Source organism: Erigeron canadensis, chromosome 3 (genome assembly GCF_010389155.1).
Source record: "Erigeron canadensis isolate Cc75 chromosome 3, C_canadensis_v1, whole genome shotgun sequence".
Lineage (NCBI taxonomy): Eukaryota > Viridiplantae > Streptophyta > Magnoliopsida > Asterales > Asteraceae > Erigeron > Erigeron canadensis.
In genome coordinates, this window is record NC_057763.1 from 35,735,709 (window position 1) to 35,862,315 (window position 126,607).

Sequence of the window (126,607 nt, forward strand, 5' to 3'; positions counted from 1 at the left end):
TAATGAGACAAACAATGGCATGATAACTGCTTTTGAAGAAGCGTATATATTAGCCGTTGCCATATGCTATGCATTTCAAGCAGACAAGGTTATTAGAAAATGTTACGATAATAGAAAAGAAATCATTAGCTTCATTAGTTACTACTCTTACTCTAGTTGTAAGTTGTAACTGATGAAGTATGTAGTCTTTTTGTGTTTTTATATTTTGTAAAATTGGTATATTGAATTAGTAAGTCATCACTTAACATCAAGCAGTAAACAGAAAAGATGAAAAGAAAATAGATGATGAACTACGAAAATTTTAGTATAAGTTACCCAAAAACCCCTTCAAAAGGGGAAAAAAAGATAAGTTTGTTTCAAAGAAAACCATTTAGTTGATGCGTATGGTTCTGCTCTTAGTGTATTAAATCTTTAATTAATTAGTTATGGCCAAATTATCAACAAAACTTTTTCGTTGATGTTAAATGATCGTTTAAAACTTTAAATGGCTTGTTCGCAACCTCTACTAAAGCATTAGCTCAATGGTTGAAAAGTTATCTTCCTATTCAAAAGGTCTATTATTCAAGCCTTGAGGAGGACATAAAAAATCCGTTTATGAGGACTTGACCTGAGTATACCCAGCAGGTTCAAGTCTGAAAGGGCAAGGTTTACCCTATTTATTGTCGTACCTTCAGACGGATTAATAGGCGGTGTTTTCCCCATCGGTTATTTGAAATAAGCATTTCTACTTCAAATGAGCTCTCTAGCGCGGACTTAAGACAACATAAGCTAAACCTCCCACGACACGAATTTTGTAGCAAAGTTCACCTTTCAAAATAATAAAAAAGTTAGTAAAAAGATATAGTATGCATCTTTAGATCACTATATAGCAAAGTTGTCATTATATCGAAATAGTCGTTATGTTGAATCTTCAAAAATCATTGTTATTCCAACAAAATGTTAGAAATCGATCACAAAATCCATAAACTATTCATCAAATATTGCTAAAATTAAAATGTGATTAATGACTATTGTACGAATGACATCTTAAACGAGCGTATGTGAACGGTGAACTTACGTATTTTAAGTACCAGCTAGCTTGCGTATATTGATTTTCTTTAATCAACAAGCTAGTGACACTTGTAACAACTCAAATATAAGAAATTCAAGGTTGGATCTTCACGTTCACCTAGTTTATCAATTAATCATCCTCTTTTCATGAAAACAAACAATATTCTTACTCCAAAATTCCTTATGTACCCCTTAATCTACGCAAAGAAGTCATCCCATATTTGACGAGTTTGTTACGGCCTATTTTTGAATTTTCTTTTAAGCTTAAACTAAATTTTAGTCCCATATACCACTACAAGAAATTTTTTAGATGTGTACATATATCATTGGTTTATAAAAATATCCAAATTCAATCATATATATATATATATATATTTGTAATGAAAAGTAAGTATCATTCACCTCAAAATTTAAGTTATTCCGTACCTGCTGTATAATCAATAATTACAACTAAGATTAGATTACAATAAAACGATTCTAATCTTCCTGCTTAATTGTTCATATCAAGTTCAATCATCTATGTTGTCTTAAGAATTAAAATTCAATCATATATTTTTATCAGCTAAATTAATTTAATAAAGTAGTGTTAGGAAAATGACTAATCCTCATAACAAAATAGTCTAAAAATCCTTTTAACACTCTAAGAAGATGACATGTGGTATCCACTAATTCTCTTTTCTGATATTGCCCCCTGATTTTTCCACATGTCATAATCCAATAGTTAGAAGGATTTTTTGACTATTTTGTTAAGAGGATTAATCATTTCTCAAATTTTAACTTAAACTAACTTTAACAAATTATGAACATTTTTTAGATAGGAAAGTACAATTTAACTTTTATGTAAAGTAAATTCACTTAATAACAATTTATAGCTTTTTAGAGGTTCGGCCTTCACAGATGAGGTTTTTTTCTTATGTCTTAGTCTATCTGTAATTACCATAACTTTTTTCCAACCCTTTTGCAACTTTTGCAGTTAAACTTCCGAGAATAATCTAGTTTGTGAAATTGTATGTATTTCTAGATTGTAATTGTATGCTTTGATCACTAGTACCTTGCTAGTGGATCGTTTATAGTATAAAATCATTTTTGCTGTTCAAAAAAAAGAAACTTTTTAGATGAAAAGGTACAACTCTTTGTCATTTTAGTTTGATTTTGCGTATTGATCTTAAAATTCACTTGATAACATTACCTTTTTTTTGTTCATAGGTTGAAACGGAACATAATATAAATTCATTTTTTTGGTTGGTTTGATCATTGTTTAAACGGTTTGTTGATTTGATATGAAACAACTTTCAACGACAATACCTCGAATAAAAAGTCCAAAAAACTTAGCCCAAACATAAGTGTGACTGTGTAAGTAGGGCGTAACATATTGTGTAGTATAGCTATATAAAACATTATATTATATTAAATTGTTGTTTTGAGTTTTTTTTGATTTACATCTCATTTCTCATTAAATTTTAAAAAAAGGAAAATCACTATCTATATTTTGAAACAGATAACATATTTATGTTTCGGAATGGAGATGTAAACCGAGTCATCACCCATGGTCCATGGGAGAGTCGGTTAGCCGCGTGATAGCGTGAAGCGAACGGCCAACATGGGTTGAGTGATCATGAGCTGTGAATTAATTCAAAGTCTGCCGGTGCGAACCTTCAAGGTCGGGCTCCCATAGACACGCGTCCTGTTCCTCATTTGCTCAAATCATCATCATGGGTCCCATTATTTTGATTCCTCATACTAAAAACGTATGGTTTAATTATAAGATGCAATACATGATGAGGGATGCATAAGTATGATTCTATTGAATAAAATATAATATAATTAATTTGAAAACTAAAATTTATGTCTAATTTTGTTATAATGGTAGCCTGCTTATTAATCATAATAAAAAGAGCAACTTAAGATTATGATAAAAAGAAAATATAGGATTAAATTATACTATAATTAAAATAAAATAAGAAGGAAGGCAAAATATAAATCAAATGCACCATAAACTTAAGAGGTATACCTAAAAATAAAGAAAAGTTATTATGTCAGCTTCAATATGATATGTAAGATTAACATGTAATTGAATAATCATAATTTAATGATTAACAAGAAAAAATTTAAACAAATGTAAAAATCGATATAAAAGCATATTTAAAGTATTTATAAGTCAAAACACATTATAAAACAAAATCAAAAACCATATCTAAAGAATCCTCGGCAAACCAATCATCAAACTCTATATATAGCTTAATAAAAAAGTGGAAGGAGCATATGTAGAAAAATAGGAAAGTAAATTGATAAATCTTTCTAAATAAATAACTTAAAAAGTCTTGTACTTATATAATGATAAAGAAAAAGATTTAGTGAAATCTCTGTCGATCATGTTATGATTTTAAAATAATTTTTAAATTAATCTTATCATTTTTAAAATAAGAAAATGATATTAAAATTTGCACGAGTATATGTGTCATTAAAAAAATCCTTAAATTAAATTACGAAATTATCGATGCAATTCACTAGCACGGTACCCGTCAATACAGCGTGGTGACCACGATAGTGATCGGTAGGTGTTGGTGATGGGTAATGATGGCGACAACTATTGGTAGTGATGGTGGTGTTGAGTGATATAGATTGGTATAAATGTAACTAATGTAAATGTGGTAGTAGAATTATTTGGAAGATAAAAGACTTTGAGTTTAAGTTAATAAGATATATAGATTTGGGGATAAATTAATTCATTAACAAAAATTAGGTAGTTTTTATAACTATGTAACAAAAAAAATAAAAATGATAGATCTTTTATAAAGAAGTAATGAAGCGATACATATACAACATGATTTTGCGTATTCCTCACTCTTCCATGTTTAAAAGAGGAGATTTGATTTCAAATTTACCATTTAATTGCTTTCCATTGATATCTTAATTTTGTCAAATTTCTCATTATGCTTTGAATTAATAGCAGCAACTAATTGGTCAACAAAAATGTTAATTAATTAAAGTAACGATAGTTGACAATATCATTTTTAATACATGACTGGTTGCCAATGATAGGCATCTCAGGTTTTACCCAAGATCTTAAGTTCGATTCTTATGTATGTCAATTCTTGGGGTTTTTTCCTCTGAATACTTGTAACAGCCCATGGTCAACATCTCATTGTCTAGGGTACATGTAAAACTTTACCATTATACGGTGAGAATTCTCTGATGTCGCATGCCGACTGAATGTTCGATAAAAATACATGACTTGTATGTTTTAAGAAACACCATCCAAGAATACATACTTTGTCATGGTAGAATTAAACAGTCCTTTATAAAATTTTCTTTTAGCAACGTAGTTTCGATTAAAGCAACCTCACACACTATAATCAATGCTAAAAGTCTATCCAGTCGAAACCTACGCCCACTATTTTTAAGTTTTTTTTTTCTTTTTTTAGACGGCAATATATTAAAATAAAAGGCCACCAGCAAAATAATAAATAACCCAAAAGTACAAGATTACAAATAAATTACAAATATAAGCCCCAAAGAACACGCCAAAACTACGGAACAAGAAGAGGGCAATTAAGCCATTCAACCCAAGAAATTCGTTTCTTTTTGCATCTACACGAATGCCACATATAGGACTGGGTTACAATGAGATCATACAGGAACTCTTTGCGATTCTTCCCGTTGTTAAAAACCTCCTCATTTCTATATTTCCAGATCGACCACCATACACAATATATAATAGCCTCAACAATATTTTTCTTATCCTTAGATACATGCATGTTATCGATACAAGTAATAATATTAGTAGGACCTTGCAGAGGAATAGGCGCAATTTGATCTCTAAATGATAAATTGATCTCGTATAGACATTTTGGATGTTGCTATTGACATATATCTTTTATTTTTTAATCATATTATGTCTCCCAAATTACCAATGAGAGTGTATTGTGTGACAATATAAAGTTAAGAAAAGCCAGAACATTTGTATGAAATAACAAAATAATATTTATAATGATTGCTAATAAGTGGGACGGGATGCAAAAGGTATGTAAGACCATTCTTAACCCTTCACTATTTTATCTATATTTTTTCATGCTACAGCGGTTTTATCTTCCGATCATCGTCATCTTCTTTTTTTCCCCCTTAACCATCCACCTTCAAATTCAATATTTTAATATATCCAACAATAGACCACAATATTTAATAAAAATAAACCAAACAATATAAAGCAAAGAAATGAACTCATCATTCGTAAAGGTAGGGTGAAGAGGTCAGGGGGACAAAAAAAATGGGTAAAACTTGAAAGGGTTAAGAAGACCATGGTGAAAGATAGGTGATATTTTGGCTAGGTGAACACTATCACTTACTTCTTTTTCTTTTTTTTTTTTTTAAATTTTTTGTATTGTCTTTGTGTATTTTGATTGGGATTTACTATTTAGTTATATTATGGAATATTAAATTGAGTAATGTGAGCCAAATAATAAATTAATGGTTAAAAAAAAATGCTAAATGAGATGAGAAGATGATAATGATGTGATTGAAAAAGTATAAATAAAATAAATAAACGGTTATGAATGATTTTGTAGGTGTTCACCATTTTCTCATCACTTACCTATTTTACCTACACCTTTAAACAATTCACTTTCATCACTTAGATTTTAATTTTTTTTTTAAACGGTTTTCATGTACTAGTGTGAAATAGATATCTGAAAAGATTATGCACCATGCGGTTCAAAGACTCAAAGTGGACCCAAGATGAGTATGGTTTTAAGGTAAAGTTTCATATGATCATAGAAAGTTTAAGTTAATGTACAAAAGTATGTACATTAGCTCAAGCTCAACCTAAAGAAAACGATCTTCAACTTAGCAAGTTCGGCTTACAGCCTTAGGAGACAAATTGGTGTAAATATTAAATGGTTACTAATAATAACCACTAAATAATTACACCAATCCACCTATTAAATATTACTAGAAGCAACCATTCGATAATTACACCAATTCGTCTCTCATGAACATGAATCCACAACCTTTAGGTTGATAAGTCACCCCAATAAGCAACAGTCACATATCACTTATCGAAGGTTTCACAATACCATACCATACCATAGCAATTACAATATATGCAAAATCAAACATTTCCTCAAAAGTACTACGCATTGACACTCATAAACAATCATAAAATACAAAACAAAATCAACACTTCGAACGTAAAAGTAGTATACACACTACCATATAACAAGAGACAACCTCACCCCAGCCATAGAATATGTGAAACACAAAAGCTTAATTTATAAGTTATAACTTGAGCCACTCTAAACAAGGGCAACACCCCCAGCAAAACCTAGCAGGATAGTAGTCCTTTAAATACACATCCCGGGTAAAACCGATGATGTAGAAGCTGAAGGTCTGACCACGGTTAACCATTGTGACACGTGTAACCGGGATGACAGAGATCGTATGCCTCTCACATATGACCCTAGCAGTTGGAGGGATGGACGGTCGTTCTGAAATCACCTCCGAAGAAAACTGGTTCAAGAAGAATGAATCGGCAAAGTAAGCAGGGGTGCAATGGTAGGCCTGCGTGTTGCACAACTGGACCCCTTTGGCTTGGTGGAACACATCATCTGGAACTGAAGCCGCTCCACTTGTAGCATTCAGTTTTCGAGTATAATGTGTGTCCCTGCAAACAGATTTAAAATCTTAAAAACATTTTTGTGTCATAAGATCGAATTACACATATCAAGTTTAAAATTTTTTGGCAGAGTTAAAAGTTAAACTACCAAATCTTTGTCCTATATGAGCTTGTAATGGTGGTTTTATATGAATGCAAAAATCTCTAATGAAAATATAGAATTCATACCATTTAACAACTGCTATTTTACGTGTCAAAAGAGAACCACTGCCTGCACATTTTAAGCATTTTATTAGCCCACGAGATCCACAAGTTGCACAAGGTATCTTCCCTTTTCCGTTACATTTCACACATCTGCATACATAGAAAACATCTTTCAGTCAGCAGTTAAAAGTACAACGAAGTTGTCATTGTTCATTATTTATTTTAATTTCTTTAGCAACTTCTCATGTGAGTGAAAATTAGAGAAAATGTAAAGCTTACATTGTATCAGATCCATCTCTATGAGCAATTAGACCCCTCCCGTAACAGGAAGCACACGGACTCATCTGATTTTCTTTATAAAGTCCAGGTTCCTGATCTGCATTGCATGTAGCACAAACAATATCTCCTCTTCCAGCACATTCTGTTATTGAACCAAAAACGTAACCATTTATTAAAGAATGATGAATCAATCAATCTGCATTGCAAATTTGCAATCATCTATGAAAATTCAATAATATTTAGGCGATTACCTGAGCATTTCTCAACAGTTTCAGAATGGGGAATATTGGTACGTGACTCTTTGTGATGTGTAAATAGAACGGGGAATTCTGATCTTAAATCTAGTTCCCAAACACCAAGTTCAGGACCTTTATCTTTTCCATCAATATTGTTACCATGATATGGTTCAGTTTCAGTTATAACTTCCCTTTCCTCCACAAAAGTTTCAAGAGTCCCAACATAGACATTGCAGTCTTCAACAGAATGGATCTTCCATGTACGAGCAGGACGACTTCCCCAACAGCAACGATGACCAACATGATCAATCAGTAATTCCCGAATCTCCACTTCATCCAATATTTGCCTGAAAAAATTTACTATTTAAATTATTATAAAATGCATTAACACAATTAAGGATCAAACTATACAAATTGGTCTTCGAGAGGCACATGGCTAGGGGATTTCAATTATTCATTTTCCAAAGACCATACTTTTAAGTAGGACAAACTGACAAACATATTAAGATGACTAAGCCATACTGGAGAAGCATTAAAAATGTGGCCTAGAGTTTACCTATGAGGATGTTCAGTTTTACCAGATTGTCCTCCATATCCAGCTTCATATGGAAAAGCTTGCTCTGCAACAAAAGTGAAAACTTTTAAACATGCATAATAACACAGAAACATGAGCTCCAATGACCAAGTAAGCATAATGATTCATATTTTATGTTTAACAGTATATATAAAGAATGATGAAATCTTATAATTGCTATAGTCTATGATTAGATGGTTTTACATATTTATAAGAATACGAGTTTCTTGCGTAGTAACCTTATAGTGGTAGCCAAATAAATATGTTTTGTGAATAAACTTTTGAAGGATATGGGTGTTGTACGTGAAACGGTGGGAGTGAGATAGATATTTTCCTTAGGACTAAGTATCATTTTTCTTTTCTTTATTATCTTTGAGTTATTGTATGCTATCTACATTACTAAATCTTGTGGCCATAAATTGCCAAGTCACAAGAATATCGCAAAATCTAAGTAAAAGTGAACACCTTGGTAATAAAATTCATCATCACAATCAGCAGTTAATGTCAAACACATCAAACGATCACATAGAGAATTTATTCAAGTTCTTATTAGAAGAGTTCAGTTCCTTATCTTGTTGGTTTCTATTTCAACTTTAGCGTATACTCCATAGAAAACTTTAGGTAATGTCTTTCTCTTTTTATACATGTTTTTCCAAATTTGTGGGAACTTCAAAAGTTCATGAAATATACGATGCTAATTTATCCCCATATGGTTTCAAATAAGTGTAAAACTTATAACGGTTGTACATCAGTACTAACCGTCTCTATGTACAGAGATTGGTGTTCTATAATAGCAAGATGAAAAGAATGAAAAAAACCTTTCCTACATAACCGCCTCGCATGCCAGAGGAGTGAAATCCAACATAACCGTTCTTTTCTAAATATGTACAATCCTACTTTCATCCAAAGCTTAATCCAACACCAGACAGTGGAGTGGTGCGTTTTTGAAGTTAGAAATAGCTTTACATTATTAAAATTTTATTTCATCTTAGTTTACTTTTTTGAACAATCAAATGAGACTTGACTATAAAAGTCGACTGACTGGTCGCACGTACACCGCCAAAAGAAGATGTCACATAAGCACCACAGGGAAACAATTTTTACTTTGTGTGGTCACACTAATATCTACTAATTAATATAAAAAAGACACATCACAAACATAAACACTCATAAAGCAGTGTGGTAAACACCACAATGTAGCCACCATGGTGAAAATTATGCAGGTCTCGGTGTGGCTTCATTGCGAAACGGAGGTTGTGTTAGTAATTGGTACCTAGGGTGTACCCGCACAATGCAGCAAAAACAAACACTCCATCTTCGCTTTGCAACTCGTTTTATCATAGATGTACTTGTGTAATGCACAGAAATTACACATGTCAAGTTCTTAAGGTTTAAGGTTGATTTTTAGGCATATGAATTAGGTTGATTAATCATTTTCCATAGAGAAAGGATAATGAAAAATCAACCTAATTAGTATGACTAAAGATATGCCTAATAGTAACATATTTATAACGCAAAATTATAACCGAATGCGTAAATGAATTATAAGGTTGAAAGTATTAACATTTGATGAAAAAAATGGTTGTTGATTACAATAATGAGTAATTGTTGATACTAAAATTATTGTATACTGCCATATAATTGATACTAAAAGAAATCGATATGGATTGTACCGGTAATGTACGGAGGCGGTTCAGGTGAACTGATCAAGGGGGCATGAAGAGAAGGAGGATAACGATGATGATCAAAACCACCACCACCACCACCGGCGGTAGCAGCAGAACGGATTTCATCAACGTTGACATCAGAAGCAGCAGTTGGAAAACCCATAACTGATCCTCCTGCTGCTGCTGTTCCTTTCCTTCCTACAGATGGATAGCTATGCCATTTATCATCGTCATCATCCACAATTTCACTTTTTACTGCAAAACACCATTAAATTTATTCCAATTTTATTATTACTAGTAGGAGGATTATAATTAATTAACAATTTTACAGCAGGTAAATTTGGGTAAATACCTTCACTAGTAGTAGTACTGAGCAAGGGTTTTTGCTCCATTTCCTTTTTGTTCTTCTTATTACGGAGTATTATTTTTGGGATGAAGATAGCCGATGAACACAGTTTTTGTAACGGTGGAAACAGGGTTGGTTGGTTTGTTTGTTTCTGTATTAAATTAAATTAAAACTATATAATAAATAAATAAAAATTTGCTTAAACAGCAAGGAAATACATACATACTACAGCAAGGGAGGGAAGTCAAAGTCAAAATGATAATTTTCTATTTTTATTTTCTTGTTGAACGGCTAAAGTCAGGATGATATACACCACCTCCTGTTATTAACTGTACACCACCAAATATATTTTAAAGTATTATATAGTACAATACTATATAACATGTTTGGTATACAGATTACTTTAATGGTATATGTGAACCGTAAGCATTTTTGTGATTACAAATGATAATTCTTTACTACTTAGAAGAAAAGATTATTGTAAAAGAATATATTATTAGTCTTATAAAGTATATATTTATTTATTATATATTTTCATCTATAAATTTAATTAAAAATCATTGATAATAATATATGTTTGAATACCTAAATAGTTAAGTTACATTTCAGGTATTAATTAAAGTTTAGCAGTATATTATCCGCGCAATGCGGCGGTAGTTGTAGCAACGACAATCTGATGATGGGAGAAATTGTTGGTGGTAGATGAGATGTTGAATGGTGTATATAATTGATTTAAAAGTAAATAATGTAAAGTATTAATTGAGGTACTTTAAAAGATAAATGCATGGTTAATGTAATTTAATCATAAAATATTAGGGGTATAGTAGGTGAAAATATTTTAAGGGCACTAAGTGAAAATGTTACATTTTTTCAACGCTTTCAAAAATAAAATGATATTCCTTTTATGATACTAGCATGGTGCACACCCAAATGCGGCGGCGGTGATTGTAATGTGGTCATGACTGGTGGTGGTGGCGACTGATAGTGATGACGATGATCAATGTAGGCTATTAATGTAAATGTAATCAATATAATGGTTAGTGTAAAACTGTAAATTATTTTAAGAATTGAAGAACTGGTGGTGTAAATTATTTCATTAAGGATATTTTAGTTATATTAGTGGAAATAATTAAATTAGTGAAAAAAAGATGATTTAAAAAAAGAGGAAGGGGTAATTTAGTAATATTGAATAAAATAACTTTCAACATTTTCATAAATAAAGTGGGTATTTATTTTTATAGTGGTGATGGGTGGCAGCAGCGACTGATAATAGTGACGATGAATAATGTAGATTATTGTGTACATGTAATTAATATAGTGGATAGTGTAGTTATTTTAAGAGTTGAGAGACTGATAGTGTAATTTATTTCATTAAGGGTATTTTAAGTATATTAGTGGAGATAATTAAATTAGTGAATAAAGATGATGATAATGTAAAAAAAGAGTAAGGATGTTATAGTCATATTGCATAGAGTAATTTTAACATTTCTATAAATAAGGAAGGCTATTCTTTTTATTTGTAGATATAGATGATTAATTCTTGTAAAAATTAGTCTAAAAATCATCCTAAAAGCTTTATAACATGATAAGTGTTATCGATTAATTTTCTTTGCTAATCTCATCCCCTTATTTTGCCACATGTCCCAATCTAATAGTTGGGAGGATTTTTAGTCTATTGTTTTAGGATGATTTACCATCTTTCTTCTTTTATATATAAATATAGATATAGATATAGTATAGAATGTAGTATTTTAGAATTTAGTTTTTTTTTTTGAAATAAAAAGAATAAAAATAAACTCATATATCACCGCAAATCATATCGGAACACTTGTATGTTTTGCTTTGTCATGTACCTAATTTATATATTATTGAAAGATATAATTATGATATATAATTATAATTTTTGAAAGGTGTTAATCATTTAATAGGGGATTTAATTTAGGTTGTTTTAATTGGATCTGTTAGAAAACCTTCTTACCCTCAATACCTTATAAGAAGAAAATTCTCCAATTAAATTGCCTAAAGACATAACATTTAATTGGGATAAAACCTTATCTTCTCGGCAAAACTCTAACCTGGATCTTACATTGATGAAAGAATTATGTGAGATATCTTTGCATCAGACATGTGTGAGATATCTTAAAACTCTATATAATATAGGGTTAAGTACAAAAATGATCCATGTGGTTTGTCAAATTTGCAGTTTTCATTCATCCGTTAACTTTTTGGTCGAAATTATCCCTATAGTTTGCATTTCGTCCCTACTTCTGTTAAGTCCCCCATGTATAAGTCACGTGAGGGGCATTTTTGTCATTTCATTCCATTTTTCCCCACTTCTTTAAAATCATCCTCGTGATTTGTTCTTTTTTACAATTTTCATCCCTGTAGTTAATATTATTTTTTTTAATTTCAGAATGCGAGTATTTAATAAAATTACATTACATAATCTTTTATTTATATACATATATTTACGAATATTATGATATGTATAAACAATAAGTCTCATTTAAAGAAGCAGACTAATGGTTCGCTCTATCGAAAAATGAGGCTTGTTATTATCCGTATTGAAATTACCTAAATAACAATGTATCAGAAATGAGTGGTCGACAAATTTTTTTTTTCGAAGTCAGAAAAAGTATCAATAACAACTTTTATCAACCACTCATTTCTGATACTTTGTTTACCCTACAACTTCAACCTAGGGATGAACATATGATCCGAAAACCTGAGATCCGACCCAGGCCCTCCTAAACCGAACTGCCGGATAAGGTAACGAGCGGGATCACTGGTTCGATTTTGTTGCATTGCTGGGTTTTGTGTTGGGCCAAGCGAGGCCGTCTCTGAAGATTTACAGGCCTCAGACGGATCGAAAAAAAGGCACCCTAAAGTAGGCGTAACAAATTAAATTATATACCGTATTTTTTAAAAAACATCATAAATGTTATACTAAAATATATAGCAACTGTTATTTAAAGATATGAAATTATATAAACACATAGTTAACATGAGCAATATAAAAATATAAAACACAAAATAATAACAGGGATGAACAAATGTTTATATTAAAAAAAACTTTATAGTGATAAAAATTGCAAAAAGAACGGACCACAAGGACGATTTTATAGGTTCACACCGCGGAAAAGGTGACTTGCACATCGGAGACTTAATAAAAGTAGGGATGAAGTACAGAACAAAGGGATGATTTTGAAGTTAGGAGGGATGAAAAATTGCAAAAGTGATAATCCATTTGCACTTAACCCTATAATATAATATCAACATATCTGACTTTGATAACATACGGGATAATTTTAATAAATCAATCGAAATCTATCATACATTAATGATAAATATCAATATCCCCAGAAATAGAGGCCAAAATGAACTCAGAGAACTAGAGAAGTATTCATAATTTCGTATCTATCATATCATTCTCGTGTGATATTCAAACCCAAGATTGCATAAATAAAATAAAACAACATATATATATATATATAGATTAATCAACAAAAAGTAGCTAGTAATATCAATTCACATGATCGATCAATTCGGCACCGAGTGAGGCTTAAAGTGCGCGCATCGTCTCAAAAGCTTGACAATATTCTCGTCAGAATCCTCAGGAAGTGGCCTAACCGTGAAGTAAGTCTGCAAAAAATTAGTCAACAAAATCGCGGCCGCCACCAGCAAGGCCATCGTCTTCCAAGGACTACTAAAATACAGCGTTATCAGCTCCGCCACCCACGTCTTATAGTTGCTTTTGCAATGCTTCTCGATCCCTCTCCGAAGCTGACTAAACATATAAAGATTAACCGCTGGTGCTTCAATCTCATCAAACATTTTCACCACTTCCTCATCTCTTCCAAGACTATGTAGCAAAATGTCGCTGTTTCGTAACTCCTTCACATCGTCACGTTGAATAACTAACGATTTCATCACTCGGATATAAGTTGAGACCCGGAAATCATTTGGGTTATGTGGGCACATCTCGTATGCGATCATGTTTAGATAAATAGCTTTCGTGTTTGAAGATATCGCTCTGGGCACGAGCTCAAGCTTACCGTAACAACAACGAGAGTGAAACTTTATGTCTTCGTTTGAAGACTCGTCGTGTGTACGTTTTAAGAAAATGCCTTTTCCTCTGAGTTCCATTACTGAAGGAAAAGATCGGTTTCGTTTTACATAGTTATAATCTTCATCCACCTTTTCGGTCTGTTTAGCCCATACATACCATTTGGAAGACTTAGTTGACCCGAGATTAAGAGAAGCCGAAAGTGAGATGAAATATGACCGATAAAGCTCGAGAAGATGCAGGGGCTGCTTGTTCTCGAGTACCTTTTCGTTCTTCATCATCACCTCGCCGTAGTTTAAATAATTAAAGAACTTGTTTAGTATCTTTTCACCTTTATCTTCTGGAAACCTTAAATCCAACAGAACTTCAAGGACTACAAAAGGGATTTGGTTTTCGAGTAAAAAAATGTCGCGAACGACGTTAGCAAACCCCAATGCGCCTAAATATTCATTATGTAACAACACTTTATTGATTCCACTCGATATGCAATCTATAAATAACAAAATGAAGCAACCGTCATGTGTCATCATTCGATTAAACGCGTCGTCGTTGTACTCATCAGTTGAACCGTCTATATAACATTTTCTAGCATCCTGTACCACCTCAAACACCTTGTTGTATATTGAGCTAATGGACTTTCCGCTGCTTAATTGAAACTCTTCGAGTGTTATGAGCTTGTATTTCTCGGATTGGGCTAGTTCTGTTCGGTTATGATGATACGGGCCAAGTGAAACCACTGCTGGCTCGTAGTACTGGCGGTTTGTATGACCCTTTTCGCCTCTTAAGAGTAAAGGTGGTAGCTTTCCGATATGGCGTTTGCGTTCATAGCGTTTGGTGGTCTCGTGGCCTCTAATGCAGCCGTCCCACTCCTTGACCAGGGCATTGTTGTTGTTGTTGGTTATTGGTTGAGTACCTGGTATTTCAATCTTTATTGCATCCTCATTTTCATCAGACATCATGGAGTTGGAGTACGGCTTGCTGTTTATTGAATGGATCAAGTATTCAGATAATAATTAAAGATCTAAATGATGCAGAAATAACAAACGGTTGAAATGATATAAACTGTTACATAAAGGACTAATAGAAATACTAACACCTAAAAACCCAAAGGTACAGTACTACATTTTTGAGTTATACTAATTTTTAACAACTTTTTCAAAATGGTAGGCAAATTGAGTATATTATTAGAGAAATACTAAAATGCAAAGTCGAATAAGTCAAAGTTCTAGTTTGACTATAATGAAGAACAGTTAACAATAGCATAAGTAGGAATTAATCCCAACTATGTCTATATGGCTTATAAATGGTTCATAAGATAATATAAACAATACTCGTCGTAAATATAACAAAAAATAATAGGAATGAAACCAAAACAATACGTGATGGTGTATCGTTTTATTATAAAGAAAAAAAAATGATGTAGCCGCACACACATAATTAACAGATATGAAATATCACTCCAACTTTGTTTTAACTTTTTACCATAGAACTTCAATTTATTTGATCGTACTCCCTTTGCCAACGGTGTATATTGTTATCATTACAAGAATTATGCATACATGTATTATAATGACATTCATGTACTGTAGTTATATACTTATATATAGTAGTACTATATAACAAGGCATATAGCCTACTTTTACGAAAAATAAAATAAAAATTCAATATATATATAAAACAGCAAAGGCTAATTAAACAAAAAAAACTGTTAGGACGGATTGGCTGGTTTTTTTATATTGCAAAATAAGATTAAAAGAAATATAGTTATATGCACTAAAGCTCTTATTAAACTATGAAAGATAGAAGTAGAGGTACCTTTGTGGTGCCACTGAAGTCATGGGATGAATATATCTTTGTTTGAATTGGTGGTCATATAATATATACTCGTACATAAAAGCTGCACTTTAAGTTAGAGAGAATAAGTAATTTGCTTGCAACTTTGGGCAACCAACTTAGCATTGATCTTACGCATTTATATTCTTTTAATTGCAGTAAATTTAACACGTTGCAAGGAACTATTTAGTTTTTCTTAGGATACTATTTAGTGCAACAAAACTATGTATGTAACAATATAAACCAATTTCACCAGTACCTAGTAATATTACATAAAGAAAAAAATGATGGATCGGCCCGTGTAATAGGGTCAAAGTTCAATTTTTACCATAAGATAGTTTAGAAATAGAAATAAAATAAAGTTGACACTAAAATAAAAATCATTATGCTTTTAATCTATCAATTAAAAATTTCATGAGGCATGACCCTTCTCTTACAAATATAGCATCTCTATTTCTTCATCTTCTTTGCGAATTTTTATTCCCTGAAAGATAATTGCCTTCCAAATTGAGTAATCTCCATGTGACAAGTTCCTTTTCATTTCACAGAACCCAATCTTATTCATCAATCGTTCTTGTTTCCTTTGACTTGACGAGAATCATACTCCGGCTCTCTTTGTGACTCCATTCTTCTCCCGTCCGATACCATTGTCGGCCCAGCAGGCTCGAACAAGGCTTCTAACTCATGCACCATTGTGGAACTTGCACTCAATTTAGGAAAAACAGATGTAAGTATATGTATATCTGACTTTATTTATGAACATTATAAGAAAAGTAAGCATCCCACTTTGTGCTGGTCAAATTTTAATAAATACTCCTTATGTGACAAGGTTTTCATCGCCCTAGTGGAGCCGATAGTAGCACATTGATTCCCTTACCTTTTAATTTTTGTCTTTTGTGATTGGTAAATTTTGGTCCTTTGACATATCGGTTCCCTTCGAGGCTCCCTTATACGTCGACTCATCATCGGGAGGATTAGTCCTAATCAGCACCACATCAGTAAAAAACCATCTAAGAACTAATCCCCTTAAAACCAACTTTATACCCAGGACTAGTCTTGGACCCATCATTTATTTTATTATTCACTCACAAATAAAAAAGGTTAAACAACTCGTCCTTGGGGGGACGAATGGGCCAACGATGAGTCCAACCCCGCGGTGTACAAAGGAGGGACGAACCAAGGATGGGGGTATAAGGCACCTCCTTACCCCTTCACACTTGAGCTCTTTTTGACTCTTTTCGGCAAGTATAGGAGGGGCCACATGTCAAAAGCTTATTGGTTCAAAAATTTGTCAAAGTTACCAAAATATAATTCTCAACACCATTACCACGTTTGAGGGGATATAGATATAGAATTAGAGCCTAACCCGCTAAACTATGAAAAAACATAAACCTAACTATCAAATCATCATCTTTCTAAACGCTACAGCTACCAGTCTGTCCAAAAATCAAACCCGGAGGAAACACCGCAGCCATTTGCAAAGCGAGCGTCGTTATGGAAATTGGTGAGGAAATAGGATAATGATGAAACACCGCGTCGTTTATGACAAAGGAACCGAAGTTTATGGCAAAGGAACCAACGTACTTTGACATTTTAAAGGAAGTAGAGGAAATAAGACATGATGAGGTAGAATGGCGGGGGAAGCTAAAGCCCCACAAGAAAGGAAGTGATGAGTTTCTGATGGATATGGTGCTTGCTAATAGATTATCACCTAACCCTAACATCAATAAAGAATACCTTAAGCTCCTACCAGAATACCTCCATGAGAAGTATAACGCACTTGAATACTTGTCATATCGGTATTTACCTGATTTTAGTAACCAGTCCAACTTTGCTTTGCATCCTACTCCTGATCGTATGGCCATGGGAGGCCCGGAGGGGTGCAAGCAAGACATCCGTCCGGGGCACAATTTTGAGGGGACACAAAAATTTTAAATTTTTTATATATTATATTATATATGTAAAGGTTTTAGGTAAAATAAAACAACTATTAAAATAAAACAAATAAACAATATATGTAAAAGTATAATATTATAATGTCTATCATTTTGTTAATGTTATAATGTCTCAGTTATATAAAAAAATTTTGCTTATATAGTTGGATTCCTTAGAGTTGGGGGCATTTCTTTTCTAGGTTCGAACTGGGCACTTGATTTCTCCGCCACTGTGTATGGCTATCATGGGACAACAATATTGCACCGTGAAAACAAACCACTTTTTGGTTAACTTGACTACTCTTACACGACGACCCGACCCGCCAGGCACACTTTTTTTTTTTCCTTTGGGGCATATATGACCCTGGTATACCCGTATAAGGCTGGCATAACAGGTCACACGAAACCTGTTAAGACACGAACCTGTTAAGGTCAAACACGAACACGACCTGTTAACTAATCGTGTCATTTTTTTCAAACACGAACACGACACGAAAATTAACAGGTGCACCTGTTAAGACCTATTAAGGAACCTGTTAACATGTATTTTATAGAATTCTTGACTAATATTGGGGAAAAAAAACTTAAGGATACAAAAACTTGTACAAATCTCAACTATTTTATAACGACAATAATCCTTAAATTACAAAAGTTCATAAATATCTTACCTTATAAAAATCATATATCAAATCATAATATCAATTCTTGGTATTTTATATATACGTATAATCTTAACATGTCTTAACAGGTCCTAACAGGTCCGAATTTGTAAAGACACGAATCTTAACAGGTCTTAAAAGGTCCGGACCTGTTAAGACACGAAACCTGTTAAGGTCAAACACGAAACCTGTTAAGAACAGGTCGTGTCGTGTCGTGTTAACAGGTTCCGTGTCAAAATTGCCAGCCTTATACCCGTATATCACTATCATTTGAGTAATTAATTAATTATATACATATATGTATGTATATTTTTCAAATTCTATATATATTAGCTGATAATGATCTAGGTCTGACATGGCCCTGCTAATTTCATCTTACTAATATGCATGTATAGGTGTCGATTCATCGGGAAAAAATAATATCACCATTTGACAATGTGCCAAATCATCTTATGCTGTATATATTTCCATTCATTCTCACAAGTTTCTTTATATATCTATATTTTGCTTTGTAATTTTTTCACATGTATGATGAATAAATGCTGTTTTTTACTAATTTATAATAATTTATTAATTGTTTTAGGGGTGTTAGTACTCAGGAACCATACGAGTGGTTCTGCAATAAAAGGTGTGGCTTTACACTTGTATTTTTTCATATCTTATCACTTTCACACACATATATATACACTTATTTAATGGTGATTGAATTTATGTAGGACTGATAGTGTTGAAGGTCATGAGTATTGTCAAAGGTCGGGTACGAGTACGGGTTTTCTTGCCATCTCTTGAGCATGGTATTCACGCGATGCAGCAATGACAGTGACACTGATGCGGTGACATCGACGAATGGTGGCGGCAGATGCGTCAAGTGGTGTAAGTATTTTAAATAAAGATATTTGATTTAAAAGAGTAGTGGATATCTTTTAGAAGATAATGGAATGATTGTTTAAGTTAATTCATTAAGGGTAAAATGGTAATTTCACATGTCCCAAAAATCTTAACTTTTCAACATGGGGGTATAATTTTTATATAGTAGTATAGATTTATTGTTTGTTGACCAGGTAAAAATATCGGGTTGGCCGGTTAATTGGGTTGGTAGGTTGGCAGGTTGATCTTAGTTCAAATAGGTTAAGAGTTGTTGGGTCGAATGGGTTGGTGGGTTCACCTATTTAATATGATATATTTTCAGAGGCAAGGGTGTAGTGTCAATCTTGTGGCAAATTGGCAAGTTTTTAGCCAATTACGAGCCGACATATGGCAATGCCAAAAACTAACCAAAACTTGTCAAAACTTGCCAGAAGTAAGGGTGTAGATGCATAAACGTTGCCAATTTGCCGATTAAAAATAAGATGTATATCTAGCCGATGTTTACTTGCCAACTTGCCAAAAGCTCTTCTCCCAACGTTCACTTGCAACATCCAACGTTCACTAGCATCGGCCAAAACATGTCGATGAAGGTTGCCAAAAGTAGTCGATTCAACTTGCCAAAAGTAGTCGATACAAGTGCTATAGTGTTGCCAATTCACCGAAGCTTGCGCCGATAAAACAAGCCGACTACACCCTTCCCCCTCAGGTTGATGGATAGACATGTTAACCTGAAATATGAACCCGAACCTGACCTTGAGAAAATCAGGTTGGTGGGTTGACGGGTTAACAGGTCGAGAACCCTACCTTGGTTATGTTGTGTTGATTTCAAGTCGAATTTTAGGCTAGGTCGAGTATCGATAACATGAATATATATAAAACTTTAAGTGTTAAAAGTTGTTTTAACATTATCTTGGATTTCATACTAAAATTTCTCTTGATATAATATAAGACGTATATTTTAATGTGTGATACAAGTTTATTTTATAATCCGGTCACCGACCGGGTATTAAGCTAGTTAGGGCGTGGTTGGCAGTTATAAACATCAAATCATTTCATGGGATCACTGACTGACTTTACTATCTAAAACCAGCATCCGGGAAAGAAAAACACACATACACATAGGGAGAGGCGTTAAAAGATTGGAAATAAAATAAATTAGAAAAAATGGCAAAGCTGTTTTTAAACCAAGCGAAAGAATACGTCAAGACACGTCCAGGTTATCCACAACAGCTGTTTGATTTCATCTCCTCAAAAACGCCATGCCACGATCTCGTTTGGGATGTCGGAACCGGCAGTGGTCAGGCTGCTATCTCTGTAAGTCCCCCTTCCTTTTTATCACCTCCTAATATATCTATTTTAATAATAGTGATGATCTATATCTATTACTGTACTTAATCATCAGGAAGTTTTTGTACTAATTAATCAATTAAAAACTTTATAAATATCGAGATTTTCTGTCAGATATCATGGTTAGATTACTATGACCCAATCCGCTTGTGCGGACCGGCTAGGATCCAGTTTGTGTACGAATTACTTTATAGATCTGTTTTTGTATTTACATCAATTAAGTTTGGATTTTTAATTTTGTATCTCATATTTTTGATCATTAGTTTTTCTCCTTACTCTCCTTAATATCATCAATCATTAAAAAAAAGTTAGGGGGTGTTTGGCCTAGCTTTTATAAAATGGCTTATGCTTATAAAAAATATAAGTAGCTTATGGCTTTTTTGCTTTAAGTTTATAAGCTTTTTTGTAGTGTTTGGATTAGCTTATGGCTTTTGAAAGGAAAATGAAGGGAAATAAGCTAAAAAGCTTGGCAAAGATGGCTTTTCAAAAATGGCTTATATAAGCTAATAAGCCTAAGCAAATAAGCCCACACAAACACTAAAAAGTAGCTTATTTTACTTTCATAAGCAAATAAGCAAAAAAGCCATGAAAATAAGCTAACCCAAACACCCCCTTAGAATATATATTGAATATATCAGCTATAACTTTAAAAAATAATAAGCACAAAAGTAAGTCTTTCAAATGCTTTATAATGTAGCTTGCCAGCATATACAAGAGTGTGATTGGAACAGATACCAGTAGCAAACAAATAGAATTTGCTCCTAAGCTCCCAAATGTCCATTACAAATGTACTTCTGCCAATATGTCCATTTCTGAACTAGAAGAGAAGATTGGAATAGAGTCCAGTGTTGATCTAGTCACAGTAGCTCAAGCTCTCCATTGGTTTGCTAATGATAGTTTTTTTGATCAAGTCAAAAGGGTACTCAAGAAACCAAATGGTGTAATCGCGGCATGGTGTTACACTACTCCAGTGATTGATGATCTATTCGACCCCGTGTTTAATAGGTTTTACGCGGAATCACAACCTTATTGGGATTCGTTACGTGGATTGGTAGATGACAAGTATAAGACTCTCAAGTTTCCTTTTGAGCCCGTGGATGGATGTGATGACACCGGCCCGTTTGAATTTAAAACCGTGCAGTTGATGAGTTTGGATGACTTCTTTACGTACATTAAGTCATGGTCGGGTTACCAGACCGCAAAAGAAAAGGGTGTCGAGTTACTTAACAGTGATGTGGTTGAGGAATTCACGAAAGCTTGGAATGAAGAAGGGAATGGACAGAAAAGTGTTACCTATCCGGTTTATCTAAGGATTGGTAAAGCATAGGATTCTGTTTAAACGCCCCATTTTAAGTAATAAAGTTCATTTGGCATATTGGATTGTTATATTTCATAATTAAACATCAGATTGTGAAGTATTTTCTCATGGATGTAACATAAATATTGTAGCCTGTTTTTCAAAGTTGTATAATAATGACAAAATGTCATGCTCTGACCATAATATTCATAATCTAAGATTACAACTTATTTGTTTTTTAAACATTTGTTATAAATTAATAGTTATTTACCGTTCCAAAAAAATATTTAAAATCTGTTCTTATTGAGTCATTTTCTTTGTTATCAAAATGATATTGCTTTGATAACTAAATGGCTTAATTAGTTTTAGATAATATTCATAATCTAAGATTACAACTAAATTGCTTTGTTATCAATTGAAGATCGGTGATGCCAACGCCGGACTTAGCTAATTTAGCGATGGACGGTGTTCCATCATCGGGCTTACTACTTTTACAAAATTCTTTGGCTAAAATACTAAAAACACCAAATACCTTGAAATTATTACTATCCCTACAAATAATTCTGGCTTAATTAGTAAGTTAGTATGACTTCAAAGTCTTAGTTAGACAACAACTTATTTGGTCGTCTAAAATGGATAAATTACAAAGTACTCGTACATAGATATTTTAAACAATAAAACCATTAATGAATAATTATCAATAGATTTACAGAGGATGGTATTACACATATGTGCAAAGTCAATATGGCTTTGTAATTCATGAATTATCATTGGAAATTTGTATAACAATAGGTAGTTGTGGCCTAAGGGATTCGCGACTCATTAGTTAAGTTTTAGAACTTAATAAAATCCAGCAGAACTTGAATTTCATTTATTACATTTGTAATAGTGGATTATTGAAGGGTTTTCAAAGTCCTGAGTTTCATCCCAGACATGCGTGGTTTGAGTTCTGTATATTGCCTTATTGGATGTCACCATGATGTCATTCGTTAACTACAAACTAATAACTTGTTTAAAAAAACAAATATTAAAATAGGTAGTTATGATATTTAAAGAGATAAATAAATAAACAAAAAAGAAATTAGAAATGTAGTGTTGGTCGAAAAAGAAACGAGAGCTACTTATTTAACATTTTGTCCCCTTTTAGATTTATTTTTTATAAGTTTTCTAAGTTTGCCCCCTTTGAAATTTTTTCCTGGTACCGTCTCTGTGGCCCACCACTGCCTCGTCCATCTTCTCCCTATCTGCGAACGAGACAACTTTCGATGAGAATGACGAGCTCACTAGCATTAACGTCCTTTTACGACGAGGACGAAGCGAACATGGACGAGCTCGTCCTCTTACTACTACGAGCGACCTTATAGTTTTTATTCTCGTATAAAAATTGTGCCCGCTTTCAAAAGTTACTGATTCTTAATGGGTGAGAATTTGGCATGTCTATATTCGATATCAGTGAGATGCCGATCACATTATTTACCCATAAATAAAGATGGTCTTAGCAACATGATCTAATACGATCCACTTATTTTAAGATCATCTTTATTCTTTGAACAAAAAACATGTCAAGTCTTCCCACAATACCATGCACCATTACCACCATAGTAGTAAATTTACGTTTTACCCAATGTATACAAAACCAAGGTTTTCCATAAATTGAGATAATCATACGAGTAATCATTTAACGGAAGTGCTAATTGAGAAGATACCCACTAAGTTTCTAAGTGTTATTAAGTATTAGGTTTCAAATCCTGACAAATGATGTTATTTACATTTCATTAAATAAAATAAGAGTAGAATATGATTTGCTGTTAGAAAAAAAAAGAATAATAAAAACTAAGCACTATACGATTTCTAGCTCAAAGCATTTGCTGAAAATGTTTAATAGGCTAAAATTTCTTTTAAAAAAAAATGTTAATAATGAAAAGTTTTTATCCATTTTATAAAGACAAAGTAAATAAATAACTAACACCTCTTACATTAGTGTACTCACGCCAGTTTGACTCTTGATAATGTCTTAAAAAGTTTGATTTCGTATAATTCAATTTATATGCAACAACTTATCTTTAAACTAGTAAGTATTGTAAAAAATCGGACATGAGGTCCATACATCTTTTTGTGTGTGTTTTTTATATTCCATTTTTTGATACATATATTATACTTATCTTTCAACTTAATTGAAATTTCAACCATTACGATTTCAGTTTATCTACAGGATATATGTTTGGGAGAAAATTAATTATAAATAGTACCAAATTACTGATAATAGAGTATTAGAATAACTTGATACTTGTCTATATTATTTTTTTTGTGATGTTTGTCTATTCTTGTTTAAGGACAATTTTGTAGCGTGTTCTTGAGCTTTTATTTATAAGAATGTTTTTATAACTATATGTGAAATTAGATAATTTATCAGAATTTTGGCATATATAAAAAAAATATGATATGACAACTGATTATGCAATTAAAAGTGTAAAGCGTTAGACAATCCTATATTAAAGATTAAAGATATGTCGTCATCATCATCATCATATATAAAGCTCACAAATCTAAATATTTAACATGAAAACGGCTCGTTTAATATTTGATTTTGATGGTTTGAGTTATATCTCTGAGTATATATAAGAGAAATATGTTAAATTGATTTAATACACAAGACAACAACTAAGACGCCAAATAACACATAGCTTGAAAGAGGGCACAATCATATCGTAAGGAAATATCAGCACAAAATAATTCCACCATCAACCCAATATTTAGAATTAAAAGTGAACTAGCACAAAACCACCTAAGAAGACACATCCTACTTTAATTTATTGATGATGATAGAATGTTTATGTGTTAAACACTGGAGTCAACAACCGCTGACCGACATTATCATGTCATTTTGACCCAAATCAAGTTGATATATATGTCGCCACCAGCTCTTGAAAGACTTTGTACCATTCATAACTCAAAGTCAACTGTTAAATTCTTGATCATGACAATCGTGTAATTCATGAATACAAACAAGTTTTTTCCAAAACACTCCAGCATTGACTAACAGTAGGAGTAACACGTTATTGACCCACAAGCTTTTTTTGTATGTGGCCACTATCTCTTGAAAGACTTTGTATGATCATTGACTGACTCCAAGTCTATTATGAATTAAATGTCTAGTGGAATCAAGTAAATATATACATAAGTATACGTTCATAAAAGTTTAAGGTATACGTTTTGTTATAAAGGTGCCCCATTCCTCCTGATTCTGAATTATAAAACATCTACTCTATCTTAATTACTCCAAAATGGAAACCGCTATCATTGTCAATTTCACAATATTATACATGTTCTTTCAAGCATATGGCTCAAGCAGCAACAACACCACAATCACCGCATACTCAAACATTACATGTACCCAAAGAGAGCGACAATCATTGCTTTTATTCAGACAAGGTCTGGTAGATGAATCAAATCGGTTGTCAACATGGACCGGAGAAGAATGTTGTGAGTGGCAAGGTGTTGGGTGTGACAAAAGAAAAGGTCATGTTGTCAAACTTGATCTTCAATGTCCATTGTCTTTCACGGATGACTATACTTTTCACAAAAGCAACTGTTTCAAAGGTAAGGTAAGTTCTTCTTTACTTGACTTGAAGCATTTGCGTTACTTGGACCTGAGCATGAACAATTTCTCGGGACAAAATATTCCTGAATTCCTTAGGTCTTTCAAGTATTTGGAATACCTTAACCTCTCTTACTCAGGTTTTAGTGGTGCGGTCCCTCATCTAGGAAATCTCTCGAGGTTACAAAATCTTTATCTTAATGATAACGATTTGATGGTAAAGAATGATTTGGGGTGGGTCTCATTGTTGTCGTCGTTAAAGCACTTAGATTTCTCAGGGATAACAATCGGTAACCATATTGATTGGTTCCATCCAGCTAACATGTTACCCTCTTTGCTTACACTAAACTTGGCCATGTGTGACATCCATATCCCCGCCACAAAGTTGATCAATTTCACTTCTCTCAATTCACTAGATCTCTCTTCCAATGGTATCAACTCCACCATTCCTGTCTGGTTATCAAACCTTACTGGCCTCGTGCATCTAAACCTTAGAAATAACAGCTTCCATGGGGGAATACCTGATTCCATTCGAACCTTGAACTCTATTTCTTCCATCGACCTTTCATGGAATCAATTGTCTGGTCCGGTACCTCCCTCACTTGGTGGTCTATCATCTTTAAAACTACTCGATCTTTCTGTTAATCAATTGAGTGGGAGCATACCTGGAAGCATTGGACTACTCACGAGGCTACAATATCTCTTTCTTCAATATAATGAATTTAGTGGGAACATTCCCACTAGTTTTGGTCAACTTTCAAACCTCCATTCCCTTTTTCTTGATGGTAATGAATTGACTGGGAACATTCTCGCTAGTCTTGGTCAACTTTCAAACCTCCAAACCCTTTTTCTTGATGGTAACCTATTGAGTGGGGTTGTTTCTGAAATTCACTTCACAAAACTCTACAATCTAACTATATTGGGGTTGTCTGGTAATTCATTGATGACGTTTAATGTGAGCCCTCATTGGATTCCTCCCTTCCAATTGAAGTATTTTGATGCAAGCTCCTGCAACATAGGACCCCAATTCCCAAATATTCAAACATCAACAGCTCTTGGGTTTTTATATCTTAGAAATTCGGGTATAAGAGATACAATACCAGAATGGTTTCAGAATATCTCCTCTCATCTTCAGCGTTTGGATCTGTCCAACAACCAGATCCATGGAGATCTGGCACAAATAATAGCAAACAACACAGGTATACAATTACTTTCCGAAAATCTGTCATTAATAACGATAAAAAGTCTTATTTTTGTTTGAATTTATATATTTTTTAGCTTCTTTGTTTGAACGAAATTAAGAATATATTATAAAACGAGCTCGTCTACCTTTTACCCTGTCAATGGGCCGGGTCTTAGATCCATTTTTAAGCACTTTTGGGTCACGGTTCTTGCGGGGCAGGGCCGGTTCTAGACCCGTGCTCATCCCTAACTTTGTGTATACATTTATTTATTTGACAGTAAACTAATACGGAGTATATAATTCTTTCAGAAATTCTTTTTGTCTTTCTTGTTATGAATTATTTGAAAAAATACTTATTTTTAATTAAATTCTAACTTACTAATCTTAAATAATAATTTTGAGAATATGACACTAAAGTTTAAGTTAAACTCTCTAAGCTTTACAATAGAATTTAAAATTATACGAACAATTTTCAATTTCTCTGTATGGAAAAATTTCTTTACATTTTATAGATAGTTTTTAATATGTGATTTCATCATTAGAAATTATAAAATTGTACTTATAAAATACTAAGTTTGTAATTAAATAAAATAATTGTGTAAATGATAAAGTGTGCCTAAATGTTTAAGGAAGGATAACTGAATATTCATGTTATAAAGATATATTAGTCCATTGTGGTTTGGATATGTGGTAAATATTTTACCTTTTGGAGGTCGGAGGTCTTTTTCTACCGGTTATGTAGAACCTGGAGTAATGTCTCTACTTAAGTAAATATAACGTTTGTCTACATCTTAACTTACTCATATAAGGGCATCCACAATGGTAGGTTGATAAATGACTTTTTTTTATACAAAAAAGCTATTGAAAAGCTTTTTATCATTGGGATGAATGACTTTTTTCTTCAAAAGGTTGATACTCTTCAACCTATTGAAACAAAAGCTTTTTACACACTCAATGTAATAAAAGAAAGTGGAGGGAAAGAGGTTTTGAAAGTTATATTGTTTTAATAATGATGTGATAAATAAAAAAAAAACTATTAATAGTTTTTTACCATTGAAGATGCTCTAATGTTGAGCCAAAACGATTGTGGACAACTTTTTATTTCTTTCTAGTCTATTCACACCATCAAAATCTGGATTAAAAATGATGTGTTAGAGATTTAAAAAAATGGCGTTGAATGAAACTTGATTTAATTAATATATTTAAGAATTATTCTAGTGTCAAATATTCGGAAAGTTAATGATATTTTCAAAATAAAATGTATTGTTAGATAAATACAAATAAGAAACCATAAAAATTCAAATGTAAAAATATAAAAGACACAAACTATTAATTTGATGTTTAACAAATATCAAACTTATTCGAATAATATAAAATACATTTATGCAAAATTTCATTGCAATCAATACAGGAAATAGAATAGAAAGATTTCTAAACTTTCATTTGTACATGATTAGTATATTAGTTATTTATGTAACAATTTAAATTTTTATACGGTTGGTGGATTATTAAACTGTAGTTAACTCATAGATATACGTGGAATTTTGTTTTAATATAGATGTTAACAAATTTATTTTCATATATCGATTAACATAATTTGTATTTTTAAGATTGTGAATATAAATTATTATAAGGATTGGATTGCTATAATTAGTTGAAATGTAGATTAGTTTTATTATTTTTTGTGGAGATATATTTTTAATATTTTAATTATTATTCGTAATAAACAAGAAAAACTAAAAAGTGCTAATTATATTTATAATTAAGAGTAAATTACTAAAATGGTATATGTGGTTTGGTTGAAATGACTAGTTTCATACATGCAAAGATCAAATTACGCTAATGATACCTATGGTTTACCATTTAGAACTCGAACCATTCCTCGCAATGACGATTGTTAGTTGTGTCATTAAATAGCTCCACGTGTCTTGCATGTGAGGTATGAAACATGTAATATTCGTAATTTATCAAACTACATGTATCATTTGTGTAATTTACACTGAGTTTGTGTACTATTATATATTAGTAAATGAACTACACAAAATTTGTTTACTAATATATAAATTTTGAACTAGACTAATGATTGGTCCAACCCAAGCCATATTAACTTGTATTATAAAATTTAACTACACTAATGGTTGCCCCATCAGGTCTTGAAGTTGTCAATCTTGGGAACAACCGTTTTAATGGAAGCATTCCAGCGCACTTATGTGAGCAGCTTAGTTTAAAAGTAATGGATTTATCCAATAATAACTTATCTGGAGTTCTTCCCATGTGCTTAGGAAACTTGATTCAATTAGAGGCGATCGATCTTACAAATAACACTATAACGGGAGATATTCCAAGCTCATTAGGTTCTTTATCACAGCTTCGGTCCTTGCATTTGCACAACAACAAATTTCAGGGCAATATTCCGTTAGCTTTACATAACTTGATAGGCTTAGAAACCCTTGATTTAGGGAACAATTTGTTGACATGTAATATCCCTTCTTGGATTGGAAAAAGGCTATCGAAGCTTAGAATCTTGAATCTCCAATCGAATAAGTTAAAGGGTAAGATTCCAACCGAACTTTGTCAAATTAATCATCTTCAACATTTAAACCTGGCAAATAATAGTATAACAGGAAATATCCCTCATTGCTTTTGTAATTTAACTGGTATGATTATGAGTGACTTCAACTTCACATATGATGGCTATGGATATGAAGAAAATGTCGAGGCATACATAAAGGGTATTCAATTGAAGTATACCAAGACAACCAGGTTTCTTATATCCTTAGATCTCTCGAACAACAAAATTGATGGCGAAATTCCTGATGTATTGACGAAGCTTATATCATTAAAAAATTTAAATCTTTCGAGAAACATGTTAAGTGGACACATTCCAAAAAACATTGGAAATATAAAGTCAATTGAATCTTTAGATTTGTCGACAAATAAGTTGTCAGGTCAAATTCCTCCAAGTATGGGTAGCTTGATCTTTCTAAGCTACTTAAACTTATCATTCAATAAACTATTTGGTCCAATACCAGTTGGAAATCAGTTTAATACTTTTAATGATCCTACAATCTATGAAGGGAACAACAGACTATGTGGAAAACCACTGCCAAGGAATTGCAAGGAAAGCAATTTATTATACACTCATGTTGGTGATGGTGAAAGTAAAGATAGTTCACACGGTTTGTCATGGTTTTATACCGGTATGGTCTCGGGTTTCGTTATCGGATTTATAGGATTTATTGGTAGCTTGCGCTTTGTTAGGATTTGGAGGATAATTTACTTTGAAATGTTAGAGAATGTTTGCAGGTGGCTAACTATTTCAATTCTAGTGACTCTTTCTCGAACTAAGAGGAAGTCTTTCTAATGAGGTATGATTGGATTTACAAACATTTTTTTTTATTAATTTAATGTTTCATGTTGTGGTTTGCTTATCAAATGAAAAGAGGTATCTTTTTTGGTTCAGAATTAATCTTTGACAAGGTTATTTTGGTCACCTTAAACTGATGTGAAGATTCTACAAGATTATGCTTGAAGAAGCCATAGTTTAGTGTTTTATAAAAAGTAAGTTTTACCGTGTATGATTGGGTTTACTATGACTTTACCCAATGGATTGTTTGTACTATAATTATGTACTAGATTTAAATCCCGCGAAAAATGCAGGCATGTTTAACAAATTTTTTTCCAGTAATTTCAATAAGATAATTAATTAATATTTAAGTAGGTAAACTGTAACACGGTTTCGATAGACGATTTTACAAATCAATTCTATCAATATATTATGCGTTATTGTCAAATATGTTTGTTTAATGAATGATACAAACAGTAGGTAAATTGTAACTTATACTATTTGTGTGGTTTTTGAAATTTCTATATATAAATATTTATATATAGAGAATATAAGAAAAAAGTTTATATAATAACATTGTCAATATGCAAAATTTCAAAATTATATTGTCATCAAACAAAAATAAATATCAAATTGCCTTAAATGGGAACAAAGCACTAATTGTACATTTCGGGAGAAATTAAAATTGCTGGCAAACTTAAGCTATAATATCAAACTAAATTCACAAGGCTTAATCATCAAGATGTGATTTTACAATAAAGCTTACTCGGACAATCACTTTCAGAGCACTACACTTATACAATTAGTCTTTATAATCTCAAAGATACAAATTGAACACAACCCATATCTCTATGGATACAAAACATGAAATTAGTTGCATACGATCTCAAAAGCTCCTGGTCCATTTAACTCTATTTGAAATGTCAGACGACAAAGTCATGGCCAGTAGCTCAAACAACTCTTCATCAGGAACAGTTCCAATATGTGAAATAAAATAAAGATGAAAACTTATATCTTAATAACAACCAATTAAGAGTAGGAAGAAAAGAGCATACTAAATCATAAAATCACTCACTACTAAGGAAAAGACCAAAACAAAATCACTTACTACTAAGGAGAAGACCAAAACAGTTTTATAGCAAAACAACTTGTTTAATAATTAACCCAATACATATACATGGTTAGATATATATTGTAATGCACGCATATATGATGACAGCTAAAACTCATAATAATATCTATGCAACAAATTCAATAGTAAATGTCAAATCTCTTCACACAAGCATCTACTCTGTACTCTGCCTACAAACACTTTGATATGTATTCAGAATAATTGACTAAAACTATGAGATGTAAGATCTATACTAACCCACCATTTTATGAAAAAGCCTAATTTAAAAACTAATAAATAGCAAAATGTGCAAGTCACGATAAAACTTCCAAAATAGGTAAGTTGAAACTGAAACTTGATCCGAGGCCTCGAGGGCATACACTATCTAGATTAAGGGTTGCACACCAATAAAGAGATTAGAGCCTTATAAACAATTATGTAATTTCAAAGTTATTCATTAGTATGCTTTCATGTCTTTATGTGTACCTCTTTGTAGCTTCTTTTACATTAGTGTGTGGCAAGCAAAATTTAAGCTACCATGATGCACCACAGGTCTACCAGTAGCAAGGGACCAATTCACCTGATACAAATGCAAAGAAATCAACATTTGGCATAAGATTAGTATGTCACATTAATGAAATTGCATAATATCAAGTGAGTGTATGCTAAAAGACATGATACCTTATTAGTGCCAGAGAATTGGCAACCGCACCAGTGACTTGTTAATCTATTTGATTAGTACAATACAACACCAAACTATTCAGCAATCTGCCATAAGGGATGCAGGTGAGGACTGCCCTCACCTAAACATCATCACCAATAAGTATTTTATGATTCTAAATTGGCCTCATGTAAGTTTGTAAGCCTATTTTACTAAACTGAGATATCGGCCACCACACACGATTACAAAGAATAGTCTAAAAAAGCAGTAGTTTCAAAAATAAGAAACAAAGTACTATCTTGATCAATAAACAAAATACTATCACATTCACCCATCATATATCATTTAGCTACTAAACATGAGTAGAAATCAATGTTTCTTACCTTCATAAACGACATAAATATGAAGGTTACCCTCTCATACACTATCATCTTGTGATCATCTTCTAAACAATCCACTTCACGAGATTCGGATGATCTAGCAGCCTTAAATAGTTGAATTTAGCACAACAATATTCAACAAAAAAATAGCTTAAGCTAAAAATTTCAAAATGACTTAAAGCTTAACACCGGGTTATGAGGCCAACACAAACCTGTTGTCCATCAGTGTAGCTTGGGATAAGTGATCCACCCCATATTTCTATTGATAAATGTTCAAATAATTTCTCTGTACAATATGTCAACACACCACCAATTATGTTTCATGCATATATGACATACACCTTATTCCTACATAAATAATGTGCACAATTCGTAGTGTAAAGGGGAAATAAAGCCTACCTATAGATATCGAGAAGAGATACATACACAAATATGGCCAAGAAGTCAGGCATTTTAGTAGAGTAGCTTCTCAAATACATTAACCACATTTTGTTCCCATCTACCATGATACAAGTCGAGGAGCTTCTCTACTGGTGTTAAACCTACACCATAGATATATACACATGCCGGCCTATAAGATTAACTGTTACATAGACATTAGGTTGGTGTGAAAACCTTCATGCCCCAACATTATAAATTATTTTTAAGAAACTACAGTTTTTGCTAATATCTTAGCTTTTTATAATAAACTGATACGGGAGGTCTAAGACATTAAGAATTCGTGTGCCCCCTTTTCTCACATTTAAAACAGAACACGAGCCATGAATTTGTGTCAAGACTTATCGTTTACCAACTATATTTCACTCCTTTATGGGTTGAGCAAATATGTATGAAATTCAAATGTTCAATCTATATTGACATTCATACATTATGAGAATAGTTGCCATGAATGTTAGATATATAGTCACCCTATTGTGCTTTTTGACAGAGTTCCACACCTTGTATTCCAAATAAACAATTCATAATGACATGAAGACATATGATGCATCAGTGGCAGTAATAACTAAATGAAAAGATAAAGGAATACCTTAGATACCCATGAAGACATATTATTAAGGTATTTGGATTATAAACTATTAATAATATCATGTTTTTGTAAGCATAATGAACACATTCACTATTTTTGAGGATTCAACCAACATGACTTGTTTCAACATGTACAAAAAAACCCTTGTTTCGACCATTTAGCCAAACCTAAGCATCTCGTCAACTTTACTCATTGAGCATTACTATTTAAGAGATCCAAATGAATTTATCACATATTCCTGATGGATATTGCTTTAGATATATCATTACCTGTCTAATGTGCACGAGTTGTTCTCCCATAAAAGAATATATGGCTGCTAGCTCTGCTTCAGAATTAGCAATAACTTGTCGAAGTTGAGCTGGACTCCTGTTTTCTGTACCGAATTCATTTTCCCAATTTCAGTTTGATTTGTGTCATTTGTATTCCGAAGTTGTGTGGAACTTGACCATTCTTCTTATCACCACCATCGGTTCTTCATCACAACTCTTTTTCCAATGCTATAATTCTTCTAAAACTGCAACTTCAGAAAAAATATGTGCGTAAGTTAACAACTGACCTCTTTTTCTGCCTCAGGTCTTATTAAAATCACATAACGAATCTTTTAAGAACTTAACTAATGCATTTCCTTCTTTAATCAAATCCCCATTGTTTTGGCTCAAACTGCAGCTTTAACTTTCAGCTTGATCACCCTAAAAAGACACCAAATATCAGCTTTAACAAACCCTTATTCATATTTATTATACCAAATGTAATATATGAGCTCAAAAATCAACCCATAAAAATCAACCAAATTAGACCCATTACCCAACCCACCCATTTTGCCACATCTCTAAATACACAATGTATCAAAGCTTAATAAACAGAGGCATTAATCTAAAAATATTTTGAGTTAAAAGATACATACACATACAGTTTATCTAACTTTAATCATCTTTTTACTACTACTTGAAATAAAAAAAATATATCAAAACTCAATTATAAAAACACAAGAATTTCAAGGAAGTCATCAATTCTTGACCTCAAAAAGATTGCTCTCATTATTACTTTTTTTTATAAACACTCAATTAAATCCAATAGTAGCAAAGTTAAACTCAGAATCTGGAAAAAAAAACAAACAACATACCTCTAAACAACAATAAAGAAATTAATTTCGAAATTAAAATACCTCAAATTTCTTTGCAGCATCTTGAATCTACAACAGTATATGAAGCATCCAAAATGCCACATGAAGATATATCCAAATCAAAATAAAACTTAAAAATAAATAATACCCACATGAAAATCTATGCTAAAACCAGATCGACCAACCAGATTTAAGTCTGATTAAACAAATCGATATTAGATGTATGTATACTTATAGATATACAAATGTATGGATATGTCAATTCCTCACATATCTTTGTAACCTTTAAAAGTCATAATCAGATTAAAAAAGAGAAACAAATAAAAAGGAGATGAGAAAAAGTAGAGAATAAGACTGCATTTTAGATCTCATAAGTATAATGTAAACTTTTTTTATTTTTTTCTTTTCATTCTCCCTCCACTCTTTCTCTTTCTCTTTCCACCTTCAAAAATCAAAAGGCCCGCTTCTTTTTTCATGTATATATGTCAGTTTCACACACTCAAAACACCACCAAATACACACTAATTTCATCTCACTCATGTCATAAATATGAACGGATTAGCTTACCAGCTTGACAACTAAGCAAATCTTATGTCACTAAATTTCCTTCTTTAGTAGTATAGAAAGATTTGATAATAGATAATAGGATGTGTATTATGACATTTTAAGAAAAGGTCATTAAAACATTTTTTGTATTATAAGAGGTTGATGTTATAAGAGGTTGATGTTAGTCTAAGTTGATGTTATATGTCTTCGGGTATTATTATAAGAGGTTGATGTTAGTCTAGGTTTCAATGGACTTGATCCATAATTCACTGGACTGGTCTAGTCACCTGGAGCCTCATGAAGATTTGTCCAGTTTTAAATGAAAACTAGTGAACGCCTTACTAGTATAGAAAATCTAAATGACTCTAGATGTCAGTTCACTGGGCTCCACTCCAATCAAGATCTATCTTACTAAAGACATTCTCACTGAAGTCTGAAAAAAAAAGACTGACTAAATGGCGGGGACCGGTAGCACTCTTACCTAATCGAAGATTGGAGAATTTGTCAATGTTACAAAACTTACAAATCTCAACACTGATTACGATGAATGACTTTTTAGCTTTACATCCTTTTATCCAGACAAACCATTTGTCCATTATAAAAGTACACATGTGTGTAAAAGTGGTTGGTTTAAATTAGTACAAGTCACATCAATGTGACTTTATCCTTATACTTTAAATAATGCATTTATAGAATCACTTTATAATTCCTTAAGTGCATCCAACTACATTTGTATGACCTTAAATCCACTGATGGATTTCGTGGCCTATAAATACCAAATCATTTATTGGCCAAAATAGACTTTTACATTTTGGAGATCTTAGTAAAAAATAATGCTTTCATAACTTTAAGGGCATGTTTGATTAAGGAAAATGATATATGAGAAATGGAAATGATTTGATTTCCTCAGTTTGGTTTGCCAAAGAAATAAGAAAGCGGAGAAATTAAACTCTCGAGAAATACTTTTATATGTAATCCCATTTCACTCCATTTTGTATGGAAATGAATTTTGTGCTGCCTATTTCTCCGTGTGTTTTTTTTTTTTTTGCTAGGAAATGAGAAGGCTCAACAAAAAAGGGGTATAAAAGCAAAGTCACGTGTGAAGCACATTTTATCACAAATTGAAGATAAACTTTCTTCCAAACCCTAGGTCGTGGTGATTTGAAGATCTTTCACTCCGATGTCCTCCCACCAAAACCGATCATCTTCCACCATGATTGGACGTCTTCTATCACTTTTGATCGTATACTCCTTCAATCCTAAACCCATGTCGCATCTGTGAGCAATTAATTTGGAGCTTTTGGCCATTCAAGGTACTTTTTATTCTTGATATTATTAATTAAAAAAAAAAAGATTAAATAGTATCTCATTAATTTTTAAAAATAAATGGATATCTTGTGAAAAGATTGTTGAAAACTTGTATCCTATTCAATCAGTTTCGTAATATGGATCATAGATACCAATTTTCAGTTTCTTTTGGTCATGAATCAAAATTTTATTATAGGGTAACAGAAAGTTGTGTATATAGTTATAGGTCATGAATCAAAAAATTTAGTTTCTAAATGTGAATTTATTGCTTCTTTTATGTAGTGTGTAAAGAAAAATGATTGTTACAAGTAGTACTAACATATTTATGACTTACAATAGCATTCATATATTAACTTGTAGATGGCAAGATCACCGTTGGCTCAACAACGAAAACGAAAAATGGTTGTAGTCACAATGGCTTCTATGGAAACTTTTAACATACTATCAAATATGGCTCGTTGGTTTATGTTAGGTTGTTTGATAATAAAACATATGATCGAGCCTAGAACTCTTAGTAGGAGATATTTATTGAATTTTGAAAGTAGACGTAAAAATATGTGAACCGTCGTGTATCAAAGTGATATGACGAGTGTGGATACTATTAGAATGTCTAGACTTGCATTTTCAAAACTTTGTAACTTGCTTGAGCAAAAAGGAGGATTACGCAGTAGTAAACACATGTTAGTTGATGAGCAAGTTGCAATGTTCTTACATACACTTGCTCATAATGAAAAGAACCTAATAATACTCAATAGATTCCAAAGATCTGGTGAAACTATAAGCCGTTATTTCAAGTTAGTATTAGATGCAGTTTGTCGATTACACAAAGAGTTCTACAAGACACCAGTTCCAAATAATGAGACCGACGAGAGGTGGAAATGGTTTAAGGTTAGTCAAGTGCATCATTTATGAGAATAGCATTAAATATGATATTTTTGTAAACGTTATATATGGTTATTGCAGGGTTGCCTTGGGGCGCTAGATGGGACATACATAAAAATTAGGGTCCCTGCTATTAATAAAAAACCTTATCGAACAAGAAAAGGGGAGATTTGTACCAATATTCTTGGTGTATGTACAAAAGACCTCATGTTTACTTATGTGTTGGCTTGATGGGAGGGTTCTGCAGCAGACATCCGAGTGCTTCGAGATGCTATTAGCAGGCCACAAGGCACAAGCTCTTCGAGTACCCCGTGGTATCTTACATATCATACATGTAACTACTTGTACATATTTATTTTTACCCAATTAATGACTTATTGTTGCATACTTGGTGTTAATAGGATCATACTATTTTTGTGATGCCGGTTACACGAATGGAGACGGTTTTCTTACTCCTTATCGTGGTCAATGGTACCATATTAATGATTGGTCGAATCCGCCTACCACGGCTAAGGAGCTATATAATAAAAGGCACTCATCAGCAAGGAATGTTATCGAAAGAGCTTTTGGTATGATTAAAAATAGATGGAAAATCTTGAATGATATTTGTTATCATCCAATCGAGTCGATGTCGCACATCATCATTGCTTGTTGTTTGATGCATAATTTCATACGTACGGAAATGAGCAAAGACCCTTGTGAGAATTTAGTTCCAATAAATTACTAGGTAAATGGAAATGAAGATGATGATCTTATTAGCAGGGTCGAGATATCTCAAGTATGGAGTGATCATAGAGATAGTCTTGCTAATGACATGTTTAATGAGTGGAATACAAGACGTCGTAATCGATGACATTCTTATTAGGTTATACATGTTCTAGCTGTGAATTTCACTTTTTGAAAACTATATTACAAATTACACATGTAGTAGATGCAGGTTATCATCTCCATTGATTGCTTTTGTAGAATGATGGATACTCTAAGTTGCAGAAGTTCTGTATTTTAAACTTTGTACTCAATATATGGTCTTTGTTTTGTAATCTTGTTTTGTTTATTTTATATCATCAAAATTTTCGTTTGTATTGTATATTTAGTTTTTAAGAATATGCAGCTAATATTTACGTACTATAAAGCTATGACATTGTTATTTTTTATTATCTTGTTTAAAAAAAATTATTTTCTTGATTTGATGATCAATTTAAATTTAGAACGAATTGCATTTTTGTCCCTGTGTTATCACACATTTTACAAGTTTGATACAAACATGTGCAAAGTCGCGAAACACATCCCTGTCATATCATACATGTTGCAATTTCGTCCAACAATAACGTTCCGTCTATTTTTACCGTTAAATACATCATGTGCCCCTCACGTGAGGGGTAATACTGTCTTTTCATTATAAACAAGGACTATTTCTGCAACTAATCAAAATACATACCTCATCATCATCAAACACACACAGATTCAAATTACCCTAAAATAAAAATGGAAAAATAATCTGTACTGCAGACTTTACCTAAGCTTAGGTACTGCCACATTAAAAAGTTACATATTAAACCTTTGAATTTAATAAACATACATAACCCCCTGAATTTTACATAAACTTCCCCTGAATTTTACATAATCACCCCCTGCTTTACCTAAGATAAGTACTGCATGCTTTACCTAAGTTTTCCCCTTATAAAAATTTATTAGCTACTACTAAAATAAAATTGTTTACAAGAACATGTACAGAACATATACAGAGACAACATACTTACAGTAACTCGAATTGAAGGTTTTTCTATATCCACTTATTAGGATTTTGTATATATTGAAAAGGGTATTTCTTGAATCCATGTAACTTACCATGCCAAAACCTCGAAAAAATTCTGGAAAAAAAAATCAAAAAAGATAGATATTGAAGTCGACAGTTTTGAAGGTGAGTAATACAATGATGTTTTTCGACAATTAAAGCTTCAAGATGAATCCTTCACGCAAGATATTGATGTCAATCGATCATATGTTCAATCCAAATACAATCTTAGATCATCATTATCAAAATCGGATTCAATGGAGGAGGGTTTTCCTCCTTTGCAGCCGCCGCAAAAAACGAGTGAGCCACTATCGTGATGAATATGGATAGTAGCGATACAATAACGGTTGGAACCATCAATGCCACCATCCAGATCCGGCCATCGCATCCCCACCACCATCAAAATCCGACGGACCCTTCACGGATAACTAGAAAATCTGATATACAATATTATAATATATATATATATATATCTCACCGTTACTACAATTTTCAACACCAACCGCACAAGAAGAAGCATATGATTTTTGAGTAGATATGTAGTTGGAGAAGATTTTTACATCAAATTGCCAAAGAAGCATATGATTTTTGAGATGATTTAATGATGTTTATAATTTGATTTATATATAAGTAATTATGGAATTTATTGTTTTGTGTTAACTTTTGTGTTGATTATCACGAAGCATTCAAAGCACCAGAGAAGATTTTGATGGATATATATAAGTCAAATATATATCTCCATCACTTTATTATGGTATAGTAATAGATCTAGAAAAAAGCCTAAATGGGAGGAATGGGTTAAATTCAAGTTACTGCAAGTATTTGGTCTCTGTACATGTTCTTGTAAACAATTTGAATCTGTGTGTGTTTGATGAGGATGAGGATGATGAGATATGCATTTTGATTAGTTGCGAAATAGTCTTTGTTTATAATGAAAAGACAGTATTATCCCTCACGTGAGGGGAACATGATGAATTTAACGGTAAAAATAGACGGAACGTTACTGTTGGACCAAAATTGCAACACGTATAATATGACAGGAATGCATTTCACGACTTTACACATATTTGTATCAAACTTACAAAATGTGTGATAACACAGGGACTAAAAATACAATTCGTTCTTAAATTTATACCAAAAGAATTTTACATCCAGGATGTTTGGATTTTTCATTAATGTAACAATTTACAATAAAATGTATTTTTATTTCTTTGGAATTCTTACCAAACGCAGGAATTGATTTCTTATTCAATTTCTCTGACCTTACCCAACATAGGATTTTGTTGAATTTCTCAGCCAATTTAATTTCTCTGCGTCATTTCATTTCTCTTAATTTCCCCCAACCAAACGAGCCCTAAGTGTTTCAATCTTTGAAGAATACTTTACCAAGTACAGATCACTATTGTTGAAAATAATATACAATTAAAAATTATATTGTGTTCTACCATTTATTTATCTATTGTATTAAGTCTTGAATTAATTTATTTATAATCTACATAACCATTGTTTATATCACGGGAACCATTGCATACCGCAAATCAAAAGAAAAAGGGTGGTAATATTTATACGGTTACTTTTGATGCATCCAAGGAAATACAATTTGTATGGATCATTCTGCCCTTAATTATTTTATCTAATTTACCCCATTGAGTTTGATGGTTTGACCCCAATACAAGATCGAGATCCCTGTCTTTACAAACCGGACACCGCTTCATTTTTTCTTTTTTAATTTGTCGATCCATTTCCTACTTCTTTTGCATACTTAATAATCAAATAACTCCAAAACATTTATTTGGTTTGCGAGTTCAACATTTAGATGATGTTCTTTTGGTTTATCAATACAACAACCAACCGTCGCTAACCTCCATGCTCTTCCCTAATTTGAATAAATAGGTTCTCTTCTTATTGTATCTATTATATGTATATGTATATTTATTTTCATTTATATATAAATAAAACTAAAAGTTTTTGATTTTCACTATTAAATCTTTTAGAAATATAATCAAGATTATATGGTATGTGATGACTGAATTTATAAACAGTTGTTAACTTTTTCTTTTTCTAACTAAAATGATATAAATGATTAAACAAAATTCAAGTATTTGTATAAAATATTAATCAAGATAATAACTATTTTTGTAAATCAATATAATGTCAAGAGAGCATCAAGATAAAATAAAAATTTAAGTGATTATCGAGAGTCATGCTACTCACGCTAAAATTGATAAAGAGATAAAACATAGTTGCCAGAGAAAGGGAGAAAATTGAAGGCACAAAGATAAATTTTATAAACAACGTTTAAGGGTATAATGGTCTAAATATATTAGATTTCCTTGTATCAATAAAAAAAAGGGATAATGAGTTGTGGATGTAGTGAACAATGACAAAATGTCTATGTTACGTATTGATCTAATCGGGGGTCTATGTTATGTAACGAACTTACCAAATTGTCTAAGTGATGCATGTTACCGGGTAATCTACAGGTAGCGGGTTACCATCCATTTTTTTAGGGGACAATGACATGTGGATGTAGTGAACTATGACAAAATATCTATGTTATATATTGATCTAATCGGGGGTCTATGTTATGTAACGAACTTACCAAAACTGTCATCAATTTTTTTCCCTTTATTTTTTAATCTTAATAATTAATTAATTTATTTAACATATATATAAATAAATATAAGTTATGGAAACATATATGTATATAAGTTCTGTAATTATATAAAAAAACTGTAAACACCTTCATATCTTTTGGCCGCCACCTACCTCCCCATTTTTCCGATCAACCCTAACACAATCATATACCAAAAAATCATAGATCTCAAAAATTAAAATCGCATTTGAAGATTACGATCTCTTATAAGGTTAAGAACCTGAAACCAATCACTACATATATTCTCAAACATATACACATTGACACACAAATCTAAGGGTACATATATACAACCCATACAAACAAACAATGAGAGATTAGGGGACGTATTCTTACATGGCTTCTTGAAGCATAACTTATAATTGAAATGGGAAAGAATAACTCATTGCTATATTTTAGTTAAAGCAACAAAACAACAAACTTAGAAGAACGCATTACAAGCCTAAAACTGAAAAGATCAAATCCCCTTGACCTCAAAATTCATCATTTCTCTTTTCGGGATATTAATAAATAACAAAAAGGAAACGAGAAAATACCAGTTCTCAAATACTCGTGAGGAGTTGGAAACAATAAATAACATTCATCACTTAGACAGTTTTGGTAAGTTCATTACATAACATAGACCCCCAATTAGATCAATACATAACATAGACATTTTGTCATAGTTCACTAAATTCACAGGTCATTATCCCTTTGGATGGTAACCGGCTACCTGTAAATTACCCGGTAACATGCATCACTTAGACAGTTTTGGTAAGTTCGTTACATAACATAATACATAACATAGACATTTTGTCATAATTCACTACATCCACAGGTCATTATCCTCTAAAAAAAACCGTGAAGATATCAGCTCCCAAACAAAAATAATACTCGAAATAGTTTTGATGCTTGTGACTATACTGTCTCCTTTTGCACTACCATTTCATAGAGATTGGAATATTATGTCTAATGTCTCAACAGGGAATTATTACAAATTTTAGTCTCACTGAATATCTAATTTATGAAATTATAGGTACATAATAATATAACCTCTAAAAAAACAAATTTATATAAATACAACTAATTAATAAGGCACATGATATACTGCTCAATGCATTAAAAATTTTAGTACTAAATACTTAATTTATAAATTTATGTGGGCCCCGAGGGTGAGTTTACCCAATGTCTCAGGTTCGAGTCTTGGAGTTTTCATCTCAAAGAATTTTCCATGAAGAGGGGGTTGGAGGTCCAGAAAATCTCTAGTTAAAATTGTCTCCAACACGTCTGAATCGAAACTCACTTTACAAAAAAAAAACATAATTATATAACTTTTTAAACTAATAAATCAATTGTTATTAACTAATTTTTTTTTTTATCGAAAGTTGGTTTGTAGTTACAGCATCAAGTTTTTAAGTACGAACAATTGTACATTGCGACATCTCGTGTTAAATCGAAAAGTATCTTAAGGTGATAATAACGTCAAATCAAAAATATAAACAAATATTGTACAAAAAAAATACAAATGATGAAATACAATATGTGCATTCAATAGTTTAAAATTATATTTGTTTAATTTGATTTTATCTACAATTTTTATATTTAAATTTACATATTTAACAATTTATCATTTCTTGAAAATGTTATAAATAATCTATATATTTGATCGGACATAAATCTAATTTATGTATAAAAAAGATTATACAGTGAACCCTTAAATATTAAAAATAAGAGATTAGTTTATGTGAATGTAACTAAGTACGGACGAATATCTATAGTGTGAATAAAGTAAAGTTGTGTACATTGTATGTAATAATTTTCAAATCATGTTATTGTATGTATTCGGGTATATATGTTGCAACTATGTAGGGTACCACTTGTAAATTTTTGATTAGTCGGATATATACAATATACAGAATGTTATCTTTATCTCTACTACATTACAAAACATTTGTTCCCTTCATTTTTTCAACTTTAAGTAATTGAAAACCCCAAAATACCCTGTCATTTATTCATAATACCCTTAGAATAAATCTCAATCACTCGTTTTTCTCTCTCTTTTAATCTCAACCACTCATTTTTCTCTCTCCTCCATAAATTTTTTTTGTTTCTCTAATTAATTCAAAATCTTTTATCTCAAAAACCATACATTGATAAATTATAAAAATTATACATGTGTTCTTAATATTTCATGCTCTATCATTAGAGATGTCATTCGATATACTTTCAACGAATTTTTAAATCCGAGGGCGGAGCCTGTACGGCTAAGGCATTTGGTTATCACACTCTATGACATATCACCTCCTATTGTCTATCACACTATATGACCTATCATCCAACCATCTCACCGCTACAACGCGCGGGTACTTTCGCTCGTTACATACAATAAACACAACTTTAGTTTTTTCTTATTATAGTTAGTTACATTAACAACTGATCCCTAAAAATAATAAAATAATTAATTAAATTTTAAAAATAATAGTTATAATTTTTGTTAAATTGATTAGCGTGTTTTAACAAGTGGTTGTGTACTTAATTTTGGTGAGAACACTTTTAAAATAAGAACGGTGAGAACACTTAAAAACATCATTTTGATGCATTAAAAGTCCATAAAACTAACATAGTGCATAACTAATTATCATTATTTAAGTGTTTGACAACACATTGATCCGTCAAAATTGAAAAAATTACGTTTTTTGTTTTGTGCATTCACCTTGGATGCATATTCATCAAAATGATGCATCCAACAAAAAACGTGATTTTTTCGATTTTGACGGATCAATGTGTTGTTAAACACTTAAATAATGATAATTAGTTATGCACTATGTCAGTTTTATGGACTTTTAATGCATCAAAATGTAGTTTTTAAGTGTTTTCATGTGTTCTCATTTTAATTTGGTTCTCATTTGATAGCCACCCTATATATATATATATATGAGTTAATTACAGAAATCGTCCCTGTCGTGGTACCCATCTTGCAGGTTTCATCCCTAACTTTCAAAAATTACAGTTTCAGTCAAAAAACTTTGTTCCGTCAACAGTTTTAGTCCTGACCATAAACGTCCGTTTAAAATCAGGGCACGTGATTCGCACGTGATGGGTAATCTCGTAAATTGGCTTAATAATACCCAGAGTTAATTACAGAAATCGTCCCTATTGTGGGCGGTCACTTGCAACTTTCATCCCTAACTTTCAAAAAATTACAGTTTTGGTCCAAAATCCAAAATAAAATTAAACACAAAATCATTTGGATTTCTAATGCATAACATATATCACAGATACAATCCCAGATCCAAAATCAAACACAAATTTAATCCAAAATTTAATGAAACTCCAAATCTCATTACTTTCATATCAATAAATGATCTGTATACAAACATAATATATAATTATATATATTAGATCTATTCTTTATATACAATTAACTCACAAACAAAAAATTCTTAGAAAAATTTCACCATCTTTATTATTCTTATCTCTTCCTCTGTTTTTATAAGTTCTCAAAACAAAAATAAAACTAAATAAAAAAAAATATCATTTACTTAAAACCCATAAACACTTAAATCCAAGAGAGTCTGAAGCTCTAGTTTTCAAAAAAAGAGTAGGGTGTGAGTTAAGATTGTTTGTGAATTTCTATCTAATAGAAATAGAAAAAGTTGGATAATTAGGATTTTTTTTTTTTTTTTTGTGTAAATATTTCTTTTCATATAGATTGAGAATAAAAATTTTGGACCAAAACTGTATATTTTTGAAAGTTAGGGATGAATGTTGCAAGTGACCGTCTACAACAGGGACGATTTCTGTAATTAACTCTGGGTATTATTAAGTCAATTTACGAGATTACCCATCACGTGTGAATCATGTGACTTGGTTTTAAACGGACGTTTATGACCAGGACTAAAACTGTTGACGGAGCAAAGTTTTTTGGACTAAAACTGTAATTTTTGAAAGTTAGGGATGAAACCTGCAAGTTGTGTACCACGACAGGGATGATTTCTGTAATTAACTTTATATATATATAGGTTTTAGGTAAAATAAAACAAGTATTAATGTAAAACAAATAAAACAATAGGTTTTTCTATAGTGATAATCACCGTGCATCATAAAAATCATAGTACATCAATTGTTTCGTGAATCTTCGTGCATCAATTTAACCATGATCTAAGGGTCAAGATCTTGTCCTATTTGTTTTACTTTAATACTTGTTTTACAATACCCAACCCCTATATATATATATATATAAAACGACTCGAATAACATAAGTATTCGAGATGAAAATGACTCATTTAACATTTGACTTTTAACGGTTTGACGGTGATATTTATATTATTATGTATCAAAAGTTAAAAACCCTAAATTGTTTAAAAATTTTATTTTTTAAAAGGTTTAAACTTACATAGTACGAGTATATTTTAGTTTATTTATTTTTATTAAAATAAATTTAACCAAAGTCTGAAATATATAAAAATAAACAGGTGAATTTCTAAAGTGTTTTCTATTTCCGATTTCACAAAACTCCCATTTGATTTGATTGTTGTGAGAGAAGAGATGAATCAATTTTTGGATTCGGTGACTTCTTTCTTTTCTGGTGGCGATCAGCTTCCATGGTGTTCTCGCGATGTCATTGCGGTATTCTATTATTATTATTATTATTATTATTATTATTATTATTATTATTATTATTATTATTTATCACTACCTTTTTGCCCCCCACTCTACAAATTTCAATTCGTTTTAGCTTATGTATCTTTCTATCTAATTGGTTTATTTCAAATTAATTAATAATAATATATTTGGATGTGATGAACTGATGATAATAAAATGGGGTTTAATAATAACTGCAGGGTTGTGAAAAAGAAGTTGCGGATGGTGGTGGGGATGATGCTGAGAGCATTATGCGGTTATCTTGGGCGTTGGTTCATTCTCGCCAACCCGAAGATGTCCAACGCGGAATTGCCATGCTTGAAGGTAGTATATCAATATGTGTATTACTTTACTCTTTTTATATTAATAATAATAATTAAGGATGATGATGTGTTATTCAGCTGATGATGAAAGTATATATGACATACCTTTTAGAGACGTAAAGATTTTTATTTTGAAATTTTTGTAAAGAATCCAAATGTATGATTTTAACAAGTTCAGTTAACGTTATAAAAACAAAATTAAGGAGTATATGGCACAAAACAAACATTTTTTGAAAATTAGTTTAGTGTACGTGGTAATGCAGCCTCAGCCGTGTGAGACCCATGTGACATGTGCTTTACGCTTGTGGGTGTTGAGTAAACCACACCATCAACTGAGGATGGGTCACCCATGTGGTGAGGGGTTTTAATGGGTTTTGAGTGATGAAGGTGAGATAAGTTGGTCTCAAAATTTGATGTGACGGGTCTGTGAGCGTACCATGAAAGTTAGTGGGTTTGAGTGAGGAGGGTGTGATGTTGACGTGCCAGTGTGAGAGGTGCCACATACCGTTTGCTCACGTTGGTGACTTTAACCCGTTGATTTATATTTAACTTTCACTTTCTTTATGTGGGTTGCAATTATGATTTCAACACTTTATGTATTATATGCATTGGTTTTCTGTATGTCAATCTTAACATGTGAATAGAAACACTAGAAACTAACTGAACTTCTGTCTGCAGCTTCAATAGCCAACACCCACAGCCCATTGCAAAGGAGAGAGAAAATCTATCTGCTGGCTGTTGGATACTACCGTAGTGGTGATTTTTCAAAGAGTAGGATGCTTCTTGAACAATGCTTAGAGGTTTTATCTTTATTTCCGTTTTATTTCATAGCCTCTATTTCCTTTTCCTTGTACATTATTATTTGTATTTTGTGTGGCTGTTAACAAGGTTAAAGATTATCATTTGGTCTACTAAAAACTTGATTATGCAAGAGATTTTGCTTCCATGCTGTTAGGCTTTATTGTTAATGTTTAAAGGAAGAAATACAACTTTTAAGCTTTGAAATGTCTAAAGATCATATATTCATTATCTGCCTTAAGACTTTAAGTGGATGCAGAGCTTTTAGAGTAGTTGACAGGAAGAAGTATAGGTGTAAGATGTAGTATATGAAGGTGGAACCATGGAGGAGGTGATTGAAAAAGGAGTCTCAAAATATTCTAGTATCATTGTTGAATTACAGTTTAAATCTTAATTGGATTTAGTATTTTTGAAATAAGTATTTAGTGAATCTTGAATCCTAATTGCACTATGAAAGTAATGAACTATCCTGTTTTTCTCAGGAGATAATCCATCCAAAGCAGTTGGTTACGCTAGTAAACGACAAGTGTCCCAAACTATGCCATAGTGAAACTCAATACTGTACCTCAAAAAATTCTGAAATAGAATTATAACAGTATCTAATAATAACAAAATTGAAGGAAAACTAGAACAAGCAAAAAGCTACTTCGATGAAAACAAATGTTGTGATGCTAACTGAAAGTAGTCTACTGTATAGCCGTGTTTTATGTACCTAGTCAGATTTGAAATTGTAAATCTAAAAGTTGAAAATAAAATCGTTAAAATTTGTTGTCTTGACAGCTTTACATCATTTGTCCAATTGTTATTGACATTTAGATTTTGAGTTTTACAACTAGTGTTTCTTAAGGTTAATAATGATAAATGCAATTGGTTTGATTTGCATCATCTGTGCTATTGTTTTTGACATTTGACTGAAATTTTCAAGTGCACATGGGTAGTCGTACTTCTGTAGTGGTGATAGACAACAATGATGATAAAGATGTGGGTGCTAAATAGTAAAGAATATTAAGATGGTGGTTTTGTTTAATGTTTATTACTTTATTTAGGCCCTGAATGATTTAATCAAGGACAACCCTTGGATGCAAATCTAACAGTTAGTGGATGCAGTTTACCCATATTAAAGTTTAAAATTTGTTATGGCCTTACTCGGCCCTCACGAATCACGTCTCACCATTTTGCTATATTTACTAACAATGATGACCATTGGTGTAAGTGTAGTAATCTACATGCCTGCTATATACTTGTTATTTGGATGCGTAATAAAGTCTTCAGTATGCCAAATGAGAACTTTCTGGAAGTTGATATCATGACTGAATGGTGTGCTTGTAGATTGCACCAGATTGGAGGCAAGCTTTGTCTCTTAAGAAGGCGATTGAAGATCGAATTACTAAAGGTCGTTTCTTTTCTTATGTATGGATCCTTTTGTGTCATGAGGTTAAAAAGATTGCTGACTATTTGTCTTTGTTCTGCAGATGGTGTGATTGGAATTGGTATTACTGCTACTGCTGTTGGACTTATTGCTGGTGGGATTGCCGCAGCATTGGTCCGGAGAAACTAATCAACGTTCATGGCTACATCAACAATAACATCACCTTTTAGTTTTAACTTGTCCCTGTTAAACAAAGCTGCAGCATTTACAACTTTTACCTTTTTGATTTTGTATTTCTTGCTCGTTAGAAGGTATTACCTTGTTTTTTTACAATAATGCCGTAGACACATATATCCGTTGTTAAACACAGAATTCACAAATGTTAACATTGCATAACAGTGTGGGGTGAGTTGTTTTGCCAATTTGAGCCCTGTTTGGTTAGCCATCTGATTTATTTATATTCAATTAAAGAATGTAGGCAGCTTTAAAGCGTTTAATTACTCAAATGTTGAAAATTATGTGGTTGTGATTCCATGCATACATATTCCATTCAACAGACAAGCTTATAGCCGTTCCGAAAGAAGTAAAAAGATTCGCTTGTAGTTAGAGGTGATCCAAGGTTATACAATGTCAATGAGTAGGGGTCGATGCCAGAAAGTTTTAGTTATACATTATCGTCACCAATTAAAACCAAATTTTTTCAAAACAATAACTAGGAAGTACAATAGAATTTACGGTTCATACTTCATAGCAACTTTGTGATCAAGGCAGAGCATTCCTTTTCATCCCGAAATTAGGCTTTTCTTTCAGATTATCTCACCATTCCTATTCATCCATGTACGAACGGTTCATATACCATTGGAATCAAGAAACAATATGGTTTGCAGTTAACATAAACTAGCTCAATCATAGATCCCATATTCCCATGTATATCCCCTATCCGCATAAATCCCATGGTTTGATCTACAGTAAGACTGCAACAGTTGGGTTTGAGAAATAGGTGTAACAAAGATCTCAGTAAGAAGAGGGCCTGCGTGATAGTGGCCATGATTGCCTTTTGCATAGGAAAGTTAGTTAAAAGTAACTCTTAATGTCGTTTTCTACGGGTTTTGTCAAATAAGAGTTTTTATTACAGATGTGAAGATGTTGGCTTGAAGATTTGAAATCGAACGATGATTTTCCATGGTTTCGATCATTTATCTCTTGAGTGTTTGGGCATATGTATTATCACTTATGTTTTGCAAAAATACACGAGTTCTAATACAGCATACTACCCACCTTAAATATTACTATTGGAGTTCGAATCATTTAAAAAAAATTTTTTTTTTTTTCTTATAGCACCTCCAATAGTAATTTTGAAAAGCTTTTTATAAGACTTATTACTATTACAAAAAACTATTATAAAGACTTTTTACCATTGGGTATAAAAGCTTTTTACAAAAGTTTAAAAAATTTCAAATCATTACACTCTCTCTTGCATATATAATTGTTATTTAAAGAATATCAAGCTATTTTCAAGTCATTCTCAAGCTTTTGTCATTGGAGTTAAATTTTTTTTATAAAAGACTTTTATAAAAAAACTCTTTGAGATGCTCTTAGAAACTAAAGTTGGAAGTTGTTAGAAGTTCTAAAAATTTCTATCGAGTCTAAAGATAACACATGATATATACGAGTAAAATAAATATATCCAGCTTGGACGACTCCAAACAAAGACATCATCTTGAAGCAAATCCACCGTCACCGTTAACAGTCCAACCAATATTTATCTCCAGCTCGTATCCGTCCATTTCCTTCCCTTTCCCTTTCTCCTCATTTCACACACACACAAAATTCTTATACGTCTCTCTTCATTTCCACCCAATTTCCCTCATCTTCTTCTTCATGTCTATTCCATCTCCAATTGATTACAAAACCCTCAAATAAAAACAGTCCCCCCTTTGTCACAATTATATACCAAAAAATTCAATATATACATATATATATATATATATAGAATATAATATAATAATATATATATAGATGATGAGGATGGTGAAGACAATTAACAGTAATACTCAAAGTCCAACTATATATCTTATAGTTAATGCTTATCCTAAAAGGTATTCTTCCAAGATCCCTTCTGATTTAGTCCTTTTCTTGGGCCTTGGCTTCATTGACTGGTAGCTTTTTTTAATTACATATATATATATATATATATTTTACTTCAAATATAGTCATAAATCTTGAGTCTTTTTTGAATTTTATGTTTGGGGTATAAATACCTAGAAAAATCATCTTGTTTGTGAATTTTGTACATCAAGATTCATGCTTTATTAGAAACCCAGATGTAATTTGTATATGGGTGTTTCAGCTATTGCTTTGTGAAGATATTTGTTGCCGATTATTATATAATAATAATAATAATTAAAAAAAAAGTTTGGATTTTTTTGATAAAAATCTTGAAAAATTGGGGCTTTTTTTTTAGCTGTTGTTTAGGTTATTTTTATAGTATGTAGAGGGTTGTAAAGATATGGTTTTGATGGATAATTAGGCATGTTTGTGTGAAAATGAGTGTTGTGATGAAGAACACGAACCCACGATCTCAATTGGTAGCAATTAGGAGTGTAATTTCGTGAGATGGGTGATTCTCCTCTCACGAGTTTTTTAATGTTAAATCATAACCATCATCATCATCATCCTTCAACTCTTTTGTCAATGGATTCAAGTGCGTCGTCTTCCCATGATGATTTAGACCTCGAGATGAGTCATCAGGTCAACCCTGCCTGTCCTCCTGATATTAATTTGCCTTTGTCGGTTGAGAGAAGCTCCCCACCTCAATCATGGAATCAAGAGCAGTGTGAAGTTCTAGATGTTGGAGTTGGTCTAATGTCACATCTGTATGAAACCGAGAGCTTCCTTAACGTGTCAAAAGTTGGGAGGAAATGTGCGAAAAGATTAGATAGCATATGGGGTGCTTGGTTTTTCTTTAGTTTTTATTTTAGACCGGTCTTAAATGAAAAATCTAAGGCAAAGATTGTGAGAGATAGTAACGGGGTTTCAGGGTTTGATAAAGCTGACCTCAATCTTGATGTATTCATGGTTCAGCATGATATGGAAAATATGTATATGTGGGTGTTTAAAGAAAGACCGGAAAATGCTTTGGGTAAGATGCAGCTTAGGAGTTACATGAATGGGCACTCCCGGCAAGGAGAGCGACCATTTCCTTTTAGTGCCGATAAGGGTTTTGTCCGTTCTCACAGAATGCAACGCAAGCATTACAGAGGGCTTTCGAATCCTCAGTGTGTTCATGGTATTGAGGTTGTTACTTTGCCCAACCTTGCGATGCTTGACGAAGAGGAACTTAAAAGATGGACAGAACTCACCGGAAGGGATCTGAATTTCTTGATCCCACAAGAAGCTAGTGATTTCAGTTCATGGAGAAATCTTCCCAGCACTGAGTTCGAACTCGAGAGGCCACCTACCATAAAGAACAACTCGAATTCTCAATCTAAAAAATTACTCAATGGATCAGGTTTAAATTTGTCAACTCAACCCTCCATCCACAGCAATGGGGATGCACGTGTGATGGACCTTTCACCTATTGGCAGCAAGAAAAGGAAAGACTTGTTCCCACATGGAAATGAAGAAGATATCAGTTTGACAGTTAACCATCCTCCAGCAGATAGATTACCAAATTTGGAAGTGAATCCAAATGAGCCGTATTGGTTGAACGAGTTCAGTGGGGTTGTAAGGAAAGCCTGTGGACCAGTGACAGCTGCAAAAACAATATATGAAGATGATGAAGGTTACTTGGTTGTCATAAGCTTGCCATTTGTAGATCTTCAAAAGGTTAAAGTTTCATGGCGCAACACCCTTACGCATGGAATCATTAAGGTATCTTGTATAAGCGTATCACGTGTGCCATCTATCAAAAGAAGAGACCGCACCTTTAAGCTTACGGATCCCTGTTTGGAACACTGTCCTCCTGGAGAATTTGTCAGAGAAATTCCGCTTTCCACTCGCATTCCTGAAGATGCTAATATAGAAGCGTATTATGACGGTCCTGGAACAGTGCTAGAAATTTTGGTCCCAAAGCTCCGGGAGGGTCCTGAAGAACATGAAGTGCGTGTTTGTCTTCGCCCTCATCTTGTTGGTAACGATCTTATGTTGACATGAAGATATGCATCTTTGGAGATTGTTTGAGGTAATTTATGGTAGATCGTGGTTTCTAGTTTAGCAATCTTAGTATGTAATGTGTGATATAATATTTAAAGTCTCATAGCCAATCATTTATTAGCATCATGGATTGGTTGCTAGAATAATTCCAAGCTGTAGCAACATTGATTATCGTATTATATATTCAATAGTAATTGAAATATCTGTTGGATCTATATAGGAAGCAATATATATCTGCACTCATTGTTCTCATGCATGTTCTATTGACCCCGAAAAGGTTCTGAAAATCTTTGTTGTTGTGTGTTCCATTTTTATGCTTTGATCCCTTAGCTGCCGCCTTAGGAGAGGTGAGATAATATGGATTTTGTTGGGACCGTATCAAGATTTGCTTTGTAATTCTGACTTTCCTTTTTTTGAGTTATGGGAAGTGTTGTCATATGCCTTTTTCTTTCATGGTGGGAGAATATCTCCATAATCTGTGTCTCTAATGAAATTATTGTTTTCCCAATCTGGGTGGCTGTCAATTCTATTTTTTTTCTTTCATTGGCTGACTCGACTAGTCAACAGATTCATAGTCTCATTTTCACATGACCCAAACAAACTTTAACTCAACTTAGTTGATAAGACATGACCTTTAAGGTGCTCCCCATACCCCGCGCAGGGATTGGGTCCTGTTGTTGTTGTTGTTGTTGTGACCTTTAAGGTGCTGCACTATGAGATACAAACTTGAACCCTATTAATCACAGCCTAAAGTCTTGCCCCGGTAAGTTTATTCGCTTATCCTTAGGATTATCTGGGTCGATGTCTGGTCTAAAGTCTAGACAAGTGTCCATCTTTGGGGTATTTTAAAAGGGGGTTTTGGGAGGTAATGGTGTTAGTTGAAGTAACTGTTTGAATTATGAGAAGGAATGTGTCCAGAACTTTTTGGTTATTGTGGAAGGTGACATGGAAAAAGCAAGTGCAGGTGGTTGTGGTGTCACCATAGAGTCTCATTATCTTAGTCCAACTCTATTGACTTAAACTCAATTCTCTTGGCGTGCTCAAGAGTTTGGAGAGAATGGAGAATATATATGCAAATGTTGTGAAGCCGTTAACCTGGCGAGTAAATTGTTGCATTGATAATCATGTGAATTTGTACTTAACGAATCGAAGTTGTTATGAGTATTAAACTAGATTATGCAAAGGTGGGTGAAAGGTTTAGTTTGTTGATAAGAATAGGAACCGTAAAGGTTTCATTTAACCGTTTAATTTAACATGATTATTCCAGTGATACTTGGATTAGTACTATTATTGAATCTAAAATTGTTCAATGAAGACCTGGTTGTTAGAAATAACTACTTGAAAGTATATGAATTGGCCTAGTATTTTACCAAAGTAGCCACCAACCAAAATCTTGTTGGTTAAAGTTCTAATAATAAAAACACAAATTGTGTATTGCGTAAATGATAGTAATAGCGGGACTCGAGTTGTTTGGCATACAGGTAATTTAAAAATGGATATTTCATATTTCTATAAAGTTCCCTCTTATTTAAAGAAACGTGAAGCCTTTTGTGTGAAACATGTTGACCAAACCAATGGTCATTGGTAAAACGAGATTGACCAAAGAAATGAGGATATCGTCTCACTGCTTGATTGTCACTTCATTTCTCCTCTTTCTTTCACTATCAAATGGTACAAAAGGTTCGTACTTTCTCGACCAAAACAGCCCCCATGAGATAAGTGAAGTCGTGTTCCATGAGCCCATATTCAAGATATAAGAAAATTTGACGCTGGGTTTACCAAACGAGTTTACTTTCTCATCAAGTCGGGTTTAGCAAATCTGGGTTCTAAATGGTTAAATTTTGAAGTCGGGAGCAAACCTGAGGTGCCTACTTCAGGATATTTTATGGTTAAACGTGGAATTTTTTTCTTTAAAAGTGGCAAAATCAAATTGAACAATACTATTACCAAGAATGATATAACAAGTCTTGTAGATGCTGTCATGATTCAATGTTTTATAGCCAAAAACCCTAAGCAAGATTTATTTTTATACCCAAACTAAATAGGACCAGTTCTTAGTGCATGATCCAAATCAGCAATCAAGTCATTTACATCCTCAATCCCCACAGAGATACGAATAAGATCTTCCGTGAGACCTCTGGCCTCGCGAACCTCTGCCGGTATAGATGCGTGGGACATAAAGCAAGGCATGCTTATTAGCGATTTTACACTCCCTGTAAAATCAAAACAGAAAACATGGTTTGGTCAAGACAATGCCTTGCAAGAAAGTTTAAATGAAAATTGAATAGCAAAGAAAGATGATTACCAAAACTAACAGTTATGCCGAAGTACTTGGTAGTTTCCACTATATGCTTCGACAGAGCCAGTGACCCTGTCAAGAAACTCAGGACTGATCCTGCTCCTTTTGCCTGCACGATAAAATTGTGTTAGTTAATAATCACTTTATTTGTAGAATAAAATCATTACAAGTATTTCAAATCATTTACCAGTTTGTTTCTATTATTTTTGTCATTATAATTTGTAAGTTTTTTTTTTTCTCTAATTAGTGTTTCTCCCTACTTCCCACTAGAAAAAGAAAAGAATTACTCCTAAATATACTACCGTACTTTAAAAACAGTAATCTATCCAGTAATGTTCTCTTTTTTTGATAAACACCATGTGCAACATAAAACTCCCCACTGTTGAGGGCGGCCTACCAAAGAAAAAAAAAACATAGTATACTAATGGGCATACCAATAAGAAGTTATATGTAGTTGACCAACTCCTTTCATATAGATGAGCTTTTTTATGCTTCATACTCATATTCAAGGGATTGATTCTTCTGTTCTGGAACGGTTAAAATTTCAAAGGCAATAGTTACCATTGTCATTGTTACATAAATGGCAGCCACATATTAAGCTTTTAGATTGTCATTATTCTTTTAGCTACAGTTCTCAATGGCCCGTTTAGAATCCTTTATCATCCTCACATGGTTCTGTTGGCCTTAATTGTTCAACCCAAGTTTGATTGTGTAATGGGTCAAAAGTGTCAATAGACTTAGTTATGTAATTTAGTCTATCATGTAATTGTGTTAAGTTAGAAAGTTATAATATGTAGTTAGAAACCACTGTCTAGAAAGTCATGTCTGTTCATTGAAAGGACACGGCGTTTATGTATCTACATATATATATGTGCAAATGTGCAATTATAACAGATTGCATCTAACCCGCATTCAGTACATAAAATATATATTGCGTTTAGGTTCATCCCTTTGTTTCTTGTTCATATAGTTAATGTGATCATTCTTGATTGGCATCAATGATTTCTGGGACAAGGGGTTCTAAGACAAAATATATTATTAACAGGTCAAACAACTATTGATACATGTGCTGTAGATTTGAAATTCACAATATAAAATGGGATAATGGTCTTTAAGACCAATCATATTTGTTTCAATAACCGACATATACTCATTTTCAGCCATAACGTCCCATCAGTCACTTAACTGCAGCAACAATAAACTTTTGCCCGTGCTTATGTACATTGTTGGACCAGTGCTTAATATGGAACTTTAATTTTGTTGGAAAATAACTAATATTGCACAAACTACAACTCACTCACATGATAAAGACACTATTTTCTTAATGGGTGGGGATGAATGAAAGGGACAACACATCAACAGAAATTAAAGAAAATTATGTTATCAGTGGAAGCATATTAGTAGAAAACAGAAGAGTTGAAATAGAATATGTGTATGCTTGTGTAATGGGAATGTGGGTAAAAAACCTGAGAGTAGTGTAATGAGCGTCCAGGATGGGTAGGAAGACCAGCATAATTAACCTTCTTTACCAGTGGATGAGATGACAGAAAATCTGCTATCTTCTGTGCATTATCCTGCCAACGGTCACAAAATTCTCTTTCATGAGAAATAGTATTATGGTAAAATAGCATAGTTTGATACAACTAACACGCAATTTATTTTCCAGGGTTATGTGTAACCTGATAGGCTTTGTGAAGAAAAAAAAAAAGTAGATCATTATCTACATTTAACAATACTACTTATATCAAACTTACTACACAAATAAGGGGTCACGGGATGAGCTATACATTCAAATAACACAAAATCTCAACAAGACTTAAAAGAATGCATCTTCACCTACTGAATATAACATATTCTCACCAAAATACTTGCAATATGGTCAGAAGGTACTTAGGCAAGTTCAATAATCTAATGAGTTGAAGTGATATTGAAAGATCATTGTAAAATGAGTTCCCTAAATAACAAATAAATCACTGTAAATATATAACTGTCAAATAAAGACAAAAAGTATATAATTACAGTCTAGTCGGAGATGTATATATAAATTATTACTTGTTGCTTCTCGACACGTAAGGCCATTGTCTTGATTCCACGTAAACAAATCCAACAATCAAAAGGTGCCAGCCCAGAGCCTTCTGCATTTTGTAGGAAATACAATTCTTTTGCCAGCCTGTTTAATATGTAGTACCAGACCAAAGTTACCAAAATAATATGATTGTTTTATGCATTTTTGAAATAAAGCAAAGGATTATCTGAAAATACACAGACCTTTCTCCCTTTACAGCAAGCACTCCAGCCATGACATCACTGTGTCCCGCAATGAATTTTGTCGCTGAATGCATCACAATATCTGGATAAAGAAACAAAATGGTTACCACTACAATTTCAGTACTCACAAACCATGAAAATATTATATTCTAAGCACCTGCTCCAAGCTCCAATGGTCGAGACAATACAGGTGACATTATGCTATTATCGACCAATAACATAGCATCATTCGCATGAGCAATTTCTGCTATTTTCTGAAATGAAAAGTCATCAAACCTTTTGTATGATACTAATATAAAAATAAGAATATAAGGTAACTTGACATCATACTAAAACTTACACGAATATCAGAAATTTGTATTCGGGGATTGGTTGGACTCTCCAACCATACTAGCTTAGTTTGGGGCCCAATTGCAGCAGCAACCTCCTCTAAGTTAGTTGTGTCTACTCGCCTTTAAATTACATTTTTAAATAGTGATAATTACTTATAAACTTGCTGCTTTAAAATAAAGTAATTTTATTACAAAAGATAATGTACTGACTTAACGATGACTCCTGTCCTTGGAACAACTTGTGACAGTAATCGATCAGAACCACCATATATGTCCTCCCCAGCAACAATTTCATCACCTATTCATACTTATAAGCATTAAGATGACATAGTAACTATAATGGACTACCCATAAATCATCTATGATTTGACTATAGTTTCAATAAAAAGCTAATAATGTAGTTTAACTTTACCAGTTTTTACTAGACGGCTGACTGCAGCTAAAGCAGCCATTCCACTTGTAAAACAAAATGCTCGATCTGCTTTATCAAGCTTTGCAAGAAGACTGATAACAATTAACAACAAATGTATTAAAACATGATGTTAAACTAACACTAGTTGCCTTGGGCACGTGAGAGAATAAACCTTTCCAACACATCACGAGTGGGATTGCCACTCCTGGTGTAATCATAAGGGCCATTTTCAGTTGCAGAAGGCTACAAATCACAAATAAAGAATCTTTCAATAATCATCTTAAGAATGCATACTTAGAGACTAACAGAAACACCGTCTACTTCTATAATGACATAAAGGCCACACCTTTTTACCTAATAATTCAAAGAAATTCATACTAAAAGATTTATCACTCGGAACTTGCCTGTTTGAAAGTAGCGGTTTGATATAAAGGCGTGCTCATGGCACAATAAGGATCAAACTTATTCTCAAAATTCATCAATATAGTCGATACACTAGGTTCCTTATCGTCCGTCTCCGATAAAGAATCTGCCAATGAAAATAATCAAAACCATATGACCACAACACGGATAATTCTCTTAAAAAACAAAATCGATACGTACTACTAAAACTTTCAGCTATCCCTTCAGCAACAGCGGATGCCCTCATATCCATCCTGTCCTCCCTTGAACAGCGTAACACCAACGCCGCCGAACCACGATTGCTCGTACACCCGATATTAACCACCCCCTAAAATGTGGTACAATATAAATTTATTATTATAATAACAATAAGCATACAATGATTAGCCAATTGTTCATTTCTTCTATGTACAGTTTCCTTTTTAGTGTCTAATTCATATAAAATATATATATATATATATAATGTAACAAAATAGTCTCTAGGAAGCTTATGACAGCTTAGGGATATCTGAAAAAATTAACATGATATATATAAAGAAGTGTGTGTATAAAAATAAGTGTACAAAGAGGGGTGTTACTACTGCTGTGTGAGTGTTGTTGAGTGGTTGAGATGGAGGAGCTGAGAATATCGGCGACGATCTAAGACAAGATGAAGAAGAAGCAGCAGCAGCCATTGTTTGTTTGTTTGTTTGTTGTATTTTTGGATATTTTGGATTGATGCAGATGAGTGGGTGGGTCCGAAAGACGAATTTGAACCGGTGAGAATGTATTTAGACACACACTCAACTATGGGTGCATTTGTCAAACCGGTTTTATTATTTTCTTTAAAAAAAATAATTAATCCTCCTAAATTATACTTGAAATTGAGTTAGGACATTAAAAGAATGAGTTAAGAGGATGAATTGTTTCAATTTCTTATTTCAAAGTAATACGAGAGCAAGTAATCGCGCGTTGCGGCAGTAAGATGGTGATAGGTCATAAGAGATGATATGTCATAGAGTGTCATAGCTAAATATCTTAGTTGTACGGGCTCCGACCCTAGATTTAAAAATTCGTCGAAAGTATATCGAATGACATCTCTAATGAAAGAATGAAATGTTAAGAACACTCATATAATTTTTATAATTTATCGATATACAGTTTTTGAGATAAAAGATTTTGAAAGAATTAGAGGAATAAAATGATTTATGGAAGAGAGAGAAAATTGTAGACATTGATATATGGTACATTATGTATTATCATGTGTACATTATTGAAATTGAAAGTTGAAACCCTATTTGCTTTATAATATAATATAGATATAGATAAACATGGAAAAATCTAATATGCATTTCAAAGAACTTGTAAAATAACCTTTTATCTTAAACATTAAACATCTTTGTCCCGTGAATTTCACCTTGGCTATGGTTGCTGCTGAGAGATATAAAAATGTCCCAAAATGTCCCCAAACGAAATGGACATTGTACCCTTAATGAATATTAATTTTTTTTTCCATTAATTTAAACATTTCCACTTAAAATACCTACAATACTCTTAATGAAATTATTTACAACATAGACCCATCAACTTTCAAAATAACTACACTACATCTTTTAAATTAATTATATTTACAATTACAATGATAACCACACCGCCACCCGTCACGCCGCCACCACTACCAACCAATACCGGTATATACTGGCCGGTATTACCGATATCGACGGATACTCCGGTATTTTAGGCTCGGTATTTTTTCGGTATTTTCACTATTTAATACCGGCCAGTATTTTCACTATTTAATACCGGCCGGTATTTCTGGTATTTAAAAAAATATTGAATTTTTATAAAAATTATTTTATATTATTTTAATATTATTTTTTGTTATTTGTGAACTTTAAACTTATATTTGTTATAAAATACTTATTTGGTATTATCTTTGAGTGAATTATAATTGTATTTTGATTATTTTCGTTAAATTGTAACAACTTTTGTGGAATTTTTATAAAAAACAATTAATATAGTTGTACTGATCGATATTTTCAGTAATACCATAAATTTTTTTCACATGTATGACTAAAATACCAGTTTTTTAAACATTGTTACCAATCACCGTCGCTACCACCACTATATTGTACCGGTAAAATGCTAGTATTTTCATAGCTTTTATGTTGAGTGAACAATTATGTGACATACCAAAGTTGGTTGTGCACTTCTGCCTGCCCTTGAATAACGAGATATGAATATATGTTGTCTTTAAAATAAAGACTTCGACTTGTTTTTTATTTTTTTGAAAACCAAGTCATTTCTAGACGAAATATAGTGATGGTAAACATGTGGAATTACAAGCCAAGTTATTTCAAATTTCTAGTGCTGTAACAAACACCAAAAACTAGAGCATCCAAATTAAGCACCATCCGAGCAGGCCAGCTCTTATAAGAACTTCCATACAACTCATTCGTTGTTAATCCATATTTTCTACAACTGAACAACATACAGGAGACAGAGACTTCCTCACTCATTAACTCCTGCAATGAACAAATCAAACATTAGCATACAACTAACAAGTAACAACTTTATTAATCCATCAATTACTCTTCCATACTAACAAAGTCAATTTACTTTTTTAAACAATAAACTCCTTCCGAGTCCCTCGTGAATTTGGTGTTACTTAAAAAAAAGTATAAAAGGGGATGTTGAAAACTATTTTCGAGACGATGAAAAAGTTATAGAAGAGCAAAAGAAAAATCTCACCTTCTTCTAGACCTTGTAACTCTGATGCTGGGAGCTTGAGAATCGGCCTTCTCAGATATACTACTACTTTTCTTGCCTCTATGCCTTGCGGTTCCTGTGAGGAAATCACCACAAACTTATGGTCATGGTTTATTGTATCATAATCATCCGCGAAAGTTTGTCAGAGTTTCACGCTACCTTTTGGAATAACTAGTGGAGATTGGATCTCATCATCACATGCTTCTGACTGTATCACTTGACTAGAAACATGCGAATGTTCTTCAAAGTCAGCCTGTTTTGAAGCATCAGCATCTTCATTACTAGAAACATCAGACTTTTCAGAGTCAACAGCTTCTGAGGCATTTTCATGGGCATCAGACATTTCCAAGTCATCAGCTTCTGAAGCATTTTCATTAGTAGGAATGTCAGAAGTTTCATCTATTGTTGGATCCATGACCTCACCATCTGTATCATATGAAAACAAAAAAAACCTTTAATGTTTTGTATATACTTAATTACTTATATTTGAAAACCGTCATAAAAAGTAATAGAATCTTTATATAATCTCATCTTTCATTGGTACAAACCTTCATCAGCTTCAGACTCGGCACTTTCCTCTTCAATATTAGCATCCAGAGTAATATTTTTGATGGCATCAGCTTTCTGTTGATGAGCGGCTGCATTTCTTGCTGTAAGTTCTTGTTCCTTTTTATCGATGTGAAACATGCATATTTTATCCTCAAACTCTTCGATGCACGACTTCAGTTCTGGTTTTGCAAACTTCTTACCCTAAATAGCGATTTAAAAAGTACATAATGTAAAGCATTCTTAAAGAAAAGCTTAGGATATAGTGCAAATATATAGATCATAGACTGCACCTTGTTTATAATGCTTTTAAAATGCTCCATCACAGCTTCATTGGATAAAACATTCTCATAAACTTTAAATAATTCTATCAACTTTTTAATGCCTTTATCGGTAAAGGATAATTGTGAGAGACAATATGATATGTTTTCCCACTGCCTGGTATCTGCAATAAAAAGGTCATTGAAGGAGAACAAACACATCAGCATTGAAGCAGAGCTCAATTATCATGAGAGCTGACACTCAAGTTATATAGATTATAGTATGAGTGAACATAAGAAAAAATTTTCCTGAAATGATGGAGTATCGCAGAACATGACAGACATAAAAACAAGATAAGACGCATTATAACTAACAACGGGAGACACAAGGAAAAAAGAACTTCAACTATATCTTCACAATACACCTTAAGAACTGACCTAGCAAAATGAGACTGTTAGAACATTATCGAGACATACCTGTGACCCCATTAAATCTATAGCATAACTTTTCAACAAGAGCTTCCATTTGCTTGTCCTAAAAAATTTAACATGCAATGTCAATGGTTGACTTTATACCTCATTGATGCCACAAAAAAATGAATTATTTCTACCTTCTTGATTGACGCAATCAAGAATTGCATAATGTTGAAAAAAGATTCTCTGTTCAAGTCCGCGTTTGCTAACTTGCCAAGGATATCAGGCAGTAAATTATATATAGGATTATTCCCTGCAAAGCCAAGATATGTGATTAGTAAGGACTCAAGGCTTACACAACTCTCCAAAACCAAACAGAAAAAAAATCCTCATAAAAGAATCTGCAGCCAGCATCAACATTTACCTTTCTTTGACAACTCATGGAAAAATAGTTTTGCAAGATTAGAAATCCTTTCATCTTCATCTTCTAGTCGCATTGCCATCTCATTTATATGGCCTTTTACCTATAAAAATATGAGATCGTTTTCAGAACCATCTACTATTAATATATGACAGCTGAAGTAATTAGTCTGGATCCCCAACCTTCATCATGTCATTGAGAATGAGATGAGAGAGAACTAATACAGCATTCTTCCTGACAGAAACTGAAGGATCATGTAGCCTTGTGTATATATTTTCTGTCCATGGTTCTAAAAGATTGGGAAAGCGAACAGCCAGATCTCCGAGAGCTATTGTACAATTGGAGCGAACAGTTTCTGACAGTGCACTCTCCACAACAGTGAATAAAAGCTGTAGGTTTGCTTCACTGGAATATATATTACAGTTTAGATTTTCTAGATAATAAGAAAATGATAAGAGAAAATAGAGTAATACAGAAGCCTACCAAAAGTTGGCATCAATAATCATCAATCGGCATAAGGCAAGCATCCCCGATGCCTGTAATTCAGGATACTAAAGTAGAAATGGAATCCATGTCAGCAACTATATAAATCGCATTACCAAACAACATATACATGCAAGAATAGTTTATTAACTTCTTATGTGTCTCAATGAAACCCTACTAAACAAAAAGTATAAGAAGAACAATGATTACCTTCTGCATCAAACTGAAGTTTCGACACAATTTTGACAGAAACGGCGCACAGTGTCCAATCAAGTTTTTCCCGGTTGAAGCACCAACAATTTCTTTCTCTGCCCTTTCAGAAAGTATGTCAAGCAATGCATCCTCTGAGGCAGCAACACCTAATTCTGCATTTATATCATCCTCCTACGTGACATTAAAAAAACCAATCGTGAAAGCAAGAACAAAGCATCTAAAATAGAATTACAATCAGATACATATAGATATCGTATGAACAATATTTCCAGATATTGTTACATCCCACCTTTGGTTCGGTAAGAGGTTTACCACCATTGCTGTCAGCATGCTGTCCTTCTGCAACCAGTTTTTCTTTCTTTGCTTTCTCCTTTTGTATCTTCCTAGCACAAGATTCGATATATACCAGTTGATTCATGGCAACATGGCTTGTAACGTATAGAAATCTACTTAGTTTCGCTACTTGAACCGTAGTAAGAACATTTGAACTGCTACCATCAGCGTCGTTTTGCAACTCTTCGGTACCAAAAACAGAATGATGAGATTTTATCACCAAATCAGCTGCTAAAGTTTCTGGAGAAGGATGGATGGCATATATTGTACTGATTGCTCTATCAGCAGCAGAATACCATATATGTTCTGGAAGCCAAGATCCAGTTACCAAGCTGTCAAAAACACCAAATACTCTGCTACCATGACTAGTCAACAAACGTTTCTGGTCATCAGCAGATAGCCTTTGAAGTGCGATACAAGCAGTCCTGGCAAGCAGAGGTTCTACCTTTGCCCATCGACCAAAACCAATATCTATGATGTCTTGTAAATGAGAACCAAGAACATCAGCTGATGATTTTGCAGCCATACACAATATAGATAGAGCACCACGACTTTGTTCTGCACTAGTCCCGGTAACATTGAAACAAAAGTAATCCCATAATGCTGAGATCTGTCACCATACAGGAATTCCATTTTAACAAAACATCAAAAGAAACATAACTAGTGTGGGGAGAATTGGAAGGAAAAATAACTACATACTCAAAGTCACATCATCCTTATATATAAAGTAGGTTGAATCTAACTACATTAGGAAGTTTAAAATGGTCACTGATATTAGCCTGATTGGTATTTAAGACCATACCGTGCTAGAAGAAATATTCCCCTTAGATACCAATGCCGCAACAATAAACTCCAATGCTGCAAGATCCCCAATGTTCGAATCAGTAGCAAGAGTAATGAGGTTTTTAGCAGTTTCAATTGGAATCTTTGTTATGTAAATATGAACAAATGCATTCTCCACCGCCTCAGAAATGGATTTGTCTTGGGAAAATACCTACACTCAAAAGGCTAGTGTCAGAATGAAATGTTAAAATAAGAACAATAGGTGCAATGGTAAATATCCATACAGCTGAATATTTTCATGTAAAAGCGTTGGAGTATAAGGCATTAGTGCATCACCAGTGGCAACATCTTTCTAAGACAAGCTTCTGACCCATCAATCTGGAACTGTTTGCACCTCATTAGCAATAAAATTGTGTTTTCAACATCAGTCGCTGATGATGAAGCCATTAACTGGACAAGGGTTGGCATGGTGGCAGATATACATTGAGAAAATCTCAATCCGGCCTCAAGTGATGCAATCAAAGTCTTGGTTTGCTGCAAATTCCCAACATCTGGTACTGAACTATCTGTTTGAGTACTTTGCTCATCCTCATTAGGCATGCAGCTGTCAGTCAAACTATCATGCTGCTCCTTAAGAGCTCCAGCATTGTCTTCCACTAATTCACCATCTTCATTTCTGGTATCACTATCAAGTGGTGATACCTCCAAAGCACTTTCTTCTGAACCATTCGGCTCAAGTTCATTTAACTTCTTTGTGTACTGCTTTAAGGTTGCCTCAAATGAAGCTATACGCAGTTGTGGGCCAAATGGGTTATGTTGCAACATCATGATGAGTAAATTCAGTGCAGATTTTCTAACCACAGCACTCTTATCCTCCAACCTCCCAGCAGCTACTACAGCAACTTCGTTCCATAAACCAATCGATACAGAATGCTCTTCGCACAGTTCAACCCATACCTGTAATACTCGACTTCTGGTATATGCTGAAACATCCCTAGCACGTTCTAGCAATATTTCCAACATTGCCTGCTTTGTTCGAAGACGAATGGACTTGCTACTTACTTCCCCTTCAATATCATTAAAGGCTTTTGCCACCAGCTTTCCCAACACTCCGACAAGGGCATTCCTTATCTTGTATGATTCTCCACCAAAGTGGGGAACCAATAAACCTATGTTAGTTGAGATTAACTTTGGTGAACGATCAGCAAGCTCTACAAGAAACCTTCCAATATTATCAGCTCCAACAGTGTCTTTCACGTAATCTTTTGGGTTGGTTCTCCCAATTTCTCTTATAAGAGAGATAGCCAGGCTTCCATCAGAATACTTTTTCTCTGCCAAAGCTGCAGCATCAGCCAAGTGCACAACAGCAAAATCATGTTTATGAAGTAAGTGCAAGATTGAAGCACAAGATTGTGCCAAATAATGGTATTTAGTCGCACAAGTCCCAACAATACGGCATAGAGCTTCCTTTGCCTCGGCATCTTTCAACAACATTGCATTCTCAAACATGGAAAGTGAATTTCTACAACAAACCAAACCATGACATTGTAATTGACATAAAGCTTCAAATTTATAGATACGTATATTCAAGCTAATCAGATATACCCCATTCATCATGATACCCAACATACCTCACAACAAAAGACAAATAATTTTCATCTGGATCTGAAGAGCCAAAGAGCGATGATAGATTGATCTCCAAGGAATTAGCAATCAAATTTAGTATACGTCCCCTTTGGGCTTCCCAATTCCATGAGCTAACAGGATGTTTCTTCCTACCACTTGGCAGTGCCTAAAAAGGAAGACCAATAATCCTATTAAAGTTTATGACTAACCACGAACACTAGAGGTAAAATGCAGTAATGTACATCATTTCTCTAAATATATGCCTAGTTTTAGTATAAGTACATCACATAGCATTCCCTTACATATATGCCTAGTTTTCCTAATTGAAAATGATATGTGCACCACATGTATTATGCAATCACAGCACGTACAAATAGTATACTCTACGAACTACAGCTATCTAAACCATGAAACGTTGTGTACGGCTACTTATACAATTGTACACAATAACAAACTTGAGCAGAGTAAATTTCTTCCAAAAATGACTTTTTTTTCGTAACTGCGATGTCTAAACTTAGGCCAGTTAATCCACTAGTTCTACTAATTTTCCAAATTGTGTTTAAGCATACAGCAAAATTCTAACGATAAGCATTAAGCAAGCAACGTAATCAGCTTACTTTAGTAGTAGTGCTTGAACCACTGTTTGATTCCTGTAAGACAACAACATTAACAAGAAAAAACGTATAAATTTTAAACGCGTTCCGATGAGAATTAACTCGATCCAACACTCTACTACCTCCCTCATCACATTCACCCTCATCTCTACTCGGTGAACTTGAAACCCTAAAAAGTGAATCAATATTCGGAAGCAAAACACTAAAGTTTGACCTCAAACTTTCCACAATATTCAACTTACAACCAGGAGTCAAATCCCCAAAGTACTTAATCGACGAGTAAATGCGATCGAATACGTCTTGCTCTTGGACGCAATACAGCTCTTTATCGGATAGATCAAAAGATAGGCCTGTGATTGGAAATTAAGGAGGTGATTTTTAGTTATAAATAGTGAAATTGAAATTGAAAAGGGGAGAAGAAAGACTGTACTGAACCTTTAACGAATTCTTCGAGATCGGAAGGACGGAGAGAGGAGAGGGAAGTAGGGTTTTGGACAAAGAGATTCGGGGCATCGGAAGCGGATTCTTTTTCGAGAGAAATTAGGGTTTTGGGGAAGATGAAGGTTGGAGACATCGTCGTGATGGGAGAGAAATTGAGAGAGATTTCTCAGTGTGTGTGTGTGTGTGTATGTGTGATTTGAAATTGAAATTTGGGGGGAGTTTGAAAAGATATTGGGAGCGGGAAGTTGAATGTGAAAGGAAGGGGACGGGAGAAGAAATGAAAACCTTTTTTAAAAATAAATAAATAAATAAATGAACTAATTATTTCTTGTCATGATTTTACTACTCGTATAGTCGTATCTTTAACCATTACGTACGACTTGAAGTTCAAGGTCCCCACTCGGCCACTCCCCACGACCACGGCACTATTGAGACCATCCTCACCAGCTTCTGAATGAAAGGGACGGTCGGACATAAAGTACAAATATAATATTAAACAATTGCAAAGCCAATCAATTAAGTGATTACACCAACGCATGTCCGTGGCATGCTCATGGTAGTACACGAGATATGCAGTGGATGCAGTTTCATTAATTTCGAATATATGCAAGTGGCATGCTCAATGTTTTTATTTTTTATACATTACATGCTATAAATTTTTCTATCCATATCTTTTATTTTATACTATAAAATTATCTTAGTTTCTTTTTACCATGAATCCAAGTTATATTTTCAATCTTGAAGATCCATAAGATTATCCGAATTCTCAACATCATGAAGAATCTTCTTTTTCTCAAGTTATATGACCAATAGGGTGCAACTTCGCAGTAGAGGAGCTCATAACACTCTAAAAAATGACTTGATCAAGCACATACGGCAAAAATTTGCAACTAATGGATAAGTAAATAACTTTTATGTTCTAATATTACATATGTGTTATTTTCATGTAAGGATTGTAAAATGAGGTGTCGATTTTGTTTAATATATGTTGATGAATGTGAAATATTTTAAGAATTTGATTATTTTTTATGATAAAATAAATTATTTTTTTGTTATATAAAAAGTATTTTTTTTTTAAAAAAATACTTGAAATATAAAAGTTAATTAAAAAAACATTATAATGTATTAAAAAAAATAGTTTGGTTGAGTTGTTGATGAGAATTTAAAAATTGGTATTAGCTGAGTTGGGTAAATATAAGAGAGAGAAAGTAATTTTTTTTAATGAATAATATCGGTGGGTTGGGTTGCGAATGAGGATGGCGTGAGGGGAGCGACGTTATTTTTTCAGCTTCAAATTTAAACCCGACAATATCTCATAATAATCCAATCAAACAAAAAGTTATCAAATAATAAGAAAATGACATACCGCTCTCAACAGTTGTGCCACTACGTGACACCTTTGGTGGCGTTGTATTTCAATATGTCACGAGGAAATGCATCTTTCTGGATAAATTCTGAAGACAAGCTCACGAGTGGTGTTTCAAATATATTCTTTTTCACAATATTGTTTTCAGTTTTTCATGTCTATCCACTATTTTTTTTTTTTTAAATATTGTTTTCATGTCATGGATAGTGTTTTGTGTAATTCAAGAGCAACATTTGTTTGTCTATGTAGTCGGCAAAAACTAAAATAAATCTAAATACAGTGACTCATACATATATGTGAATATATAGAATCGTGTCATAAATAAGATACTAGTTTCTGTTTAGAAAAAGCTCCAATAAAAAAAAAATTAATACAAAATTCATTGCAATTATTAAAAAAACAATTAATCTCGATCACCGGTTAATGACATGTGGACAAACTTACTCAAAACTTCGTTCATCACCTGCTAATCCTTCATCATGAGTAACTCTCGCCGACTGTGGAATTAAAGGGGCGTGAGACAACAACATATGAAACGGGAAAAGAAAAAAAACGTGATAAAGGGTGCACCATCAACTTCAGAAGGCTGTAGTTGAATATATCTGGAACTTCCTAACAAAATACAATCAACGTTAATGTAATTGTTTTTTAATAACGTAAAGTTTATTTATAAGTATATGTATTTTTTTTATTAATGTAACGTTTTTTATTAATGCAATTATTTAACTGTATGAATTTAATGGCATTTTAATGTTTTTCTTTTATTTATTTCAACTTGAGACTCAACATCCCAGCCAATAACGACCTTAATATTTCACCTTCAAGTTTAAAACTCATTGTATCCCACAATATCCTATAATAAACCTAGACAAAACGAAACAAAACATAATAATAATAATAATAATAATAATAATAATAATAATAATAATAATAATAATAATAATAATAATGATAATAAACTCACATACGTATCTCTCATTTTACTTAAATAAGACTATTCACATATCCGAACTCACATTCACGTTTCAACTACAAGGTTTAACTTTTCATCTTCTCATTGTTTGTTTCTCCCACTCATTTTTCACCCCCTTTAACAATGATTTAAGAGATTATTTATTTCATCTATTTCATACTTTTTCACCTAATATTATCTTTTTTCCAATAAATGTTGTTACTTTCTTTTATGATCGGATTGTTTTTTTTTTTCCTTTTAATTCTCTTCTTTCATTTTAACTTAAATATTTTATTAAACAACATTAAAACTCATAAAACAAAAGCTACTATAATTGAAGCATAACTCAAGTGATCCACACCTACAAAACACATAGGTTTACTAGATTGACTTTTGTAGATGAAAAAAATAGTGAGTATAATTATATATATATATATATATGACATGAAATGTGTGACCATTGAATAAGTTTCTTCAGCTTAAGTTGGGTTCCAATGCATGAATGAATTCTTTCAAAATATTCTTTGTAAAATAAAAAATAAATGTTGTAAAAAAACACCTGAAGTCAAAAATGTCTTTATTAATATAAACCTTACGAAGATAACCATAAACTACTTTAATTCGAGCTTTCAAAAAAATATGATATGTTTGTTTGTACATTAATTTTAGATTTATAAGCCACAAACTTGTTTTGATAAATATATGTACTCCGGCTATAAAGTTCTTGTTACAAACTAGTTTTTGTAGTGGTAAATGATATATCTTTATAAAAGTTTAGCTTCATTATCCACCTAGTAATATAATTATGATAACTGTAGAAGCAATTTCTGAGAGGCTTTTATTGTCCGTTGCAATGCAATTCCAATGGCTGATTATGATGAAGAGAAGGCATCATCAAGGTCGTGATGACATCATCATCACCTCGTAATGACGTCAGCATGAGACATCTAGTTCGTGTGAAGGAAGTCGAAGCCCATGAACAAGAAAGAAACCCAACCCGTTTCTACAGCCTATATATACTAGAATTAAGTTACAATTGTGTTTTAACGATCTTAGTTGCAACAGATTTCGTTCATAGCGCACGGGGTAGAGATCTATACCCCGTGTCAGTCAGATGTATACTGATTTGGTGTAATTTCCATATGATTAATGATATTCACGAGTTTTACATCTGTTCTTATCTCTTATTCTTCATGTAATTCGTGTTTATATGTCCATTAATTATACAAAAACCTCAAAGTCGATTATGAATGGATTCCGCACTTTCATAGTCGAATTGGTCACAATTTGAACGGTCCGATGTGTTTCAACATGGTATTAATGGGCTGGGAAAAATTGGAGGGAAAACGAGTATACCCTGTTTGGCGAAGAGCTTTAAACGTCGTGAGCTCTAAGCATTTTGAAGAACCTCAAGAATGAGAGATACCGTAACCTATTATTGGCTGATTTTTAGAGTATTTGCCGAGAAAAGGGGGGAATAAAAATTTCAAGAATATTCTTCGGTTTTCTCCGCAAAACTCTGATATACTCGAGACAAAGTGGTGATCAAAGTGTTATTCTATTAGAATTAACAATTGACGGCGTTTACACTTTTAAAATGCTTGAGTAATGAATATCATAGTGTTTTCAGTCTTGATTGATATTGTTCAACAAATGATCTTCTATATAGCAGTTATGGAAGCTTTTGTCAAAGTATTGGAGCAATGAAGATACGAGACATAGTTAAAACTTTGTTGAAGTATTGAAATGATGAAGCTGGTTATTTGTTGTTTGAGTATTTGAAGATTGAACCTATCTATATTCCATTATGTAAGGATAATAATCAGGCGATATATAAGTTTCATTGCGAGATTAAGATCTTTATGTGATTGGCGGTTTATATAACTGAAGGGGAGATCCGATAAGAAAGACTTCAGGTGATTAGTAGAGTTGTGGAGATACAAAACGGAGTTTGATGCTGCTATATTTGAGACAGGGTCTATGGTATTACATTTTGTGATGCAGGTTGTAGAGTTTCTTATCTTTGTGATAGCTGGTTGATTTGATGCTGATTGTTGGAAATTCAACTTCTCTATTATATGCCGATTAGGCAAGGAGAGCGACGATCCTAAGTGGAAGGTGGCAATGCTTAATTCGGAAGTGGTTAACTGTTGAGGGGGAGAACTACAATGATGTGTTGGGTTAGTTGGTTGTCATAGAGGGACAGGGACTTTGCAGTTTGAAGATCAGGATACGATGTCAGAAGATCGAGTTTCAACAAGAAGACTCGATATCATGAGTTAAGGGAGAGCCAGTGGATTTAGGTTTTTCGGTAGCTATTGATTATCGGAGTTCATCTAGAATTGATTGCAACGGAAAAGGGGGAGTCTGTAGAAGCAATTTCTGAGAGGCTTTTGTTGTCCGTTGCAATGCAATTCTAAGGGCTGATTATGATGAAGAGAAGGCATCATTAAGGTCGTGATGACGTCAGCACGAGGCATCTAGTTCGTGTGAAGGAAGTCGAATCCCATGAACAAGATAGAAGCTCAACCCGTTTCTACAGCCTATATGTACTAGAATTAGGTTACAATTGTGTTGCAACAGATTTCGTTCATAGCGCACGGGGTAGAGATCTATACCCCGTGCCAGTCAGATGTATACTGATTTGGTGTAATATTCATATGATTAATGATATTCACGAGTTTTACATCTGTTCTTATCTCTTATTCTTCATGTAATTCGTGTTTATATGTCCATTAATTATACATAAACCTCAAAGTCGATTATGAATGGATTCCGCACTTTCATAGTCGAATTGGTCACGATTTGAACGGTCCGACGTGTTTCAACAATAACTGTATAAATTATTAAGGAAATTAAGAGAAAAAAATAAGTAGATTCCACTTGTTATATTTTAAGGATAATAAAATAACTTACGAGTATATATTTAAGGATGATGATAAATCAACCCAATTGGTGTGCCTAATTGTAAGATGATGATATGTGGAAAAATCAGAGGGCAAGATTAGGAAAGAGAATTAATGGAATGCACATGTCAAATTTTTTAAAATTTTAGGCATATATTTAGACCAAGTTTAAATGTTTAATTAAATGCCCCTCAAGTTGAGACCATGGCACAAAGTACTCCAAATTTATCTGCCAGAGATTTTGGAGATGGTGATGTACCTGATAAAAGTAAAAATAGACACAAACTTATTTATTGTGTGTCTTAACAATAATTTATTCCCAAACCCCACTCACCCATCATCATCATCATCATCATTTTCATCAAAGCTGATCAGATTTTCATCTTGATAATCAATGGCAGCTGATTCCATTGAAGAACTGGAACTTGAAGCTATGAAAATAGATGATTGTTCTTGGCATCCTTGCCAAGTTTATTTCAGGTCCCTCTTTTGATCTCTTTTTTCCCCTTACTTTATTGATAATTTCAGTCTTGATTTAAACTTACTTATTTCTTGGAAAGTATAATGAGATTGATCTGTTCAGCTGAATCAGTTGTTATCCTAGTACTCTAAGTAGTGTCTATTAGTGTTAGCTGTTTTTTTTTTTTTGACAAATAAACATCATTAATTTCGGTCTTGAGTAGAAGCATTTATATTATACTAAATACTACTACTACTAATAAAGTAATAATAATGTGTATATTTATGCTCTATAGTCTATACTGTTAGTGTTTTAAAGTATATATGGTAATAAGTTGTAATTAAATTATACTCGTAATACAGTACCAAATACGTCTGGTAATGTAGGTTATAGAAACTAAATAAAAACAATGCCATATTGTCATTTCCGTGGCTTTTATAAAAGGTTTCTTTCTTCTAAAGTTAATAAACGAAAAGGAAGCAAAGCGGACTATAAGTAAATGAACAACGCTTTTCCTGTTTAGATTACCCGGGGAAGACAAGTCACTCTGATGGACATGGCCTAACAGATTATCCCGTGACTGTTTCTGAAAACTATCCCTAGCCAGACCAAGATGTTTGACTAGGGAGGTTCGAGCCTAAAACTTCTTGTCAGGAAATGACACGTAACCGCTAGAGTACTAGACCACCTTGGTGGTGGTTCAGAGTGGATTATAAGTACTATTCAAATTTTTTTGCAGGTTTAACTTTATATATGTATGTAATATAATGTAATATTAAAGTTGAACTTTATAAAGGTTCACGAGAAAAGTCTGTAAAATGTATTTTGGAGGCGACTTGTGTTTGATACACATTTTTGCTCTGTGATGCACCTTTTTTTACACCTTGATGCTTTACCATAAGGAAACCTTCCCCCAGTGGTATATTATTCCAAAACATTATTCAGAAGTATGATACTTGAATACACAAGGGCATTAAATACTGTCCAATGGATTGTAATGAATATTTGGCTTAGTAGTATATTTTCAATGCTATCTCAGCATTTGTATATAACTTTCCTATTCTATTAATGTGACTTCTCTTATTTGCAGCCCGAATGGTGTCAGTCTTGTTATAGAATTTGAAAACAACGGTTTCCAAGACATATTGGTGAGTGAAAAAGAAGCACTAACGCGAATTCGTGTTCGTTCTCTTCCACTCCAAGATGATGATTGCACTCGTGTCAAACCAGGGGAGCATGTTGTGGTCAAGCAAAACTCAGAATCTGAAACCGGGTCATTTGATGCAGAGGTAGAAAAGGTACATTTTTTTGCCCTTCGAATTTCAATTTAAAAAAACTATTATTCTTCCATTATTCAAGAATTCACAATGCTAACAGGTGGTAAGAGTTAGACATTCAAAGAGGGCAGATTGTAGATGTAGTTTTATGATTAAATGGCTTCACCAAGATCTCAATGGTGGAAGCTTGACAGTTCCTTCTAGTCTATTGTTGAGATTGGCTAACAAAAGCATCACTAAGCATCCAACAATTTCCGCATTCATAGATGCAGTGTCTGCAGAACTGAATGTTGTCAATGACTTCGATCTGGATCTCCATGATTTGTTAGAGAAACAAATAGAAGGAATCAGAAACTCAGTTGATGATTCCAAAAAGAGAATTAGTGATGAGATTTTTGGGTTAGAAGGTAACTATCATCAACAATGTGTGTAAAGTTAAAATGTTTGACTTTGACATTTTGATTTTATACTTTTACGAGGGTTCTTGATGCAGATGAACAAGAAATACAAATGGATAACTCTACGCCAAATGGAAGAGAGCCTGAAACTGGAATTCCTATCGTGTCTCCTCTCAATCCTTTTGCTGCTCGTGCAGCTCTTGCGTCTTTGATGTCTAAGTTTCCTGAAAGCGTTGAAATTTCCATGGAAACTGAAGATTTATCCAAAAGTACAAAATTATCCTTGGAAACAGAAGCTGCTTCAAAAGCAGTTAAAAAATCGAGAAAATCACTCTTTTCTATCACCAGCTCGTCAGAAGTACTGAAAATTTCTTCTACAGTACTAGTAAACAAAAGAGGAAAAGGAGACATTAAAGCAAATAAGACGATAACCAGGTTGACTCGTGCAAAAGTTCAGAAGGTAGGTGGCCTTTCTGATGATAATAGTGAAAGAAGCACCCTAGTTGAAGACAAGAAACCAAGTAGTGTGACTAGCAGGAGGCTAACACGCTCAGTACTTGACAAGGAGGGAGAAAAACTAGCCACTGAGCCTACTACTGAAGTTACCAAGACTTCAAGCAATGCGAGGAGGCTAACACGCTCGCTACTTGACAAGGAGGTAGAGACTTTAGAACCTACTACTGAAGTTACCAAGCCTACAAGCAACATGCGGAGGCTAACACGCTCAGTACTTGAAAAGGAGAGAGACAACTTAGCTACTGACCCTACTACTGAAGTTACTAAGACCTCAAGCAATGGAAGGAGGCTAACACGCTCAATATCTGGCAAGGATGGAGATAATTCAGCTACTGAGCCTACTACTGAAGGTACTAACAGTTCAACCAATGGAAGGAGGCTCACACGCTCAGTACTTGGCAAGGACAGAGATAATTCAGCTACTGAGCCTACTACTGAAGGTACTAACAGTTTAAGCAATGCAAGGAGGCTAACACGCTCAGTACTTGACAAGGAGGGAGATAATCTAGCTACTGACCCTACTACTGAAGATATGAAGGCTTCAATCAATGTAGGGAGGCTAAGACGCTCAGTACTTAACAAGGATGAACAACATCTACCTGATGGACCTACTACTGAAGACACTAAAATTTCAAGCAATATAAGGAGGATCACTCGTTCTGTGATTCACCAGGAAGCTGCAATTACAAATACAGAAGCCGCCGCTAAAGCGTTAGGTGCTGAAGAACTTCCTACTGGGCAAAGGAACAAGAAGAGGAATGCAGATGGTACTGTACAAACTTTGTTGACGTCTTCCACATTATTTCTCAGCTTTGTTGCATATCAGTCGAGTTATGTGCAGTTATTGAACAGTGTGTGTTATAGTAATAGACAGAGATGGCAAATTGGATGAATCAGGTGGGTTGGTTAAATATGATTTGCAAAATTTTTGTTGTTTCGAATAATAATCTAAATACACGAATAAAACGATTTAAGAGACTTTATTGTTAAAAATACACTTTGCTAACTTTCAAAGCATGTTCCTTTTAAGGTTGGATTTTTCTATAAAATTCTTTAACTTTTGTCGATTAGACGCATTGGATGTAAAAGCTTAACGGACTCATTCATAAATAAATGCATATTGACTCATCTAGTATAAAGATCAGTTCATTGTTTTATCCATTAAACTTTTCAGCTTTCCATTGATCAAATATGTACACCTAGGATTTTTATCACCACCTCTATATTCAACTTTATTTGTGTTCTTTTCTCTTATGAATGCATGGCAGGAGATGTAACAAGCAATGCTGGAAGCAGTCTTGGTTCTAAGAAGAAATCCCTTGATTTGAACAAGCAATTGCGGTCATCTCCAAGGTTTAATCCTAAGTTTTGATAAGAGAAAAAGTCCAAGTCTTGCGGGTTTAATCCATATGGCACAAGATTTTGGCTTGTTTGTATTTATGCATTTTTGCTCCGGGTTCTCATGTAATACAGTACTAGAGGCTAAACTAAGAGCAGATAATGTTGTGAATAATAATACATATATCAATTATGGCTTCCTGGTGATTATCTCTATTTTCTTTTCTGTTCCAAAATATTCTTCTTACCCACAATCCATGTCTACTCAATCATACAGAGATGACGCACCTTGAACCAAGATGTTACCAGCTATAGAGTCCATGCTAATTAAGTTATAGTGGAATTCTTGTATACCTAGCCAGTCTATTTTGGCAGACACTCTTCTTAAACCGTGCTAATACTTTGTTGGTTTATCATGTTCCAAACATCTGAAAGAGAAGTATGCTCTGTGACTCGAACACAAAGGAGTTGAAAATGACTTTTTTGAAGCAGTAAACCTTCCACCGGAAAGTGAGTACAGGCCACACAACCGCTCCATCTGTTCGCTGTAATACGAATTATTAACTTGCTATTATAAAGAGTAAAAGTTTGATATGATACTAAAATATCCGACTTAATCCACTTTAATATGAATACGTGTGCAAACCATCTCCATTGTACAACATTTATCATAAGTAGCCACCTTAAACATATATTTCAGAGTTGAATTTATGATTTTTTTAAGCCAAAAAACATCACACAAATCAACTTTGTTGACATTGCGAGGGAAAGCAACATACCACAAACCCATGGAGGTAAACCACCTGTCCAAAGAAAGGGGCAAGTGACCATAAGGTAATTGAAGCCGGTGAAAGTCTACCCTATGACACCCCTTTGGAATCTAATCAAGGGTAGACTTGTTCTTGACGACTCCACTTGCATGCATAAAAAAATCTCTAGATTATTACTGTCATCATGGCCAACGAAAAACCCATACGAGTATTTCTACACTACCAAACACTTCATTTTCTGTATATATTTTCACAACAGACATGCATATATACCAAGGTAATAATCATAACGACATAACGTAACACTAGTAAGGCAAGCATGAATATTGGTATTATATGTTTATCAGAAAATTGCATATTCGATATAACCAATGTATCTTTATAGATTTTTACTCATATGCTGCAGCTTCTCAAGGTCAAGCAGATTTATTGCATTACATTTTTAGATAGAATCCCCATCAAAAATATCCAATCCCCTAACATGTCTGATACAATCTAAAATAGCCATTAGTTGCCTTCATACTTGGGATCAGCCATGACAAAATGATAAGCAATAACCAGAAAGAAAATGATGATGCCTAGAGAGTTGGCAAAGAATCCCAGATCCTGATCGTCAAACATCTGAATAAGATGCAAGAAGAATATATATCAGAGGCCATAGCATTCAATTAAAAACATTAATCCAGCTGAACAAAAGCCTTCAATAGTTTATACCAAGTTGAAAAGGGATATATGCAGATTTAAAGTGACACAAAATATGTTCACTCAGTAGATTTAAAGTGACACAAAATATGTTCACTCAGTAGAAATGAACACAAGATTTTTTAATTGCGACTCCTCTGTTTGTAGACCACTTAGCAATGGTGCAGCAGATATTTAAGTTTTTATGTGATAACAGAAGTCAATATCTATGTCTTACGATGAATTCGTATCAGTAAATATCCCCTATAAAAGACACATTCTGCAGTGTTATCATATATAAGAATTCAATATAGCAATAAAAAGGAAATTTTCAAGCTGACAACCCTTCATCCCTCGTGAGTCATGAATATTTTGGATATATAATTGTACAATTAATACTGTGTCCTTGGTAGATTGAAAGCAGCTCAAGTCTAGACTGATCATGGACATATTCTTGTAATGACCCAAACAAAGATATGCAACTTCTTCGATATTAAGTAACAATTTAGAACTAAGACTAGCTCATTCAAGAACTCATTGGCTTGTCTTGCAAATTTGAAACTGCATGATGAAACACTAAATCACACAACTGACACAACTTAGAAATTTGAACATCACAGACTGAAAAGTGTACGATCAGGCATGGATGGTTAACAAGATTTCCAGACGATGTGTCGATGGAAGAAGTAAGCAAGTACAACAGTTCAAATGGTTTCATAACAATAAGACATTATCTAAACCATTGGATTAAAAAGATAAGAAGACTTTTGAATCAAAAACAAAATAAATAAGAAGAAATTACAAAATTATAAATTCAAAATGATAATTAGAGAGATATACGAATTTAAACAGAAGATGATTTAGGTGTTAATTTTTATCCTAACAAGCCATGCTGTCCTAACACTCTGATCAATTTGTGTGCGCTATGTCTACCTGAAAACCCCACTAAGTGACTTGGGTTAATCGCTAACACATAAATCCAAGAGATCCCATGCTAGAATATTGTTCATAAGATAATCTTCCAATACGATTCACTACCTCAAATCAGGTAACTACAACCTCAGTACACACTATCTGATATCATGTAATCCTATAATTGAAAAATCAGTCCAACTTAATTAACCAATAATAACAACTAGATCGGAATACCAAACTTTATATAGTTACTGGTTAGATACACTCAATCTGCTTAGTCAAAACTTTAAGCAACACATGGCAATGTTAGTGTTCCAAAGATATTGAGACAAAGAAATAGGAAGACTAAATCATGTCCTGATAGGCAATCAACTATGCCCATGTTATAGCAAATAAGATCACATGCGGATAATGTCAATGAAGCTCCATAACAAATGAGATTACATAGCATCAAACTACTGCTTCTATAATGCGAAGTCCAAACTTTATGAGTATTTTCTACGCAAGCCTATTAAATTATACTTAAAAAGATGTCTTCATGTAATGGATGCTTCATTTCAGAAAATAACTCACACAGCAACATAACTCACATAGAGCACTAGGCAGATGTTGGTACTTTTTATATATGAATCTTACACGTTGAACCAAAAAAAAACTACATATTTTCATTTTATAAAAACAACTAAACAGAGGAGGTTGTCCCTATTCGGGTTACCCGGGGATAGTGAGCCAATTTTGGACTCAGATGTAACAAGGGGCTTCTTTTTACCCGTGGCTGGTTCCAGGATAGCCTAATTTAAGTTTACATAATTTTCTATATGTGATTCTGCATGCATTTGTAGTTTATGGGATATATGATAAGCAACTTTAACCAAAATAACTACCAAGTGCATTTGTTTGTATCTTGAGAGACCATTTTTCTCCCAATCAGTCTCTATAACATTACAAAAAACAGTTTTAACTTGTCAGTTTACAAGTGCATATAAGGAAATCAGGATACTTGTCAAATATGGAAAAGTGAAGCATAAACGGTCAAAGGATTTCACAAGAATGAACCTATTATCCAAACCAGCCGAGGTAGGAATAAAAATAGGAGACACAACTAGAAGATCTTAAATATAGTATCAATAAATATAACAAGAGAGAAAGGGGGGACTCACATAAGGAAAATTATTCATGTTATATCTTAGTCTTAACCAGCCATGCTGCTCTTAAAATATAGAGTAGAATTTTTTGAGGAATACTATGTCAGCCTAGAACATAAAGTCTTTAGGGATGTCTCCATATTTTCAAATTTATATGTAAGACTACCAGTATTTGGTTCATTAACAATATCCGTCCGTCCTTTGGAAGATAACCTTTCCACATAATTCACTAATTCGGGTCATGAAAAACGCATTCGGCTACAACTTTTCAAGAAAAATCTCAATATTTCCGAAACACACGTTTTCTAATTTATAGCTACCCTTTGAAAATCCACTTTTATCTCAGAAACGAAATACTCCTAGTAATTTCCAACCTTGAAAATGAAAAGAACTAAACACGTTTCCAATCAATTCAGCTGTTTTCTAGATATATATATAAAAAAAAAAAACCTTTCATTTTATTAAAAAACTAGAAATCAAGATTAAAGAAGTTTACGCATAACTAAACATTCGTATTTTACGGAACTTGAGGCAACTATTATCATAACATTACTTACAGGAACTTTGTTAACTATTTACTTTCCTATACATTTTGAGGAGATCACCCTAAATCCCAATTTCTAGGTCTCAAGAGTAACTTTTAAATAAATAAATATAAATCAATCAAAAACATTTAATGTGTTCGAAATAAACAAATGTGATTAATTAAAACAATATGAATATAGAACCTAACGAGCGCGATTGGATGAGATAGATATAATAAAATAAAATGCAAATATGATCCGAAGATATATCTATGTATGTCGGTATATATATATACAAGTTTAAAAATCGTAAAAGTAAATCGAAATAACAATAATAATAGTAATAATAATAAAACCAGAAATTAGTTATAGTTATTATAGCTATACCGTTTTGAAGACGGAAATTTCACTAGTTTGCTCACACACTGATCGCCAAGACCCAGTTAATACTACTGTTACTACTACTGAATTGGATATTTGGAAAAATAAAACAGTGTGTATTATCATACCCCCGGTTTACGGTTTATTTAAACCGGTTTGAACAAAACCGGATTTTAAAAGAAACAAATTTCTTAAGTTATGGATTTTTAAAGATTTATTGATTTCTTAATTGATAGTCGTTTTTGTAAACCGACTGAAGTCCGATTTTCCAAATTCTTGTGACATCTTAACGAGTCCATAGTGTCTTTTTAAAGCAAGAATTGAAAATAAGAATAACACGAGAATCATATTGGTGGTAAATAAATAACAAATAATCATACCGTAGTGAATATGTAGCATATATATATTAAAGGAACAAAGGAATGACGGAAACAATGACCGGGTGAAGTGAAAGGGTGCAGTTGCTGCTGAGGTGAAAAAGTGTAGTTACAAACATTGAAGTGAAAGATGAGAAAAAAAGATATCGGGTAGATTTGATGATGTATTGTGTATAAAGATAGACTATGGAAGAATAAAGTGAATTTCTCCTTTTACTTGTTAAAACCCAAGTATATATCATTTTTTATTTTTATTTTGGATTTTCAAACAAATGGTGAAGGCGAAAACTTGGGTTCTTTTGTGAAATGCGGAAGCTTGGTATGAAGTGCGGAAGCTTTGCTTGGTTTTGAGTGTGGAACTTGACTTGATCTTGAGTGTGAAGCTTGTCTTGGTTATTACTCTCCAGTCTTTGATCGTTTGTCTCTTGGTCCCCCTCAAACACTCAATTTTCTCAACAATGAAAAATTAAATTAAAAATGATTTGTCATTTTAGCTCCCCTCAACAAACAATTAATATATGTCAGATGAATAGGGAAAAGGTTTTAAATCTGTGAAAGTATAAACACAAAAATACAATACCAAGTTTGTAACAATTTTTTTCAAATCAGATCTAAAATCTAAAAACGATTGAAAAATTCTTCAAACAAAGCTCAAATATGATGAAATTGAATCACGAAAATAAGTGGATCTAATGCCTTGAAGCTTTGGTACTAATTGTAATGAATTAATTTGAGTTTGATTAATGATATAATGGTGATTTACATATAATGTGTGTTTGTGTGTGTAATGGAATATGGGAAACATAATATCAAAGTTGAATTTTACGGTGTGAAAGTCTTATCTACAAATATAGGATTTAGGGGTATTATAAATGTAACACCCAACATTTAAAAACAAGGATTTTCAAAATTTTTTGCCTAACGGCGTTAAAAGAAGCGGAATTAACTTTAAAAGTCCAAACCAGTAAAATATGTTTGGTTTATTCATTAAATGGTGTTACTAGCCATGTCATCAAAATAAGTCTAAATGGAAATCCATCGGTTGTCCAACATTAAGCAACCGAGTACATTATCAATAGAAGTCATTAATATTTAAACATAAAGCAAATGTCTAAAGCGAGCAGCCACTATGGGTAAACTATAGCTAGCTTCAAGATCATTTACCCATGCCTCACATCTTCTCACATCTACCTGCTCACTATTGTTGGACCTGAGGGCACAACACATTTAAAAAAGCAAGTGTTAGCTAACGAATTAGCTAAGTAAGATAACACATAAGTTATAAAACGTTTGTCCATTTAAAACATTATATAAAAGTCATATTAAGTCGTTAAGGCACATATCCTCAAACATATCATCACACTTACATATCATATCATCAACATCGTTTATATTAGGATGAGTCATCCTAAATGTGCCTAGTCATCTTCTGCATCATCACATATCACATTTGAACATCTTTATAATTGTGACAAAAGTCACGCATATCATATAACATATGCATCTCGTTAAGTGTGACATAAGTCGCACCTGACTAGATGAACCACCATTCAGTAGTACATCAATGTCGTTAAGGAATGGCAAGCCAATCCAGGAGTAATCCGTATGTTCAATGACAATGGGGCTGGTAAGACCTCCCGTATTACTCTTCACGTTGTACCTCGTTGCAAGGAGCCACCCGAGCAACCACATAAACGCACTTAACCGGGCTAGGGCAAGTACGGGTTAAGCTTAACACTTTCACGTTAAATTTACGAGCTCGATTTCACATCACATATAGTTTAGATGTTTACACAACCTAAACAATCATCACATATATACATCTTTACGTTTGGGCCCTTAAACGTGCACGTGTCATGGCAACTTAATAAGTCTAGTGAACTAGATGAACAAGCCATGTAATCATGCACATTTCACATATCATCATCATACATCACATTTCATAGCATTTCATTTCATATCATCACATCGCATACAGTGTTACATCACGTACATCATCATATATCATTGCATATCGTATATCATTACAACATTGCATAACATTTATCATCTTAGATCGTACATCATTTTATATCATATCATCTATTAAGCATACATAACATCTCATAGGAATACGTATCATTGGGGTAGCATTTCAAGCTTTTATATGCATCTACATAGCCCATATCATCTCTCGTATAATTTTGAATACCCATAAGCAAACAAGATACCATTTGGGATGTTATTATATGAAAACTATGTTTATGTTGAACCCTCAGTGTGTCAAAGTAGTGTATCTTACCTCGTAGAAGCACACAACAAATGATAACGTAAGTTATCGAGCTTTGCAAGTATTCCCGACTACCTATAATCATTAAACGACATAATGAACTATCAATTACCCACTATTTATGGTCGTGACTCAAGCCTAAATACCTATAAATATCACCCATGACAAGACTTGATGCATCAGAGGTTCGTTTAATACTTTAGAGCTTACATAACTCGAAGGAACATGGAAATCACTCACTAAATTAACCTTTCTGTAAACTTGACATCATCCTCAACTTTAAAAAGCATTACCATTAGAAAGTAGACTCTCTCACGATTCCGTGGATAGCTTATTTGTTAAAAACGGAGTTACGGTTCAAAAGTTATGGCTATTTGAAAATTCTGTCGCTATTGCGTCGCAGCTATATGTCACTGTTTTCTAGTTGCGCAGCAGCTTAGTAGCTGCGCTGCAGCTAGCCCCGAATCTGCACAAACCTCATTGTTTAACCTCCAAAACTTAACCAAACACACCCCAAACGACCCCAAACCTTATGAACGACTTTTGCACCTCAAAATTCACCATTTTAAGACCATAATGATGCAATGAAATCATTGATTAATCCTTACTTGATTTGCATCACATAATTAAACGTTTTAGATTACCGAATCGATCAAAACACACGTTTTTGACATCAATTGATCTTCCAATAACCTAGACCAGTTATGGATCTGATTATATGATTGTAAGGACATAAAATCAATGTTATTATACCTTGGATACCTGGAGATTACAAAGAGGTTGCAAAAACTTGATCAAAATACTCTTGAATCAACCGAATAACGATGAAATCGAACAATAGGATGCCATGGAACAAAGGGAACGGCTAGGGCTTCAAAGGAAATGTATATTCTCTGATTTATGAGTCTAATGACAGATTATTAGACCCTTAACCCGTTTTTTAGTTTCCAGCTTTATCAAAACTAGTCCTTAGACTTCCTTATGGCTCATATTTAGCTTAAAACACCTATGGGGAATACTTACAACACATTAAACACTTTAAGCACCTCCAAAGACATTAAAATATATCTTTAGACACATTAACACATGAATCATTAAGGCTTTAAAACCTTACACACATAGCACATTAATCATACGTGAGCATCACATCGTCTGGAGACTTAACGGACTCATGGTGTTGACTTAACGACTCAAGTCAACAGTTAATAAAAAGTTCAGGATGTTACAATAAATTTCACATAATAACATTAATACTCTTATTAAAAGATTACAATCTAACACCATAATTTTAATTTTAACAGTTTTAAATTATTTGTGAAGATTAAAACTTGTATTTTTGTAATTGTCTAGTAGTATTTTATGTAAACTATATGTATGTATTTTCATTTTGGTAGGTTTGCTTATATGAATTTTTGTGAATTTTGTTAAGATGAGTTTGGTTTGAAAAGACCATCTAGGTTTAAATTTTAGCAAACACTTGATTTTACCATTAATTCATTGTTATTTTTACGGACAAACGAGTTGATGAGTGAGATTATCAACCCTGGTTCACAAACAACCGTGTACTCATCCGAAAATCGTGTTTTAAAAAAATCATCATCAAATTTTGGTTCTTCGGCAAAGTAATCTCGAACAAGACGGTCGTGCGACTAAATACGATTGTCTCTGTTTGTATACTTTCTTGAAGAGGAGGCAGTATCGCGAACCTCTTGATGAATTGCATAATGCACCATTGTGAAGAGATTAATATATCGTTCCGTCTCGGCAGATGAACTCGAGTCCGATTGCATATTTGGGGGTATGTGTATATATGATAATATATATGTTATTACACTTGATGCTACTGCTGTTTGAACGAAAAAAAAAAGAGAACATAATGAATGAAAGAAAAAAGAAAAGATAATAAGGAAGAAAAGAGAAGGAGCACAAGTAGCCGTTGCATGGGTCTCATAATTTTCTTTTGTTTTTTGTTTTTATTTTTATTTTTATAATGCTCAACGGTCGAATCAATTGGCACCACAACCGGCAACACTGTCCCCAATTCGCTCCCCACCCTATCGGTATCGGGGATCGGAACGGTGTTCAATCCAGTACCGGAAGGGTACCGGTTCGATTCCTATGGCGCTCTGTCCAGCCTTAGACAAGCTAACAGTAGCCATTAGTCGTTACATTATCTTAAAATGAGTTCAGGCTGTAAAGTGTATAAATGATGACAATAGTCGTCACTAATTTTTTTTTTTATTTTAACCTAGTTAAACCGGACCGAACGCGAAACCAAACTGGCCGAAAGGATTTAAAAATATACACAAACACAAATCGTTCAGCTGTAGGGCTTTATATCCTTTTTCCAGCCCAAATACAACACATTTTAAAAGTAGACCATCTGTCTGAATCAATGATCATCATTCTTCCCCAACCATGACAACCACCACCAACAAAAGACAATCAAATCCTAGATTCAGAATCACCCCTTCTTCTTCAACTCAAAATCAGAAAATCAAAAAATACATCCCCCATTTCTTCATTATAATCACCATCCTCTCACTAACTCTCTTTCTATCTCTAAAACCCACACCCAAAACCCTTCCAAACCCAAACCCCACCTCCCAATCCATCTCTCCCAACCTCCCAGAACTCCCCAAATTCGCTTACTTTATAACCGGCTCGAAATCGGATGGACCGAGGCTGAGCCGGTTGGTTCGGGCTATATACCATCCAAGAAACTATTATTTGTTGCATTTGGATCTTGAAGCGAGTGATGGTGAGAGAATTGAGCTTGTGAATAATGTGAAAGGATTAAAGAATGTGATGATTGTTAAGAAAGCTAATTTGGTAACTTCAAAAGGGCCTACTTTTATTGCTTGTATATTACATGGTGTTGCTCTTCTGTTGAAACAAGCTAAAGATTGGAATTGGTTTATTAATCTTAGTGCTTCTGATTATCCCCTTATGCCCCAAGATGGTAACTTTTTTCTTTAAATAATACAAAATTTTCGGTATTTTGATTTTTTCGTGTGTGTGTGTGTATATATATGTATGTTTTGGTTTCTATGACATGAAATGTGAGAAATGTGCGTATAGCTGTGTTTGATTGTTTGTATGAATGTACCTTGTTTTTAAATGTTTTGATGATACTGAAATAGTGTATTGGGTTTAGCTTGTTTGAAAGGGTTTATGTTTATTTGCCAAAAAACTTTTGTGCCTAATAAGCAGTTTTGGAAAAGTTTCATTGAATGCTGTGTTTAAAATAGCTTTTTAAGCTTATTAAGTACTTCTTTTGGAAAAAAGTGTTCCGATATGTAAACAAATAACACAATTAGCTAATTAGCTTCCTAAATCAGCTTTAACCAAACATAACCCTAGGTTGTTGAGCTTGTTAACTAAGTTTATTAAGTTGGACAGTTGGTTTAATCCAATAAGGGTGTCTCTGGTTTGATGTGAGGAATCGTTACGAGTTGCAGTTTTAATGGCAATGAGGACGGGTTTCTAAGTGCACTACACTTGTTGGGACTTTTGAGTACGACAATATTGGTGGTTTCGGTACCCATTTTTTAAAAATCAAACCCATTAACCAAACAATATAACTAGTAGTCAGATCCATTCTTTCATTACCATGCCCACCAACCAAATACCCCTTAAATCATATATTTACACTTGGTATGGAAGATATACGATCTTACTGGTTTTATGACTGATAACTTGAGTCTTGGTTCTCTTGATAGCGTAATCAGCGATTAGATCCAATAGTAGAGAGACGGTAATTGATATATGTATTTGTAGTTTAACACAGTTGTACTCCACACAACAAAGATCCTACATGCACAACTATTATGTTTAACACAGTTGTAGACCGGTTAGTGTACTATATGTATTTGTTGTTTATGGCCAAGTTTCTTTGTGTAGATATCAACTCCCTAGACAATAATACAGGTTAAAGACCAGCGTTGAGTAATTGGAGAATCTACATGTGAAAAGATCTTGATCGTGCGTGTATGCATGATTTATTTAGGCGTCAACTCTACTAACGGTGAACATTGTAGGGAAAACACATGCATTGACCCGACTACACCTAGATTGAGAGGTTCAGTCATGGGTAAATCTACTCCAATGCATGCAAGTATACACTGTTGATTACATATCCTTACCACTACTCCTCTAGCACGTTGCACCTGATACAATGTTATCCCACAAGTCTTCTTGACACTCATAAATTCCTCTTGATAAACTTTGAGTAGTATGTTCACATTTTCTTTTTAATGTTCGGAGAAGCTAAGAGGACATGTGAGAACCTTATCAAACATATCTGCTTAGAAGGCCATTAAAAGTGGTGATGTAGAGGTATTTAGCAAATTGCAACAATGTACAAGAGCATTTATGTTGACACGGTGCTTTAGGTAATGATGATCATAGTCACTATACTATAATATTGTGAAAGCCCACTTGCACCCCATGTAAGGTTTACCTTAGAAGCGAAAATGTCATATCTCGATAGTACATCAATCTCCTCTTACGTACATAATTTTGGATGTCCTCATGTCCACCTGGTGCTTTGTATCTATGAAGTTATCATTGGTGATGAAGACTCAGACCTCAAGAAGAATAGGGAATGTAGGCAAGGTAGTTAGTTATATAAGGGATGCCAAAGTATATGTTTTTGTCCCCTACTTGTTTGAATTGAGGAAGCTGATTCTATGCACATATGATGGTTTTGATATTTTTTTTCTCTTTATTATTTATTTATCAGATATCCTTCACATTTTTTCCTACTTGCCAAGGGATTTGAACTTCCTCGAGCACACAACCAACATTGGCTGGAAAGAGTAGGTTTTCATTTGATACTTGGACCTGTTATATTGACATGATATATATTGAATTGATCCCAGTCAAGGATGTTCAATGATCTTCCAATTTTTTTTATTGTAACTTCACAGGTTTCAAAGGGCAAGGCCAATCATTATTGATCCCGGCTTATATCATTTGAAGAAGTCTGGCGTGTTCTGGGCCAAAGAGAAACGATCTATGCCCGCCTCATTCAAGCTGTTTATGGGTACTTGTGCCGCATCTTACTTCTTTTATTATATTATATCTCTATACTGTTATATCTTGGCTTTCATACTTATATGAGCCCTTTTATTGTTAGCATAATTCAAATGTTACTTAAGAGCTTGAAAGTCAAACTTAAGAATGATATTGTGTAAGAAGCCATCTATATATTCTTCTAAAAGAAAAATAGTCATCCAGAAAACTAGTATAGCCACTATGGGAGTATGGGGGTGCTTTAGGAGTTTGAATTTCACCTTGGGTATATTCAATGAATGACCAAGGTGTGCACCACTGTTCAGGCAGTAGAAGCTTCTCCGTATTGGATACGGTTTTCAACACTTTCTAGAAGCAATATTGTTACTAGGGTAAAATGCTACATTTGCATCAAAAGCTGGAAAAGTGATGTGGACTAGGTTTCAGTGAAAAGTGAATAGTCTTACAGAGATTACTTTGACATTTTAGAAGCAGCAAGTTGACCATGAAAGTCAAACTTCCCCTTCCTTGCACTAAGAATTGAGAGACTGATAAGAAAAGGAGTACTATCTTCTTTGGTAATCGTGGTGTCCAACCTTTGGCTGACTTATCCTTGAGGTCCGAGTCCACTGCCACATAAACTCAAACCGGATAAAGCTCTCCCGCCTTGTGAACACAATGTTTATGATTTCTTTTTCTATATTTTTCCCTAGCCATGGTTTTAATCTTGGACCTCCAATTTCCCAGTCTTTAACACAATGTTTGGTAACCACTTTGACAACCCTTTGCGTTTAAAAAAAGAACCTTTTTTTTTTTTGGTCCAAACAATTGTTGTTCAACATTATTAGTCTTGAAATGCAGATTTTTATAAATTTCTGCAACTAAAATCTGGTTGTTGATTATTTTCCTGGTTTTTTCAATAGGTTCTGCATGGGTTGTGCTCACAAGGCCATCTCTTGAGTTTTGCGTTTTGGGATGGGATAATCTCCCACGCACTCTTCTTATGTATTACACAAACTTCTTGTCATCGACCGAGGGCTACTTTCACACTGTTTTATGCAACCATAAAGATTATCAAAACACAACTGTCAACCACGACATGCACTATATTAAATGGGACACTCCCCCAAAGGCTTACCCTGTTAATCTTACAATAGAACACTTTTCTGAGATGCTCGAAAGCGGGGCTCCATTTGGCCATTCTTTCGCAAAGGATGATCCTGTCCTTGACAAAATCGACAGAGAACTTTTGGGAAGAACTGGGCCTGTGGGTAAATCAGTCCAACGTAGTGTCATCTTCCCAGATGCTATTAGGCCGTCGATGAGTTCAAAGAGACTTGAGAAACTTGTATCTAATCTTTTAAGCACTGAGAATTTCAGGCCTAAACAGTGTAAGTAATATGGTATAAAGCATTGTAATTGTCCCGATTCATGATCCTTTCTGCTGTAGTTGTGTTTTAGTTGGTGCCGTAAGAAATTTTGAATTTGTTCATATGATAGTCAGCCTTATATTAAGTTTGAGGTTCAACATCGTTGTAGATATGCAAAAGAACCGGTCATATTTGGAATCGGATCTCAGATGTCTGTCTATCTGCACACCTTTATCATTTTCCATGAGTCTGAATGTACAAGTTGCACTTTTAATCTAACTGGTTAGTGTCATATGATCTGATCCAAAGGTACTACTTGTAGAGATGTAGCTATCGACGGTTATAAAGTTCAGCTGAAACCGAAGTTTCATATATGAATAAAAGCCTTAGGGATGTTATTAGCAAAATCCTTAATAAAATAGTGTGTTTGTGTAGGATGACTTGTGGCTTAAGTTGCTAAAAACAATTCCCAATGGGTTGACATGGTAGTAGTTTGCTTAGGTGTCTTGTAAAGTACTACGAGTAACTTTTAGATTCGAATCTCATTAAATGGCTTTATATTTTTATGAATGATTTTCCTTGCCAAATACTTTACAGTTTGTATGACTCAACTAAGGATAATGATAAATCAACCTAATTGATATTCTTATGTATATACAGAACCAGTCGAGTTAATCATGTGATATATGAAAGAAAAGGTTACTCTTGAAATAATGTGTGGTTTCGTTAGACATGTGAATATGTGATATTTTTTATTAAAAAGAATATAAATTTACTTTTTATTATCATTTTAGCAGACAGCTAAACCAATCCATTTTATATTCTGTACATCAGTACATATTTAAAAGTTGATTAAATACGTACTTTAGACTACAAATGAAACCATACATGACCCTTTGAACATATTTTTTTTATTTAAAATTATGGGACATAATTATAATATATAAGTCAGAATATCTTTTAGATTTTATTATTAAATGAAACAATGTTGAAGACATTGTTAGAGTGTTAAGGTTTGCATGTTGTAAAGAGACGTGACAAGTAGTGATCACATCATGTCATGGATTTATCATCATCATCCCCCTTGATTTCCTCTCTTCCAATCACTAATTTTACACCAACAAAAAAAAAAACACAATCTTCTTTCAATACAATCCATTTTCGATCAAAACCATTTCATATATCTGGTAGCTGCAATATTGTTGCTTTTGTAAATGTGTGAAAATGGAAGGCCGAAGAACCATGACGATGAATTGGGACGGATTAGGAGACCTCGACGACGATGAGGACCTTTTCTTTGATGCCCAACTACTATCCGGTTCTTCATCCTCAGATGAAGAATTTGACGATAGCCGGATGTCTTTCTCATCTTCTGCTGATTATGACAGCTTTTTGGGGTTTCAAACGAATGAGTACGATATGTGGATGGCTGCGCCTGAATCTATTACGGACAGACGCAAGCGGCTTCTCCAAGATATGGGACTAGGGAGCAACAAAGATTTGTTGGGATTCGATAGCTTGCAAGGAGCTTCTTCGACCCAAATACTATCTAGAAAAACCGACATTCCTCCCCCAAGTAATGTCCGTAAGTCGGAGGAGGAGAAACAATTGTCACCTGTTTTGATAAATCCAAACCAGGATGACCAATTGTACCGCCAGCCATGCGAGCCTGGTTTTTCAGGCGGGCATGGATTGTTGGCGCGTTCAAGATCAGCAGGAGGAATATATACATCTTCCATTGATACAAAATGTAGGAAAGAAGAAATGATTGGTTTAGTATCGAAAGAAAGTCTTACCCGGACGTTTTCTGGATTTTCAACACCCTTTGTTGGTTTATCGTCTTCTCCGAGCAAAGGTCAACAGAGAAGGATTTTTGTTGCGAAGGACAATACTAACAATAACGGTACCGATGATGACACGACAAATGCGGGTCAAAAAGAATCCATCCTTTTGATCAAGAATTTGGATAATGGGAAGGAGTTTATGGTTAAAGAGTGTCACAAAGAAGGGAATTGGAGCAAACTGAGTGACGTTCAAACAGGGAAGCAGATTACAATGGAGGAATTCGAGAAAAACGCAGGGCATTCTCCGAAGGTGAAGGAGTTAATGAGGCAAGGGGATGATGGACGTTCGGGTGATCGGAAATTGACACCAGGTAATTCTTCTTTCAAAAAAAGTTTCAAAAAAAGCAAGAAAAAAGGGGCTGCATTGTTTAAGAACATAAAATTGGGATCAATGGTTGCATCAAAGACTAACAAAGAAAAGGTTTCGACGAATACTGGTTCGCCTTCAATCGATAGTAATAGTTCGCCATCCATAAGTGAGCAAAAAACATCTTCCCAGTGGGTGAAAGCTCGAGTTAACGGAAAAACATTCAAGGAATTCACAGCATTGCATCGACATCAAGAGATTCAGGGTCACGACGGATCAATTTGGGCTATGAAATTTACATATGATGGCCATTATCTAGCGACCGCGGGTGAGGATAAACTGATTCATATATGGGAAGTGCAAGAATGTGATGTAATGGCAATGCGAAGTGGAGATGACCCTAGTTCGGCTGGTGCCACACCAGTTCACCCGATGGCAATGATGGCTAGTCCTGATGGTAGGCCACCATTGCCAGAATCTACACCAGAGAAGAAGAAGAAAGGGAAGAAAAAGAAAGGGATTCCGGACTACGTTCAAGTGCCGGAAACTGTTTTTGGGCTGTCAGAAACACCATTCTGCACCTTGAATGGTCATTCGGATGATGTCCTGGATCTATCTTGGTCAAGATCTCGGGTCGGTTAAATTTATAAAGTGTAGCTCTACATTATGACCCCCAAGAGTTTTAAGTCAAGAGCTTTAACTTAACATTATATGTTTTTCTCATTGTAGCTCCTACTTTCATCTTCAATGGACAAGACAGTAAGACTATGGGATATTGAAACCAAGAATTGTTTGAAAGTGTTTTCTCATAGCGATTACGGTATGCACATACATAAGTATTTTAGCATTATGTTTGGGAATGGCAACATGCTAATCTTTTTTAATCATGTAACTTATATGTATGGCAGTGACGTGTATCCAGTTCAATCCAGCTGATGATGACTACTTTATAAGTGGTTCACTAGACTCAAAGGTAAGAATATGGAACATACCAGATCGGCAAGTCGTGGACTGGATTGACCTCCATGAAATGATAACTGCAGTTGGCTACTCTAATGATGGCAAGGTAAAAGCTTATTCAAAAACTTGAAACCACTTGAGTCTATATGTAGATATAAAAATAATTTACTAAGTGATTTGTGTTTGTAAAAATGAAGGTTTCGGTTGTTGGTTCCCACAAAGGAATTTGTCGATTTTACAACACAGCTGGTATGTACTATTTGTAGAACTATATCTGACAATTTGAATGTTGTGTGTATGGGCCTCATAATAAGTTTATTTCTGCTCTTAGATTGCAAGCTAGAGTTTAAGGATCAAGTTGAATTGAAAACGAAGAAAAAGCCACAGCCTAAAAAGATAACTGGTTTTCAGGTAATGCCATGACCTTCTACACATCCGTAACAATAACTAATTCTCTATACCTACCTAACAATTTACGTCAAATTGCAGTTTTCTACATGGAATCCTTCCCAGGTACTCGTGACATCAGCAGATTCACGGGTCAGAATTTTAGATGGGACGAAAGTCGTCCAAAAATACAAAGGTATTCACTTTATATGCATAGTTTGACTTTCAGGTCAAAGGGGATAAATCAACATTAATACTGACATCAAAAGTGTTACCATTATGGAAAGATATGTATCAATTAATTGAAAACTACAAACACAATGAGTTGTATAAATTTAACTAGCAAGTTTGTGGAAATAAATTCAAATGAACATTGAAAATGGAAATAGATGATTTTGATCTCAAAAAGTCAATGTCAATACTGACTTTTGATTTGCCACAGGTTACAAGAACAATAACAGCCAATTCTTAGCTGATTTTAGTCGCGATGAGAAATACATAATCAGTGCTAGTGAAGATTCACAAGTATACATATGGAGACATGAAGAAGCAAAGGGGAAACATAAACATCCAATCTGTAAAACTTACGAAACTTTCCCTTGTAAAGAAGTTTCTGTTACAGCACCATGGCCAGGAATCAGCAGAATCGCACAACCAATCGTTGCAATGCATTCCAAAAAGCACTCAAAAAAGTCCACCACCATGCTACCACCACCCTCCCCATCACCGGGCTTTTCTCCTTCACCCGATGACATTGGCCATAATAAGCCATCATCATCACCATTGCCACCAATGCCTAAAAAGGGGAATCAATCAACAGACAGCAGTGATGACGCAGACCAACATTCCCATCCTGACTCGTGCATAGGGCCATCCGAGTCATTCAGTTCAGCCACTGGCTCATCAGGCAGGTTTGACGAAATGAGCTCCCCTTTGACCTCACCCTCACCCAGCCTTAAGTCTCCTTCATGGGGTGGTAGCCATGGTCCCAAGACCATTCAAGCAACAGCTTGGGGATTTGTGATTCTGACTGCAGGGTTGAATGGTGAGATCAAGGTTTTCCAAAATGTGGGATTGCCATTTAAGGTTGGACGCTTGTAATCCGTTTTAAGCATTTTCTGGATATAAGGATTCTTGTCAGGTCTTTTGAACACTATGACCTGCCATTTAAGGTTAGCCGTGAAGATAGTCCTTTTAAAGACTCGTGTATACAGTATACCATGAAATTTTGTAGTTCTGAGGACTATAACGAATTTTTATTGTCACATATGACCTCCTTGCAAGTCCTTAATTTGTGTTATTCCATCCTACCACAAATAAATATAAGTGTAAAAATGACATCTATTCTAATACGAGTAGTAGCTATCAGAATTCAATTTAATAAACACCCTGAATGAAATTCTATCTATATATAAGTGATAATAGTTAAGTCTTGAATTCATCATTTAGCATACAAGTGTCATCCTTGAAAGTCTACAGAAATACACATCAACAGGATGTTTATGTGTCAAGCTTCTCTTTAGCTTTCAATTAAAAACAAAAAATATGAAAATATAATATTGAGTGATTGCCAACTTAAAAACAAAAGTTTTTGGAGACAAAAGTTTTCAATTGTCTTCCAGGAAAGCTTTTACATATAAAATAATCATCTAAATAATTTCTCATCTCATAATTTGAATTTGATTCTAAGATTTCCATGTGAATACATATCGAACAATTGATGATGGTTTTGCTTATGAGCTCCATTAATATTCCAATATTTAATCATTTGTTTGACATTAATCTATATTGAGTTACAGCGAGTTATGAGTAGTACTTATTAGTTGTTAATCAATTCCGTGAGCATTGGTCAGTATGTATTCAATAAAATTTTAAGTTTCTTAAAATAAATTAATATGTATTTATGATTTACTTTAAATTGATAAGAATTAACTTAATTTAATGACTATCAAATGCATTCTCATTAAACATTAATTATGTTTATCTTTATTTTAAAAAACTCGGAGTTCATTAAATACCCACTAACTATTGCCCCGAGGGCATCAGTTAAGGACGATGATATATAAATTTAAGGTCACTCCTTATAGGGGACACTTATTACCCACTTCTTTCACTATTCATCAGTTTTCTCTCTTCAAGAACACTTCAAGAACACACCCTCCTTATATTACTCACTTCTTCTACTATTAATCTATTATTTTATTATTTCATTTTTCAAAATTAGGTAATAAAAATGTTTTATTTATTTATTTTCCAATGGCTAAATGCAAGAATTGGGACCACACCCTCCAATGGCGCTCGTCTACAATTGGGGGTAACACACTGGACGTGACCCAATACGCAATGGTGCTAATGGTGTCCTCCCGGTGGCGTGCGTCGGATGCGGGAGGACGCAGGTATAAGGACCCGCCTAACAAAGTTTGTAAATTTAAAAAATTTAAAGATTTATATCGAAAGATTAGATAGATAATGATGGGTTAATGATGTGATAGTATAATGAGACATTGCATTTTAAAGGCCGTTTTTTACTTTGAACTGACACATATATAAACTGTTTGAATATTTGAAGTGGCGGGATAGCTCATAGACCGACAGACAGAGATGATCGCTCCGATGAGCCAAACCCTAGACGATAACGACCTCGACGACGAAGCTCTTTGGGCCGTAATCGACTCTGCCGCCGCTGTATCCGCTGCCAAACCACAAAACAACCACCATCAATCCCCCAAAATCAGCTTCCCGCTCATCTCAAATTCACCATCACCACAATCCACCATCACCGCAAACCCTAGAAAACAGTCAACGGTCAACGTAGAGGAAAGCTTCACCGATCAACGGCGAAAGAAGATCGCTAGGGTTGGTCGATCCGACTCAATTGGCTGTCCTTCTCCTCCGCTTGCTATGGTGAAGCACGTGCCCCGCACGCCGACTTCTTCTTCGTCTTATTGTTCGGATTATCAGATTCAGAGTCCGGTGGATTTTAAATCAGACGATTGTTCGGTGACGACGCAATTGCATAGCTTGGCTGGCCGCTTTCCGACTGTTGATATTTTCAAAGAGTATCAGAATACTGCTATGGCGGTTAGTATATCTATATGACTATATCTACATTATCTATATTATTATATACCTGTATATATTTTTGATTATTATTAGTTTTTATTCATTATGTTTGTTTTGTTAATTGTTTCGTATTTTCTTTCATAAAAATGTATATACATATATGCTGGTTTATATTTTCTTTTGGTTAAATTTGTAGGAAATTTATATTCAAATAAAAGGTAAAATGCTGAATTTAAATGTAAAAGAGTATCATTTTAGTGACTTTGTGCCTCTAGTATTGCAATGTCTGACTATGGAGTATGGACTCAAACTGATATATGTAGTTATTAGCAATAGATAAAGAGTTTCCATAGTCGGTATCAGATATCTTGTGTGAGCGAATTAAAGCAAACATTGTTGATCGACATGAATCACGACTACAGTATGAGTACGAAATAATAAGTGTACTTGATATGTTTTCTGCCAAGGGTAGTTTGTGATTTATAAGTTACAGCCTGCAAAGAAAGGCATTGCACAACTATTGCTTGATACGGGCAGTTTCACCTATCTTGCTTATCGTATCAAAGAATCAACTTCCTTTTTTATTTAGAGGGCGAGATCATGAGAATGTTTCCTTTCGTGTATCACGTTACTAGCAGATTCAGGTGAAAGTCAACCTAAAAAGTAAAGGGTGATTAGTTTTTCGATGGATTTTGACCCAAAGTTCTTGAAAGTCAGAAAGTGAACAAAAGTTGTTGCACAAAACCAAACAGGGTTAAGAAAATATAATGCAGATACTTATATAAACAAGAAGATTCAACAATTGCAGGCACACAAATAGAAATTCACATCTATAACTATCAGATGTAAAACTAACAAAGCTAATTGGTAGTTAGGTACTTGTAACTTGATGTTCCTGTGACACTGCAGATTTCATTAATACATACCAAGAGTAACACAAGCTGATATCTGTTTGCAGATTCTAGAGAAGGGTGACTATACCATGATTTGTGGGAACCCGTTTATCAAAAAGTCAGGTAAAGTTGTTTCACTTGTTAATGCATTTTGTTCCTCTTATTTGTTGCTGATGGATCGCAAAAACAGGTTGGAGAAAGATATCATTGTATTTCAACATCTCTTATGAAATTAAAGATAAGACTATAGAATTTGATGATAATCGTAATGTTCAGCGTGCAGAATTCATTGTCCGTGCACATATGCAGTACGTTTCCTTGAGTTTCTTCATAAGATGCAGGGCTGGTTATTGTCCATATCTGTTACAATGTGTTTATTTGTGTGTAGAGGGGGTAGATTCTCTGATGGATGGGGCTCATGTGACAGACGTGAGAAGAAATTTTCAAAACCAAATCATGATATTCCTAGCACCGCTGAAACCAGAGCAAAAAATAAAGCATGCCAGGTAAAATTTCTCTTTGTAAATCCATACCAAGTTCAGGATTGATCAGTTTATGACATAAGTGTTGAAATAAAAATTTAGGCAGAGATAATTAATATGTGTACACCATGTATTGCTGACAGAATATCATACATTCTTGGTTACTTTAATATTTACTTTGAGCTTCATGTGTACACCTATGAACTGTCCTTCATTTTCTCTACTTGCATATGCGTTTTCTGTTTTCATAAATTTTTTGTTATTGGGACGGCTGTAAAAGTTTTGCCAACTTGCATATGTTCAAATATGAGGAAGGAACTGATCAGTCTATGTGCGCTGCTATTATACCTACTATTTAGTGGATATTGAACCTCATCCATGCCCCTTTATGGCTTTATGTGTATTTCAGACTTTTTTTTATTGATAATTTTTTTCATTCCACTATGACTGCTTTTCTCAACTTTGTATGCCAAATAGTAATAGTTGAGTATTAGTCAAAAAGAATTAATCATAGCCTTTTTTGTGATAATTGACAAAATGAGTCACTGCACTTTAATGGAAGATCGATACCCAAATCATACTTGAAAGGTTGTATATTTCTAATATAAAAGATGACATTTAATTGTTTGTGAGTTGTCTGGGAATATGTAACATTGAAAGATCGTATTCATTCTTAATTTATAATTTTGGTTTTTGTTTTCAAAGGAATGATTTTCCCTAATTCTGGCTGAATTCATGTTCAATTATTGGCAAGTAAAGTATGTTTGTGTTTGCAGGACCTTCTAGGTATAGGAGAGTATCGCCCTGGTCTAAACGCTCAGAGATAATAAAGAGAGGAAGCTCATACTGTGTTGCAAAAGCCCACCTGTGTATAACGTGACTTCAATTTGGGGATTGGTCGGTCCGGTAACTGTAAATTGACTCAAAAACGCCTATGCCAAATCATGATGCCATAATATATGGCTATGGTCTTTACATATAGTGGCAGCTTACACGCATGATTGTGAAAATCTTTTAAAATTTAAAGAAAGCTCTTCAGCCTCGAGGTGTAAATAGTGAGAAATTGCACCACTATGTGAAGGAAGACATTCTTTGACTGAAACAATAAAGTGCCTAAGTATCAAAGTACAGTGTGAGCATTTTAAACAACCAATCAAAATAGTTTTGGGTCAAAACGGGTAATTATAAGCAAAAGGAGTCGCATTAGGATAACATGTCTAACACTTATTTATCTTTTTTCTTATAACTTCCATGGATAATTAATGTAACGATTACAGGAACCCATATCATAAAACATGAGTGGTTTTGGAGAAAATTCTTGATAGGAAGTGCATGAAGTATTTTGCAAATTACACATGTACGATGGATCCCTTTTATTTCTTGTTACATCAAGGTGTAGGGAGATGCAAGAACGAGAATTTTGCATACATTTTCTATCATAAGTATGTTTTTCTCCCGATCATTATCTCACAAAACATTGTAATAACCCCAAGTTGAAGACCTCATATAAGACGGTAAGAAGTTAAAGGTTTTGAGTGTATGCAATTTCATTATAGATTGATATCCTTTAAATTTTACTGCTTTTTAACATGCTAAAGAGCCAGGAAAATGTCTTTTGTTGTTATCCTTTATTTTACTAATTATCTTATTCTCTACTCCAACATGGTTTATCTAACGGAAAATAATAAATCCCTTTAAACAATCCTTTTAAAAATCCCCCTAATTCAAGCTTCTATTGTAACTGAGATTGTGATGTACTGCAAAAATAATAGTTTAATTTTCTGTTTGAGATTTGATCAAAATGGCAAGTGAAGTATGTACTGCAAAAAAATGAACAAAATCATAGGTTCAATATAATGTCACATTTAACGGACCTTTGTTTACAAGTTTCAAAATCTTAATCTTACTTGAAAGTAACTCAGGTAGCTAATCTTACCAGAGTCATTTGATTTATCAAAACCCTGATTAATCTATGTAAATTTTCATTCTGTCCATACAGCCAAGGAAAAAAAAGTAACTAAAGTAAAAAAAATCTATATTTCGAAGCATTTACTTTCAATAATCTCTACATAAGATATTTAATTGCTTTGTTCAAATGAAACTGTATGTGTTTAAAAAGCATCCCCTTTGATACGAGAGTGGCAGCAATCCATTGTAAAATCCAAGAGCAATTCAACGGCTCCTAAAATAGAACAAAAATAAACATAATCAAAAACTTGGCCGTGATAAACCATCAACAAAAAGACCACAAAATACCTTGTGGATCATATGTTAAACTATCTAAGAACAACGAATTCAATTGTTGACACATGCACGTATGGATGGATAGATGCATGTCTGCATGTATATGTATGTATGACTGCATGTATATACATGGGGAGATATGTAAACATGTATAGAGTGAAACTTAGTCAAAACTGACAACTCAGAAGTATTTTCACTATCATAAAAGTATGCAACTCTTGGGACCATAATCTTTAAAGACTTCAATTGTAGTTTATATAAGCCCACACATAATGTAATCTAACATGATCGGATAACATAATTGGGGAATGACCATTTCATTTAGGAGTACTATTAGCTGAAACATTATATAGTATCACATAATACAAATTGCATTGTCATACCTATATATATTAGCAATAAACTAACAATAAATATCATATTTGTAATTTCGCGTGCAGAAGAAACACTATTAAGCATGCAAGAGTAACAGCAAAAGGTTAGTCATTGTACTTTTACTCTTTAAGCAAGTAGATAATTAGATAGAACAGAAACACCAAAGTATGCAAGCAAAAGAAATTTTAGCTATAGTAGTCACATCTTTTGCCCTTGGTAGTTGTCAAAAACTACTCACTGTCGCAAGAGTTAGTGTGTTTTTGGCATTCTAAGCGAAGTACATTGTTTACGACAGATTATTAGTATGCAATTACAAGACATGCTAGCCATTGTACTTGTAGTCCCATTGCAAAATGCTCATTAGAAATTTTCTGGAATAACCACTTTGAAATATTTTTGTAAAATCACCTACTCAAAAATAAAATGATTGGCACACATCAGAAGAGTAGGATTGTTTAGATTAAGACCTAGTAATCGAGAACTGGAGGCACTTACAATATCTTGCACAAGCAACCTCTATTTATGATCCATTTGGACAAGCTTCGGGTATAGAGTTGTCTTTCACATTTGAATTTGCAGATTGGGTTTCACTCTTACAAATAACGTCTTCTAGTCTGAACTCAAGTTGCTTTTCAACAGACTTCAAATTAGACTTCCGTGTGTACCTTAATCTGTAAGGCGGAGATGCATTATATGTATTAACAGTAGCCAGCGCGCCTTCCGTCACAATGCCACCAAGATTATTGCCACTACCATATGAAGCTCCTCCACATGATTCAGATTCCTCCGAAACATTGTTAGCTCTTTTAGCATCATGGGTCTTCATAATCTTGTGAAATGAGGGAGATGATAGATCTTTTCTTTTTCTTAAAATAGAAGGTGTGTTAGGAAAGCTCTTAGCAGCAATCTTTAAGATGGATTCTGGTGTTTGAGCATGTAACTCATTGCATTTCTCGGCATAAGGAGGAGTTGAATAACACCGAGGTGAAACAACTGAGTTTGAGCTACACTCACGGGAATTCCATGTCATATATAGAGCACTTGATTCAGTTGGCATAACATTTTCTATCTGTGGAGGTTCGTAATACAAAGAACCGAATGATGGAATGCTGGATCGTAATGGTGATGCATCCAATGTGTCCTGATTAATTCCATCATGTCTTGTACTGCAATTATTAAACTTTGGAATCAAATTCCGGCTTAGGTGACTAAGATCAAACTTCGATGGCTGTGATTTGCTTCCAGCGGGTTCAGAATCAGTTGATCCACATGGAAAATAATTTGATGAAGCATCTACATCTTGAGATGGGGTCGAACATTCTAAATCATCCGTAGTATCTGTTTCCACCTTACGGTGTTCTGCAGTTGTGGGTGATCCCCAAGCACTTGTAGCTGAGGAAGCAATCAGTTTTTTGGTTGAATGAATTCTGCTTATGTCACCACCTCCATTCTGAATATCGTCCTTTGGGACAGTTGGAAGGTTCCCTGTGACTAAATAGAAATCCAATTTCTTTTTTAAGGAGCTATTCCAATGATTTTTAATTGCATTATCGGTCCTGCATGAGAACATTTCAGTTATAAGCAAATAATAAGATAAAAAGACAACAAACAATCATAAAAATTTATGTGAAGCAGATGAAGTTAAACATCATTTCTCCCAAAAACAAGAACTTCAAAACGGGTAGCAACCCAACCCATTAATACTAGAAAAATGGAGCAATTTGGGTATGCGGGTTAGAAGTCGTCCGAACATTATATCACTCTACTAACTATTATAAAATTAGAAGTATTAAAAGTGGTTTAGGTTGACCAAAACCTGACTTGAATAGGACTAAAAAGGTACTCATTTAGCACTGTTACCCACTGGCAACACAAAACTTTGGTGACATCATTTAGTAAAACTATAGAACTATAAACAAAGATATAAATCACCTTCCAGGCAATGACTTTGCTATTTCAGCCCATTTGTTTCCATGCACACGATGTGCATTCATAAGTTCCATCTCCTCTGGCAGGGTCCAAGCATCCTTTTTAATATCCGGATTCAAATGATTGTGCCACCTGAATATATATGTAGTCTTCAGGGATTACTAAAACACTGCGGGTAAACAAAGTACAGCTACATGCCTACATAGCTGTCTAATGAATTTGGAACAAATAAGGGTATTAGACTACCTCTCACGACATTGTTTCCCGATACGACCAGGCAGTGACTTGGCTATTTGAGACCATTTTGTAGGCCCGTATCTTTGAACCAGCTCGACGATAGTGTCATCCTCCTATAGCACAAACAAAGAACGGAAACATTGACAGTTTACTTAACAGATGAGATATTTAAAGAATATATGCATAACTCAGAGTAGGAAAGATTCGGGTGCAAACCTCTTGTGTCCAAGGACCTTTAATAAGCTCCGGATTAAGAACCTTCTGCCAGCGATGCAAACATTGGACTTCTGACCTATCGGGAAAATATTCAGCTGCGAAACATCAAACAATCATAAGTAACTCTTATCTCACATAGCAAAATAGACCACCTCATTATATGTATTTTTTGGTACATAATTTTGAGACACTCCCATGCCCATGAGAACGAGCAAACTAATTAATTTCAACATTATCGCATCTTAACAGCACAATAAACTTCACAAGAAGATGTTTCAAGAGACTCGATTTAAAAGCTATATTCATTACAAGCCCACACATAACAAACAAATAAGAATATGTTCTTAAAAAATACTGATAACGATAGTTGTTCAACAAGATTACTGCATAATGGCCAACATTCATAGTTTCACTATTGATTAAAAGCCGGAGATTTATCTCAAGACATGTACATGGACTAGAAGCCTCAGAAGTCAGAACAGAACTTGAACTTAGAATACAGGAGAATAGAGTTGAAAACATAATCTTATCTCCATATTCAAGCACAATATCCTTGAGGTATGTGGATAAAAAGCAAAATTAAATCAAAAAACAGAGGGTATTGAAATAGTCACATAAATAGAAGCATCTTAACATAGGATAATACTAAGGAAGGTAACCAAAAGACATGAAGATATAGTATAATACTAAGGATGATACCCAAAAGACATGAAGATATACCAAATTCTAACAGAAAGTCGAAGAAACTAAAAGCTAACATTAAACAAGGATGAGAACATGCAAAGTGTTTCACATTAAAGAGCTTGCATCAGATCAGAAAGCTTCAATACCAATTCAATGGAAGAATGGATTCAAGCAAAAGAGAAAAGTGGAAGTGGAAAAATAAAAAATCCTAAAATCAGAGTTAAAACATTCTATGGTTTAATATATATTTTTGTCAATGCAAAACAATGAGAAGAATTTCACCTATTTTCTTCCAGCATTTACCCTTGTAAAGCCCAACAGCCTTTTTAAGCGTCTCATCCTGTGAAAAATCAAGGAAAAATATAAAAGGAAGCCAACATCGAACATGACAGTAGTACAACAAAATGAGCACATTAGAAAGATAAACACAAACAGGTATGCTGAATGTTATTCTAACTGTATATGACATATCCTGGAAGACTTTTTCCGGCTGTAAGAATCCTCTTTGACCTCCTCTTTTAGAATTATAGCACTTAAACACGAAAAGAACGCACAAAAAAACGTTGAATGCTTGTTCTAACTAAAGCTTATTTGCCTATGTCCATGAGTTAAAACTATATAGAAAAAAAACATGATCCCTCTATGTCATAGCTACTAAAGACTAATATCACTCTTTTTCAATGCAGATTCACAAAACTGAAAATAGCAGCATATTCCAAACAGACAGCATACCTCCTCTGGAGTCCAACCCCCCTTTGCTCGTCTAATCGGTCCAGATGTCCTCCTGTAATTCCAAAAACAAATTGTGACTAAGGAACTTACACTTTGTATCAATTGAAATAACATAAGGATGACAAGCAATAAATAAACATAGCCATGGCCATTAGTCTATGCAGCAATATAAATTTCCATACTGGTTATGGTATCTATAAGTTATTAATTGTCTTACTGATTACCTAACTAGTCATGAACAGTAGGTTTCCCTTCACATATCATTTCATAAATGTATAGCTATTTCTACACTAGACTTCCAAAAGTGCTACTTTTAAAATATAACTTATTCAAACTCTGAAATTCAATACGCCAAGAATATTAAGTAATCCAAGCACATAGCTCAAGCACCAACTTAGAATTACATTCATTGTAATAATCATCCAACAAGTTAAAGTACTTAGCTCTACTTGCCACATAAGTTGTAAAAATTTTATGTCACAAGATAAATTAAAATTTACTTATCACCATTTTTCGGCATAAACACAATTCAACTAAACAACACAGCTTATAATTTACCAAATGAACACAAAGTGAAAAACAAAAGCATACCTATGAGGCGGCGATGTAGCAGTAGGACTGGAAATCCGGGGAGACTTGGGTACCACAATGCCACTACTACCTTCAGAGATTGAAGAGCTCGATTGCTTATTCTCTACACAAATTATCTCCAACTCCCCTTTACCCATATCAAATTCTTCTTATATATATATATATATATATATATATATAATCCCTAAAATGTACAAAAAAAAAACCATTAACTTTCTTATCTCTTCACAATACTAGAAGCCACACAACTGTAAACATCAAATTCCTAATTTCCATATAAACCTCATTAATTATCCACAATTAATAACTAACCAAATAAAACCAGATCTAGACACCAATAAAATATATATATATCAGATCAAATTAAAGTTTAACTAACTAAACACAATTCATCTGGAAGCCGTCTTTCTACCTTCGGCTAGAGGTATGCGCCTCTACATCCCACCTCCCCATACCCCGCCCATATCGAGATTTGGTATCGTTGTCGTTGTAACTAAACATAATTCAATCCAACTTCCTTTACAAAAAATAAAAAATAAAAAAATACATAATTTAACCACACAAAAACCCTACAAAGATATATATTACAACATTTTTTATATATAATTCAAGGAATGACAATTCATTAATCCAACTTACAAAAGGAAATATACCGAGTTTACCCATTACATAAAGATTGAAACTTTTTTTGATATTTTTATAAGTTTTGACTAATAATTCATTAAATTGAAAACAATAATTATAGAGTAAAAAACGTACCTTTTTTGTTAATAAAGTAAAGAAGTGAAGCTAAATTGAACAACCCTAATTGAAAACCATTCGGAACAAAAAACTTTTCCCGTTGAAAGATCGAGATATATATGAATATAGATAGATACAGAGAGAGAGAAAGAAAACGTATAGATTTTGGTTTGTATTTTAACGAATATTAATGGGGGAGATAACGTCGCCGTTTAGTGACGTTATAAGGGTAAGGAGTTATGCCTTTGGATGGAGTTGACGGTTAGTGACGGTTTCCGTTAAATGAGGGTATTAAAAGTTTGAACCTCTAGAAATAAAACGGCACACAAGTTTGTTTATTGACAGCCGTCTGTTAGATGTCACACATGTTTGTCAGCCGTTGGATAGTTTTGGTTTACTTTTGGTGAATATTTCTCTTTTACGAAAAATGGAAAAACTGATTAATTAATAATAAAAAATGATAAATCCTTCAAAATAAATAATGTACGTTACCCGCGCAATGCGACGGTATTCGTAACGACCATGATGTGGTTGTGGATGGTGACTTTTGGTGGTAGATATGGCGTCGAGTGGTTTAGATAATTGATGTAAAAGGTTAATTGAGATTTAAAAAATAATAATAATAAAAGACTGATGATTTAATATAATCATTAAGAGTATTTTGACATGTGTCTCCATGTAACTTCAACACGGAGCTTATTCTTTTTATATAATATAGTATAGATATAGAAACCAAAAATCTTTCTAATTACATGATAATTATATGTGTAAAAATCAAGGGATCTAATTAGGAAATAGATCAAGTAGAACACACATGTCACAATTTATGGTTTTAACAAGATTTTTAAATTAATCTTTAAGTAAGATAAATCATTTGCCTCTATTTATAATACACTAGATTTTTTATTGTCATAAAAATTAGAATCTAAGACATTAAAATGTTCGAAATATGTCTCTTATAAATTATACCATCAATCTTATATTTACTAAAAATACATACATTATTTCTATAGTTCTAGGCAATTACTTTTTATAATAAACTTTTATAGTTTTGAAAAAAAATCATCTATAAATCTATAAATTACAATAACATATTATGTTTTTCTCTACAAAATACCACACAACGGAATATTGAGCAAAAGATAAAAGTTTTAAAAAACACAAGAGTTTTAACTTAAATATGAATAGATGAAATATTTAAGAAAATGTGTTGTACCAATAGGTGAACCGACGGACAACTATGATGACTATATATGTATGGCCGAAAGAACAAGTCAGGAATGTCTCGAGTATTTTTGTGATGCGGTCATTCATTTGTACAAGCGGGAGTATTTGCACAGGGCGACATCCCATGACGTCGCCTTGCTGTACAATGCGCATGAGGAGCGACATCATCTACCAGGTATGCTCAGTAGCCTTGATTGTACGCATGTTGTATGGAGGAATTGTCCTAGGGGCGAGAAAGGGCAATACACGCGAGGGGATCACAAAGTGCCGACTATCATGATTGAAGCTGTTGCGTCACAAGATTTGTGGATTTGGCATGCGTTTTTTGGTCCTCACGGATCAAACAATGACATTAATGTGTTGAATCGGTCACCGTTGTATGATACTACCAGAAATGGAATGGCTCCAAACACGTCATTCACTTTACGCGGCCGCTTATACAGATGTGGGTATTTGCTTACTGATGGAATATATCCTAAGTGGTCTACGTTTGTAAAAGTGTATCCGCATCCAGTTGATCCAAATGAAGTGAAATTCAAGCGAGTGCAGGAGGCGTCGAGAAAAGATGTAGAACGGGCTTTTGGGGTGCTTAAGGGAAAATGGAAGATTTTGGACGTCCAATCCGGTTAATGGATAAGGAGAAGATAGGGAAAGTCGTCGACACATGTTGTATATTGCACAACATGATCATAAAAGACGACGGGAGGGCTATCTCACCGGTTCATATAATGGATCCACCGGTGCCTGCAGCTTACGATCCTTGAGTTCTACGGGAGTTACATGACGAAAACGTCCATTATCGTCTTTGGTATGATTTAATGGAACATGTATCAACGTTGGATTCGGCATACCTCGATGAGCCAGCAGCTCAACCACCACCTATCAAGGATTTGATTTAGTATTATGTAGTTTATTTAATTTTTAAAAACATGTTGCATTGTATTTTTCTTTTTCTAGTTTATGTAATGTTATGTTTTTTAAAATTAAATAAAATGTTGTGTTTTAATGTTAAATTGTTTAAGTTTAAAAAAAATTAATTTTGAGAGGGTTGAGAATTTATCGGTTGCCAGTAAAAAGGGTTGAGAGGGTTAGTTGGGAGGGTTTAAAGGTTAAATTGAGTTGAAGTGATTTTATTGATGGAATTTGGGAGAGTTGATAAATTTACCGCCCACCACTCCGTCCCCCTTATCACTTCACCACCTTAAATAAAATTATACATGATTGGTACGTTTGGTAAACGGTTTATAAAATGTATGGAAACTTAAACTTATGTTTTTCCTTGCTAAAGCTTACATGTTTGTAATTAAATATACACATAACTTATTTTTAATACAAATCATAACCCTTATGAAAACTCATGTTAAATTGATCTAAAAATGAAAAGAAGAAATGCCACAAAGATAGCTAAGCCTTAACCACATAGTGTTTATGAGATCTCAAAATTAGGCATAGCATTAGACCTTATAATACAATCACACAAATATATACACACATGCCACCTATATATGAAAAAAAAAAACAATTATCACTACTTTTACAAAATCTTCCTTAACTAACAACAACGGATTGTCATCCACACCCCACCCCGAAATTCATTACCATTTTCCACCATCAAACAAACTCTTTCCTTTTACTCCATTCATTTTACCCACCTCCCATTTTATACCAACTTTGTTTAGCTCTTTCTTTTTATTCAATTCTCTTCCATCTTTCTCAAAGGATCAAGCTTTTTATCGTGTATCAAAATTTTAAGGTAATTGCTGTTGAACCCATCAATCTTTCATGATTTCCAATGTGGGTTTTCATTTTGGTGATTAGATCTTTGTTAATTAATATACGTGTGTATCTATAATGATGATATACAAGCATTGTTTACAATGTTGTTAGTTTTGATTGTTTTCGAATTGTGTATGATGAGGCCTTAATTTCTTGTTGACAAATGACAATGCATTATTGAATCGTCTTGTACTTTTTATTTGATTTGTCCGTTTTCAAGAATCGTACCTGCATTGTAATATGTTTTTAGTTAAAGGGGTGAGGTTTCCCTGTTAAGGTCACCTGGGAATAAGTCTTTTTGACTCACATTTTTGATGTATGCGGCCTTATCGGGTTATTCTGTTGCCATTTCCAAGCCTTTTGTTGGCCATCTCAAGATAGTACCTAGTGAGATTTGAACTCGAGACCTCTTGTGAGGAATTTTAGTATTTTTAGCTCTGTCTACAAATTATATTTTTGAAGGCAGATATCTGCACTTTAGCATTAAAATGCCATTATTAAAAAAGACTAATTACATTATAATAGCCATGGATTGGAATGTGATGTGTTTAGCTATATTCTTTTATAGCTTGTGTCGCTCATCTTTGATTTCATGTGTTATAATGGGTTCAACTGTATTTTATAGCTTTGATCGTATTATATTATTTGTGTCATTCAATCATTCATCTTTGACGTTATAGGGGGCTATATCAGTATACTTATGTAAGTGTGATTGTAATTCAAGTGAGACAGTCCAAACTAACATTTTATTGCTAATGTGATGCTGTAGCAGAATAATATGCAGTTCAGAATGCAGAATTCCATAATAATTTGATCCTAATAGACAACTTTTATGTGTTCTAACCCAATATATTATTTACCCTGCTTTCTTACCATGTCCTCTCATCCGTAAATAGAATTTTAGTAACGGGTTTCATAGATGAATGAATGAATGCTAATATTAGATATTGTAAGGGTTCATTTCACATAGTCATTCCCTATTAGCAGCCAGTCTTGAACTTGAAAGATCAGATCACCTAGCTAATACTGGCTCTTGATATGATTTTTCTTTTAATGTGTCTATAAAACAGTATAGATTTCACACACATGAGAACCCTTTTCATATATCGGTGAGTCTGCTTTGTATATAATGTTGTCGCTTTCCCACAGAATTTAGAAGATGGCGGACGGAGAAGATATTCAGCCCCTTGTTTGTGATAATGGAACTGGAATGGTCAAGGTATCCTATATCTATTTTTGCTGTGTCGGATCAATTAGAGTTGACAATTTGAACCTGCTTGCTTAGAAGCAAGTTAATAAGGGTTCTGTTTCATGTCAAACAGATCAAATACAAAAGTTTAAGCAAAAAAAGGAAACCAGTCAAGTTGGTTTAGAATCCCACAAAGCATATTTTAATGCACAAAACTTCCTGAGTCATAAATTCAAGGGCCTTCATTCGAAATAACATAATGTTTGTAATGATACTTTCTTTATAATAAGAACCCAAATTTACCTGTTCAGACCCTATACAAATATATATAGACTCCTGACTTTGTTTATATGCGCCTGTTTCAACCGTTTACCTAACTCTGCGAACCTGCCCATTTGCCACCTTTAGTTTAAATCTTGATCTTGTCCCCTTCTTTCCTGACTTTGTTTCATCAATCTATGTTTATTGTTCTGAAGGCTGGATTTGCTGGAGATGATGCCCCAAGAGCCGTCTTCCCTAGCATTGTGGGCCGCCCACGTCACACCGGAGTTATGGTTGGTATGGGTCAGAAGGATGCATATGTCGGGGATGAGGCTCAATCCAAAAGAGGTATCCTTACTTTGAAGTACCCAATTGAGCATGGTATCGTTAGTAACTGGGATGATATGGAAAAGATTTGGCATCACACGTTCTACAATGAGCTTCGTGTGGCTCCAGAAGAGCACCCAGTTCTTCTTACTGAAGCACCACTTAACCCAAAAGCCAATCGTGAGAAGATGACACAGATCATGTTTGAAACATTTAATGCTCCTGCCATGTATGTTGCAATTCAGGCTGTTCTTTCGCTGTATGCCAGTGGTCGTACGACTGGTTAGTGCCTCTCTACCCTTCTTACCTTTGAAAACTACCATTTACTTTCACGCGGGTCAAGAAATAGGTCTAATATTTAGGATACGGTCAAATGGGTTGAAACTTGGCCAAAGTCTGTTCTAATGCATCAATAACTTATAATTAACGTGCAACAAGTTGTGGGTCAGCCACTCAAACTGGTCCAGTTTGTTGCAACACATACCAGTGGACATGTTTCAACAAACCTGTTATGTAACTTGCCCATTTTTGTCAGCCATGAAAAAACGTGTACTCTTTGGCTTATTTTTGCTTCTTTCTGTAGGTATCGTGCTTGATTCGGGAGATGGTGTCAGCCATACTGTTCCCATATATGAAGGGTATGCACTCCCGCATGCCATATTGCGTTTGGACCTTGCAGGACGTGACCTGACTGATGCATTGATGAAAATTCTTACTGAACGAGGTTATTCGTTCACTACAAGTGCTGAACGGGAAATTGTGAGAGATATGAAAGAGAAATTGGCATATATTGCCCTTGATTTTGAACAGGAACTAGAGACCTCTAAGACTAGCTCTGCAGTGGAAAAGAGCTTTGAGTTACCTGATGGGCAGGTGATCACAATTGGGGCTGAGCGGTTTAGGTGTCCTGAAGTTCTTTTCCAGCCATCCATGATCGGGATGGAAGCTGCGGGTATTCATGAGACAACATATAATTCGATAATGAAATGTGATGTGGATATTAGGAAGGATTTATATGGAAACATTGTGCTTAGTGGTGGAACGACTATGTTTCCTGGTATTGCTGACAGAATGAGCAAGGAAATTACTGCTTTAGCCCCGAGCAGCATGAAGATTAAGGTTGTGGCTCCACCTGAAAGGAAATATAGTGTCTGGATTGGAGGGTCAATTTTGGCATCCCTTAGCACCTTCCAACAGGTGGGTTTCTTTTCTATTTCGTGAATTTCTATTTTATCTGGTTAATGCGAATCTAATGGTTTTGTGAATATAATTGTTGCAGATGTGGATCGCAAAGGCTGAATATGATGAATCTGGACCTTCAATTGTGCACAGGAAATGTTTCTAAGCACGGGAAAGAAAGTAAACAAGCACATTCAGTACTATTCAGGAGACATTGCATTCTAGTAATCTCCAATCGTTCAGATTTTCATCAGGAGAGTGAACATAAGCAGGCAGGTTGTTTCCCAGAATAATTTCACAAATCATTAAAGTAGTTACTTAGTTTTGCTAAGAAAAATCTATCAATCAACATATCGTTGTACTTTTATTTTTTCGTTTTAATAATGTACAAACGCTGTAAGGGATTTGTTTTTATGAATGAATTACTTGTAGCAGTACCGGTTAACCATAATGCAGTTTGCTTGTGTATAATTGTGATGGGGAAAGATTGTTGCAAGTGCGGATATTTGAGACTCAGAAACATTCTGGCAGTCTCAAAACCGAGTCACTTGTAACCTTTGATGACCAGGGTATGTTCTATATCCTACATAACAATGCTAGTTAAAAGAGTATTAGAAAGTTCTAACCACTTGAATAGACCTCTTTGAATAAACTTCACACCTCTGAAAATCACCACTATCACCACAGAAAAAGAGAGAGTCAGTTGTGGAATTCACAACTGTTAGGTTTGGTATAATGGCATGGAAGAAAAACAGCGAAGAACTCATCCAAAGTATCTTTTAATTCACAGTGGAGGTTTACTCAACTAGAACATCTCATTAAAGAGAGTGTATGTATTGATTTTGAAATTAATTTAACTTAATCAAGAAATGAAAAGAAACTCATTAACTTAGGGGGAGAGGAATGGTATGGTTGAAAAAACTATCCCTCCCAAATTTCACCAATTAAATATTCTCAAGTCTCAACTCAATTTTTCTTTTCAGTCCTCTCAACCATTTTCAATGGCATTCATGGTCTTCTCAACCCTTCCAAAAAATTTTTTCTTTTTCATTTAATTTAATCAAACTTATTTTTTTTTTTTAATAAAAACTTAAATATTTCATTAAAATTAAACTAAACATTACATAAACATAAATTAAAAAGTACATAAATTTAAATTCTACATTTCTAATGAAAACAACTAAATCAAATTCGCAACTAATGGTGGCTGCATTGCTGGATCGTCAAGGTATGATAAGTCTAAAGCCGATACATGCGCCGTGAGATCATATCGGAGCCGATGATACACGTCCTCGTCCTGTAACTCCCGGTTTGCTTCCGGGTTATAAATTCTTGGCACCGGTGGATCCATAATATGAACCGGTGATATTGCCCGCCCATTGTCTTTGATGATCATGTTGTGTAGTATAGTACAAGCAACGACGACTTTTCCGATCTTTTCCTTTGTCCATAGCCAGAGGGGACGGTCCAAAATCTTTCATTTTCCCTTAAGAACACCAAACGCCCGCTCAACATCCTTTCTTGCAGCCTCTTGTAGTCTTTTAAATTTCTTTTCATCTTGTTCAACTGGATGCGGATAAGCTTTAACAAACGCAACCCACCTAGGATAGAATCCATCGGTAAGGTAGTAATAACGCTTGTAATCATGTCCATTTACGCTAAATGAACTGTCTGACGCGGATCCATTACCCTCGTTTTGAAACAACGACGATTGCTGCAAAACGTTGACATCGTTGTTCGATCCAGCATGACCGAAAAACGAATGTCAGATCCACAAGTCATAGGAAGCAACACATTCAATCATAATAGTAGGTACTTGTGATCACCCCTCGTGTATTGCCCTTTTAAGTGTTTAGGGCACATCCTCCATTCGATGTGTGTACAATCAAGACTACCAAGCATTCCTGGAATGTGGTGCCTTGCATGAGCTTGTGTGATGAAAGCAACGTCATGAGATGTTGGGCTACGTAAGAACTCCTTTTGATATAAATTGATGACCGCGTCACAAAAGTACTCCATGCTCTCGCGTCCCGTTCTGGCAGCCATACATAAATACTCGTCTTACGCGTCTGAAGGTTCACCCGTAGACAGTTGTTTGATTGCCGATGTGCACTTTTGAAGAGCGGTGCAACTTTTTTTACCCAGTGTGTCGTACCCCTCTTGAAAGTAACTAAATTTAGCCTCAATATCACCAATAATCTTAAAAAACAACCTCTTGCTCATGCGAAAACGATGACGAAAAAATGGTTCGTCAAACTTTGAGTCTTCAACGAAGTAGTCACGCATTAGTACGCGTGAGCTTCTTCTCGGTCTCAATTGATATACCTACGAGTGTCGGAAGAGGTGCCGGTATCTTCAAGCTCGGTGTACATTTGATTAAAAAACCAAAAAGTACTCCCCGTAGACGAATCGTCTAATTCCGGTGGAACACAAAATGAAGAAGATGAGGAAGAGAAATCCATTTTTTAGTAATGTGGTGTTTTTTTGGTGAAAGTGTGAAATATGTTTTTGTTTGGTGATTTTTTTGGTTAAAATGAAATGTATATATAGATAAAGAGGTAGGGGATTTTTTATTTTTTTATTTTAATTAATGTTCAACAGTTAAAAATAGGCTGGACCCCACCTCCCACGCTCCCCTCCGACGGTCGAAATCATCCATGCCTCGCAGGGCTTTTAACCCGCTAGCCCCCAGCCCGCTATCATGTCGTCTTGATGGCGGCGGTGCTTGGCCAACTGTAACGTCTCGAAAATATTAAAATATATCAAGGTAATCTTTTGAATTAAGTTTATAAATAATAATAATAAATTGATGTGTGGTCTTTACCAATAAATAAGTTATACGATTAAGTAATAAAATGTATATAGTTTAGATAACTATATATCATTTGGCTTCAAATAGATACTAATATTAAACTATATAATTAATGGACTCATGTCCATTAAATAAGTAATTAGGACAGGTGGCTAGCAAGTAAATTGGATGAGTGTTGTTGCCGATCTTAACTCTTAAGTATCAATACAACTAAAAATTCATTATGATATATCCTTTCATACACATAAATTTTCTTTTGTAGTAAATAAGACAACCAACTATATTTTATATCACAATAAGTTGTAGAATATTAAATAAAGCTCATAAGGATGGAGATTGTCTGACGCATCTAATCGAGAAACAATTTCTATGTCAAATACAATGATCTTTAATTCAAGTCTCTATTAATTCTCTGCCTAAAAGTAAAGTTTGTAACAATAATAATAATTCACTACATAGAAAACAATTAAACTAAAGGTGCTTGTGGTGCTAGAAATTTTGGAGAATCAAGTTTAAATTCTCGAAATTAAGGTACGTAGATTATTAAGTGGTATTTGTTTGATTGTTGTTATCATCACTAGTAATATTATAAGTTATGCATGATAATTTATATATAAATATGATCATGGATTATGAAATAAATTATGATAATAATGCATCGGTGATGGGTTTATTATAATGAAGTTAGAATGTTAGAATTTTTAAGAAACATGAAGTAGATTGTTGTGGTGGTGGGCTGCGCATTTTAGCCAACAGATTACGAGTACAATCATTAACTTAATTTCAGCCATATTACTATATCAATTTTTCTAGATTAGTATAGACTAGAAAACATATTGTTATGGATATTTAGAAGTTGAGTTGGGGTGTAGCTGCAGAAAGAAAGATTATATTGTCGAGTTCTTAGAATTAAAGTTCTAACACTAAAGGTAGTAAATAAGTAAAAAGAATCCTTTAATTGTGATAATTTGTTCTGTTGTCGTTAGTAGGAAAATATGTTTATAGCTAACGACATGGTTTGATAAATGCTAAGTGACTAGTATGATATGAAAATATTTGTGATGATCATTAGTAAATTTATATTTGAGCAAGAAATGAGTTTTATAAATGATAAAAATTGGTCAAGAATGATGGTGACGGCTAAAAATGTTAAGTTATAATGACCAAGATATGTGATTTTGAAATAGGTAACAATAATCGAGAAGTGACGTTGGCTAGGCAGGATTACTACGTGCAAGGTGAGTTCTATTTTACAAGTATAATTAAAAGTGTCGGGGGCACATAAAAGATAATAAGTGCCCGGGGCACATAAAAATGATAAGTGTCGGGGGCACATGAAATTGAAGTACTAGTACATTAAGTGGCGGGGCCACCTAAAGTGCTGGGAGCACATAAAGTACCAAGGGTACATAAAGTGCCGGGGGCACATAAAGTGTCGGGGACACATGAAGTGCTGGGAGCACATAAATAGTTATGTCTGTAGATTCGAACTCATTAAGCATTAAGCTTACTTTTTAGTTGTTGACATTTTGTAGGTGAAAAAACGAGCAAGGGAAAGGCTCGAGTAGACTGATATGCGAAATGTTGAATACATGATATCTTTTGGTTATGTGGGACCGTAGTGATGTCTTTTGAATCAAGCTCTGGGTACCTATTTGAACGTTTGTAAAATAAAGTTTAAAAGTTGTGTTTAAGAATATGTAATTATGTTAATCTTTTGTAACGTTTGGACTAATGTCGGTGTAGTTATCTTTTGTATATAAATAAATTTTTTTTTTAAAAAAAAGAAAATGTTATGGTCAAAATTGATAAAGTTTTATTAGAAATAAATGTTAAAAAGGGTTGGATGTTACACCAACCCACCAGGCATGCCGTTGCCACTCCCTTCCCCCTAAGTGGTTTTGAATCATTTGTGTATACAATAATATGGTTATAAAAATAAGTACAATAATATACAAGTAAATGTTCAATGTAAAAAATGAATACACATAAAGAAATTAGGAATAACCGGGAATGCATAAAGGGCTAGGACCCTAACAAATTTAATAATTAAATATTTAATGTTGTTTTTACTTAATAAACAAAAATAACTTTCAATTACCTATTTTTTTTTACTTAATACATATAAGAAACTATTTATACATTCAACCACTTAATAAATTCAGCACTTAATAACTAAAAAAACAAACGACCCCAAGTCAAAGACTATCTATAATACCTCAAAGGAACTCACCCCTAAAAGATTTCAAATAAAGAATCGCACCATCTAAAATACTCTCTTCTTTTTTCATTGACACCTAATATGCTTATAATACAAATACGAGTAATTTACAACATAAATCCTTCAATCCTTATAATAATTACACTATCTCTTTTAACATCAATTACTTTAACATTCACCACCGTTGCCTCCCCCACCACCGGTCACCGCCGTCACCTGTCGTTGCCACCGCCGCCTGGCACCATTACACCATCGCCACCGTATTACACGGACATATGACTCGTTATGTATAATATATACCAAAACTTTCCAACAATTTGAATACTTCAAACTCCCTATCAATAACTCCAATTTATAGCCAATGAGGTTGATGGTCTATTGGTAAGGTCTTTGAATTTGGGGGGTCCACCTGGGTTCGAGTCTCACTTTACACATTTGTGGGAGTGGATTTTTAGGAATTTTATGAGAGTCCTGAGTTTCATCTCAGGTATACATGTAATTTAGGAGTAGGAATAGATTAGAATGTCTATCTAAAAAAATAACTCTAATTTATAAAAATGTTACAAAGCTTGTTATAATTTAATGAAAATAGTCAATATATATTTACAATCCACTCAAAAAGTAATATCAAATAAGTATTTCATAACAAAATATAAGTTTAGTTTACAAAAGAAAATTACATCAAAATATCATAAAAATCATTTAAAAACAGTTTTGAGAAATAATAAATGAAAAAAAGAAAGTTTTACAATAGGAAGAACAATTAAAATACTGACGATAATAAATAATAAAAATACCAAGCTATTTGTAGAGGAGTAACTTTCGTAACCTTTATTAACGATAACGTTAGCCGATATATAACGGTATTTAAAATATTTATAACTAAGTATCGTGATACATGATAGGGTTTTTTTCTAACACTATAAAGGAGACAAAGGACATAATCCAACCAGGATCCCAACCTTATCCTATTTTAGAAATAAGAAATAAACTTAAACAAACCAAAACAAGATTTTTATTTGGAGACCTGTGACATGATCCTGAAAAGACATGTTACCAAACATGCCATTATTGCTTTACAAATAGAAAAAGAATGATAAAAAGTATAGAGAATATAGTAACAACTTTAAAAACAACCTCATCAAACAAGGAAAACAACAATAATAACAACAAGATCCACCTCGAACACCCCTCCCCAATTCTCTCCTCTCTCTCTCTCTCATCAAATCTTAACATCTTTTTAGAGAGAGAAAGCTTGAAGAATCTTGATACAACCTCAAAATCTAAGACCCACAAAAATCTTGCAATCAAGTTTCAAACTTTATTACTTAAAAAAGAAAAATGAAAGAACAACAAAATCAAGAACATGAGCCCAATTGGTTTTCAAAGTGGGAAGACCAACTTCCTAAACCTGAAGAGCTTATACCCATTTCTCAAACCCTAATTACACCTGATCTTGCACTTGCTTTTGATATCATTGGCAGTACTTCTCAGAATAACCCACATCAGATTCATAATATAAGTCATCATAATATGAATAATCTTCAACAGCTTTCTACCCCGTCATCTCAGCCCAATTCAGGGGAATTCGATTCGTCTGAGCTCGGTGGAGACGAGCCGGCCCGAACCCTGAAAAGGCCAAGACTGGTGTGGACTCCACAACTGCATAAAAGATTTGTGGATGCAGTTGCTCATTTAGGTATTAAAAATGCTGTTCCTAAAACTATAATGCAGCTTATGAGTGTTGATGGGTTGACCCGTGAAAACGTTGCCAGTCATTTGCAAAAATATAGACTTTATTTGAAAAGAATGCAGGGTTTGTCTACTGGTAATGGTGGTGGATATGGGTCGGGTGGGGATTCTGCTACTGATCATTTGTTTGCGAGTTCCCCTGTGCCGGCCCATTTCTTGCATCAGGGTAATGTGAATTCGGATAGTTTCTTGCCTTATATGCCGGCTGCTGTACTTCAACAGCAGCAACAGCAGCAGCAGCAGCAGCAGATGGTTGGGGTTGCAGGGCATCAGCATCATCTTCATAGACATTTTGGGTCGGCGATTTTGAGTAGACAAATGAGTCAGGGTGTTCATAGGGTTGGGACTCCGGTTCATGGGTCGTATGTGGATGATTTGGAATCTGGGAAGGAGAAAAAGGCTTTGACTTTGTTTCCGGTTGGAGATGATTGAATTGTGGGTAAATTTTCTTGATCTTTGATATCTATACTGTGTTTATGAAATTGAGCATAAGTTCTTGTAAGTTAGGGTACTTGTAGGTTAGTTATCAAGTATTGGGTCTTCGTTAAAAGTGCAAATCCATCCTTAGTTGTTTCTGTCGTCTTACTGTGTAATCGGGTCAAAGTTCTGTTCAAATGAGCTTCTTGGTATTGCATTTCAGTTATGAAAATACTATATGCCAGTGGTGATAACTCCAATCCTTGTTCCCATACTAAGATTATTGAAGTTGAGTTATTTGGTCGATTGGACTAGCCTAGAGAATATGAAGGTGTATCCTCCCTACTAGGTTTCAAAATGAAATGTTGTCGCTATATTTGTATATGATCATGGAAAATATGTGGCTAGAAGAGTTCGATGAGCTCTTGTTGGGTTAAGATGACATTCCTGATTAGCTTGGAGATGGTAAAGGAAGATTATGCCTGCAAATGTCTTTTTGATGGAATGAGAGTACCGAGGATGGCACCATTTGCCACATATGACGTTGAAACTACGTATTTGTCGCCATTTTACTTCTCTTGTTATTGAGTTTTAGATATGAAAAGATGACCTTGCTTTTATTGTAAATTTCAGGGTTTCTTGTAGACTCTGAAACTGGTCTGCAATCATATAATTCATAGAAAAATATTGAATAACCTTGTATTAGTTATAACAATAATAATTTGTATGTGAATGTGATGTAACAAATCTATTAAATTTCCTTCAGTGGTAGATTGTCTTTCTATAAGTTGTTATATGTGTAATTGTGTATGGTGTGTTAATAGGCAACGGCGTACATATAAACATGTGTAGTCCTTAAATTCCCATCATAGATGGATCCTGTAAATGTTCATCGAACTGTGTCACCCTAAAAAAGCCTCTTTTGGTAGTCGACTTATAACTTACACACTTGAACATTATCATATAACAGAGCAAAGCTTTCCAGTTTCCACTAAAATCTGTTAAAACCACAATTTCACTAGAATCAGTTACAGCCTTTTAAGGAGTTTATGGTTATCCTAGCAGGATGAAGCACCTCATTGATACCTAATAATAATATCTTAGATGTACTTGCAAGTATTCCGAAGTCATCATGTGGTCAGGCGCAACATGGCTTCAACACTCATCCGGTCATCAATTTTACATGAGGAAAGCAGAATGGTTCTAATATGATTCCACTTTAGCACTCATCAGCTGTCAAAAGACCACACATAATTTGTTAAACCGCAACTTGCAACCAGAATCACAAATAAGATATGTTGATGGATTTTTTAGTAACATGTTCATTTACAGCAAATCAATCTTCTTGTGGGAGAAAGGGAAATCAAGAGAAATAACAATTTCATTATTCATGTATGATAATCATGGGAGAGTTGAACTAGCTATCAAAAACAATTAAGTGATTACATTGTCATACTCATGATAATTATATCATCATTACATAACCAAGCTCCTATATTACATGGTTGAACTCGAAATGAACTCCGATTCAATGGTCATTTAACCAAAGGGATCATCAACAACTTTGTTTCGCTAGATTTACAATTAACTAAAGAATGAATGGGGGTTTATGGTATACAAAAACTAATAGTACATTACCAAAATCAAGTATTGAGTTCTATAATTTGAACCTCCAACTATAAATTAAGTCATCATTAGATGATTGACCAGAACTTCTTTTGGCAAATTAATACCGGTTCTGATACCCTTTGTTGATTTTCCAGGACATGTGAAGTAACCTCCCAAAGAAACTTCGGAGCAAGATCCCTTATTCTTGATATAGTGGATTCATCATCTCTAATAATGATAAAACCCTGTGTAGAAGTACAAAAGTGTAAACAATCAGAGAGGCATAAAAAGGTAATTTTAAAATTAAAATGGCAGCAGAAATAAAAATTTACCTGGGGTCGTACAAGACGGTCCATCTCTAGCATGATATCCTCCAATGAGCAACCAACATCGTGGTGGTTTCTGTAGTGAGTGAAGAGATAACTTGCTTGCAGCAAATCATATGTGCGTGGATAGGATGAAAATGGCTCACACCTACATATGGCAAAGTAAACTCATATCACAGCTATCAATTACACAGGGCAATTTGGAGGTGGCAAATTCACCTGCTCTGTGGCTAAATGGGTCTATTCAGAATTAATTTGCCTTAGCGGGTCAAATGGGTACTTCTTTATTTATGTTAAATAGCTACAATAAAAATGGGTTGAAACTTACCCAAAAGTATAAATCAGAATACAGTAAAAGTGTATCTTAGGTGTTCTCTACCAAGTGTGTGGGTTCAGGACTTCAGGTCACAAATTTGGAAAAAAGGTGTAAAGCAGGTATAAGGTGTGTGGGTTCGCTGATTAAAAAAAATTATCATCATGGAAAAGAAAAGAAAACAAGTATTTGTGATCATACCCATTTTGACCCACACTAAATTTTTTCATCTTACCCAACACAACGCGACCATTTGACCACCTCTAGGCTCTAGCTATCACTATAAACATATCTGGTGACCTTACTTGAATCCTATTTTGACTCACCAATCATGAAAAGCACCAATTAGGCCCCGGGCATAAATAGAAGACAAAGTCTCATTCGATGTTGCAGGGACTATATTCATCACCCAAACAGGCCAAGTACTAAATGCAACTGCAAATCCACCATTAAGGGCGTTCATGTCCAAAACATTTCGAACTGACATCTCATCAGCGTCCATCAACCTCCAATAATGACGAACTTGATCTTGCCAGTAGAGCGTATCGGCAAGAAACATTTCCTGAGTGATACCTGCAACCAGCATAATATTATTAACCAACTAAGCTAGCATAATGAGTGTTTAGGTGTGCTTTGGAAGTGATTATAAAAACTGAACAATCACAATCAAATATTTAGCTGTACTAAAACGGGCTACAGAAGTCATAATGATCAAATAACCTGAAGTTTGAGTGTGTTTCGACTATACGAGGAATTAAAAGATTAATGATCAATAGGGACATATTTGCAAAGACAAATTTGCGATGTTTCATTAAAAGGTGTAGAAACAAAATCTACCGTTTGACAGTCTATCGACGGTCTAATAACCAGGTTAAGTGAAACGTAAACAAAATTTTATTCTAATCTTAAATAATCAGTTTTCTTGCAGCTGTTATGAAACTCATTCCTCAAAACTGATAATTTGACCCATAATCAATTAGTTAATGATAAGCCATTAAAAGTCAGAATTGAGGACAAACCTATGTCATTGAGACTTTCTAAATATACTGAATGACGTTGTGGGATAGGAGGGAGTTTCTGAGACTCAGAGCCCGTAGTAATAGGTGTAACACAGTCCCTCAATGGTGTTTTCCATGACGGTTTATTATTATCCACCGAATCACAAATCTTCACAAGTGTCTGCTCTGCATTGCTTTGAAGACAAGATTGACTGGCATCCTTCATCCATATTGCTGTTTGAACTTTCCTGGCAATAAGCTTCCAGCACATTGCAGAAGTTATGTTTACCAATTTATCCCAAATTAACGGAAAATCTTTGTCCTTTCTATAAGCTGGAGGGGCTGAATATACAAAATAACCATTTGGCCGAAGAAGTCGGTTTATTTCTTTTAAAAGAATGCCATCTGTACATTTAATTCAAAAATCATAATTAAAAAGACTTCAACTTGCTCTCATTTTGTTTATAAGAACGGATATAATGCAACAATTACCATTTTCATGCCAATCAACACGACACCTTGAACAGTGAACCATTTCAAATGAGTTACTGGGATATGGTAACTGTTTTGTAGCTAGGGCGGATATCATAGCACCAATTCCCCGCTCCAATGCAAACTGAATTTGATTTTCATGACCATCTTTTGGAGCAAATGACATTGTTTGTATATTAAAGGGAAGAAGATAAGCAGAGAAACTAGCAACCCCACAACCAACATCAAGAACTTGATAAACCCCGGATGAACGAAGATCGCCAGTCTCATTGGTCGTCATATTCCCTAATCTGCACAGAACTGTAACTTATAAATTTGCACATATAGAATAAAAGTAACTTTCAGTCTTGACGTAATTCAGTAAATTTAGCCTTATTATAAGAACCTTGGCTGATTAATCAGCGCCCTACACATTTCTGCCCTGAGTCTCATTAAGAAAAATGCGAGATCACGTCATAGTGTTTGATAGACATGTCCTTTATACGTATTCGATATGTTTGAGCTCTTTCCATTGAATAGATAAGGGGGGTTTAGACTTACTAATGAATGGGTCAATTTGGTTCATTTTATATCTCAAACAGGCCTAATTAATGACATTTAGCAAAAACGTGTGTGTCAAACAAGTCGAGAGCAGCCCAAAGTCTCTTTCTAATGCATAGAACCTCCTATATTATTTATTTCAAAGATTTATTGTTTAACTTACAATCATACTTGACGTATTAAATAATTTCTGGAACAGTCTCTCTACCCACAGGTAGGGGTACTACTGTCTACATCTCATCTCCCATATACCCTGCTCATGCCAGAATCAGGTATCGTTGACATTTACAGTTTAACACTTAAGGTATTAACTAGTTATGGAAAAAAATGGATAAAAAGTGCTCACATGTCAAGCCTACATTACCCGTTTTAATCCATACTATAAATGACAAATTTCAACCTGAATCCACCAGCCCATCCATCTTGCCACCTCTAGTTTAAGCTGATTATTGTGCTGGAACGTCACAATGAGTCAAGAATCGGTAAAAGTGACCAAGATTATAACTTTCTCGTTATTAAGGGACAAAGCACTCTTTCAAACTACTTTAGGGTGAAAGCAATTAGCTACGGCGAAACAAGTACTCTATAAGTCACGGTAACCAATTTATAAGCACGCTGCACGCCTTCTAACACATCCCTCGTTAACATATGCAAAACAAAAGTCAAGATAGATTTCTAAATAACACAACCTAAAAAAAGGAAGCAGTTAGGCTATACCTCTCAATGTATTCAGTAGCTCCATGTTTAAAATGAGTACCACCTCCCGGAAACCACCACAATTGATCCTTCTCGTGCACCCAATTTTGCCCTCCTTTAACTTCAGAAAGACGTGTATGATTAACGTTACTCCTCCATACATAGTCTCGACTAGTTGGCCATCTCACTGGTATCTTGTAATCATTTGGTGGCGGTATCAAACAAAACAATCGTCTTTCCAATGGAGGGCAATGTCGTTCTAAATCTTCTCGTTTTGAAAGATCTAAACTTGGAAGTAATTCTTTGATATATGAAGGATCATGACAAGGAATATACTCATTATATTCTATAGGGCATATGTTCATCCCATTTTCTGGAACTACTAGTGGTGAATGTCGATGAGTAAGAATAACTCTATTGCTATATGTCGAGTCACCTGCAAGCGAAAAATTCAATTAATGCATAAAAAGTTCCAGTCTTTGAAAACAAATCAAAAAACTTGAAATACCTTACTTTTTACTTGTTAGTTTCAACAATATGTAGCTTCACTTAGTTATTACAAAAATATGATTCAACATATTTTCGCAATTTATTGCAAAACGTAGGATTATCTACAAGTATAAAACGTTATCCAATGCACGTAAAGTTACTAAGAATCTTTGAGCACAAATCAAGAATCTTGATTCTCAATTTTCTTCTTTATTCTTACAATGTTTAGCATATAACAAGTTAACAACTGAGGTTTCCTATTCAAACTACCCGCGAATGGCGAGTACATTGACTCTACATTAAGTAACTGTGGTATTTCTGTGGTTGTTTGCGAACTACTTCCCTAAGTTGCCGGCTCAAAAAAAAAATTTAATCTTAGGTGTGCAATTTCCTGGCTACCCCCATGATCTATGTTATCAATTTCGGTGGTATACCGGTGGTATACCAGATTTCGGATGGTTGACGCAATTTCGGTTTCATATACCGGTTTCGTTTTCGTTTCTGGGAAAACCGGTGGTATTGACCGAAATTTGACCTTTTCTATTTCGGTATTTTCGGTGGTTTTACCGTTTTATTTTTTGGGCCTAATTTAATAACATTCAGGTTCTTTTTTTCTTTTTTATGGCCCATTATCAATTAAAGACGTGAGTAAAGAAACCCACCCAAATAAAACAACCTAAACCTAATCTCTTTACAAAAAAAAGCCACGATCAAACTTTGTTAAACTATCAGTTCAATGTTTGCTGCTCAGTGTTTTGTAATCTGCAGTTCTGCTTTTCTGTTTCATGTAGACATTCTGTTTTCTGCTTTCAGGATTCTGCTTTTTCGTTTCATGTAGACATTCTGTTTTCTGCTTTCAGAATTCTGTATTCTGTTTTCTGCTTTCTGAAGTCTGTATTTCAGTAATTTGAATTCTGTTTTCAGCAATCTGAATATGTTTCCTGTTTTTCAGCAATCTGTTTTGTGTTTACAGCAATCTGTTTTCTGTTTCAGTGCTTCAGCACTTCCAGGTTTCATCTTTTTCTTATTATTTATGTATATACATCTATATGTATATAATTATATATAATATAATATTAATAATATTATTTACCGGAATACCACCGAAATACCATCCGAAATACCGAAATTTCGTATACCGGTCCTTGAACGAAACACCGAAATACCAGTTCTTAACTACTTAGCCCATGATGCTAGCTAATGAGATTTGTAACTGGGAACAATTTATAGAACATCAAATCTCCTGAACACTAGTCTCACAATGTGTAGCATAACTCAATTATTTACTAAAATCAAATTTCAAGTAATAATCTTTTTACACTAATTAGCCCAAAAATGGGATCTCCACACACCCATGTGACACTCTAACTAAACTCACACATATAAATTAACCTATTGCCCATTATCCTCAAGAAACTACATAAATCCAGCTAAAATCATAGATTTTGATACTAATTTACTTAAAAATAAATAATAAATTAAGAAAAGGGTACCTAGTGAATTGGCTGATAAAGATGCAGAATTGTTGAAAGCAAATTGATGATCATCAACATAAAGTGAAGATTTATGGCCAAAAAAAGTGCCAGTATAAAAACAAGCAATCATAACAAGAAGAACCAACAGCCCTGACTTCAAATCAAAAGATGATGCAATAATCCCACCACCCATTTTGATGTCAGTGAATGTGTTTATCAGTTGTTGTTATTATTGGGATGTGATTTCATGAGATGGTTGTCGGCTGAAGAGATCTTGGTGTGAGTGAGTGAGTCTGTCACTTGAAAGTTGGAGGGCTTGTTTCGCTCATCTTTTAGAAGAACAAGCCTAATATTTTATTGGGGCGAAATATAGATACAGATCTGGTAAAGACATAAACTTTTGTGTTTTTCTTTTGCTTTTTCGTTTATGTTTTTTGCTTTTAAACCTGAAGTTAAAATATTTTAAAGAGAAAAATTCATAAAAAATGATAACACTTTTACACAAAATTTTCTTAACTGATAAAAACTATTTAGTTTTTGACTTTTGAAAGGATATATATTTTAAAAGGTTTTTAACTAGATAATATCGTTAATTTTTAACGTCAGACTTACATTAACCAACCAATTTGATGTGCCACGTCATAAAAATGTCCATAACGAATTTATCTCACGAAAATGCAATTAATATTCTGACAAAGTAAGTAATAATACCAC

The 126,607-nt window shown here is 33.9% G+C and overlaps 18 protein-coding genes and 2 long non-coding RNA genes across 28 annotated transcripts; 12 read left to right on the plus strand and 8 right to left on the minus strand.

Moving 5' to 3' along the window:
- Positions 1–6,031: 6,031 nt before the first annotated feature.
- Positions 6,032–10,121, minus strand: LOC122592815 (protein SSUH2 homolog). The gene is made up of 7 exons (XM_043765129.1): positions 9,974–10,121; positions 9,628–9,876; positions 7,937–8,000; positions 7,396–7,727; positions 7,145–7,286; positions 6,890–7,015; positions 6,032–6,709 (listed from the first exon to the last, which is right to left on the minus strand). The coding sequence occupies exons 1-7, from the start codon at positions 10,011–10,013 to the stop codon at positions 6,325–6,327; spliced, it is 1,338 nt and encodes a 445-aa protein (XP_043621064.1). The 5' UTR covers positions 10,014–10,121; the 3' UTR covers positions 6,032–6,324.
- A 3,343-nt stretch (positions 10,122–13,464) lies between these two features.
- On the minus strand, positions 13,465–16,769 carry LOC122593687 (UPF0481 protein At3g47200-like). The gene is made up of 3 exons (XM_043766131.1): positions 16,304–16,769; positions 15,849–15,930; positions 13,465–15,011 (listed from the first exon to the last, which is right to left on the minus strand). The coding sequence occupies exons 2-3, from the start codon at positions 15,923–15,925 to the stop codon at positions 13,508–13,510; spliced, it is 1,581 nt and encodes a 526-aa protein (XP_043622066.1). The 5' UTR covers positions 15,926–15,930; positions 16,304–16,769; the 3' UTR covers positions 13,465–13,507.
- A 3,615-nt stretch (positions 16,770–20,384) lies between these two features.
- On the plus strand, positions 20,385–22,213 carry LOC122592636 (putative methyltransferase DDB_G0268948). The gene is made up of 2 exons (XM_043764919.1): positions 20,385–20,640; positions 21,371–22,213. The coding sequence occupies exons 1-2, from the start codon at positions 20,491–20,493 to the stop codon at positions 21,998–22,000; spliced, it is 780 nt and encodes a 259-aa protein (XP_043620854.1). The 5' UTR covers positions 20,385–20,490; the 3' UTR covers positions 22,001–22,213.
- Positions 22,214–25,611: 3,398 nt separating this feature from the next.
- On the plus strand, positions 25,612–30,376 carry LOC122590838 (receptor-like protein EIX2). 8 transcript variants are annotated; one of them, XM_043763011.1, is made up of 4 exons: positions 25,612–26,767; positions 28,902–29,951; positions 30,045–30,119; positions 30,215–30,376. In XM_043763011.1, the coding sequence occupies exons 1-3, from the start codon at positions 25,627–25,629 to the stop codon at positions 30,113–30,115; spliced, it is 2,262 nt and encodes a 753-aa protein (XP_043618946.1). In that variant the 5' UTR covers positions 25,612–25,626; the 3' UTR covers positions 30,116–30,119; positions 30,215–30,376. The 8 variants fall into 8 exon arrangements, with proteins under 8 accessions (XP_043618946.1, XP_043618947.1, XP_043618948.1 ...); XM_043763012.1 differs by having other exon boundaries at positions 30,058–30,119; XM_043763013.1 differs by having other exon boundaries at positions 28,902–29,514; positions 29,839–30,119.
- Positions 30,377–30,776: 400 nt separating this feature from the next.
- LOC122594358 lies at positions 30,777–34,570 on the minus strand. Its single transcript, XR_006322973.1, has 9 exons — positions 34,442–34,570; positions 33,891–33,965; positions 33,546–33,790; positions 32,649–32,791; positions 32,462–32,535; positions 32,253–32,354; positions 31,890–31,935; positions 31,695–31,788; positions 30,777–31,057 (listed from the first exon to the last, which is right to left on the minus strand). It is a non-coding gene; the product is annotated as an uncharacterized LOC122594358 (long non-coding RNA).
- Positions 34,571–35,988: 1,418 nt separating this feature from the next.
- On the plus strand, positions 35,989–38,175 carry LOC122593605. The gene is made up of 4 exons (XR_006322851.1): positions 35,989–36,258; positions 36,614–37,141; positions 37,217–37,449; positions 37,537–38,175. It is a non-coding gene; the product is annotated as an uncharacterized LOC122593605 (long non-coding RNA).
- Positions 38,176–46,003: 7,828 nt separating this feature from the next.
- LOC122593129 (mitochondrial fission 1 protein A-like) lies at positions 46,004–49,140 on the plus strand. Its single transcript, XM_043765487.1, has 5 exons — positions 46,004–46,194; positions 46,410–46,533; positions 47,211–47,332; positions 48,660–48,723; positions 48,803–49,140. Exons 1-5 carry the CDS (start codon positions 46,114–46,116, stop codon positions 48,886–48,888), a joined length of 477 nt encoding a protein of 158 aa, XP_043621422.1. The 5' UTR covers positions 46,004–46,113; the 3' UTR covers positions 48,889–49,140.
- A 1,577-nt stretch (positions 49,141–50,717) lies between these two features.
- Positions 50,718–53,069, plus strand: LOC122591316. The gene has a single exon (XM_043763571.1). The coding sequence runs from the start codon at positions 51,316–51,318 to the stop codon at positions 52,852–52,854; it is 1,539 nt and encodes a 512-aa protein (XP_043619506.1). The 5' UTR covers positions 50,718–51,315; the 3' UTR covers positions 52,855–53,069.
- A 1,728-nt stretch (positions 53,070–54,797) lies between these two features.
- LOC122593674 (cystathionine beta-lyase, chloroplastic-like) lies at positions 54,798–59,265 on the minus strand. Of its 2 annotated transcripts, none has more exons than XM_043766112.1 (13): positions 59,146–59,265; positions 58,769–58,895; positions 58,570–58,694; positions 58,338–58,408; positions 58,166–58,257; positions 57,964–58,051; positions 57,762–57,873; positions 57,579–57,675; positions 57,422–57,503; positions 57,206–57,323; positions 56,620–56,727; positions 55,160–55,262; positions 54,798–55,067 (listed from the first exon to the last, which is right to left on the minus strand). In XM_043766112.1, the coding sequence occupies exons 1-13, from the start codon at positions 59,239–59,241 to the stop codon at positions 54,892–54,894; spliced, it is 1,395 nt and encodes a 464-aa protein (XP_043622047.1). In that variant the 5' UTR covers positions 59,242–59,265; the 3' UTR covers positions 54,798–54,891. The 2 variants fall into 2 exon arrangements, with proteins under 2 accessions (XP_043622047.1, XP_043622048.1); XM_043766113.1 differs by having other exon boundaries at positions 59,149–59,264.
- A 2,028-nt stretch (positions 59,266–61,293) lies between these two features.
- On the minus strand, positions 61,294–67,636 carry LOC122593495 (condensin complex subunit 1). The gene is made up of 16 exons (XM_043765915.1): positions 67,444–67,636; positions 67,012–67,358; positions 66,400–66,560; positions 65,105–66,290; positions 64,788–64,979; positions 63,942–64,595; positions 63,650–63,823; positions 63,440–63,507; positions 63,139–63,361; positions 62,960–63,059; positions 62,733–62,848; positions 62,599–62,656; positions 62,155–62,306; positions 61,864–62,065; positions 61,475–61,741; positions 61,294–61,391 (listed from the first exon to the last, which is right to left on the minus strand). Exons 1-16 carry the CDS (start codon positions 67,580–67,582, stop codon positions 61,294–61,296), a joined length of 4,137 nt encoding a protein of 1,378 aa, XP_043621850.1. The 5' UTR covers positions 67,583–67,636.
- Positions 67,637–72,979: 5,343 nt separating this feature from the next.
- Positions 72,980–76,878, plus strand: LOC122592853. Its single transcript, XM_043765171.1, has 5 exons — positions 72,980–73,153; positions 74,224–74,431; positions 74,511–74,817; positions 74,904–76,091; positions 76,593–76,878. Exons 1-5 carry the CDS (start codon positions 73,068–73,070, stop codon positions 76,694–76,696), a joined length of 1,893 nt encoding a protein of 630 aa, XP_043621106.1. The 5' UTR covers positions 72,980–73,067; the 3' UTR covers positions 76,697–76,878.
- Positions 76,879–77,790: 912 nt separating this feature from the next.
- On the minus strand, positions 77,791–81,178 carry LOC122592854 (dolichyl-diphosphooligosaccharide--protein glycosyltransferase subunit 4A). Its single transcript, XM_043765172.1, has 2 exons — positions 81,085–81,178; positions 77,791–78,053 (listed from the first exon to the last, which is right to left on the minus strand). The coding sequence occupies exon 2, from the start codon at positions 78,051–78,053 to the stop codon at positions 77,940–77,942; it is 114 nt and encodes a 37-aa protein (XP_043621107.1). The 5' UTR covers positions 81,085–81,178; the 3' UTR covers positions 77,791–77,939.
- Positions 81,179–86,079: 4,901 nt separating this feature from the next.
- Positions 86,080–90,255, plus strand: LOC122592488 (beta-glucuronosyltransferase GlcAT14C). The gene is made up of 4 exons (XM_043764728.1): positions 86,080–86,686; positions 88,469–88,544; positions 88,656–88,771; positions 89,664–90,255. Exons 1-4 carry the CDS (start codon positions 86,143–86,145, stop codon positions 90,137–90,139), a joined length of 1,212 nt encoding a protein of 403 aa, XP_043620663.1. The 5' UTR covers positions 86,080–86,142; the 3' UTR covers positions 90,140–90,255.
- Positions 90,256–90,995: 740 nt separating this feature from the next.
- On the plus strand, positions 90,996–94,875 carry LOC122594516 (WD repeat-containing protein 44-like). Its single transcript, XM_043766963.1, has 7 exons — positions 90,996–92,894; positions 92,991–93,081; positions 93,170–93,327; positions 93,419–93,470; positions 93,553–93,632; positions 93,711–93,804; positions 94,051–94,875. The coding sequence occupies exons 1-7, from the start codon at positions 91,335–91,337 to the stop codon at positions 94,707–94,709; spliced, it is 2,694 nt and encodes an 897-aa protein (XP_043622898.1). The 5' UTR covers positions 90,996–91,334; the 3' UTR covers positions 94,710–94,875.
- A 1,266-nt stretch (positions 94,876–96,141) lies between these two features.
- On the plus strand, positions 96,142–99,384 carry LOC122594592. The gene is made up of 5 exons (XM_043767028.1): positions 96,142–96,689; positions 97,630–97,687; positions 97,755–97,872; positions 97,953–98,070; positions 98,823–99,384. Exons 1-5 carry the CDS (start codon positions 96,210–96,212, stop codon positions 98,871–98,873), a joined length of 825 nt encoding a protein of 274 aa, XP_043622963.1. The 5' UTR covers positions 96,142–96,209; the 3' UTR covers positions 98,874–99,384.
- Positions 99,385–99,990: 606 nt separating this feature from the next.
- LOC122592709 (transcription factor MYB3R-3) lies at positions 99,991–105,226 on the minus strand. The gene is made up of 8 exons (XM_043765001.1): positions 105,055–105,226; positions 104,464–104,515; positions 104,014–104,071; positions 103,048–103,142; positions 102,841–102,944; positions 102,598–102,726; positions 101,161–102,221; positions 99,991–100,228 (listed from the first exon to the last, which is right to left on the minus strand). Exons 1-7 carry the CDS (start codon positions 105,189–105,191, stop codon positions 101,186–101,188), a joined length of 1,611 nt encoding a protein of 536 aa, XP_043620936.1. The 5' UTR covers positions 105,192–105,226; the 3' UTR covers positions 99,991–100,228; positions 101,161–101,185.
- Positions 105,227–107,052: 1,826 nt separating this feature from the next.
- Positions 107,053–107,652, plus strand: LOC122592028. The gene has a single exon (XM_043764241.1). The coding sequence runs from the start codon at positions 107,053–107,055 to the stop codon at positions 107,650–107,652; it is 600 nt and encodes a 199-aa protein (XP_043620176.1).
- Positions 107,653–108,556: 904 nt separating this feature from the next.
- On the plus strand, positions 108,557–112,205 carry LOC122593024 (actin-like). Its single transcript, XM_043765360.1, has 5 exons — positions 108,557–108,775; positions 109,948–110,017; positions 110,464–110,857; positions 111,159–111,772; positions 111,855–112,205. Exons 2-5 carry the CDS (start codon positions 109,958–109,960, stop codon positions 111,918–111,920), a joined length of 1,134 nt encoding a protein of 377 aa, XP_043621295.1. The 5' UTR covers positions 108,557–108,775; positions 109,948–109,957; the 3' UTR covers positions 111,921–112,205.
- A 5,687-nt stretch (positions 112,206–117,892) lies between these two features.
- LOC122592296 (transcription factor MYBC1-like) lies at positions 117,893–119,727 on the plus strand. The gene has a single exon (XM_043764491.1). It carries the CDS (start codon positions 118,129–118,131, stop codon positions 118,969–118,971), a length of 843 nt encoding a protein of 280 aa, XP_043620426.1. The 5' UTR covers positions 117,893–118,128; the 3' UTR covers positions 118,972–119,727.
- A 622-nt stretch (positions 119,728–120,349) lies between these two features.
- Positions 120,350–126,277, minus strand: LOC122594134 (probable methyltransferase PMT6). Its single transcript, XM_043766607.1, has 7 exons — positions 125,912–126,277; positions 123,951–124,365; positions 122,694–122,983; positions 122,223–122,606; positions 121,530–121,776; positions 120,897–121,038; positions 120,350–120,809 (listed from the first exon to the last, which is right to left on the minus strand). The coding sequence occupies exons 1-7, from the start codon at positions 126,084–126,086 to the stop codon at positions 120,651–120,653; spliced, it is 1,812 nt and encodes a 603-aa protein (XP_043622542.1). The 5' UTR covers positions 126,087–126,277; the 3' UTR covers positions 120,350–120,650.
- Positions 126,278–126,607: the final 330 nt, after the last annotated feature.

Coding starts and splice junctions, on each gene's coding strand:
- LOC122590838 (XM_043763009.1), top strand. CDS start 25,627: ATGAACAATTTCTCGGGACAAAATATTCCTGAATTCCTTAGGTCTTTC. Junction 26,768..28,901: donor AATAATAGCAAACAACACAG/GTATACAATTAC, acceptor TTGCCCCATCAG/GTCTTGAAGTTGTCAATCTT.
- LOC122594134 (XM_043766607.1), bottom strand. CDS start 126,086: ATGGGTGGTGGGATTATTGCATCATCTTTTGATTTGAAGTCAGGGCTG. Junction 122,984..123,950: donor GCTACTGAATACATTGAGAG/GTATAGCCTAAC, acceptor AGTTCTGTGCAG/ATTAGGGAATATGACGACCA. Junction 121,039..121,529: donor ATTGGTGCTTTTCATGATTG/GTGAGTCAAAAT, acceptor TGCCATATGTAG/GTGTGAGCCATTTTCATCCT.
- LOC122592854 (XM_043765172.1), bottom strand. CDS start 78,053: ATGTTTGACGATCAGGATCTGGGATTCTTTGCCAACTCTCTAGGCATC.
- LOC122594592 (XM_043767028.1), top strand. CDS start 96,210: ATGATCGCTCCGATGAGCCAAACCCTAGACGATAACGACCTCGACGAC. Junction 96,690..97,629: donor ATCAGAATACTGCTATGGCG/GTTAGTATATCT, acceptor ATCTGTTTGCAG/ATTCTAGAGAAGGGTGACTA. Junction 98,071..98,822: donor CAAAAAATAAAGCATGCCAG/GTAAAATTTCTC, acceptor TTGTGTTTGCAG/GACCTTCTAGGTATAGGAGA.
- LOC122593674 (XM_043766112.1), bottom strand. CDS start 59,241: ATGGCTGCTGCTGCTTCTTCTTCATCTTGTCTTAGATCGTCGCCGATA. Junction 58,695..58,768: donor GATAGCTGAAAGTTTTAGTA/GTACGTATCGAT, acceptor TTTCATTGGCAG/ATTCTTTATCGGAGACGGAC. Junction 58,409..58,569: donor AAACCGCTACTTTCAAACAG/GCAAGTTCCGAG, acceptor TGTGATTTGTAG/CCTTCTGCAACTGAAAATGG.
- LOC122592488 (XM_043764728.1), top strand. CDS start 86,143: ATGACAACCACCACCAACAAAAGACAATCAAATCCTAGATTCAGAATC. Junction 86,687..88,468: donor TCCCCTTATGCCCCAAGATG/GTAACTTTTTTC, acceptor TTTATTTATCAG/ATATCCTTCACATTTTTTCC. Junction 88,545..88,655: donor ACCAACATTGGCTGGAAAGA/GTAGGTTTTCAT, acceptor GTAACTTCACAG/GTTTCAAAGGGCAAGGCCAA.
- LOC122592709 (XM_043765001.1), bottom strand. CDS start 105,191: ATGGGTAAAGGGGAGTTGGAGATAATTTGTGTAGAGAATAAGCAATCG. Junction 102,945..103,047: donor AAGGTCCTTGGACACAAGAG/GTTTGCACCCGA, acceptor TTTGTGCTATAG/GAGGATGACACTATCGTCGA. Junction 102,222..102,597: donor GCAAAGTCATTGCCTGGAAG/GTGATTTATATC, acceptor GTTCTCATGCAG/GACCGATAATGCAATTAAAA.
- LOC122592815 (XM_043765129.1), bottom strand. CDS start 10,013: ATGGAGCAAAAACCCTTGCTCAGTACTACTACTAGTGAAG. Junction 8,001..9,627: donor ACCGCCTCCGTACATTACCG/GTACAATCCATA, acceptor CTTTTGTTGCAG/AGCAAGCTTTTCCATATGAA. Junction 7,016..7,144: donor AGAGATGGATCTGATACAAT/GTAAGCTTTACA, acceptor CTATGTATGCAG/ATGTGTGAAATGTAACGGAA.
- LOC122593495 (XM_043765915.1), bottom strand. CDS start 67,582: ATGTCTCCAACCTTCATCTTCCCCAAAACCCTAATTTCTCTCGAAAAA. Junction 66,561..67,011: donor GTTCAAGCACTACTACTAAA/GTAAGCTGATTA, acceptor CTTCCTTTTTAG/GCACTGCCAAGTGGTAGGAA. Junction 62,066..62,154: donor TTAAAAGCATTATAAACAAG/GTGCAGTCTATG, acceptor ATCGCTATTTAG/GGTAAGAAGTTTGCAAAACC.
- LOC122592636 (XM_043764919.1), top strand. CDS start 20,491: ATGGCAAAGCTGTTTTTAAACCAAGCGAAAGAATACGTCAAGACACGT. Junction 20,641..21,370: donor GTGGTCAGGCTGCTATCTCT/GTAAGTCCCCCT, acceptor TTTATAATGTAG/CTTGCCAGCATATACAAGAG.
- LOC122591316 (XM_043763571.1), top strand. CDS start 51,316: ATGGGTGATTCTCCTCTCACGAGTTTTTTAATGTTAAATCATAACCAT.
- LOC122593687 (XM_043766131.1), bottom strand. CDS start 15,925: ATGTACGAGTATATATTATATGACCACCAATTCAAACAAAGATATATT. Junction 15,012..15,848: donor ACTTCAGTGGCACCACAAAG/GTACCTCTACTT, acceptor TTCAATAAACAG/CAAGCCGTACTCCAACTCCA.
- LOC122592853 (XM_043765171.1), top strand. CDS start 73,068: ATGGCAGCTGATTCCATTGAAGAACTGGAACTTGAAGCTATGAAAATA. Junction 74,432..74,510: donor TTGATGCAGAGGTAGAAAAG/GTACATTTTTTT, acceptor CAATGCTAACAG/GTGGTAAGAGTTAGACATTC. Junction 74,818..74,903: donor TGAGATTTTTGGGTTAGAAG/GTAACTATCATC, acceptor TTCTTGATGCAG/ATGAACAAGAAATACAAATG.
- LOC122594516 (XM_043766963.1), top strand. CDS start 91,335: ATGGAAGGCCGAAGAACCATGACGATGAATTGGGACGGATTAGGAGAC. Junction 92,895..92,990: donor TATCTTGGTCAAGATCTCGG/GTCGGTTAAATT, acceptor TTCTCATTGTAG/CTCCTACTTTCATCTTCAAT. Junction 93,328..93,418: donor GCTACTCTAATGATGGCAAG/GTAAAAGCTTAT, acceptor GTAAAAATGAAG/GTTTCGGTTGTTGGTTCCCA.
- LOC122592296 (XM_043764491.1), top strand. CDS start 118,129: ATGAAAGAACAACAAAATCAAGAACATGAGCCCAATTGGTTTTCAAAG.
- LOC122593024 (XM_043765360.1), top strand. CDS start 109,958: ATGGCGGACGGAGAAGATATTCAGCCCCTTGTTTGTGATAATGGAACT. Junction 110,018..110,463: donor ATGGAACTGGAATGGTCAAG/GTATCCTATATC, acceptor ATTGTTCTGAAG/GCTGGATTTGCTGGAGATGA. Junction 111,773..111,854: donor CCCTTAGCACCTTCCAACAG/GTGGGTTTCTTT, acceptor TAATTGTTGCAG/ATGTGGATCGCAAAGGCTGA.
- LOC122592028 (XM_043764241.1), top strand. CDS start 107,053: ATGGCCGAAAGAACAAGTCAGGAATGTCTCGAGTATTTTTGTGATGCG.
- LOC122593129 (XM_043765487.1), top strand. CDS start 46,114: ATGAATCAATTTTTGGATTCGGTGACTTCTTTCTTTTCTGGTGGCGAT. Junction 46,534..47,210: donor CGGAATTGCCATGCTTGAAG/GTAGTATATCAA, acceptor TTCTGTCTGCAG/CTTCAATAGCCAACACCCAC. Junction 48,724..48,802: donor TGAAGATCGAATTACTAAAG/GTCGTTTCTTTT, acceptor TTTGTTCTGCAG/ATGGTGTGATTGGAATTGGT.